This window comes from Emys orbicularis, chromosome 7 (assembly GCF_028017835.1).
Source record: "Emys orbicularis isolate rEmyOrb1 chromosome 7, rEmyOrb1.hap1, whole genome shotgun sequence".
NCBI lineage: Eukaryota > Metazoa > Chordata > Testudines > Emydidae > Emys > Emys orbicularis.
The window spans coordinates 14,569,005-14,713,183 of NC_088689.1; the positions used below are offsets into that span (position 1 = coordinate 14,569,005).

Consider the following 144,179-nt stretch of genomic DNA (forward strand, 5'->3'; position numbering starts at 1 on the left):
GTGGAAGTACTGATCTTCCCTGCTAACTTATCACAGGTACTTTTAATAAAGCATTGACAGTTACCAGCTATTGCTGTATCACAGTCTTCTCTTTCAACCTCCCTCTTTTGAAATTTTAAAATTGTAACTTGGTTTCAGATTTGTGTGGTGCTGTCATTTTAAATTTTTGGAACTGGTCTGAGGCTATAAAGGCCTGATCTAATCACAGGAAGATTTGCCTTGGAAAAAGATTATCAGTCAAGATGTTCATACCTTGTAAATGGCAAAATAAAGTAAGCCTACATTTTATAATGAATTAAATCTTATCTATAATTCATAATTTCACAGTGTGCTATGTGATGCATTTTCCTGCTATGTTGAAAAAGACAATTACTCTTTGAACAGCTGTGCTCTGACTAAGTATGTTTTTGAGGGCATATTCCTCTACTGTGCAATTTGCATTCTCTTTGTCACCCCATAAAAAGCTGACTTTAGAGGCAGCTTTTGTCATTGGATTCAACAACTTCAGTTATTACTATTGATTTTTCTTTATTTTATAATATTGTATTGGCTTTTTGGAAATACAATAGAAAAAGATTTTATTAAAATTAAAAACAAAAAAACCTTCGTCCAAAGTTCTTCCTTGGTGCAAAGAATAAGCTGAGGATAATGTCATAAATTACTAACAACATTATTACAGAATATTCAGCTTTCAGTGTTGGGGGAAGGGTTATTATTATATGCATGACATTTATTCTGTTACTGTGGGAGGTGAAAAAACATTAGATCCTTGAACTTTATATGTTCCTCTTAGTTCCATGGAAGATGTGAACAGCAATAGTAAATAAATAATCCAGAATATTAAATTACTGTACCAAAAATCTAATAATATTTTAGAGCCACTTATCCAACTACCTTCAATTTGAGTGTCTCCCCAGAGGGACAATGTTAAAAGAGAGAATCCACTTTGCAGATAATGATACATAAAAATGCGCCACTTTGATAGCAAGAACCATGAACATCAGGATTCTCCATTAACAGGAAATAAAATGTTTAATTGCATGCCACAACACATTTTCTTCTTTCCAAGAAAAGGGGAAATAATAGATGGTCCATAAATAAGAGACTCTCCCATCTAAATACTGGTGCCTGAGTAAACAATAGTATAAAAACACCCTCAAATAAATAAACTAACCAACTAACTAACTGACATCCTAGGTGAAATCAATGTACAGTATACTATCTTTCTTCCTTAGTTTTCCTCTTCTGATCCTCTTCATCTGTTTTCCCACTGTGCAGTATTCAGATGCTTTTATGCAAGTTCGACATCCCAGAATATAGCACTACGACTCTTAAAAGTTAGCTGGAGTTTTGCAGAAAATACAACTTCAGTATCAGATCGTTCAAGAACTGATGTTTTACCAGAGTAATTTTCTTTCTTCAACATTTAGTTAGAGAACTAAAACCTTGAGAAATAAACAAATATATATATATATATATAAATATATATATATATATATATATATATATATATATATTTCCCCACTCACCCAGGCACCCATACTGCCTGTAAAAATCTGTCCTTTCCTGTTATCAGTTAATAACCCAATCATGGGCCCGCATTCTCCCCTATTCCAGAACAGAGATTCCCTTGTTGGGATTCTATAACAATGTACAACATATATGTGATTTTAATACACACCCACACACCCCTTCAGTACTTGAGATAAGAAATTCCTCATGAAATGCATTAGGCTTGTTCCTCCACCAGATAACTCCCCAGGATCTCTACATTAGTTGCTCCCAAATGATTTCTGCACAAAGGAAAATGTGTATTCCATTTTGACATTGTTTCATTTTGATCTTCTGCTTCATTCTCCACCTAGTGTTGGGGTGAGAGTTTCCACCTTTGAGCCTACAGATGGAAACTGTATTTCTTATAATTTATCTGATAGTGGAGCAGGGAGGTAATAAATACTTCTGGTGGAATTCTACACCACTGTGCATGCGCAGAATTTATGTCCCCCCGCAGATTTCTTTGCTTCCCCGTCAGAAAGTCATTTTTCTGCGGGGAAGCAAAGAGAAGCCACAAAAGTGGTCATGCGACCCTCCCCAGCAGTACGTTTTGGGTGCCCAGGGCAGCCGGCAGTGGTAAATTACTGTGGGGCAGGGGGTGGGACTAGGGAAGACCTGGCTGGTGGCTCCTACCCTGCGCCGGGCTCAGTTCCTAGTCCCAGCTGGGCTGGGGAGGATGGGATTTCCTCTTCCCCTGCACGGCATCCAGGGTTGGGTCAGACCCACCCCCAGATTTCTCGCCTGGCTGTAGGAAACTCTGCAAACACCCCCACCTCCTCGCTCTTCCTGCATACATTGCTCCTCTGCTGCAGGGGGCGGGATCACTGTAGAGGGAGCTGATCCCCCATCCACCTAACTCCCGTGCATCCAGACCCCCTCATACCCAGACCCTCCTGCTGAGCCTCAACCCACACACACCCAGAACCCCCCCGACGAGCCCCACTTCTCCTGCACCTGACCACCCAATGAACCACCTAGATCCCCACCCTACTGAGCCCCAACCAGCTACACCTGGATCCCCATCCCCCCAGCATCTGGATCTCCCCACTGAGCCCCCCACACCCAGACCCCCCTGCCAAGCTCTATGCCCTCCACACCCAGACTCACCCTGGCTGAGCTCCATCCACTTTCACTTGGACCCCCCTGCAGAGTCCCATTACCGTTACACCCAGAACTCCCCAACAAGCCCCTGTGCATCCAGATCCCCCCCGGAATCAGATACCCCATTGAGCCGCCCACAGCCAGTTTGCCCCACACAGAACCCGCTAATGTTGGGGGAAGTTGGAGGTTGCTTCGTCCCTGGAATAAGGTTATGGGATAGGAGTTCGGAGGGCTGGGCAGCCTAGTGGTCAGCACACCCAGTTTCCAGCCCTTTAACTCTCTGTCAGGGCAGTAGAAGTGCCTGTTCCGGACCTGAGGCCAGGAATCTTCAGCTTTCCACCCACATTTGGGCCTCAGGCCATAAGGGGGAGTGCTAGGGGGACACAGGCCCACCCTCTCCACAGAGTCCCAGTCCAGGGCCCAGTGGGAAGCAACACTAGCAGGTCCTCCCTGAAGCAAGTCTAAGTTTGCTTCCCTGAGCTACTTCCGACCTATAGGTCCCTTCCATTTAGGGCATGGCCCCTATAGTTCAATAAAAAAGGAATCCAAAGGAGCAGGGCCTATTGGTTCTCAAAGGGGGTGATGGCTAGAGAAGACACTGCCTGTGGGCGATACTCTCTCTGTGGTCCCCTCAGCCTCCTGTATGGCGTCCTGGAGAAGGATTGCCCTCTCCTGCAACCCATCCATCATCCCTGGCCTGGGCTTCTGAGCTTCCTTTTAACCTGTTTTTCCAGTCGGAGCATGCTTGGCAGGCCTGGAGGAGCGGGGCTACCTGGGCCCAGTTTTGCCTTTTAACACCTTGGGGCCCAGAGTGGGGTTTGTATACCCCATCACAGGCTGCTCTAAACAATGCTGACTGCAAGCCATTGTTTCCATGATCAGTGAGGTTTGTGAGGGAGGGAGTAGTTGGGAAGTCCCAGATGAATGTTTAAACCAGATTTCTGTGATGGAACAGAACCATGGACCTGGTCTTATCTTTAGAATATCAGATTTCTCAAAACTCCTGCTAAAGGATGATGATGATGATGATGATGATCTTCTCTCCAAACAACACACACCTACGTTTCCTGCAGTGCAGGAAACACACCTCCCTCATTCCAGCTAGTGCAAGAATGGTTGGGGTGAGAGAATCAGTCATCTTACAACACAGGAAGCAGAGGCATTGTGTAACAATCTAGTGTTTACGTTCATGCAAGTCACCCTCTCACTCTGTTAGCTGTTTTACACTAGGACAGTCCAGTGTATACTGCTCATGGTCCTAGTTAAAATGTTTAGTTCCAACTGACCACTGGTTCTTATTAGGAGCAGCTCATGACCATCACTTTAATATATCTACAACATTCTCGGTGAAGATGTTAATCTGCCTCGATCTCCAAGACAATGCCTCTCTCTATATGATCCTTTCAGTTGTGTTGCTCCCATCACATAAAAGCCTTTAAGCCTAAACCAGGTTTACAATCTCAGCATTACCAGGAATTAAGACATCCAGGATAAAAGGACTTCACCTTTCCCCACCATCACTCTTCACCAGAAGGATTGACTCCATGTTCTTTTTCCCTGTTCACTTGCATCCCCAGCTATGAAATTCTTTCCCTTGCTCTCACCTTTATTTGCTCACCATAACACCATTCTCATGGATCTCCAGATCCCAAATATCCCCCTGAAACGTTAATTCATGCTATCACCTACCCCTGCTGGTCTTTGAACTGTTTACTCAGCAGATGGTGTGTATTAACTGGGAGTTAATAAATATTTACCTAATTGCTGCTGGGTAACCCTTTAAGGATACATGAGGGCAAACCCATTGCTTTTGCCTCCAGTTAATTCAAGCCATCAGGGCTCCTTCTGCAAAATCCAGCCCCTTCCTCTAAAGTAATCTTCCTGATCCATAAAAACAGGTCAAGACTAATTGAAATCTAGATCCTGTTGTCCAAGCTCCTTCCTAACACAGACTTCACAAAAATTCTGCAGTTTGGCCTAGAGAACAAAGCCATTAGTTTATTGACCCATCCCAGTTATCCTAGGCTGTATTTATTAAATATACCCACTTTGGGTTCTCCTCTGACACACCAACAGCAACATTCCATTTCAAAGCTGAAAATGCATGTGATCACGTCAAATAGGCTTTTCCATACATGGCCCTTCCAGAAATTTAGATCTGGTGAAAACAAACCCTCAGTTGGATTCATTTGACCAAATCTCTGTGAAGAGAGAGAATACACACACTCTGCAGGTAGCAAACAAAATTTTGAAGAATATCCAGTGATTTGGGATTCTTAATTTAAGACATCGTAAAGGGGCCTGATTTCAGAGGGCATGTGCCCAGCACTTTCTGAAAATCAGGATTCTTTTCGGCGTCTCAAATTGAACACTGTAAATAAAAGCACCCAAAATGACCGGTCACATTCAAAAATGTTGGCAGGTGACCTCATTTTAAAAAATCTGGCACAAAACCCTTCCTCCTTAAATGTCTTACCTAACGTTACCAGGATCTAATCCCTTCCTTACCAGACACCAATACCAACCTGGCAAGATGTGAGGCCTGTAAATAGTGCTTCATTTCTACTTTCAAATCAATGCCCAGTTACTGGAGTATTGACCATTCCTTACTAACAGGCCCTATTCTACCCCCACTGAAGTTTTGCCATTGACTTTCGTTAGGGCCCTACCAAATTCCCAGCCAAGAAAAATGTGTCACGGACCATGAAATCTTGTCTCCTCCTGTGAAATCTGGTCTTTTGTGTGCTTTTACCCAATACTATACGGATTTCACGTGGGAGACCAGCATTTCTCAAATTGAGGGTCCTGACCCAAAAGGGAGTTGTGGGGGGGGGAGGGGTCACAAGGTTATTTTAGGGGGGTCGCAGTATTGCCATCCTTACTTCTGCGCTGCCTTCGGAGCTAGGCGGCCGCAGAGCGGTGACTGTTCGCCGGGCAGTGCAGGCAGTGCCCCACCAGCAGCAGTGCAGAAGTACCATACCAAGCCACTCTTACTTGTGCGCTGCTGCCTACAGAATTGGGCGGCCAGAGCACAGCGGCTGCTGACTGAGGGCTTAGCTCTGCAGGCAGCAGCGCAGAAGTGAGGGTGGCAATACCCCAAGCCATCCTTACTTCTGCGCTGCTGCTGGCAGCAGCTCTGCCTTCAGAGATGGGCTCCCGGCCAGCAGCTGCTGCTCTCCGGTTGCCCAGCTCTCAAGGCAGCACCGCCGCCTGCAGCAGCGCAGAAGTAAGGGTAGCTGTACTGCAACCCCCCCTACAATAATCTTGCAACCCCCCCACAATTCCTTTTTGTGTCAGGCCCCCTACACACCATGACATTTCAGATTTAAATAGCTGAAATCATGAAATTTATGATTTTTAAAATACTTTGACCGTGAATTTGACCAAAATGGACTGTGAATTTGGTAGGACCCTAACTTTAGTGGAAGCAGTATCAGGTCCTAAATATGGAAATGGTCACTGAAGGGGCAGCGGCTTGCTCCCAACTCCCACAAGGCAGTTTATGACTATGTAATTAACATCATAGTTTGCACAGCACTTTACAGAAATAAAGTCACAGTCCCTACCCAGAGGAGTAAAAGGCCTGACCCTGCTTTTAATTAGGTCAATGGTAAAATGTTAATAGGTGTAAGTTAGATAACCAGGAGATGGTAAGAAAAGACAAGACAGGAAAGGGTGGAACAAGGATACTCTCATTATATGATCATCACAATGGTTCACACTCCCCCACACTAAATACATAATTAGGCACTTTATGGGTGGGTCCACACCCAAGGAGATGAGACGTTTGAGGAAAGAGAGCAGGAACCAGTGTTCCAGAAGGAGTGATCTGAACAGAGATTACAAAGCAACCGCACGTGCTGGATTTAGAGTGGTAAGTGACTAAAAATACGAAGGGTAGTGTGCTGGGTTTGATTGTTTCCATGTAGGGGCGAGTGAAATCCATTACTGCTAACTAAGGGGTGTATCTGAGACAGGGACAGTAGAGTGACTCAGCCAACATGTGAGAAGCAAACAAACGAGTTCTGAGGGCTCTGAAAGGAAGAGGTTGCCGAGTCTAAACACTGACATATCCCAACAAGTGATGAGACTCCTTTGGAGAGAGAATGTAACGTAACTGGGATTCAGGGGGAGGGGAGGGTGTTTTCTCAATTTGAAAGAAGACCAGAAAAGCTATATCTTCAGGAAGTGTAATCTGGATCCTTTCCAGAGTCAAATATATAGGGGCACAAGTAGAACTGGTTGGGAATTTTTTGATAAAACAGGTTTTCATCAGAAAATAACCGATTTGTCAAAACCAAAGCTTTACATGGGAAAGGGTCACAGTCAACAATACTTTCATCAGAAAGGTTTCTCAGGTCTAGGATTAAAGTGTGTGCCTCTGACCATCTGACTCCTGGTTAACACATCACCTGGCACATGGGAGACATAGGTTCAAATCCCTGCTCTAGGGCAAGGACTTGAACCCTGGTTTCCCACATCAGTGACTAAACCACTGTGCTATATTCAGTCTTGCTTGTACTCTATCCAATAACTAATTATTTATACAAAGTGGAATAGCTCCAACAGGAGATACTGAGAAAGATCCACTGCCACCAGCCTACTCATTGGAGCACTTACCTGGGATCTGGGAGAGCCCTGTTTAAGTCCTGGCGTTGTCTGATTTGGAGCATCATGCTACTAGCTATTCTGGGGTGGATCTGTGTCTGTCTCTCTCTTTGTGAAAAATGTCAGAAGGTCTTAGTTTCATCCCAGTGCAAAACAGGAACATATTTGAAATCTCAAAAAATGTTGCTGGATGGGAGAACCATTTCACGCTCAGCTCTAGCGATGAGTAATATTTGAAGTCACTGAGGAAGCAAAATTAGATAAAGCACGAAGTAAAGTACTGTCAGAGGCATCACACGGCTAAAGAATGGATGGGATTGTTATGGAGATACTTAATGGAAGAATGTGGCAACTAGAAAAAATTCTATTACGCAATCATCGATGGAGACATTCAGGCTGGTTGCCAGCAAAAGGTATCCTGCATTTGAGGATGGCTAGTTGACAAGCAGACTGAGAATAGGACAGAGATTAACAGTAACCTAACTACTGACCAAGAAGAAAGGAGAAAAAGAGCCCCTAGAAAGAAAGAAGAGGCAAGAAATCTTAGTCAATGACTATAAACTAGTGGAAGAATCCATAGGTAGCACAAACATCTCCCACACTCTTCTATGGCCTGAGCTATGCAGATGTCAACAACAGATTATCATAATGGACCTTTTCGGCCTTAAAAATCCATGAATCCCAGTGCAAGGAAGTGGTGGAATCCTCCTTACTTAGGACATTAAACTAGACTAGACAAAATGCTGAATGGAACAATCTTACATTGGCAAGATGAAAAATTGGATAATTGAATGGGTTTTTTTCATCACTACATTATCTGAGTCCATTCGACTGTGATCCATGCCCAAGCAAGTGTCTGTGGATTAATATCGCCTTTTCCTCTGTCCTACGTTACCATCATATTAATTGTATTTGGTTCTTCATCGGGCTAGAACATTATCATCTTGAAATCCCAACCCCTGGTACATGGTCTCCAACAGTGAGCAAATGCCTGTACACTTTGTACCCTCATCACCCACATCAAACACCTCAGAAAAACATCCCCTAGCAACTATTCTGGGTCACTGTTTCAATCCAGAGACTCCGACATAATTTAGGAGATCGGCAGATATTTGAAAGCCTCCCTTCTTACCTACGCCAGACAAAGTGATGTGTATGAATGCTCTTCCCTGACCTAATTATTGCTTTTGCTCTGTCAGCTGATTTGGAGGCGGAGAGTCTGAAAGAAGTTCCAAAGCTCTCTGCTCCACTGGAGGGCTGGTTTGCCTAATTTTAAATCTGTGTCATTCTGAGCCTTTATTTAAAGTCAGTTGCCTCCTGGAGAATTTCCCCATACAACTCCTAGTGGGTAGACAGGAAAAGGAGATTGGCCAAGGTCAAGATGCTCCCTTCTCTGTTATATTTTACATTGCAGTTATCCTAATAGCAATTAGGGATCACCGTGCTAAGCATTGTACAAACACATGGGAGGAGTAAGCAGCATTTGGAGATGGGATGAAGTCCTCCACTTCCTGTACAGATTACTTCACTCTTCACGTCACCAGCAAACCATGCAATTCTCCATGCACCAGTTTTCAGTGTCTGGAAGAGCCTGGACAGCTAACTGGGATCCTTCTGTGCCATCTCCAACCTGAGCTACAGAGGGTGGATGTGCCTAGAAAAGAGGCTACTCTCGGATTCCTTTTAAGGAGTGGGCCGGTGTGTTTCCAAGTAGTCATTTTCTAGAGGCAAACTGGATGTTCACACAGGTAAGAGGGGACATGTGCTATGCAGAGAACTTTGTACTGTTGGGTATTTCCATTATCAAGGGTTTTGTTTTGAGTTTGCAAAGACATTAACTGTAATCATCTGGCATGTTTTTATTTACCTCTTTCCTTCTAATGAATCTGATCCTTGGCCCTAAACTGAAGTATAAAAGACAACAGGTGAACACTTAGACATATTGTATTGATCTGGTGAATGCAGCACTTTAAAGAGACGTCTTTTCTGCTTTAGAGAATTTATAATATGATCTGTGCAGAAAGAGCAGAAAACAGCACAACAACTGCTGGCACAAACCATTCCAGGACAGCAGCCAAAGGGTGGAACAACAATATAGCAAGGGAAAGAGGTAGTTCTATGTCTCTTAGGTACTTATATGGCCCCCATTACTGCAGTATCCGAGCACCTCAATCTTTTATGCATTTATCCTGACAACACTATTAAACCCATTATACAAATGAGAAAGAGAGGTGCACTACCCCTAAGACCTTCCTTCCTCTCCATTTTGCATGGCATTTAAGTAATAACTGCAGGGCAAGAGTGGATACCCCTGTTGCACTTCACTTATTAAGTAAATGGTAGGCAAAACCATGGGGGTGAAGTGCAGAGAGGATATAAAAAGAGGTTTAAAGACAAAAGGGAGAATGCTTAGAAGACTGCAACTGGGAGGGTGTTTTAAGTTTGAGGCACAGTGTAAGAGGAGATAAAGGGATTTGGCTTGTGCAGTGCCTCAGGAGTGTGAATAAAGGAAGAGATGATAGCAGAATTATAAATGGGCAGAATTGAGCAAGGTTCTGATGAAGTACGGAGATTAAAATACATATGGGACTGGGTCAGCCTGCATATGCATTTGAGAGGGGTGTGATGTGACAGAACTGGCAGGAGAGGATTTGTGATTTTTACTGCCACTTTTAGGGCAGCCTACACAGGGAAATTCACCGGCATTGCTGTTCTCCAGTAGCTATTCCATTTGGACTGGACGGGGGAAGGGGGTGGGACTGAAGTAGAAGGCCAAAGAAAGAAGCTTGCAATTGTTTATATCATATCCTTAGGCATACCCTCAGCTGGTATAAATTGTTGTAGCTTCAAAGGCCATGTTGCTTAGCAGATATACACCAACTGAGGATTTGGTCCTGTGTATTAATCCTAAAGCATATTGAGCTAAATCTGGCATGAAGAAAGGGGTGGGGGCTGCAGAGAGTTCCTGAAACAGAGGAGGTTGGGAGGCCACATGGGGAGCTTGTAGGGGAATGGAAGACTGCAAAGAACATAAAAATGGCCACACTGGGTCAAACCAATGGGCCATCTAGTCCAGGATCTTCTCTTCTGACAGTGGCCAATGACAAGAACAAGGCAATTATTGAGTGATCCATTCCTGTCATCCAGTCCCAGCACCTGGCAGTCAGAGGTTTTGGAACACCCAGAGCATGAAGTTGCATCCCTGACCATCTTGGCTAATAGCCATTGATGGACCTGTCCTCCATGAACTTACCTAATTCTTTTTTGAACCCAGTTATACTTTTGGACTTCACAACATCCCCTGGCAACAACTTCCACAGTTTGACTGTGTGTTGTGTGAAGAAGTACTCCCCTAGGTTTGTTTTAAACCTGCTGCCTATTGGGTGACCCCTGCTTCTTGGGTGATGTGATGGGGTAAATAACACTAGGAGTTCCTGGTGTGAGCACTGCGTTCAGCCTACAGAAGAAACAAAGTGTGTGACCCTCTAATAAGTTTTGCATGTCACTGTCTCTTGTTCCCCTCCGGACTTTACCCAGCTCCTCGGAGATGATGGAATAATCAGAATCCTTTAAATTAGAGTTGGCCAAAACAAGTTGTTTTAAAAATGAAAAATGCTCCCTGGACTCAGCAGCTGCTGAGTCAGTTTCAATGCTGCTATTCAGTGATTGGCAGCAGATGAATCTTCTCAGTTTGTGTCATTTTCACTCAGCAGCTGACAGAGTTTCCAGGGTCTGCAGCTCTGGGGCAGCCTGAGTATCTCGACTGCCCAGGCCAGGGACCCCTGCTGCTCCCTAGGCTTCCTGACTCTTGGGGCAACTGGCTTATCAGGCTGCAGAAGTTGGGCAGCCCGGGAGCCAACTGACTTGGGACCCTGGAAGCCCCTAGAGGCCTGGCTTAAACCTGGGTTCTCAGGGCTTCCAGGCTCCCTGGCATGGAGTCAGGAGCTGAGCCTGGGGCTTCCAAACACCTCGTATGCAAAACCATGGCGGGGGAGAGGGGAAGAGGATTTGAAGAGAGATTTGAAAGGCAAACTGGAGGATTGTTAGAAGAATGCAACTGGGAGGGTGCTAAGATTGTGGCACAGTGTCAGAGGAGATAAAGGGAGTAGGCTTGTATAGTGCCTTGGGAGTGGGAATAGAGATGAAAGCAGAATCACAAGGAGGGGCAGAGCTCAAACGCTGTATTGTCAGAAAATTTCCAAGATCTACTTGAGACAGAATTTATTCCCTCAACAAGCTAGAGCCTGCATTCCTCGCACACACAAAATTCTCCAGGGAAGGTAATGGGAGGTTTGGGGCATGCATAGAATGCACGATCAGGCTAAGTGTAAGACATAAATTGGAATTTTTAAGCTAGAAAAAAATGACATTGCAGAAAGCAGAAAAAATAACCAGTGAACTAAAAAGGGGCATCTGCTGATGGGGAGACATCAAGAAAACAGCACTTTACACTAATGCTTGGCTACATGAGCACTTAGGTTGCAGCAAGCTGGGGGTTAAATCTACCCTGCACTAGCCTGCCATGCTCTAAGTGTCCATGTGGCTCTTGCTGCCATGCCTAAGGTGACCACATGTCCCGATTTTATAGGCACAGTGCCGATTTTGGGGTCTTTTTCTTATATAAGCACCTATTACCTCCCACCCCCAGTCCCGATTTTTCACATTTGCTACCTGGTCACCCTAGCCATGCCCTAAATGTTCTGTAGTGCATTTTGATCTACCCTGCTTTGAAACAGGAGTAGATTAAAGCGCACATTTAAGAACATGCTACCTTTACTTTGCAGGACATAAGTAATGAATGCATAGAAAGTTGATGCTAGATTGAGTGCTATATTGGTCGTTGGGAAAATACTGATGTACACTTTTTACAAGATGAATAAATCTAAATCAATTAGTATCCAAATAAAATGCGTTACCTGGCCTTCACGTGTATATTTAATTTATTTTAGATGATTGGAATTTGGCTTGCTGCACTTTATCTGCTGGACCCAACAGCAGGTGAGATACAATATTTATAAATAACTGCACCAAACATGTTGAATTTAGTCATGTTCAAATGAAATAAAAAATGAATGTAAGTACAATGGAAATTCGTTTTCCTCTGCACTCAGTTTATTCTATGTGATTTATGATGCAGTTCACTTGGTGCCGAGAACTAGCAAAAGGCCTGTGCACCACTTAAGTTCTATTATAAGAGCTCAAGCAATGCATAGACCCTGTGTTCACCTTTAGACCCTGATTCTGCAAAGTCCTATGGACATACTTATTTTACACGTGAGCACGGTTTCCCAGGAGCAGCGCAGTAGAAGGAGTGTTCAATGGGATGAACAGTGTTTGAGATGAACAGAAAAGTCAAAGGAAATAAGTGCTCAGGATTTTGTGATAAATTCCTTCAGAACTCTTACGGGGGGGAGAGGGGGAATCTCCACTCCTAGCAGGGCCGGTGCAACCATTTAGGCAACCTAGGCGGTCGCCTAGGGCGCTAGGATTTGGGGGGCGCCATTTTCTTCGGCAGCGACTGCGGCGGCCGGATCTTCGGCCGCCCCGGTCGCTGCCGGCATTTAGGCGGAGGGAGCTGGGGCAGTGGAGCGCGGGTAGGGCCGCCTGCAGCGGGGGGGGGGGGGGGGCGGCACGCAGGGGAACTCCCCGCCCCAGCTCACCCCTGCCCCGCCTCCTCCCCGAGCACGCCGTGGCTGCTTCACTTCTCCCGCCTCCCAGGCTTGCGGCGCCTAAGCTGATTGGCGCCGCAAGCCTGGGAGGCGGGAGAAGTGAAGCAGCCACAGTGTGCTCGGGGAGGAGGCAGGACAGGGGTGAGCTGTGGTGGGGGGGGTGCCTCAGGGTGGGGGTTGGGGAGCTGCCGCGGGGGGGCGCCTCAGGGCGGAGGGGGGGAGCTGCCGCGGGAGGGGGCACCTCAGGGCGGGGGCTCGGGGACGGCACAAGGTGGAAGTTTAGCCTAGGGCGCGAAACATCCTTCCACCGGCCCTGACTCCTAGACATATACTGAGAGAGATGCCATACTTTAGAAACAGGGAATATTCAAAGATTATAATTGCTTGATATTGTATTAACTTTATAAATGTTGCATGTATCTTCATGGGATGGCTAGCTGGAGTGACTCAACAGGTGAGCTAAAAGGTGCATCCTGCAGGAGCTAAACTCAGTAGGGAGCAATTCCCAATGCTGAAAAAATTCAAGTAACCAGACTTTTGAAGTTTTGGCCCTGGAGAAATAACATATGCTAGTTCGACCTGGTTCAAGAAGCCTAATACAAAGGACTTGAAACTGTATCAAGTGACAGCCCTGATCAGAGGGGAGGGTCACTCACAGTCAGTCCAAGAACTGACATGAGACTGCGACCCCGAGAGACAGGTGCTGTGAAAGGGCCCGAAGTACTTTAGTCCTATCAGGGTCTCTATGTGGAAGATGGGTGACAGCTGGTAAGCGAGGCATGCGTAGAAGCTGTTTATTGTTTTTATGTTTTCTCTGAAATGCTTTTGCTCTGAATAAATAGTAATGTGTTCCATGAGAGCTGGCTGCTCACCCTGGCATTGCACCGGAGAGAACAGGTGCTGATGGGAAGGCAGTTCTGCTGAGGTGATCACAGAGAACTGCAGGAGTCTGCAGGCTACTTTCCTGGTCCAGAGGGAGTAGATCACAGGATCCCAATCCAATAAAGGTGACGGCTAGAGCCTGAGACTTAAGTGGGGTGCCCTCACGAAGACCAGGGAGGGTGAGAGATGCGGTTAACCTGGGAACGGTGACATATACACTTGCTGCTTTTGAGTCAGGAGCTGGCAGTAGTGACACCAGCACACATTTTTTTTAAATCTGTTTTTTACTTTTGTATGAGGATTCTACAACCCTAACGAAAAAAGTTGGCACAAGAGTATCCTGGTCTTTCATTATGTTTGATGAGCCACTAACATCTATTCTCTATTATCTGCATTAGCTAATATGGACAGAAAGAATCTGGACTTCAAAATTAATCATAAAACCAAAGCCCAGCGTCTGCTTCTTTTAAAGTTGTTGCCGCTTCCAATGCACCATCTAACTGTAATGGATTCCAAAATACTAATGATTTGCTTTGTATGCTGCAGGCGAAAAAGTTTGCTACCGACGACTTGGCTGCTTTTCAGATAACCCGCCATGGGCTGGAATACCAGGGAGATTTCTGGCAGGTTTACCCGACTCTCCAGAGAGTATGAACATCAGCTTCACCCTTTACACTAAAGAAACTAGAAATAACTCTCAAGTGAGAACCTATCTCTATTTTAATATTAAAAATTAATTACACCTGCCAATGTTCACTAGCTCCGTAGGAAGAGCGTGTCACTCACCATGAGAAACTGAGTCAGGAAATAAAGAGTCAGGTTGTTGTTAGATGCAGTAACTAACAGAGGTTAAAGTCACTGGGGTAAAAACTGAAATATTTTCATGCACAAACTGAAAAAATGAACCAAACAAATGAAACCTTTTTCTGGCACTTTTCCTGTGCAAAGAACTGGGAATGCTGCACACTACTGTTATTTGTAACACATTTAATTCTCTGAGGAAAACTGGGAGACATGTTTTAATAGTCAGTAGCATTTATGCAGTGCTCTAGGTGCTCAATCACCCCTGACAGATAGGAGAGCTAGCATCATCATTTTACTGATGGGGAAACTGAGGCAGGGGTGATATGATTTGCCAAAAACCATGTAGAAAGTCCAGAGCAGAGCCAGAATTAGGCTCCTCACTCCCAATGCTGTGTTCATTCCTCCAGCCCATGCTGCCTTTTAAAGCCAACATAATTTTAAACTCAAATATGCAGCCAGTAAGGGAAGATTAGTGAAGAAGTGGAATTGAGGGGAACTGAATGGCTTGGGGAACTTGCAAGGGGAAAAGGAGCCTTTCATGTTTTAATACCTGTAGCCACTGCAGCCAAGTTCAGCTTCAAATGAAGATTATTTCTCTGTGGTGGCCTATGTGAAGTCTGTGGTCTCAGTCCATTTCCCCAGAACACAGCTGCCTTCATCATACAAACCACCACCCTAACCGGTGCCCTTGTTGGCAATTTCAGCAAAAGCCAAAAACTGAACGGGCATGGAGAATGAACGGCCATCTCATCCCTGCAGAACGGGGGGAGGCAGTGGAGCAGCGTGAGTAAGCCAGCACTATTGCTGCTGCCCCATGGACACGGCCGTACTGGTGCCATCCCACTGAGCCAGAACTAAATCACTTTGGGGGTGGAAGTGAGACATGCCCAGGAGGTCACATTTTCCCAAAAAAATTAAGTGACGTAGAAAAATGACTTAGACACTTAGGAGCCTAAGTCCCATTGACTTTCAGTGAGACTTAGGAGCCTAAGACTCTTCTAAAAATGGAATTTAGGAGCTTTTGAACATTTTGCCTTTTGTGTTATGCATGAACATAAAAAATGCAACAAGCTGTGGCGGTGTAAATGTGACAGCCACCATCTTGGCCAACACGGCACCTCAAAAGGTAAAGACAGGAGCTATTAAAGCCAGAGCTATGAGAGGACATGTAGCATACATTCACCAGTGGGTTACACAAAACATTACTGCTATCCAATACATTAAATCAGGTAGCACGTACCTTGTATTATTGCCCAGCAGCTCAACCTGCATTGAATAGAAATGACTCAAACTAAGCTCGTAGGGACATCGCCGTGGAATGCTTCAGAGTCCCACTCTCTCCACTCACCCAGAGCAGAGACCCAGCATTAGTTTAAAAAGTTAGACTGAGGGTTAGAGATCATTCTGGCAGCAGAAGAAAGGGCCATAACTAAATGAATGTACAGCGGGCCTCCACTACTGCCCCTAGCACGGAGCTGTACCGCATATTTGGAGAGGGAAGTGACCTCAATGATTCCATCCCCTGTGATTTCCCAAAGCCACTCTTCAGTTGCACTGCAGTATTGGGGAGTCAGGAGTTAGGTCAGTAAGGGGGCAGGCAGCAGCTGGGAGGCTGGCATTGGAGGATACTCAGTGAGGTATTGCTCATTGTGATTAACTTATACTGGTTGGCTCTGTATAAAGAGCTCTTTGTACACAGAGAGGAATAGTTTGGAGCAGCAGGGACAGTGCAGGAGCTATGCTGCAACTGGGGTTAGAGAGATAGGGAGCTGTGGGGAGCCAATGAGACCCATGGGTTTCCAGGAGTGAAGATAGCATCCTATATAAGGGACGATCTGGACCATATTTTGTTTTTATTTCCTAGCTAAGAAGAGTTGGAGGATGACAAAATAGAGGATGATGATTATTACTGTTGTTTTTGCTCAAAACAGGTGATCTCTGCAATACATTCCTCAACTATCAAAGACTCATATTTCTGCTCACATAGGAAAACACGCTTCATTGTTCATGGATTCATGAGCACCGGAAAACGTGGCTGGGTGGTAGAGATGTGCTTGGTATGAGAGAATATCCTACAATTTCCAACTTTAACTGCAGCCACATTCAATCGCTGTTTCTTAAACACTAGTATTAAGCTTGCATTTTGACAACCACTTGATGTTACTAATGGGCAAGGGGTGCTAACCAAAATGTAACAACTTTAATAATCACCTCGCCCTTTTAATGAATGTGGGTGTGGGAGTGAATTGGACTGTACATTCCATATGGCTTTCACAGGAAATGAGAATGCAGGGTTGGGTTTAAGGTTGTGCATATGTTTTGTAATAGTCCAGCTTTGGAAGAAAAACCTATACTTCTTGTGGCATCCACTCCTCCCTGGGTGGTTGAGGGAGGTAACAATACTAATACCTAGCTCTTATATAGTTCCTTTTATCCATAGATGTCAAAGCGCTTTACAAAGGCAGCCAGTGTCATTATTCCCATTTAACAGATGGGTAAAATGAGGCACATAGATGCAAAGTGACTTACCCATGGTTATCCAGCAGACTGGTGGCAGAGCCTGGAATAGAACCCTAGTCCTCTGAGTTCTACGCCACCTCTCAGCTGGAGGAGACTATCCCTCTGCCATCACCACTGACACAAGCCAGCCCTGAAAATGTAGCCCCAGTCACACAGAATTATTTTGGCTCCTTATGTCCATCAGTCTAACGGAGTAAATTCTACTTTGGACAAATGAATGGAAAGCAATGATATGTGCACATATATACAGAGAAAAAGAAACTCTTCTTCCCAAAGGAGGACTCCTACTCAGCAAAATAAAACGAGAAAAGTCTGGGCCTCAACAAACACCGATCTGCAAAAGCAGAGAGAGCCTCTGGCACGAGGCTCCAGGGGAAATCCGTTTATACTCAGGATCAACCTAACCGTTGCGTAACCAGGAAGTAGATAATACCTTAGGCCCTGATGTTATGAAGGCTTACACGCCTGCTTAACTTTACACACTGTGAGTAATGGGCCCACTCAGAGAGAGTAAAATGAAGCACATGTGGAAGTCTTTGTAGTATTGGGATCTTAGCAAATTCGCCTGAGAAGTTGGATTTTTATTCTAATGGAGACGGTGTTTTATTTTATTTTGGTCTCATGCCAAGCCTACACTGTTCCAAGCATTCAGATATTGAAACTTAGGCAATGTCTCCACTACAGACCTTACAGCCACACAGCTGTACCGCTACAGCTGCACCATTGTAAGGTCTCCTGTGTTGCCACTCTATGCTAACAGGAGAGAGCTCTTTCCAGCCGACACGGCACAGTCCACACCAGCGCTTTTGTGGTTGAAACGTATGTCGGTCAGGGGTGTGTTTTTTTCACACCCCTGACCGACAAAAGTTTTACCGACAAGTGCTAATGTAGACATTGCCTTAATAACTATTTTGCTCCTTGTGGTTTGGTTAACTGTGCTGAAGCTAACAGATGGTCTTGTTACTTACTACTCCCTATTCAGAAGAGAGGACGAATTTTAAAACTAAAGAGAGAGAGAGAGAGAGTGTGTGTGTATAGACACACACATTTCTTGTACTCAACAATGCTTGTTTGCAAAACTGAAAACTTAAATTTAAAAGTTAAAAAAATCTTTATCCAAAGGTTAGTTAGCTGTTCAGTAGATCCTTCTGAAGGAATAAAGCATGTGAAGGCTAAAATCTACAGTAATTCCAATATGCTGGCCTGATTTAGCACACAATTCATACCCAGAACTCTCAGTTAAGGCAGGTAGAAAATTCACCATCAAAACTGTTTTTCAATGGAAAATTGGACTTTTGACAAAATGACTTTTTGTGAAAAGTATCAGTTCTCTAAGGGATATTTTGAGTTTTCAGAAAATAAAACTTTTCTGAATTAAAATGGTCAGTTTTTCAGTGAAAATTTGAAATTTTCTGGAGGAAAATATTTTCCAACCAGCTCTACTCGCAATTACTGGAATCATCTTAGACGTTTAGGAAAAATAAACAACCCACAACCAAAAATATCTTGAAAAGTCAATACACAGCAGAGAACTGAACCTAAATATTTCAGTGCCCTCTCAGTGGAGGCTGTTTTATACTGTCTCTTGATGCAAAATACTAACCTTAAAATGGAAAAAATAAGAGATCGCCATACAGTGTCTCTCGCTGTCTCATGTTATACAGGATATGACTCAAATTTACGTTCACCCATTGAATACAAAAAAGGCCAGGCTACAATGTGGTCCATGTACCTGCTGAGAGGAATGAGAGGGGTAAGAACCCCACAAACCCCTGAATCTCCTCCCCAAACCTTGGGTCTAGGCATAGAATCATAGAATATCAGGCTTGGAAGGGATCTCAGGAGGTCATCTAGTCCAACGCCCTGCTCAAAGCAGGACCAATCCCCAACTAAATCATCCCAGCCAGGGCTTTGTCAAGCCTGACCTTAAAAACCTCTAAGGAAGGCGATTCCACCACCTCCCTAGGTAACCCATTCCAGTGCTTCACCACCCTCCTAGTGAAAAGCTTTTCCTAATATGCTACCTAAATCTCTCCCACTTCAACTTGAGACCATTACTCCTTGTTCTGTCATCTGCTACCACTGAGAACAGTCTAGAACCATCCTTTTTGGAACCCCCTTTCAGGTAGTTGAAAGCAGCTATCAAATCCCCCCTCACTCTTCTCTTCTGCAGACTAAACAATCCCAGTTCCCTCAGCCTCTCCTCATAAGTCATGTGTTCCAGCCCCCATCATTTTTGTTGCCCTCTGCTGGAATCTTTCCAATTTTTCCACATCCTTCTTGTAGTGTGGGGCCCAAAACTGGACACAGTACTCCAGATGAGGCCTCACCAATGTCGAATAGAGGGGAATGCTCACGTCCCTCGATCTGCCGGCAATGCCCCTACTTATACAGCCCAAAATGCCGTTAGCCTTCTTGGCTACAAGGGCACACTGTTGAGTCATATCCAGCTTCTCATCCACTGTAACCCCTAGGTTCTTTTCTGCAGAACTGCTGCCTAGCCATTTGGTCCCTAGTCTGTAGACGTGCATGGGATTCTTCCATCCTAAGTGCAGGACTCTGCACTTGTCCTTGCTGAACCTCATCAGATTTCTTTTGGCCCAATCCTCTAATTTGTCTAGGTCCCTCTGTATCCTATCCCTACCCGCCAGCATATCTACCACTCCTCCCAGTTTAGTGTCATCTGCAAACTTGCTGAGGGTGCAGTCCACACCATCCTCCAGATCATTAATGAAAATATTGAATAAAACCGGCCCCAGGACCGACTCTTGGGGCACTCCACTTGATACCGGCTGTCAACTAGACATGGAGCCATGGATCACTACCCGTTGAGCCCGACGATCTAGCCAGCTTTCTATGCACCTTATAATCCATTCATCCAGCCCATACTTCTTTAACTTGCTGGCAAGAATACTGTGGGAGACCGTATCAAAAGCTTTGCTAAAGTCAAGGAATAACACGTCCACTGCTTTCCCCTCATCCACAGAGCCAGTTATCTCGTCATAGAAGGCAATTAGGTTACTCAGGCATGACTTGCCCTTGGTGAATCCACGCTGACTGTTCTGAAGCACTTAGAGGAGAAGAAAGTGATCAGGAATTGATTCCTTGAGGACCTGCTCCATGATTTTTCCAGGGACTGAGGTGAGGCTGACTGGCCTGTAGTTCCCCGGATCCTCCTTCTTCCCTTTTTTAAAGATGGGCACTACATTAGCCTTTTTCCAGTCATCTGGGACCTCCCCCGATCGCCATGAGTTTTCAAAGATAATGGCCAATGCCTCTGCAATCACATCTGCCAACTCCTTTAGCACCCTTGGATGCAGCGCATCCGGCCCCATGGACTTGTGCTCGTCCAGCTTTTCTAAATAGTCCTGAACCACCTCTTTCTCCACAGAGGGCTGGTCACCTCCTCCCCATGCAGTGCTGCCCAGTGCAGTAGTCTGGGAGCTGACCTTGTTCGTGAAGACAGAGGCAAAAAAAGCATTGAGTACATTAGCTTTTTCCACATCCTCTGTCACTAGGTTGCCTCCCTCATTCAGTAAGGGGCCCACACTTTCCTTGACTTTCTTCTTGTTGCTAACATACCTGAAGAAACCCTTCTTGTTACTCTTAACATCTCTTGCTAGCTGCAACTCCAAGTGTGATTTGGCCTTCCTGATTTCACTCCTGCATGCCTGAGCAATATTTTTATACTCCTCCCTGGTCATTTGTCCAGTCTTCCACTTCTTGTAAGCTTCTTTTTTGTTTTTAAGATCAGCAAGGATTTCACTGTTAAGCCAAGCTGGTCGCCTGCCATATTTACTATTCTTTCTACACATCGGGATGGTTTGTTCCTGCTCCCTCAATAAGGATTCTTTAAAATACAGCCAGCTTTCCTGGACTCCTTTCCCCCTCATGTTATTCTCCCAGGGGATCCTGCCCATCTGTTCCCTGAGGGAGTCAAAGTCTGCTTTTTTGAAGTCCAGGGTCCGAATTCTGCTGCTCTCCTTTCTTCCTTGTGTCAGGATCCTGAACTCAACCATCTCATGGTCACTGCCTCCCAGGTTCCCATCCACTTTTGCTTCGCCTACTAATTCTTCCCGGTTTGTGAGCAGCAGGTCAAGAAGAGCTCTGCCCCTAGTTGGTTCCTCCAGCACTTGCACCAGGAAATTGTCCCCTACACTTTCCAAAAACTTCCTGGATTCTCTGTGCACCGCTGTATTGCTCTCCCAGCAGATATCAGGTGATTGAAGTCTCCCATGAGAGCCAGGGCCTGTGATCTAGTAACTTCTGTTAGTTGCCGGAAGAAAGCCTCGTCCACCTGATCCCCCGGTCTGGTGGTCTATAGCGACTCCCACCACGACATCACCCTTGTTGCTCACAGTTCTAAACTTAATCCAGAGACTTTCAGGCTTTTCTGCAGTTTCTGGAGAAAACCGGAGCTCTGAGCAGTCATACTGCTCTCTTACATACAGTGCAACTCCCCCACCTTTTCTGCCCTGCCTGTCCTTCCTGAACAGTTTATATCCATCCATGACAGTACTGCAGTCATGTGAGTTATCCCACCAAGTCTCTGCTATTCCAATCACATCATAGTTCCTTGACTGTGCCAGGACTTCCAATTCTCCCTGCTTGTTTCCCAGGCTTCTTGCATTTGTGTATAGGCACTTAAGATAACTCGCTGGTCGTCCTGCTTTCTCATTATGAGAAATTGCGCTCTCCTGCTCGTGCTTCCTCCCGGTATCCCATTTCCCCACTTACCTCAGGGCTTTGGTCTCCTTCCCCCGGTGAACCTAGTTTAAATCCCTCCTCACTAGGTTAGCCAGCCTGTTTGTGAAGATGCTCCTCCCTTTCTTCGTTAGGTGGAGCCCATTTCTGTCTAGCACTCTTCCTCCTTGGAACACCATCCCATGGTCAAAGAATCCAAAGCCTTCTCTCCGACACCACCTGCGTAGCCATTCATTAACTTCCACGATTCGACGGTCTCTACCCAGGCCTTTTCCTTCCACAGGGAGGATGGAAGAGAACACCACTTGCACCTCAGACTCCTTTATCCTTCTTCCCAGAGCCATGTAGTCTGCAGTGATCCTCTCAAGGTCATTCTTGGCAGTATCATTGGTGCCCACGTGGAGAAGCAGGAAGGGGTAGCGATCCGAGGGCTTGATGAGTCTCGACAGTCTCTCTGTCACATCGTGAATCCTAGCTCCTGGCAAGCAGCAGACTTCTCGGTTTTCCCGATCAGGGTGGCAGATAGATGACTCAGTCCCCCTGAGGAGGGAGTCCCCGACCACCACCACTCACCTCCTTCTCTTGGGAGCGGTGGTCATGGAACCCCCCATCCCTAGGACAGTGCATCTCATGCCTTCCAATCGGTGGAGTCTCCTTCTGCTGCCTTCCCTCAGATGTATCATCTAGTCCACTTTCCGCATTAGTACCTGTGGAGAGAACATGAAAATGGTTGCTCACCTGTATCTGCATTGCTGGTACATGGACGCTCCTCTTTCGTAAAGTGGTAAACTGGCACTCTATGCGCTGCTATCCCCCGTCCACCCCTGAGCAGGAAGTGGAGCCTTGGCTCCTCTAAGCAGAGCAGCTGAACTGTTGGTAGTAATCCACCAGCATCTAATTACTGGTCCCATGGAGCAAAATAGGAAGCGGGGAAGGAATCCTCTAAGGCATGAGTCATGGGTCAGCACAGACATACTGCCTTGTGAAGAGGACAGACTATATAAGCACAGTGCACACCTTCATGTTTGCACACTTATTATAGTAAATAGTGAGTTATGATGGGAAATTAGAGAGCAATATCCCTGACTTTTGTAAGCTTCCAGTGTGGAAGTCACCAGGCTTTTAGCTTTACGTGCTGTTGTAAAAACCTCCCACTCAGTTCTGAGCCCCTCACTCTTGGTTGCCTTTTTCAGAATTGAAGAGAGAGCTTTAAAAATTAATGGTTTCATTAAACTGTTTACAGAAGAGACTAAATGAAACAGTCAGAAATTGTATACTGCAATAAATCAGTTTATAGTTCTGATCTGAAATAAGTGTTTATGGTGACAAAAATTGAAAAAAATATTTTGATTGTGCTTTTTTAAAGTTCAGACATCTGTTTGTATGAATGTCAAAGTTTTCATCAGATTGTGATTCATGAGAAGACCCATATTAATGTGTGTAATTGCTGTAGTAAAATGCTGTCCTTTGTAAACAACAAGCAACCCAAGTGCTCAATTTACTTAACGGTTCATTTAGGTTTAAGTTGAATCAGTATTTTACTGTATGCTTTCATAAATTCTTTGTTTTCTGTTTACACACTAGCTGCTAGTGGAAGTGGAAGATGTGAACTGCATTGCCGTGGACTGGGCAGATGGTGCAAAAGGCATATACATCAGTGCAGTGAACAACATCCGTGTTGTTGGGGCTGAGATTGCTTATTTCATAAATACTCTTATGGTAAAAAAATGTATTATGAATTTTAAGTTACTTTTTAAAGCTAAGATTCACATGAGCATAATGGGTTTATGTAACCGGTGTCTTTGTGCTCTGATCTTATTTTCTTGTGGTCACAAAAGTATGATTCAAAAAGTTAATGTTTTGGGAAGTGCAGAACACAGCAGCTAGTTGAGAACCAGCAAAATGGGGATACCTCACACAGCCACAAATGGTACTAAGATATGTCCTAAGGATAGTACAGTAATATGATAGAAGTGACTAATTAACTTAAAAGACCAGTAGGTGGCAATATTTCTTTGTTTTCTCAACTGTATTTGTATATTCACTGCAAGGGAGGCACCAACATGACTCTTAAAGTGATTAGTAAATACTTGTTAGGAATACATACTTATGCTTGAGATAGAGTTACATTCTCAATTTAGCAATTCATTCCCAAAGCAAACAGTGGCTGGGAATGGTCCAGAGGTTCACTTAATACTGCTGGACTTCAGTTTCTGATGTCTGGCTACAGGATATAAACACTCTTAAGTCTTCTAGTTCTGACTTTGTTACTTCCTGGCACAACAGATCCTCAGAATTATCCCGGGGTTTCCCTCTTAACAACCGTCTTGTCCTGCCTCTGCTGCCAGTCCCCAGTCTCTGTCTGACACAAGAGGAAAGAGTTTCAAACTTAGGCACTTAAATCAAAGTGGCTGATTTACAAAAAAGTGTTGACACTTGCAGCTCACATGGACTTTGAATAGAGTTGTGGATGCTCAGTACCTCTGAGAATCAGGGCATTTGTTTAGCTAAATACATGTGGATTTAGATGCCACACATTAGACATCTATGTCTGAAAGTTTTGGCCAAGGCTCCATCTAGGATGACCAGGTGTCCGGTTTTCGACCGGAACACCCGGTCGAAATGGGATCCTGGCGGCTCCTGTCAGCACCGCCAACAAGGCTGTTAAGGGTCCGGTCGGCAGTGCTGAGCGCTAAGGCAGGCAAGTCCCTACCTGTTCTGGCACCGCGCTGCGCCCCGGAAGCAGCCAGAAGGTCCGGCTCCTAGGTGGGTGGGCCATGGGGCTCCGCACGCTGCCCCTGCCCCTAGCACTGGCTCTGCACGCCCATTGGCCAGGAACTGGCCAATAGGAGCTGGGGGGCAGTGCCTGTGAGCGAGAGTGGTGTGCAGAGCCTCCTACCCCACCGCATACTAGCACCAGACCTGCTCGCCACTTCCGGGGCACGCGCAACGCGGTGTCGGGACAGGCAAGGAGCCTGCCTTAGCCCCGCTCTGCCGCTGACGGGGAGTCACCTGAGGTAAGCCCGTGCCCCAACCCTGAGCCCCAACCCCCTGCCCCAGCCCTGAGCCCCCCAAAACCCAGAGCCTCCTCTTGTACCCCCAAACCCCTCATCCCCAGCCCCACCCCAGAATCTGCACCCCGAGCTAGAGCCCACACCCCAACTCCCTGCCTCAACTCACAGCCCCCATCCCACACTCTGAATCCCTCGGCCCCTCCCCCCAGCCTGGAGACCCCTCCTGCACCCCAAGCCCCTCAGCCCCGGCCCCACTCCAGATCCTGCACCCCCAGCCAGACCCCTCACTCCCTCCTACACCCCAACCACCTGCCCCAGCCCAATGAAACTGAGCGAGGGGTGGGGGAGAGCAAGCCACCGAGGGAGAGGGAATGTAGTGAGCAGAGGCGGGGCCTCTGGAAGGGGCAGGGCCTCAGGGAAGGGGCAGGGCTAGGATGTTCGGTTTTGTGCAATTAGAAAGTTGGCAACCCTAAGGCTCCATCTGACATAGAATAGGTTTTGCAAACACTAGCATCTCAAGAGAGTACCCTCTAAACTTGTTGCCTGACAGACCTTATCATTTCCAGCCTGGTGGCTTTGTTCCTATGCCTCAAGTCTTCTTCCTATACAAGATCCCCGTTACTTAATGACCTGCCTTCCACAGAGAGTCATCTCATTTCCTTGGACAAGGAGGCCCCAGCTGCTCATGAAATTTGTGTGTCCCTCTCTCCATTCAATATGGCTGTACTGTGGAGTGTTTGTTGTCCCACCCATGCTTCTCCACAATGAAAATACTGCCATAGTGAAATCTCTGCATACATGGTTCTTGGGCTTTTACCATTTTCTCTCTTCACCGATTGGTTTCTTCCTCTGAGACCTTTATAAAGCTGTAAATTGATTTTTTTTTTTTAAATTTGGTTTACGCATTTCTCTCCCATCAATTGTATAGCCTACTTCCATTGCTCAAAACCCTGAGTTTGGCACAAAATTCAACCCAACCTAGGCCAAACTATTGACTACCAACTGAAGGATCCACAGCAGAGACAGTTCACACCCAGATATTTTCCCTTTGTGCCTGACTGAATATGAGACAACTGTATTATACTGGATCTCCAGTGTAGATGTCCTACGCCTATACAATACAAATTGTATGTTTTCCATGAAGACTGTATTTGTGAGAACTCTGGAACAGGACTTTGCCACTGAACAATTCACGTGCAAATCAAACCTTTATGTGGCTTTATGAACGGCTAACAGGAATTATTAGGAGATATTTGGTTTGAACTTAGCATGGATACCTACTAAAATCATTGGCAAAAGTTATAAGGAACGTGGGTAACATTGTAAATTGAAAGCCTGGGATTCTTTCATTTAAAGGTAAAAACATTTGAAAATTCTGTAGCCAAAGTTTTTTCTGTTCCTCTATCAAGGAAGACAAGCAAATATGACTGGAGGCACTTATTCTGGTACATGCATAAGCAAGTTAGGTGTGGACTCCAGGCAACTAGTCACTGTTGCTTTCAGTGTCATAAAAGTTGCAACTCCTTGGGTCAAATACACCCCTAGACAGAGTGTATTCACCAATTAATCTCCACTTAAACCTCTAGGGCCATGTGAAACCTAAGGGGTGAATAGGCCTTGTACAGTACCTCAGCACAGAGGCGGGTAAATTTCATCACATCCAAGCTTACCAAAGAGACGCTTAAAGGGTGGCTGGATCACAGTACATAATTACCTATATGGGGGAAACAGAATTTTGATAGAGGGCTCTTCAGTCTAGCAGGCAAAGATATATCAAGATCCAGTGGCTAGAACCTGAAGCTAGACAAATTCATACTAGAAGTAAGGTGCCCACTTTTAACAGTGAGGGTAATTAACCATTGGACCAACTAACCAAAGGTTGTGATGAATTCTCCATCACTGGAAATCTTTAAATCGAGATGGGATTTTTTCTAAAATGTTCTAGTTCAAACAAGAATTAATATAGGGAAGTCCTATGGCCAGTGTTATGCAAGAGATCAGACTATTATCACAATGGTCCCTTCTGGCTGTAAAATCTATGAAAATAAGGCATCTTCTGTGTTTGACATTTAAATACATATGTTCTATTTTCTTGTTTTCAAAAACTCATCAGAAAATGTTTCAATACTGCCCTTCTCATATCCATATCATTGGCCATAGTCTGGGTGCACATGCTGCAGGAGATGCGGGAAGAAGAATACGAGGCATCAAAAGAATAACCGGTAGGCTACTCACTAAGATGGAACTTTATAGGGTATGTTCTTTAAGAGGAAAGAAGTTTGCAAAGCTGGACCCACTGAGCCAAACAGGCATAAGTGGTTGTATCTTCACCAACTTCAATGAGTTGTGGTGCTTGCTTATGCCACAGCGGAATTTAGCCCGTTCTGTGTGTTGTTCCTATAGACGTCACTATGCATTCTTTATGGTGTTAACATGAGTAAGCAAAATATTTAAATAAAAAAAACTAGTGCATCTGCATACTGGTAGATATTCAACATTTATTGTTGTGTTTGTTAGCTGAAAATGCAATAATGTTATCCGTATTGCTTTAGTAACAGTATTAAAATATCAACAGTGAGGATTCTTATGCAGATCTGTATTTTTAGTCGTCTCAAGCAAATGATGACCTGAGATACGACTGGCAAGTTTCTCTCCACACACAGTTTCCCATGTCTTACAATCCATTTGCAAAGTAAAGCTGAAGTTTCTCCTTAACATACTTTCAGTGGAAGTGGGAATTGGGGTGGGACTTATTAACAAGGCAGATACACTCTGCCTCCAAGGAGTCTCCCAATGGCCACTGTTAAGACATATGTCTTGCTCTGAATGGGTTTAAGAGGTGAGGCGGGAACACAGGCTACAATCCCACTAAATGACCTTTTCCCAGGCCTTTGAGAGGCAATAACCACACAAGTCCCCTGAAGACTTTTCTGTGCTGTCTCTCGGTTTTCCCCACCCCTACATGCACCTGCACAGCAGCAGAGCGCGACAGCAATCCCTGCACTTCCATGAGCACAAGCACTGCTCCAGCTGAGTATCGGAAGGAGGCGGTCACAGCCTCACCTCTCTCCGACACCAAACTAGCTCTGCCTAGGGTGGGAGGAGCCTGTGGCACAGTTCCCATGTTCTCTTACAGCCAGGGGTTCCTGCTAGAGTGGAGCACCATTGCACCACATGCTGTTGTTTTAAACCACGATGGAGGTCCAAGTATTGGGAGAAGGTGGTTCTCCCTGTACAGCTGTTGGACCCTGCTAAGGGTTTGTGGGCACAACCAGCAGAGCCAGACAGGCTATAACTGCATTCCTGTGTTGTATTTTGTTTTTTCCCCCTCACTTCCCCAGATTCATTTGTAGTAGTTACTGCTGCTAGTGACAGGAGGTCGGTGATTAAGGCACTGGACTAGGATAGATCAGTTCCTGGCTCTGTGAAAGGCTTCTTGTGTGACCTTGAGCAAGTCACTTAATCTCTGTGCTTCAGTCCTTCATCTGTAAAAGGGGGATAATCATGATAATGCTTCCTTTCTCTAGTTAGATTGCAAGCTCCTTTGTGCAAGGACTGTCTCTCGCTTCGCATTTGTAATGCACCTATTACAGTTGTGCCCAATGGGTGCTACTAAAATACAAATAAATAACTGATCAAAAACTCTTTAGTCTTTCCATTCCACACCAGCAGAAAATGTAGGAAACTGGATCATTGTGTTAAAATCCCTCCTCATCCTTGGTAATATGACACCATTATACACTAACCGATAGCACTTTGCTTGCGCTGGGATGAGTTTGCAGGAAGGCTGCCTTCCAGAAGTTGAGACTCACTTCTAGATCACTTGGAAAAAACAATAGACCATCACGAGAAACGAAGCTTCATTCTCCTTGGAGTGACTACATTTTATGAAGTATTCTGACTTCTGTAAGTGTTTTGACACTGTACAAATGTTTATGACATTAAAATGTTCAGTGCACTGGCCTGGGGTTCTAACCCGTGTTTACATTAATGCATGGTGAGTAGTATATACTTCATTTGAAACTGATGCTCTACATGCGTACAATTTTTTTCCAATCCAACAGTGAATAATTTGTTTCTCTTTAGGCTTGGACCCCGCTGGGCCCTTTTTTGAAGGCACTCCGCCTAAAGTCAGATTGGACCCTACGGATGCAAGATTTGTTGACGTTATCCATAGTAATGCTGCCCAATTTCCTACTGTAGGTAAGGTCCCACATACAAGCAAACATTTGCAGCAACAGTCCTGACACTGAATTAACTGAGGCACTCACCATGTCATGTATGTATTTCAGGACTTGGAATGGTTAATACCACTGGCCACCTTGACTTTTACCCAAATGGAGGAAGTATTATGCCTGGATGCGATGATGTAATTATTCCAGTGACTAAAAAAGATTGTCGAGTCTTCGCTGAAGGTAAATCTACTTCAAACATCTGCAGCATTAACTCACAGTGTCTGTTCATATTATAGTTCTGAACATGGCAAATGGAGCTTTTTTGAGGGTTTTATTTTTAAAATAATGTTTTTGCATATTTGATGATGGGTGGAAAAAAAGCATGAAACAATGAGGGCCAGATGACAGCCATGATGGCCTGAAGGTAGCGTAAGGGGAGAAATGGTTATACAGAAGATGTGGGATCAGCCTTAATTTCCATAATTTGACTGAAGATTTGGGGCAGAGATCATTTAGTGCTTCAGTCGTAATGGGAAGTGTCTGGCCAGGGTGAGGACAAGGTCATGACTATACCTATACTGGGGCAGCGCTAGCTCCCACTTTGGAATAGAGCAGGGATCGGCAATCTTTGGCATGCAGCCCGTCAGGGAAAGCCCCTGGCGGGCCCGGCCAGTTTGTTTACCCGCCGCGTCCACAGGTTTGGCCGATCGCGGCTCCCACTGGCCGCGGTTCACCGTCCCAGGCCAATGTGGGCTGCAGGAAGCGGCGCGGGTCAAGGGAGATGCTTTCCCTGATGGGCCACGTGCCAAAGGTTGCCGATCCCTGGAATAGAGGCTGCAAGTGACACCTCTCACCACGCTGCATCCAGCACCCACAAGGCACTGAGCAAAGGCACAGAGCCTGAGTGCATCTCCCCTCCCTATAGCAACTTGAGCCAAAGAGCTGGGCTGAACATCTCCAAGGAGAAGGGGGAAAGAATCCCCTCTCCACATGGCTTGGAATGGTGGACACAAAGCTTGTGGATCCCTTATACTCTATTCAGTTCATCTGAATTGCATTCTTTACGGCAGGGGTTCTCAAATTTCATTGCATCGCGACCCCCTTTCAACAATAAAAATTACTACATGACCCCAGGAGCCTAAGCCAGTCCGAGCCCCAGGTTGCTGGGGGGGGGGGGAGGGGAACAAAGCCGAAGCCCAGGTCTTCGGTCCCAGGCAGGGGTCTGTAATCTGAGTCCAGACGCCCAGGGCTAAAGCCCTCAGACTTCAGCCCCGGGCGGTGATGCTCGGGCTTCTGCTTCATCCCCAGGAAGTCTAAGCCAGCCCTGGCTACCCCATTAACATGGGGTTGTGACCCACTTTCGGGTCCCGACCCACAGTTTGAGAACTGCTGCTTTATGGCATGCTGCAACACAAAAAATGATACTGTGTTGCGTAGCTGTCTTGTAACATGGATCAATATCCACAAGAGATCTTAGGCAGGTGTGAACCCAGTTTTCCAGCTATGAGAAGTCAATGCATTGGTCAATTGAAGCAGCGAGTTTCTCGTATGCTATTGAAAACCAGAAACCCATAACATTCCCCTTAAGAAGTCCTACAGGACCATGCTATCCTTCCAGCCAGCATTTTTATTAATGTTATAAAGGAGAAAAAACCACCCCTGCTCTACGTGGCCAAATGTAATAGAAGATGGTTTCACAGACACTCATAATTTTGTTTCAACAGATGCCAATTCTCCTATATGCCATCATTCACGCAGCCATCAGTTTTATTTTCAAAGTATCCTCTATCCCAATGGATTTCTTGGATATCCCTGCAGGACATACGAGTTCTTCCAGTTGGTAAGCATAACAGCCCAAGAATGGGTGAGCTGCAAACATTAACAACTCTACTTTCATGTGCACACATCACACACAGAGTCAGGTGCTAGGGTGTCTCTGCTCTCCCAGTGCCTGACTGGGATCAGGACTTGGGGAGAACAAAGCTCCAACAATAATAAAGCAATGCAGCTGGTAGAGAGCAGGCAAGAGACAGGATAGATACAGATAGACCCTGGCTCCCACGCCGTACCAGTGGCGGAATCCGGGGTATCTGATGATTCCACTGGGATAGGTGAAACCTCAGGTGTCTCCTATGCTACACGTTCCATTGGAGGTTTACGGCTAGCATACGTTTTGTACAAATCTCAGGCTGAAAAACAGGTAGTGTTTGAAATGGAAGGGTTCAGACCATCACCACCTGGAAGTTAAGTGCACCCCTCATTGTTACGGGTAAAGAGATAGTTTGTTTCATCCTCAGATGGTTAAGCACAAATAATCAGAAAAGAAACTGATATCAGAAACAGGACATTGAAACGCAGTGGGGTTCAATAGCGTGGGAAGGGAATGGTCAAGGCTTTGGTAACATCAGGGCCACCTTTTCAGCCTTAGTCTTGCAAGAGTTAGGATGAAAAGAAAAATATTCCACATTACCCAGACGCTCTTATTTTCCCCTAGGGACTCTGCTTCCCATGTCCCAGAGAAGGCTGCCCAATGATGGGTCACTATGCTGATCAATATCCAGCTAAACTGGAGAAAATAAACCAAAAATATTTTTTAAACACAGGAGCACACCCACCCTTCACTAGTAAGTGTAGAAGGGTAATTATTTAGCCAAATAGATGGGGGGGAGAGAGGGGGGTTTGAAATGAGATGATCTAAAGCTGTAAACTCGCTGTGCTGTTATAAACCTTTGAGAAGCTGAATGGTGGTGGTTTTCCATGTCTCTCTAGTATAAGGCTGCTGACAACCAAGGAAAAACACTAAACGGTTTACCAAAGTCCATTCTTGCTGAGACTCTTGAGCTGCCTGTTCTTCAAACGAGAGCAGTAAAAGTACACTTACAAGAGAATTGGCACTGGTTGTGGTAGGTAAGGAACCTAAACAATGCCAGCAATCTACTTTGATTTGGTTTTGTTGTGTAGGTTGGAGCCACCGAATATCTATCAAGCTGTCTGGCACGAAGAAAGTGAGGGGGGAACTAAACATAGTTTTCCATGGCACAGACGGGTTCACAAAGCAGTACGAAATTATCTGGTAAGTTCAATGGCACAAGACTAGGCTTTGTAGTATGTCTCTATTTCATTCACACCTCTGTTTGCAAGTCATGTTTAAAGGCTGCAAGCAACAAACGTTTGTTCATTGTTGCAGTCATGTTAGTTAACACACATAAAAACAGACAAGGCTTCTGAGAATTGGCTAATGGTTAGAGAAGGGGCATGGAAGTCAATTCCTTTTCCTGGGCTCTGTAACATTTAACAAGCACTCGGGAGTCTGATTTGCCTGGAGAGAAGGCTCCAGCCAGCTCAGACAGAGATTGTTCATACTTCCATCCAGGTCACACCGGGCATTGTGTGCAGCTTTGCCACAGGCATTGGCCTAGCCACTTCCATGCTAGCATTGTGATAGCTTGTTAGCATATTCACTCCCACATGCTTACATGATTCCCTGCTCTGCCACTGACTTGCTAGATGAACTCATGCAAGCTGCTTAACCTCTGGGCCTTGGTTTACCCAATCTGTAAACTGGGTATACTACCTATCTTGACTACATGAAAAAGCTTTATTAATGTGAGAATAGCACAGAGACCTTTAGATGAAGGGTGCAAGGGGTGCATGGCCCTTCACAACCTAACTCCCCCCTCTGTTCAGCCCATGATGCCAGCCTCCATCTCCCACTTGCTAAATTTTCACCTTCAAGTTTTCTCCCATGCTGCCCCTCATGCTTGGGAGGAGCTCCCTGTAAACCTCCACAAAGCTACCTCAGTATCCTCCTTCAAACTCTCTTCTCCCACGATGTCTACAAAAAACTTGACAATGTTTAAGCTACCAGTGTGCTGAGATCACAACCCATCCAGCTGACCAATAATGTCTCATTGTTTCCTTGTACTCCCCCCATCTGTCTGTCGTCATATGTTGTCTCTTGTTTTACTCTTAGATTGCAAGCTCTTTGGGGCAGGCACCATCTTTTTGTTCTGTGTATATACAGCATCTAGCACAGGGGATACTACAGAAATACAAATAATTATTATTAAAAAGTTACTAAGGGTTATAAAAAATAAGGACAACATGCTGAAAGTTCTTTAGAACCTGTCTTAGCTCAGCAGCCCCCTAGACCAGTGGTTCTCAGCCAGAGGTCTGGGGCTCTCTGTGGGGCCACGAGGTTTCCGCCAAGCATGGCCGGTGTTAGACTCGCTAGGGCCTAGGGCAGAAAGCTGAAGCCTTGCCGCATGGGACTGCAACCCGGGGCATTGAGCCCCACCGCCAGGGGCTGAAGCCAAAGCCTGAGCAACTTAGCTTCCCGGTGCCCCCGGCAATAGCCCTGCTTACTACCATCTAACAGCAGCCCTGGCTTTTATATGCAGAAAAACAGTAGTGGCACAGTTGGGCTGTGGAGTTTTTATAACATGGGAGGGGACTCAGAAAGAAAAAGGTTGAGAAACCCTTCCCCTGGACCATATCAGATAGTGTCACTCTCCTCATTCTCCTATTTGCAGTGGACTCCTTCATCAAGGTAGCATTTATACAAAGTACGTCGATGTTGAAATTAACCCAAGATATATTACAAAAGTTGAATTTCTCTGGAATAAGAATATATTGAGTCTGCTTTGGGCCCGATTGGGAGCAGAAATGGTCCACATAATCAATGAAGAAGATGGACACGTGTAAGTATACTTGTTTTAAACTACATGTTATTCATTTATAAAAAGAGCCAAATTTGACATTGCAGTTTGCTCCTAAAGGGTGAGATTCTCCCCTATGCATAGAGCTAGCATACAAGGGCAAAGCCCACTTCAGTCCCACTTAAACCCTCCAAACAGAGCTGAAATGGGAGCTCAAGGGTGCCCAGGCATTAGGCTGGCTTTCTGCATGGAGATGGATTTCATCCAAAAAGCAATTTTAACTGCGTGCACAACAGTGAAGTACAGCAGCTCTGGAGACACTGTGTGGGGTCGATTGATTTCAGTCGTTCGTGTCATCGCTGTGTATTCAAGTTGATCGGGGGGACTGATGCTTCTGTTTGATCCAGTGTATTTCTAGAGTGGGGGGTGCAGACTTTGTAGCTTCTGTAAACTGAGCTCATTGCACACACCAGGTGCTCCTTGCATCCCTCCATTCTCCCCCACAAGCTCCCATCCCCCTCCATTTCATTTACTTCGTGCAGCTCCCCCCTACCACTTACCCCATGCCAGGGGCTCTGTGTAGCTCACATTCCCCTCTCTGCCACATGCCAGTGTCTCTTCGCATCCCTCCTCATTTCCCCCCATTCTAGGGTCTCTGTGCACCCACCATCCCTGGGCCCTGCATCTCCCTCCATGCCAGTGTCTCTGTGAATCTCCACTCCAGTTCCTGCCAGGATCTCTGTGCACCCGCTTTCTCCTCCCACCCACAAGCCCTCCCTGTAAGGCTCTCTTATTTCTGTTAAAATAACAGGAGTACTTGTGGCACCTTAGAGACTAACAAATTTATTAGAGCATAAGCTTTCGTGGGCTACAACCCACTTCTTGGGTTGTAGCCCACGAAAGCTTATGCTCTAATAAATTTGTTAGTCTCTAAGGTGCCACAAGTACTCCTGTTATTTTTGCGGATACAGACTAACACGGCTGCTACTCTGAAACTTATTTCTGTTGGAGCCCAGGCTACAGACAATCAACCTACACAGTAAGTTAAGCTGTTGCCTCTGATATGTCTAGGCAGCAGCAGCAGAGGGTGGCAGTGAGATTCCTCTGCCTGCAGCGTGATTCCTCTGCCTGCAGCACCAGGCCTGATTTTCCATTGAATCAGGCTTTTCTGGCGCTCTGATTTGCAGCAAAATCAACAGCGTTGTGCCTATTGATGCCTGGAACACTCCCTGAATTTTTGGAATTTGTCCAATATGGGGTTTCAGGGAGATCATGTTACAGGCAGACAGGAAAATGCCAGAGAGCTGAGTGTTAGATTTCACCTGGCTTGGCCAAAAGAATAGACAAGGGCGCCCAGAGCATTAAAGGGTACTCCTTTATTACACGCTGTATAAATACTTGTTAAATAATTTTTTTTTAAAAGAACCCCAAGGTTACCATTTCTGTGACATGACTTTTCTACAAGTACCACCCTACAGCCAGTTAGTACAAGTCACGCCCAGGTGTGTTATTTTCAAGGAGGGTATTTCCAGGAGTGGTATCAGGGAAACAAAACTTGTACCATATTTTTGTTCCAAGAGATAGGTCAGGACATCAACATAAACAGACTTATCAGTGGGTATACACAGGCTCCTTCCTGTTTGGAACTACCCAGATAAACCCATTTATATCAAGATTATCATACAATGTGGCTCTGAATATGAAGCACTGCACACTGATGGAAATATATAGTGTTCCATCAATTCTTGTCACCCCTTTATACTATTTGGCTGAACTACTGGTATGTAAGTGGAGTACTCCTCCTCCCAGAAGAGCAGGGTCTTGGCTGGCAGCATCAGATGAGCCAATAAATGTAACCAATGTTCCTACACACCTTTGAAAAAACCATTAGTAGTGAAATATTGACTCAGGTTGTTTTTCCCCCCCAGGTCTACATATTGTGGCAATGGAAACGTGAAATATGGAATTCCACAATTACTTACACCTTGTTAAATTAAATCCCATCAACTATAGTTGCTGTGTTATCTGTCCTCTCTCTGGGGTTGTTTTCACACACAGCTATTGATAGAAAATAATTCTTAAATAGGTAGTTTTCTTTGTTTTCTCAGCTCTGTGCAAACACGCTGATGGGTTTTTCAAGCAAGAAGTCATTGTTTACATTTATCCTAGTCCACTTCCCTTGTAAGAGATGGGGCAGGAGCCACGGGAGTACATATATAGGTGCACTGATAAACATTGTAATATTGACACAATCTTTCCAAACAGAGTCTCACAGACAAATACAAATGTTTTCCACTGTGTTGCATTTGCAAGATTCTCTCTCTTTAATGTGTTTAGATGGCACAAAATCTCAAAACAGCCCTAAACATACACCAGGAGTACATGCAGAAAACCTCTATGCAGTTTACCTTGCTGTTTTAATGCATTAAAATACATCATTACACTTAACATACACAATATTTATGAGGTAAGAACAGACACGCACAAAAACAAGTCACCATTTCAGTGAAAGTCAGAACTACCCATCATACACTGCAATCTCACACAAATACTTCGCAAAGTAAAATATTCCCCACTTATGGAGAAAACGATGGGGCTAAGCTGTAGCATTAAGCCGCAGCTCTACATTAAGGGTAGTACAGAGATGCACCAGCCTAGTAGAAGCTCCAGGAGACACTCTGGACTCTGCCAAGCTCCTGATGGCACAGCCAGTGTGCTGCTCTTAAATGGCCTGACTATCCCAGCTAGCGATTGTGGAGAAGAAGCAGGGCCATGACCTTGACTCCTCCCCACTCCGTTTGCACGGGCTTATACCACAGTGGCACTAACCCTGTGAAGTCCTGATGGCAAAACCTGCCACCACACCAAGCTTCTACACAATGGGTTGGTGGTGCAAGAAGAGGAGAACTCTGTGTGTGTACTCTTCATCCCTTGCACACCAGAGCAAGGGCCCAGAATTCTGCCCCTGATCTGCATTTAAATAAGAATAATTCTTTTAGCCACGTGCCTCCAAAAAAGCTGATGAGATACTGCCAAACTTGTCTAACTTAATACTGTGACAGACGTGGCAATTTCTTGCAAATCCTGAACAAACCTCACAGAATTAAATTAAACCCTACTGAAGTAAATTTAAGTGTCTTAGGAGTTCATTATATTAAAAATGCAAAGATTTCTCTGTTATGGTTGGATTGTATGTAACAAGTTTTCCTGTAGTTGTTCATGAGCATTTAGGGCCACACCATTACCCTGAGAATACAACCCTTAGAAGACAGACAGACAGCAATGTGAATGAAGGAGGCACACATGACTAATTTAAACCCTATGCGAGCTTCAAATGGCTATTTTAAAATAATGGGCCAGATGAGAAGGAACTTTTGGGATAAACAAAGTTAAGCTGGTTCCCTAGGAAATACCTGGGCGGAGGGAATGCCAGTTCCCCACCTCCAGACCCAATCTTTGAAACTCCCCCCTCAGGAGGGGACCTGCTCATCACCTCTTACATCAAGACAAGATTAGAGGCCCAACTGTATAAACGAAGGACTCACAGGTCTGAACCAATGCGGTTACGAACCTTGTAACCACATAAAAACCCCTTAGTGGGGTTTGCTCACTGGCCAGAGCCCTAGTTGGAGTTGGGGTGATCTCTTATTGACACATAGGTTCCGTTATTGCTTTGAATAAGGATAAAGGTACTTGCTGAGAAAGAGTTGGGCGGTTCCTTAACTGTGGGCAATGACGCTGTTTGCAGCCTCTGAGGAAAGGCAACGCAGGCCTGCTGAGGCAATCTGATTTGCCATTCCCAGTGTAGGCAGGGAACCGTGCAGCCTGCGAACAGCCCAATCAGGAGGGGGAGAGATGTGTGTGTCTCCACCCAAGAAAAGTGATGACGGGGAAGCCAGAAGCCTAAGAGTGGGTTCAGCCCTTGCTGGCCCATAGAGGAGGAATACGAATGTAGTTGCCCTGAACTGTGACAATTACTACATTACCCTTAATCCCCTATTCCTGGGTAACCAAGCACTAGAGAAGGGCTCCTGGCTTTTCCTGTGGTTGTTCCTGAGCATTTGGGGCCACACCAGTACCTTGAGAATACAACACTTTGAAGAAAAACAGGCAGAAAGACAGAAATGTGAATGAAGCTCTAGTACACCAAGAATTTGTGCTGGAACAATCTACCTGGGAGGCAACGAAAGCCTAAGGTGAAGGACCCTCAAAGGGGCAACCCCAAAGGGCACCCTAAATACATCACAACCTTTCCATCAAAGCTACTACAGAACCCCAAGATGCAATCAGCGCAGGGCAGGTGCATGCAGCACACCTGCTCCCCCTCCACCCTCCTACCTGCCACAGTACAGAACCAGAGACCGAGGCACTCTCTTACCTTGGGGCATGTGTCCCTGCTACTCAGCGTCTCCTCAGGATCCAGGGGACACAGAACAAGCCAGCAGCATCTACCTCCTGCTGGGGGACACCATTTTGGAATGATGGGAGCATGGGCCTGGCCAGTGGTGCAGATTTATAGCCTCACACAGCACCACATGGTGGCAGGAATGCAGTACTACACCCTTCCACTGCCATGGGCAGAAAGTTTCAAATACAGGCTGATGTGTGTTGAGTTTCTCTATTTCTGCCTTGTTTTCTTGCCATGTATCTCCATGGGTGGATGGTGTTAGTATCCCCTGGCTTCCTGCTAGGCAGTGGGGGCTAAAGCACACACACAAAGCTATTAAAACATGTGAAAGTGGAGGAAACGGACGGGCTGTATCCATAAGGAGGTGGAACCAGGAGCCAACAAAGTGGGTCTCCAGGACCTAAGGAAGGCAGTAGAAGTAGCTAAGCAAAAACTGAGCGTCTCGCAAGGGGTTATTACCTGAGCTGGCAAGAGGGGTGCAGGGCGGGGGGGCATGGTTTACTCAATCCACTTTAACATGGCACTTTAATAAAAACATACCTTTAAAATGTCAAAAGTAGCAATCTGAGCTTTTTTCAAGCAGCAGCCATCTGGTCTGTAGCAGGAGTGTTTTTTAGGTCTTTGGTGCAGGGAGTCTGCATTGTGTCAGAATTGCCATGGCCTGTGCTCCTTAGGATAGCCACAGCATGGTAATAATATAATTAATTCCTAATACCTGCCATGTTCACCTTATGTCCCATGCAGACTTCCATGTGTGCCTCCTGGCTGCAGACCCCCTCAGGCCTGTATTGGAGTGTTGATGCCATGCATGCCTTAGAACAGGCCTGCACAACAAGGAACGTGGGAGGTTGGATGGGGCAGGAGTCCTGGGGGGGCGGGCCACGACCCCCTTGTGGGGTGAGGAGGGAACTGGTTGTTTAGATTTTGGCAGCTCATCACTGGCCGGGGGGTGGGGGGCTGAGGAGGCAAGCGGGCGGGCAGTGGCGGGGGGTGAGTAGGCGAGCCGGGGAGGGGGGGCTGAGAAGGCGAGCGGGGGGGCAGGTGAGCCGGGGGGGTGGGGGCCTGAGGAGGCGAGCGGGCGGGCAGTGGCGGGGGGTGAGTAGGCGAGCCGGGGGGGGGGCTGAGAAGGCGAGCGGGGGGGGCAGGTGAGCCGGGGGGGTGGGGGCCTGAGGAGGTGAGCGGGCAGCGGGGGGTGGGGGGCTGAGGTGGCGAGCTATGAGTCGGTGGCTGACCTGTTCTACTGATCTGGTCTGGCTCCCATCCCCGCTCCAAGGTTGCAGCTGTCTGGAGGTGCCTGCCTTCAACGCCTTCCTCATTCATTCAACAGGGCAACTGATTACAAAGTGGGGGGAAGATCTTTTTCTACTTCTAGCAAAAATACATTTTTCTTTTACCTTAATTATACTACCTTAGGGGCCCGCTATAACATATTACCAAGGTTCAATACCGCTGTTTCAGCGGGGCGGTGCTGGGGAAGGAGGGTTTGTTTCCGCGGGGCGGGTGGCGCTTGGGAGGGGGTTATTTCGGGAGGGCTGGGCGGCGCTGGGGGGGGGGGTTATTTTTGCAGGGCGGGCGGTGCTGGGGGGGGGGTTATGTTTCGGGGAGCTGGGCGGCACTGGGGGGGGGGTTCGGCGTGGCCAGGGGGGTTTCGGCCCTCAGCTGTTTTCTTTGGAATAATATGGCCCTCGCCACTTTACAAGTTGTGCAGGCCTGCCTTAGAATATACACAGCCATAGGCAACAAGATTGCAAATTTCTCTGTTTGAATCCACTGCTGTGTTGTGCTTGATTACTAGACTGTTATTTATTTTGTTCAGACCATATCAGTAAGGCACAGATATCCAGCTGAACACAAACACCATTTTAGAAACCCAGAATCAGCAATAAGTGTCACAGGTGTTCCTGCAAAATTTATTTTAAAATGTAAAGAAATTGCCAGGAAAAACATCTGGTTAAGCTGAGGTCAAAGTTGTGACCACTCCTATTTTCCAGGAAGCCTAGAAACACTGACCTATATAGATGGCCCTCTCTCAGTATTGCCAACGCTTGTGATTTTATGATATTTGGTGACCTTCTTAGAGCTCAGCTGCTGAAATCCGGTTATTACTTGAGAATCTCACCTCACATTTTTTCTTTAAAAGTAAATTTCTAGACATCATGATTGCAGAGAAAAGTTTGAAAATATGAAGTCTAAACATTCCGATACCAGAAAGCAAATAAAAAACCCAAGATTAATTTTAAATTTTTATTATTTAATTTTCAGATTTTCTGCATCTTATTTAAGCCAGTCTGAGGGCCTGATTTGTTAACGCTTCGGGTTGGCAATACTGCTCTGTAGCCCAATGTGACATAAAAAACTCCACAACATTCTAACGTTCTAATCACACAAAACTGAACACCCTTGACCTGCCCCTTCTCTGAGGCCCCACCCCGCTCACTCCATGCCCCCTCCCTCCGTCGCTCGCTCTCCCCCACCTGCACTCACTTGCTCATTTTCACCGGGCTGGGGAGGGTCCCTTTTCGACCAGGTGTTCCGGTTGAAAACCGGACACCTGGCAACCCTACAGCTCTGGGCCTTGCAGTGCACCCCACTTATTTAAGACTGTTTCTTAGGCCCCAGTCCTTCAAACACTTGCTCATGTGCTTAACTTTACACACATCAGTTCTCCCATTAAAATCAATGTGACTAGTCCTGTCTCTCTAATGACTGAACTATCAAGCCATCCAGGTATTTCTATGGACCACATCACTATATAACATCTGAGCTCCCATACGTAAAGTTGGGTACATAAGGGTTTGCAGGACCATGGTCTCAGTACTGCAACATCAGGGGTACAGACACTTCATGGGAATGTTTATTTCCTAGGTGCCTGGGGTACATTAGATCTAGTTTGAACTCCTGTATAACACAGACCTTATATTTTCACCCAGTTACTTCTGTACTGAGCCCAAAAACTTATATCTTCCAGAAAGGAATCCAGCCTTGGAAAAATATTTATAATGGCTTTAATTAGTATTTTAAAAACAAACAAACGTGGACAAATTACTATTGGGCATAGGCTTTTAAAAACGTGTTTTTACACATTTTAAATTAACACGGTTTCTTTAAGATCTGCATAGTTTGTTATGAGTGATCAGGTTGTAGCTGTTAGAGTTCAAGGCAGTGGAGCTTTTTTAAGCAAAGTAAATAAACTGCTAATGTACACAGCAGAAATCCCAAACATATTAATCTTTACCTGTTCCCATCATTTTCTTACACCTGGTAAATGACCTGCAGGCATTTAGTTATTTATAGCTAACTTCTATTAGATAGCAATCAAATTATGCATTTCAAACCTTTTGGGATTGATGGGAATAAAAATGTAAGTAAAATGGTTTAAAAAATAAAATAAAGCCAGTACCCTAAACTAAAGTCCATTAACAAAGGCCATACAAAATTACCACACCGTTAGACCAACCCTTAGTCTCAGCTTAAGGAGGCCCGTGTTCAAGAGTGCTACAAATCAGAGTTTAACAGGAGTGCAAAGGAAAGCATAACAATGCCGACGTAGTTCCTGTGGTGGGTGCTAAAGCGTGGAACCCTCTCACATCCATTTCAGTCCATCGTGGCCCTCCCCCCTCACAATCTCTCCCACTTTTGAACAACAGCTTTAGAACTTTTCTTCCTTTTAAAATTCTGATTATGGCTGGTCCTGCATTTGTTCCCTTCCTCCTCAGCAATTTCCCACAGTTCCCCACTACTATTTTTTAGGTCTCCCCGACATTGATTTGATTTCTCTGACTTTTTTTAGAGGATGGTCTTTTTTTTTTTTTTTTAATGTTTCTTGAAGTGTCATTCTACTCTGGAATTCCACTCTGTCACCATAGCTCCTTCTACTCCCTGAGTGTATGAAAAATCAGATCCGCTAACAATAATGACAAAAATATACTTTTACAACTTTTTTATTCCTGTTAGCTCTGCAGAACTGCAAGGTGATGGGAGTGTGAGCTGGAGTCTGTTCTGGCTCATGCATCAGTAGCAGACTGGTTAGCTAAGACTTTCTACACTAAGAGTGCTTTGCCAGTATAGCTATAGTGGTGTACTGTACTAGAAAAGCATCCCTAGTATGGACACGATTTGTACCAATAAAACTGCCCTACCAAGAAAAATAAGCTATAATGACAAAAGTGCTGTATTGAGGGTATAACTGTGTCTACACTAGGCTCACAATACTAGGATCTTCACAACCCTCACAGACATAGAAAACACTGGAGTGTAGAACTAGCCTTAGACAATCACACCTCTTAACTTTACACACAGGAATAGTCCTAGTGAGGTCAAGGGAACTGCCCACACACTTAAATGTAAGCATATATAAGTCATTGCAGCTCAGAATAAGTTTCAAGATGGGGGGTTGAAAAGGAGTCACTGAGGGCAGAATCTGAAGGCAATGCGATTGCTCAGGCATTAAGAGCGAAATTTAAAAACAAAAAGTGGTTACACAGGTAAAAACCAAAGGCAGAATTTGCCCTGAAGAATCTGTATTACTGATGATGAGGTAAGAACAATGTTAGCGTGGCTCAGAGCCCAGAGTGGGCTTCTCAAGCTCCTGGTTAGGAGTAACACCAGAGTTTAACTTGTTCTTTGAGGTTGCAGACCACCCAAGTGCCTGGGCAGATATTTACGAGCTATGTAAATAAAATTATTATTTTCTCATTGTTATTTTTGGGAGCACTAAATTCTCCCCAAGATTATTCTACAAACAGAACATTAACATAAACTTGTAGTGACCCATAGTGTCTTGATGAGAATGTACTGAGACTTTAAAGGGCTGCTGCAGCTAAACACAATAGCCCAAATCCTCAGCCAAGCCACACTTATATTCAAAACAGTTTGGGGGAAGGGAGGCAAGGTAAGAAGATTCTAAAGCTACCTTTACCCTGTCTCAAGAACCAAAACAGTTCCCAGTGTAACGTAGAGCCACCTCAGAGCTGCTTTAATTTGAGCCAGCTAGAGTGGTCTCAGAGGGACAACTCCTCCAACCAAGGCTCATCCAGATTCCATTGCACCCCCAAAACACCTCCTGCATGGAGGGTGGATGAGCAGCTTGAACCTGCCTGAACTTGGGCCAAGTAGATTAGGCCAGTAACTACATTTGCTAATGAGTATTGTTTATGATTATTCAGAATGGGAGAATCAGATCAGTTAAAATAAGAATCAAGCCGCATGTTCTCTCACTGATTCATAAAATGAATGGGAGGGGCTATCCCTCCCTCTTATCATTCATGTGACCATTTAATAGGGACTTGCACAAGTCCCAACAGCTCTCCTCATCAGAAACCTCTCCCTTACCACCCATATGGGCCTACTTCCAAGGTGTGGTATTATTCAGAGTAAGACTGGCAGAATCAAGCCCTGAATGAAGTCCAAATGTCATTAAAAAAAACACCTCTCGCTTCTGTGGTTGTTGTCAGCTTGATACGTATGTGCACAGCTGATGTCCTTTCATTCCTTCTCACAGGTAGAGATTGGGGGATATCAGCTCCGGAAGGCCAGATAGTTCTAAGAATACACCTCATGGGCATAAACCCTTCTTGCCCAATTCAGCCTGCTCCAGAGGACCAGCACAAGAGCTATGCACTTCTTGAGCCCACTTCAGCCCCTCCTATTGTAACCCAGAGAGCTAGTTTAACGATATTTTATTTATCAGGAATGCAAGAAACCTACTGGCCTACACCCTGTAAGACATTAGCTTATGTAATTAGCATGAGGCTGTGGGGTCTCTGAGCCTTGGCATGCCCAGCTAGCTCAGTCAGTAGAACATGGAGTGTGAGTATTGTGGATCAGGGTTCCCAACCAGACATTGAACTTAGTGACCGGAAACGATAACAGGTAACCGCAGGCAGTCAAACTGCTACCAGCCTAGGCTATTTAAAGATAGGAACATCTGAGCAATACTATAGGATGTGAGTGAGACTCAAGTGGTGCAGAAGCCTGGTGCTGGGCCTTTGCACAAGTGTGAATGTCACTTCCTGAAAGTTATGTCCTTTACAGACAGAACTACAGAATTCCGCAGCAATGATACAAACCCCTCCAGATTGCAACAGCCACAAGGCAATGCGAGGGGAGGGGTTTATTTTTAATAACAATAACAGCAAAATGTACAGTTAAATGTGTGATGTGCTATTTATCAATGCTATATACCAACCTAATGGAGCAGAGTATTATTTGCAATAAATGATTTAACCAGAGCTAAATCTCAGTTCTGGTGTATGCAACCAGACCACTAGAGATGAGCAAGCAAATGACAGATGTAGTTAAAAGTTTTAATTTACATTCAAGAATGAAGCAGGCATAGGCTTCTGTGGTATTATTGTTAATATTATTACCATAACGCTGCTAGTATGTAAAATACCAGCATTCTAAGGGCATATCTACACTAGAACGTTTGGCAAACAGAACTTTTTTCAGTTTACAGTTCCTGCACACCATCTGGGGCTCAGTGCCTTGTGGATCTTTTCCCCATTGCATTGTGGGATGCCAGGAATGAGCTTGGGGTCATATTCCCACAATTTCCTTTCCAATATCCCGTATGTTTTTGCCATCTCTTAAATTTTGTGACATTTTTTAAAATTCACAGGTTCCTCACAACACTTTTTCTCTCTACCACCTCACTGTCAGAAACATGGATCCTGCACAGATCAGAGTCCTCGTGTCTGTTTTAGAGATAGGTCACACAATTCTTCTGTATTTCCATAACTTCAGTGACTACTTCTACAACAGCAGCTGGAGGTGCGATAAGGGTGAGATGGGGCATGTTGAGGAGGATGAATGGGTGACGCAGACATTGTCTAAAAACCTCAGGGTGTTACAGCATTCATTGACCAGGTGCGTAAGTTTTCTCCATTAATGAACCAAATCACATTATAGGCCTCATCTGGTAATCCATTCTAAAGTCCCTTCAATAGGTGTTTTGGGTATATACCGTAAATAGGATCAGGAAATTTATAGGTAAGTAAATATATCTAAAATTATTTACATCCTTTGAATTACAAAATATGTCAAACATGAAAACTATTTCTGACACATTCAGATCTGTATTTTTTTATTTTAAAGTTCACAAGCAAAAGAAATGACATATACTAACAGTTTAGAGCAGCGGTTCTTAACCAGGTTTGTACGTACCTCTGGGGGCACGCAGAGGTCTTCCAGGGGTACGTCAACTCATCTAGATATTTGCCTAATTTTACAACAGGCTACATAAAACTCATAAAACATAATACAAACTCAGTACAAACTAAAATTTCATACAGACAATGACTTGTTTTACTGCTCTATATATTAGATGATAATGTAATACACTGTACTACACACAAGTTCGATGTCATTTACTGATGTGTGCAAGCACATTAATGACGTTGAAGTTGTCATGGTGTGTATGTAGTTGTGATGTAAAAATGGATAGATTTTTAAAATGAGGAGCAGGAAGCAGCGGTAATGACAACAGTGAACATTGTAAGAAATTGAAAATGACTGGGAAAAAAAACATTGTCAGTTCTGAGAGAAATATATTGCTTTGGATTCACATCTACAAATAGTGATCCAACTCAAACGTTGTGTTTCCTTTGCAGAGAAACTCTATCAAATAACACTATGAAGCTGGCACATTTGCAACAACATTTGAAGACAAAAACACCCTGTGCATGTGGGTAAGCCAGTCGAAGTTTTTTCAAAGAAAGCTTTCTGAGTTCCAGACTTCCCAGCTTAAAATGAAAACAGCTTCAACTACTTCTGCAAAAGCACCTGATGCTTGATATGTAGATCATTTGGCCCACTTGACATCTGAGTTCAAGTCATAGTTCCCCAACACTCAACACAACTCAGCTCATCTCGACTGGGTATGAAACCCATTAGCAGCAATAAGCTCTCTGCCACTTAGCATGAAAATCTTGAGCTGTCCGCAGACCGTGGTCTGCAAATGAAGTTTAATGACTCCACACTAACGCAGCTCTGGTGTTTAGTACAGAAAGCATACACTGACCTTGGGAACCATGCTTTGGATGTTTGTTACCTTTTGAGTCAACATTTCTTTGTGAAATCTCATTTTTTTCTATGCCTGGCATCAAGACAAAGAGCAGAAAGAGACTCAATGTGGGGAAAAACCTAATTGTTGCTGTCGCTTCACTGCCTCCCAGAATGCAAGGCTCACAAGTGAAAAACAAGCTCAAGTATTGCACTGAAATATAAGTACAATATCTATATTCCAATTGATTTATTTTATATGGTAAAAATAAGAATGTAAGCAATGTTTCAGTAATAGTGTGCTATGACTCTTTTGTATTTTTATGTCTGATTTTGTAAGCAAGTGGTTTAAGTGAGCTGAAACTTGGGGTACGCAAGACAAATCAGACTCCTAAAAGGGGTACAGTAGTCTGGAAAGAACCGCTAGTTTAGTATATGGATATTTTATGTTAAGGGTCTATGACTTTTATTCATACTATGTACAGTACTCTGCACTGTCACTGGGTGAAATTTCTGGCCTGTGTTATGCAAGAGGTCAGATTAGATGATGACAATGGTCCTAAATGGATTTCAAATCTATACAGCTATGCATAATCCCCTTTTCTTCAATAGGACTACTGCAGAGCTATGTGAGTAAAGGCAGCAGAATCCAGTTCAGAAGATTTATTTTTATTTAGTAAAGCTATTTGTCTTTAAGTACTCTGAAAGCATCATTCATTGGCACATGCACTTCTAAAATGCACATTTAACAACCGCTTTTTCTGTCAAAACACCTTCTTCTGCTCCAGAAATTTAACACGATAAAAACTAGTTACCTGATACATATGCTAGCGCTGCTTTGTGTGTTTATGATAATCTACATCTGAAGTACACACATGCCATTTTCTATCTTTCTGGGAGTTTCCTTTTGAAGAAAAGCCTCAAGGATAAGTCAGGTTATAAAAGCACACACAAAGTTTGTTTAGCAATTCCTGGGGACTCCAGGTAGAGCATTGAACAGTAAGTCACTTTTTATCTTATTTAGTGAAAGCTACTGCTGAGACACGGTCATTGTGTGGCACAGTTACAGATTTATAATGAGAAAAAGCAATTGATACAAAGCTTTGCCTATCACATGGATTAGCCAGTCTAAGCTTTTCCCTTTTGACTTGTTCTAGATGCTTGGAATTTGGATTCTTGCACTTTTTCTGCTTGGTACAGCCAGAGGTGAGGCATAGGATTTATGTCAATTTCAATACAGCATTTCTATTCTGATCACAATCATTTTCCTTTCCCAGGACTTTGCTCTATGTGATGAAGGTTCTATGTGTAATGACTATCTGAGTTTGCAGCTCATTTGTAATGAGGGTGAGCGGTATGGTTTGCCATTCCCTCAGGAAGTCCCAGCCTCAGTTCCTGAACCTGGCAGGTTAACAAGCAAGTTTACAAAACAGGAAGTATGGGGAGATTTCTTTCCCCCAAAAATACTGTTATCCTGGTCTTCTCCACAGGGCCACTAGATAAAATGAAAGGATCTTTGTCCCTACTTCCTCCCTTGTGCATCCAGATTAGTATGGGCACAATCTGGCTGGCAATCAATTAGGTTCACATTGCGCAAATTGCCCATGACAAGGGACAGTGCAGAGCCAGGGGGAGCCTATGGAGGAATGTTCCCCAGAGAGTAGATCAAACCTTGTCAGGGGGAAATACATACACCCCACTGCATGCTGTCCCTATTCTGTGGGCTTGTGCAGAAGGCCTTTGCACCATTGGGGTGGATTGTGGCCCAGGGGGAGCAGTTGCTATGCTCTGCCCAGGGCAATGCCTGCAGTTGTAGCTGGCCTGAATGCAGGTTGCTGTGTTCAGAAAGCACCGAGACACTATTGGGGGAAAAGTGCTGTCGGGACAGAGTGTGACAATTAGAACCTACCACATCTTTTCTCATTCACATCCTAATAATTTGATCTGTGTATTACAGGAAAGGAAGTTTGTTTTGCAAGGCTCGGGTGCTTCACAGACGATATACCGTGGGCTGGAACTATAGAAAGGCCAGTGGCAAAGTTACCGTGGACTCCAGAAAAGATAAACACTCGCTTCCTTCTTTACACAAAAAAGAATCCTAATAACTTTCAAGTAAGACCTCTTGCTGTTTAAATATTTCAAGTGACACGTACGCACAGAGCACAGAAACATCACCTTTTAGTGCTCTTGGCATTCCCAAGGCCAGTGAGAGAAATGGCCAAGTCTCCAATGTGGTCAGGAGGCAGCATTTTCTAGCCCCTCCGAAATTTCCTGTCCACCCTACCACAAGTTTCACTAAGTCTCAAGGGACAGAATTGTCAGTGGTGGAGGCAACAGGTGATTCTTTGAATAGAGCCAATAAAGACTTTCCCAACCCTATGCAAATGACAGACTGAAGGCTCCCTCCCCAGAAAGGAGCGCAAAAGTCATCCCTAGCCACACTTCGCATTTTTCCTGTGTCTATTGAGAAATGTTAGGAAAATCTGTAGCACTGGAAGTTGTTTGGTGAGAAATGGAAAGGACACACTAACGGTGAAATCCTGGCTCCACTGAAATCAATGGCGAAACTCCTCAGCCCCTGTCCCGCAAACATACACGGACTTAATGTAACATATGTAAAGTTAAGTGCATGTGTAAATGCTTGCAGGATGTGGGCTGTGACAAAGTTCCTCCTCTATCTTGGTGGGTCCTGTGCTTATTGGCGGATTTTCTTGCCTCAGAGATTCACCATGTGGGTTGGGGAACAGCCCAGAGACCTTCCCCTCTGGGAGAACCCATAGTCCAGGTCAATTGGGAGGTTTGGGGGGAACCCGGGCCCGCCCTCTACGCCGGGTTCCAGCCCAGGGCCCTGTGAACTGCAGCTGTCTATAGTGCCTCCTGTACCAGCTGCATGACAGCTACAACTCCCTGGGCTACTTCCCCATGGCCTCCTCCAAACACCTTCCTTATTCTCACCACAGGACCTTCCTCCTGGTGTCTGATAACGCTTGTGCTCCTCAGTCCTCCAACAGCACAGCCTCTCACTCTCAGCTCCTTGCGCCTCTTGCTCCCAGCTCCTCACACTCACACCACAAACTGAAGTGAGCTCCTTTTTAAAACCCAGGTGCCCTGATTAGCCTGCCTTAATTGATTCTAGCAGCTTCTTCTTAATTGGCTCCACGTGTCCTAATTAGCCTGCCTGCCTTAACTGGTTCTAGCAGGTTCCTGATTACTCTAGTGCAGCCCCTGCTCTGGTCACTCAGGGAACAGAAAACTACTCATCCAGTGACCAGTATATTTGCCCTCTACCAGACTCCTGTACCCCACTGGTCTGGGTCTGTCACAGGGCTTACATAACAACAGTGTTGTTTTCTATTCACATTGCTGTTTTGATAAGGTTTTTTATAGGCAATAGCTAAAACATTTACTATTTTAATATCTACAACAGGAGATCACCGCAATAAATCCAGCAACGATTGGCTACTCAAATTTCGATCCAAGCAAAATAACACGTTTTATTACCCATGGATTTGTAGACCAAGGAGAAGAAAACTGGCTGTCGGACATGTGCAGGGTATGGTACTATCTCGATATTTTGTCATTCTCAAATCACTTAGTTCACATTTATGAAGGTATTCCTGTAAATTATTCATTTTATGTCTAACCAATGCATATCGTGCCATCTGGGCTGACAAGAAGAGGAAAGGTGTCCACATCTATCTTTACTAAATTAGGACATAAAATGTTGTTCACCTGAAATCTATTCAGTTCTAGCTCCACTTCCAGGAAAAATCTTAAACAAAATGGGCGAAATTCTACTCTGTGTTGAAGTCAAAGGGTTTGTACAGACATAAATGATGACAGAGTTTGGTTCAATCAATGTTTTTTCTCTGGCATACAAAAAAAATGCAGTAAAATGCTGCTTAGAAATTAAGGAGATTCCAGGGTTTGTTAAATGGGGAGAAATCAAGCTTGTTGCTTCCCAGTTCTGCTGCTAACGAGCTGGATTAAGCTGCCAGGGTACAGGAAGGCTCTGAGGGTGGAAGGTCCACAGAGGAGAGGTGGGACGGCCCAGTCCAGTGTCCTGGGCCGTGATAGCTGGGGAGATGGCATGGCTCCTAACATTCCTGTTCCAACCATCTGCCCCTCTGATGCATTTTTACTCATCTTCAGAACCATCTCCTCTTTTCACATTCATACAAAATGTTTTTCTGCAAGTGAGCATTTGCAATCAGAATGGGTGAGCTGGCAAGGCAAAGCTATGCAGTTTAGTCCTTTGTCTCGAGTCAGTAGCAAACACAGGGCTTCGCTAACCTTCTCCCTGTGCCGAATCCTCCTCCTCTCTCCAGCTTTCATCCCCTCCTTCAAATTTCCCATTGCTTGGTTCTAAATGACCTCAATCTCCAGATCACCAAAGAGGCTGGCGGTCCATTGATCACAGTTTAAGAACCACTGACGTACAGCCAGGTTCTGCCATCCTTATTCACAACAAGAAGTACTTTACTTGCTTTCATTGGCATTACTGCCACGTAATCCAGAACATAGCATAATATACGAACTATATCACAGCTGCTAAAACAGGGTGTCTTTAGCAAACCATTCCACAGGTCAGAGCAAGAAAAGCAAAACCTAATATTATGTGACAGATAGATGAGCAGATACTTTACTGTGTGGATACTAAAACAAAACCATAAACTTGAAACCAAAGTAAACTGACAGCAGAAACTTATGTATCCTCTTGAAAATATAAATCCATGTGTTTGATAAATACAGATCATATATACGTTTTTAATTATCCCACCTTTTAAAATTATTATGGAAAAATATATGCATCTAACTGAACTTATAATTTACAGGCTGTGTCTCTGCATCATTTACGTAAAGAATCAAGATATGAACAGAGCCCTGGTGTAATATAGGGGCTATACTTGAAAAAATGTACAGGGAATTCATATGACATTTATAAGTCCTCTGACTGTGTTAAGTAATCAGCGATCCGAACCGGTGTTGATAATATTTGCTTCTGTTCTTTTAAAATCTATATTTGCACCAGAGGATGTTTCAAGTGGAAGACGTGAACTGTATCTGCATAGATTGGAGTAGTGGGTCAAGGTGCCAATATACCCAGGCATCAAACAATATCCGTGTCGTGGGCGCTGAAGTGGCTTATTTTATAAATGTGCTTACGGTAAGGGATCTTCTTCTCGTTCCACAATAGGATTATAGTCATAGAGTTGCTGAAATGTATTCTAATCTAAATAGACAATCACAATGAATTGTCATATAGCCAGCAAAAGACTCCTCCCGGCAAAAGACGGTTCTCCTCCTGATAGATTTTAAAGTCCTATCAACTCCCCCATAATACACAGAGTTTGAATATTTTCATTCTGCGATTACTTTTATGTACTCTTGTGGATGGGAAGGGTTGGGTAGTTTTAAAGATAGAGAAGTAATAAACACAGCAAATTATCCTTTCTCAACCATGAAAGCTATAGGACCATCTTAAGGGATACCCATACAAAAGCCTACAATAATTGGCCATTGGATAGCAACAGCCACCTCCCAGGAGGAAAGAGCAGGATCCTCTCCCCAACCCATGAAGAAGTATCACCTAGGTATGGGTGTTTGGGGACAGGTGGGATCTTCCCAGCTGCCCCAGGGCAGGGAGATGGGGTGTGGATCTGTAATCAAACTAAGGGCCAGATGTTTAGCTTGTGCAAATCACATAGATCTACTGATGTCAATGTAACTCACCATTTTACACCAAATGAGGCTCTGGGAGGCATTTTCAAAGGCACAAAGGGCCATTAGGGGCCTAATTCCAGTTGAAAGTCAGTAGGAATTAGGCACCTAACTGCCATTTTTGCCTTTGAAAATCTCTCCCTCTGTCCCTAAATCTGATGACTTAGAAGTGCTTGCAACTAGGCCTGAGTGAAGCTATGAGGAGAGGGATGTTTCCTAATATTTTTTGAACTAGTTTGCCTCTGGCTAGTGTAAATACTAGGGGGCTGGCTCTCCATTGCACAGATGTAATTGACAACACAGGCTGCAAGGCAAATTACAAATCGGAATGGTAGTGTTTAGCACTCACATTGCACTGGTGCTCACTCCAACACAAGGTGCAAAGCAGTGGAGAATTAGGCCTTAGCAGAGTGTGGGTGTCCTACATAAGAGCGGCCATGAATTTTTTCCCCTTGACATTCATGAGTCGGCTAAAACAATGTCCACAGGACGCCAAATACACTTCCTTTCACTGTGGGGCTGGTGGATCCATGATTATCCACTGCCAAAAATCTCACATGTAGGCAGAAGTTGCAGAGGTTAATAATGCCTTCAGGCTGTAGTAGCAGCCACTGAATGGCTCTGTTACTGCTCTACACCCTGGACTCTGTCCTCCCTCCAATTCCATGGACCTCTGCTCTGTGCAGCTCATTTCTGGCTTTAGTTGTGTAAGCCAGAGCTTCTCTCTAGGCCTCATATTAGTGAAAATATAGATTTCCTTTTGTTACAATTGATGTTTTCCTCAGGAACAATATGGATACTCTCCTGCCAAAGTCCATTTCATTGCCCATAGCCTTGGAGCACATGCTGCAGGGGAGACAGGGAGAAGGAAGCCAGGCCTTGGAAGAATAACTGGTAGGTTAATGAATTATAGCTCAGTCTATACCAATGAAGAATTTGAAGAGAGCATTGTTAGACCTTAACATCACCTCGCGTTTTTTTACTCAAACAACTACAGTATCTGACTGAAGGAAAACCCTGCAGAGTAATGAACTGGTGTGTGTGTGTATGCATGCATGCACATGTGGGTGTGTTTGCCACTGCCCCGCACAGGATGGAATCAGAACTGCACAACTGTATCATAACCTCATATTGCTAACAGCCAAAATTGTGCCCTTCCTCAATAACACCACCCTCAGGAAGGTATTACCCAGGTGGGAATCTCCATAAGGATCTCTTCATGGTGTTCTTGCCTTAACTTTAATCTTTGGGGGAGGAGGTATAGGCCCCCTGAAGAATGTCCCTGAGATATTGTTACATCAGGGCTGAATCCCTACATGAAGTGCAGTGGGCAGGAGATGGTTAGCTGCATGGGGTAGTGATCTGCACCAGCATCCCATCCCTAGGATATGGCTGGCCTCTGCTCTGTATAGCAGGTCCTCTTTTGTCAGCTGTGCTCTAAGGATGGTCCCAGGGAGCATGGGCTATTCTGGCTCGGTACATAATGACTTAACATTGTGACATTCTGCGTGCCACTAAGGCTGCTCAGTGCAAACGCACAACAATCTAGGTTCATTTGACAGATTTTAATTTACCTGAACCAGTGTTAATGAGTCTGATTTTTCCCAAAGCATTCGCCCAACCCTGTTATGACAATGCAGGCTTGACATGGTGATACCCACTTTCCTTCTCCTGGCAGATTTTCTCCTATCATTTCCTGCTCTCATTAAGCCAGCTTGTTGTGCAGGTGCAGCAGTATGTCCCGTATTTAAGATCACCCACTGTTTGGAGGCCCGGCAAAGCGTGCTGTAGGCAGCACAGTAGTGAGTGGAGTTAATTGTTTGGTGCCATGGTTTTGCTGTCCAATATCCATTCCCAGAAAAGGATTGATTGAAATTGACGTAGCGAAGACAGAAGGTTGAACCTTCAAATGTAACCCCTTAATCTCCCTGCTTTGCTAGGTTTACATCAAAGCCTTCACATCTGGGCAATGCATTTACACACATTAATTTTAATTTATGTTATTTTTCCAGCAGATTTTTTTAGTTTAATTTCTTAGGTTTTTAAAAACAACAGGAAAACAAAAATGTGCAGTGAAACTGATCATAGCAACTGTTTTAGGGCTTGATCCTGCAAGATGCTGAGCACTCTGGCCCCAATCCAGCCAACCATTTAAGCATGTGTTTAACTTAAAGGATGTGAGTGGTCCTATTGGTCTCAGTGGAACTACTCCAATGCTTAAGGTTACACACATGCTAAAGAGCTTTGCTGGAGCATGGACAGAGCGCTCAGCATCTTGCAGGATCAGGCCCTATGACCTATTAAGGTATTAGGGCAAATCCTAACCCCCTCTCCCTTAAGCTCCTTGGATGCAGCAGGCTTGAACTGCAGTAGAAATGCCACTGTTCCATTATGCAGAGGAGAACAAGCAGCATCACAGAATGTGCAAAAGGATTCCACAGTCACCTGCATAACCCCAGTGCAATGCTCCACAGTGGCTATCTCCGGGGGATTGTGCAAGGGGTTCATAAGTGGGTGGGGAGAGTGACACCAGGATGGCCATTGAGTCTGCCAACTGCACAGAGTCACTGGCTGCAAAACCTTTGAATTAAAAGAGAGAGAGAGCACAACAGTCTGTGGCCACTACTACAGCTCATGGGCCAGAGTAACAGCTGCAGACAGTGTTCAGTACCCTGGCTCTGGGTTGGATGGATGGGCAGAGGATTCCCTCCTTTCAGCAGCCACATAGGTGACTCACACAAAGCTCCTCTACTCCAGGGCTGTGGCATTCATGTTTTATGAATACAGTCCAGACAAGCTGCAACTTGACTATTTTTAGTAGTTATTCATTATGCCAAGAGAGCTCCTGCATAGCAAACCGATCTATCACGTAATACACATTTACTTACCTATTTCTGAAAATACAGCTAATGAATCCCCCGGACTTCAGTATCAGGCTGTTTTACAGACATATTCAGCACTCACCCGGACCAGTTCTTTGTTTGGACTCCTCGTTCAGCACACAGGCCAGACCAAGGGGGATGTGCATTAGGCAGAAAAGCTGCCCCTCATGCACAGAAGCCAATTTCAGAAGTTATTAACTCAACTTTTTTCCATTATAGCATCTTCCAAAGAGTCTGGGCCTGCCAACCCTTGGACTAGTAGTCTGCAAAATTCAACTTAAAAACAAAACTAAAGCTGCTGCCCAGGGAAAGCATCAAATACCAGCACAAGATAATAAGCGCTTTGTAATTTACAGGATTTTACAAGCACCTGAGAGGGATGCAGTGAATGAGAAAGAAAATGAGTCTCAGTTTTATGCTAATATCAAAAGTAGGTGTCTCAAGTTAGGCTATGTCAACACTTGCAATTGAAGGACAAAACTTTTGTCGTTCACAGCTACTTAAGCCCCCCACCCCATGAAAGACAAAAGTTTTGCCGCGGCAAGTGCCTGTGTGATCACCTGCGTTGTCGGCAGGAGCACATTCCTGTCGACAACGGCAAAAGTGCCGACAAACAGCGTTCACCCTGCCAGACTTTTAGCAACACGGCCATGTCGCTAAAAGCTGTGTAATGTAGACATGGGCTTAGGCTCCACAATCTGTATCTAGGCACCTAAATAAGCATCGTGATTTTCAAGCATGCTGAGCACCCAACTGCTCCCACTGACTTCAAGCACTTCTGAGAAACAGGCCATTCAAGATATGGATTTAGGAGCCTCACTTTTAGGCACTCTTTAAAAAAAAAATCTTAACCTAAAACAACAATCTATGTTGCAGTTGTTGGAATTCAAGAATAAACATTTACGAGGCCAGATCCTCAGCTGGCATGAATCGGTATAATTCCATTGACTTCAATGGAACTACCAATCTCACCAGCTGGAGATCTGTCCCACGGTGTTTACCAGTGCCGTAACTAGGCATTTTAGCACCCGGGCGAGCATGCATATTTGCACCCCTACCATTTTTTCACCCCATTTTTCCACCCCCGACAGCTTTGCTTCCTGGGCTGTTACCCTGCTCACCCTGCTATGGTTACGGCCTTGGCATTTACCACTGAGAGATCGATCATACTATATATTTGTTAGCGACTAATTCTGAAGTGAATAAAATTATGTAGCCTCCATAGACCCATCTTCAATTATATACAGTAGTATAGCTAGCTAGCTATATTTATGTGCACGCACATTTAATTGTGGATATATTTCTTTAAGGACTGGATCCTGCTCAGCCTTATTTTCAAGGTACTCCAATTGAAGTCAGACTGGATAAGACTGATGCAGCCTTTGTTGATATTATTCATACTGATTCAGCTCCCACGATTCCATATCTGGGTAAGTTTCCAGCTGCATTGTATTATTATTATTGATTTGTCCCGTGGTAGCACCTAGGAGACCCAATCACAGAATATGACCCCATTGCAGTAGGTGCTGTACAAATACAGGAAAAAACAAAAAATAAACACACACAAACAAAAAACCCACCAGTTCTTGCCTCAAAGAGCTTACAAACTATAGCCCTACAGCATTATGTAGAGCTGCTACCAGGAAATACATGACAGTATTTAAATTAAAATTTGCTTACCCCCGTCACAAACATTGCAGGTTTTGGAATGAACCAGGCTATAGGACATCTTGATTTTTATCCAAATGGAGGAATACATATGCCAGGATGCAAGAAGAATCCTGTTTCACAGATTGTTGACATTGATGGAATCTGGGAAGGTAAATATATTAAGCAGATGATGACTTCTATTGAGGGTCAGCATCAAAATGTATTGAGCTAACATAGCAGCAATCTTCTTATTTCAACTATTTTTGATTATTTTCTTTACGAATGCCAACAATTACAGCCACAAACAACAGTGAAACTGATAGTATGGTCCAAATGTACTCTGGGGGACGCGTTCTGGTAGAGGGATCAAAGAATGAGTAGCACAAAGGTTTTGCTTTGGGAAAAACATGATGGGGTTGAGGTTTCGCGTCTTTACCTCCAACCATCCAGAGTGTCTGCATTGTCAAGTCGTGGGTATCCGTACAAGGTTGGGGGCGAGGAACAATAACAACAGTTCCTGCTCCCCTTCCATGTGTGTTTGGGCTCCATGGGTCTGCAAAGACCCAGATCCCACCAGCCATGTTCCTTCAAGGACCTTGGCTGACCCACTCTTCAAACTATCCAGCTTTGGATCTAATGGAGCAAGATTAACTGGAGTTTATTGTAAATAGTCCATCATGCTGCCAAATAACAGGAACAAACTTCAGTGTGATTGTTCCAGTGCCCCTTGCACTGTTTCCAGGTAACTCCACAATAGAAACAAATATTCATTAATTGGTCTATCTCATCCGACACTGCTGCCAGTTATCTACTCAGAGAAGCAAACCCTACTCAAACTGCGCCAGAAGTTTAGCTCTGGAACAACAACATTCAACTTTGTTTCTATTATGTAGTCACCTGGCAGGGGCACTGGGTGGGAGTGGGAACAATAACATTCATATCTATTTCTGCTATGGGATCTCTGGCTTCAATTGTTTTGTGAGCTTTGGCAGCTAAATTCAAATGTGTTTCTATTCTGTAGTTACCTGTTAGCAATTTGGGTTGCACTGGAACAATGTAATTGTTATTTCTATTATTAGGCAGTTGGAAAGAGTTTGGCGTATGATAGATCATGCACATTCAGATTTGTTCCTTGTTTTGTATATTTCAAATCCTGTTGTTATTATTATTGTTAAGAATCCTGTAGATAGTGCCACAAATTTACATTGTACCCGACAGAACATAAATAAAACACATCCCCTGCCCCCCAAAAAACTTGCAGTCTAGGATCCCAAAACTGCCAAAGGATCTGCAAGCGTGAACCTTTACACCTTTGGGAAATCACATTGCTAAATCAAAACATACAGTAAGGACACCCCAGCAATAGCAGACATTTATTTTTTCTCTCTCATAAAACCTGACAATTTTCCTGGGATTTCTTTTCTAGCCCTTTCCTACATTATTATGAGCACCTTAAAAATTATGATTCTATGAATCTCTTGCAATTATTGGCCTATTTCTGCAGTCTTTACTCACAAATTCTTGCCTGTGTAAGCACCAAAGATCAAGCTCTCTATTAATAATGATGCACAAAACCCCCTTGCACTTAATTACTTCCTTTTTTTAACCTAAACCCAGAACATTTAAGGAATTTCAGTACAAAATAACATATTTAAAATAATAACACGCCTTTCCACCCCTCCTCAAATAATCAGGTGGTCAGATAGCATTGGCCTGCTAAACCCAGGGTTGTGAGTTCAATCCTTGAGGGGGCCACTTAGGGATCTGGGGCAAACTCAGTATTTGGTCCTGCTAGTGAAGGCAGGGGGCTGGACTTGATGACCTTTCAAGGTCCCTTCCAGTTCTAGGAGATAGGATATCCTCAGTCTGCATAAATCAACATTGCTCCAGGGAATTCAGTGTTAAGGAGGACATAATACTTAAAACAAAATGCAGTGTGTTCTTTTATATAATGATAAGGTGAGCTGTTTCCTACAGAAGCCCTTTATTCATATTGGCGAGCATTAATGCAATTAATCACACAATGGGGGGCTACTCATGTGAGTAAGTATTCACCAACATGAACAAGGATTGCACAATTGGACCCTATGTTTGTTACACATCTGCATTTTACACGTTCTGTACTGTGTGCATTTCAAAAAGGGTAAATACAGTCACTGAAGAAATAGGTCTCAAACTGCAACTCAGGTGCTGCCCAGAATTGTGACACTGTAATGTGGGGATTTACAAATAATTCAAATGACATGATCAGTACAATACCACGATTCCAATCTGAATAACAACCAATAGCCTTGCAGTCCGATATGTAATAAGAGCTTCTTTCCACAGGAACTCGTGACTTTGTTGCTTGTAATCATTTGCGAAGCTACAAGTATTATTCTGACAGCATCATCTCTCCCGATGGCTTTCTAGGATACACCTGTGCTTCATATGACATTTTTCAGACAGTAAGTCATTCTCACATCCCAGGGAACGAGTGTCTCTTGTCTGTGCATCTGCATGCGGTAGAACCAGAGTCTATTTGGCTCAGGCCACTTTGCACTGCGTGAGTGCAGGCATAAGGGGAAGGAAGGGGTGCACTGGGGCATTGGGGGATGGGGATGAGGCACAGAAGGGGCATGGTGGAGCAGAGTTATGCCTGGCTCTACAGTGACCTGAGGTTCCTGAGAGACCTCATGCCAGAGCTGCTCCTGCAACCTCTCACCCCGCTGTGTCAAAGAGGGGCTCAGGCAGGTTGAAGAATCTGCCCCAGTAATTATTTATTGTGCACATCCAAGGAGAAGTGAGCTCAGCCCCCATATTTTAGCATTTTGCCTTGCAAATAATTTTGAAATAAAATCATTTACCTTAAGGTTCAGTGCATGCTCAGTGACTCCCCTGATGACCTGATGCCTCAAGGAACAAATACAGACGGGATGTGGCCTAAAGCCACTGCCTTCTCCTTTGTCCATAGCTCCATCTATGACCCAGCTCTGTTAGCTAACACTGTAGCAGGCGCATCAACCTAGCTATGTGGTCCACCCACCACTAGAGGGGAACAGAGCTCCACGCGCAAGGGGTAAATAACAATAATACCTAGCACTTACATAAACCTTTGCATCGTCGAAGCACTTTACAGCCACTCATTAGATGAGCCAGGGAGAGCGTGATCCCCATCTGCTACCCCCATTCTAAAGCACTGAGTTTAAGAGAGGGAACTTAGAGAAATGGAGATGTCTCCTCCTAGCGAACAGCAAACTGTGATGAAGTACAAAGGAGACATCCGTTCCTCCAAATTCATGAGGTGCCAGACACGGCCCTTCCTCCTCCGGCCTTTTCTAGGGCGGCTTATTTCAAGCTGAGTTAGAGTTAGCCCATAGACATGGCTTAGCAGCATTTTTCTGTGGCCAAATGATTTTTTTCCTGTCTCCTTGGGATAGATCCTCATTAATTGGCACACGTATTTCGATTAGGGAAACTGCTTCCCATGCCCCAAAGGCGGATGCCCCCAAATGGGTCACTATGCGGATAAGTTTAAGGACAGAGTTACTTCTGGGATCCAGAAACTTTATCTGAACACTGGAGAGGCCAAGGATTTTGCTCGTAAGTTCCTACTTTTTTACTTGCTTTTACTTACACGTGAGCACCAACGTAATTTAAAATATTTCCCTCTCACTTTAAATTAGTTTTACTGGACGAAGGTCCTTACCATGGTGGAGGAGCAGAGCTCCATACCATCATGCCCCCTCCCCTCCCTGTCTTGACAACACCAGTCCCAGAAAGCCCCCAACATAACTCCATAGGTGTGGTTTAACTTCTATATTTTGGGGGACAGCTCCAGTCTGGCCAATGGAGCTATGCATGTGTGTGGGGGGGAGGAAATTCCATGCCAGCCCAAGGCTTACAGTTTGGGGGTGAAATGCCCCCTCGCCCCCCAAACTATGCCCATGCATAACTCTTTCCCCTTATGCTGGGGGTAGGGACGCAGCTGGAGTAGGAGGTAGCATAGCCAGCTTTCCCAGCTCTAAGTCAACAGAAAGTTCCTGTAGATGGAATACTCCTCTGGCCGTCGGATGCTTTAACTCCTCTTTGCCCTGCTTATGGACCAGAAAAGCCAGTCCTCACTCTTCAGTGTTGTTCCTTACAACGCCCCCAAGTTGTGAATAGATACTTTCCTGGTCAATATGACATGTGATATGTTCCTTCTATCACATTATGGATTATTTTTCACAAATAAACACAAAGTCCATGAATTTCCTCTGCCGTGGATCTTTGTGTAGTCATTCACACTGTGCAAACTGGGAATAAAATGCTACTACCAGTGTGAGTGGAGAATTGTGATTTGCTAGGATTTTACACTCATTTTGCATGGCTGTAAATGACTGCAGAGTGTGCAAAGCAGTGGAAAAGCAGGCTCCTAGTATTCTCCTATAAAAACATTCTATTGTATTCTCGTCATTCCAATCAGGCCAGGATTTAATCTTGAGCTCAAAGTGAAGCGACGGTCATGTTTTTCCTCTGTTTTGTCTTGAAACATAAAGTACCGATAGAAAATGAAAAGTAGGCATGTTGTGTTTGTTTCTATGTGGGTATAATCTAATTCATTTTATTTCTGCTGTGTAGGTTGGAGGTATAAAGTATCTGTGGCAATTGCTGGAAAGAGTAAAGTGAGTGGGTATGTAAATGTTGCCCTGTACGGAGCTGGAGGAAACACAAAGCAATATGAAATTGTTCAGTAAGTTCAGTATTATAATGAAAAATGAGCTTCTCTGCTATTAGAATATTTAATTCACCTATTTTTAATTAATGTTTCTTCTTAATCTATGGGCCAAATGCTGCTCTCACATACAGTGGTGTAAATCCATATTAACTGTATTTACTCTGGATTTATATCAGAAGAAGAGTATCAGAGGGGTAGCCGTGTTAGTCTGAATCTGTAAAAACCAACAGAGGGTCCTGTGGCACCTTTAAGTCTAACAGAAGTATTGGGAGCACCCTCTGTTGGTTTTATCAGAAGAAGAGTTAGAATTTAGCCCTACTTCTCTGATAACTATAAGGATACAAGAACCTGGGGCTAGATCCTGATCTCAGTTACACCATGTAACTTAACTGAATTCTAAAATGATACTATGGATTTACACTAGTATAATTCTGATCCCTTATCTTTTCATGTTTGTAAAATGTTATATCAGTTTATGGTGCTATCATAGGCAGTGCTACCAGCTCGGCCTATAATCAGGATTGCCTGACACTTTCTTTTACAAAACCCTATTTTTGTGTGCTCATTACTTTGCCAAACTTTAACCATTTCTGTTGAAATTTCCTATGTCAGGTGTCTGCCTTGGACAGAAACACAGGCAGATATTAAATTTCAACTAGAATGGTTCAGGTGTTTCTGAGAAAGAGATTAGGGGAAAATACAGTGTATTGCCCATGTTAAAAATCCTTAGAACCATTTCGCTGAGACGTTCTAAGGCCTTCATGCTTTAGAGCAGAAACTTTAACTTTACCAGTGGGGTCATCCTGGTGTCAGGAACGTGTCTTTTGCCATCTCCATGAAAATTCATCCACATTTCTGAAAAATCTCAGTTTGCACATGCTTAGTAAAGACCTGTTAGAGTTTGACGTTAAATTCTCCAAAGAATCCATCTGCACTGAGTATGCTCCAGCCCCTCACAGCTGCTATCTGCAACCATACTGTGCATGCATCATCCCAACAAAGCTAGTGAGTATGCTCTATCCCATGGCTGCAGGGGTTGAACAAGGCTTTCCCTGCAGATGTTGCTCTAGGCAGCCAGGGGCCACTGTGGTACCAGGCACAGGAACTGAGAGTAGGGACACTGTGTCTGTTGTACCCTCAATGCTTCCCCACGGCTGGCAGCAAGGAGGAGAAGGAAACAGCCTAATTGGAATGCGGAGATGTGAGGAGGTGCAAGAAACTGGGAAAGAACAGGGGAGAGGGGGGTGCTGGAGCCAAAGTGCAGGGGATGGATGGGGGTGAGGGGCAGGGAAGCAAAGAGGGAGGGAGCAGGAGCTAGGGGGTGGAGGTAAGTTCAGCAGTTTCTCGTTGGAGTCTGTTTTTGAAGCTTTTCTGTTGCAAAATTGTCACCTTTAAATCCGTTACTGAGTGACCAGAGAGGTTGAAGTATTCTCCTACTGGTTTTTGAATGTTATGATTCCTGATGTCAGATTTCTGTCCATTTATTCTTTTGCGTAGAGACTGTCCGGTTTGGCCAATGTACATGGCAGAGGGGCATCAATTTAGGATTGAATCTATTTCCCCATGTTAAGTATCCTCACACCTTCTTGTCAAACTGTCTGAAATGGGCCATCTTGATTATCACTACAAAAGTTTTTTTTCTCCTGCTGATAATCGCTCATCTTAATTAATTAGCCTCTTAGAGTTGGTAGGGCAACCTCCACCTTTTCATGTTCTCTGTATGTGTATATATATCTCCTTACTATATGTTCCATTCTATGCATCTGATGAAGTGGGCTGTAGCCCATGAAAGCTTATGCTCAAATAAATTTGTTAGTCTCTAAAGGTGCCACAAGTACTCCTGTTCTTTTTGCAGATACAGACTAACACGGCTGCTACTCTGAAACCTGTCAATATGCAACTGTGTAATCTGAGACTGTATCATAATACATACACACAAAAAGGCCAAATTAAAGTTGCGTGAACAGCCTTAAATCTGGTATTTCCTAGTGCTTGACTTTGGAACATTAACAATGCTCTTAAACTTTTTGGGGGTGTAATTATATATAAACTTAAATGTGTGCTGCCAAAGAGTTTAGCGTGAGCAAGCTGGACTTTTTAAAAGAGCCTAAACTCCCTTTGAAGTTGAAGTTGTAGATGCCCAAATGCCCTTGAAATTCAGTGGGACTGAGGTGCTTTGCTCCCATAGGCTCTTTTGAAAATCCCAGCCGTGATGCACGTTGAATAAAGCTATGCATTGCAAAGCATTGGAATTTTCTGCTGCAATGTGAGTTTATTTTGATTTCCTGAGTTAACAATCCTGTTCATTTTTTGTGCTAGCAGTACAAAGATGTTAGTGCTGGATTACTATTTAGCTGGCATAGTTAGTAATATATTATGCTGCCATGGAAATTTGGAAGGGTAGTAGATCTAATGGGAAGATATTTTAAGTGATTTTCATTATAAATTATGTTCAGCTAGATTCGATTTAGATTCTCAAGGGATGCTAACAGAAGGCACAGCTCTGACACAAAGTACTTACCAAGTAAATTCTGCTTGATGGGCAACCCACACAAATACTTTGCCAATTTGTGTCTCTCTTTGTATCCTTTCCCCACGCCCACTCCCATGCGTTCTCTGTGCCTGGAACTGCCTTCCTAACCCCATTCGCCTTGTCACCTCCCTCTTCTCCTTTAAATCACTTCTCAAAGCCCACTTCATTAATGAGTTCTTTGTGCAAGTAAATGGAGCTACTCTGGATTTATGCCACTGTAGATGAGAGCAGAATTTGGCCCCTTGTCTCTAATGGAAGAAAAGGCCTGGTGTGCTAAGAGCAGTCAGAGAAGAGCTGCACTGAAAAGACTACCCCAGGATTGACTTCTCCGCCTGACATTTTCCAGCCCGGCATGGAGTTTCTTAGCCTTCAAGAAGTCGATTTTTTTGTTTGATTCTTGCTAGAGCCTCCCCTTTCCCTCAGGCTCTCCCTGCATGACCAGTCCAACCATGTCAGAGACTCGGTGAAAACATGGGTGTCTCCTGGCTGAGTCTACACACCTACATTTTGTAGCACATATGGCACCATGCCTGTGTTTTGCAACTGAACTGAAGATAAAACAAGTCTAACATATGTGCAAAACACGGCCAAGACCCAGCCAAGCCTCAGGGCACTGCGTTGTAATTGGATCCCCTGGAACACCATATTTTAATATAGGTGAGGTACTGTAGAGCATGAGCATGCCAGGCAAACATCCCTTTGGTCAGCAGGTAATGCATTCTGATGAACATTGATTTCATATGAGGACAGGAAAATTTCATTTACAAATTTTTATATAACATGAACGTTTACATGATATTGAGGTAACCGAGACAATAGAAGGAGTTACCGAGGGAGGTGGTGGAATGTCCATCCTTAGAGGTTTTTAAGGCCCGGCTTGACAAAGCTCTGGCTGGGATGATTTAGTTGGGGTTGGTCCTGCTTTCAGCAGGGGGTTGGACTAGATGACCTCCCGAGGTCTCTTCCAACCCTAATCTTCTATGATCCTTACTCTTTGACAAGCTGAAGGCCATGTTTATTATCAATATGCTACTATAGCTACTCAAACAGCTACACTGTATTGGTAATTAATATTAAACCTCACTGGACATTATGTACTTTTGTTCTTGAAGGGGGACCCTTAAACCAGGCGAAACATATGCCAACTTCATCGATGTTGAACTTAATGTTGGGACAATTACGAAAGTTAAATTTCTTTGGAACAACCATGTCCTAAACCCAACCCTACCCACACTGGGAGCAGCAGCAGTCACAGTACAAGCTGGAGAAGATGGAAATGTGTATGTATATTTATTATGAAAATCTCAAATTCTTTAGGAACTACAAGGACAGCATGACATATGAGGGTAATAGTGCTTGCACAAGAACAGCTATTTAGAGTATTAAAATAAAAAAAAGAGGAAAAGTTTAAATTTCCTTCCCCACAAGATACCGATGTAGCTTACTGGTACATTAAATATTTCTGTCAGATATCGTCAAGGAAAAATTATAAAAACATCTGGATTTGGCTTCAACAAGAGCAAAGTTTTTGTATAAGCCTCTGTGCTTTGGGTAGGAAAGATTAACTTAACTGTGGCTTAGGTACTCAGCACAGCTCTTTCCAGACATCAGGCTATTGGGTACTGCAAGTTTTATACTAGAAATGGCCATCAGTGTTTAAACCTTACATTACTGGGTCTGATCCACTGTCCAGTGAAGTCAATAGGAGTCTTTCCACTGATTTTAATGGGTGTTGGATCAGGCTCTGGAAGAGTAGGAGGTAATGGTCATATGTCTTCAGTTCCCACAGACAGAGCTAGTAGTTATAAATTGTGCTTAAAAGGCCTGATCCAAAGCCCACTGAACTCCGCTGAAAGACTCCCATTGACTTAATTGGATTTTGGATCAGGCCTTAAGACTGTAGACTTTAGAAGCAGTGTACTGCATGGCAGTTACTGATTGGAAGGTGCTCATTAAGTTAATTCTTTTAAAACAGCATGTTTCAATCAGTTACCCACCAATGGTGTTGTGTTACCTTTTCTGCCCTTCTGAATGGAGACACAATGAAGTGGGAGGTACATTCAATTGGTCATGGATATAATTAAAAAAATCACACAGCTAAATTCTATTCACTTGAAATAGAGATGTGCTGGGGGAATCTCACGCAAACCAAAATGTTCATAGCCCAGTGAACTACGGTACAGCAGAGCGTACAAGTCTACTTCTGGTTTTTGCATTCAACCGATCAACATGCTGAGGGATACTGTTCCCATAAACGTCCCCATCAGCTATTCTATTTATTCATGACTTGGCATACACTGAGCAATCATCATCTCTCTAATGCTGGTGGCATGCAAATTCAACAGGAAAGGTAGAAAACCAAAGGAATGAAGCCAAAAAAGAGAGGCCAACCAATCAGGATGATTAGAGTCCCTTGGTGGGTTAGCAGGAAATAATATTTCACATTTAGCAACCCAAAGCATTTGCTTGTTCTTTTGTGCCAATGTAACAATATTCTATCATAACTTTGTCAAAAAACAAATTAGGGTGGCTTACTCTATTAAAAAAACACTGGTACAATTACAAAAAATAAATAAATCTAGACACACTAAAAGCACTTTACATATTTTTTTCTCCTCAGGTTTAATTTCTGTGGCAGCGAAACTGTGCGAGAGAACGTTCTGCAAACTCTTACATCTTGCTAACAACATAAAAAAATGTCAGTGCTGGCTGTTAATATTAATAAAAGTTGATAATGCATAACTGTCCCACTTGTTTTATCATTATTTGTATTGTGGTAGAACCCAAAAGGTGCTGGCCGCTATGCAAATATACAAGAAGACACGCTCCCTGTGTGGAGGGACTTACAATGTTCAAAGATGCAAACATAGGGAACAAGGATATGATACATAAGCATAGTGATCAGGGAGGTTGTCATCTGTTAAGGAGGTGAATTGTTTGTCTCAAATCAGAGGACATACTGAAGTAAATCCTGATCTAAGTTACTCCCATGTGACCCCACTGAAGTCTCTAGAGCTGCACAGGTACAACTGAGTGCAGAGTTTAGCCCAGCTAATATTTCCACAAACTGATTTAAGTCTCACATTGCCCAATGCCTAAAAACAGACAGACTGAGTCTGAGTGTCCAGAGAGGTCACATAGAGGCAAGTGAGCACGGAGTAGCTGTGGATGAAGACGCGAAGGAGAAAGGGTGTTTGTGAAAGCATAATTTTTAATAACTCTTACAATCTTGCTCCATACGGGCACTCATAGTCACACAGGATCCAGTACTAAGCTGGCTTGTGCAGGCAGGCACAATAGCCCCTTAAGTAGTGAGCGTGTTCCATTGTGGCCATACCGGTGAGTCAAAAAACAGAGGGGGAATCTGCATCCACTTGCCCACTGAGCATGTGACCTCCACAGCCCGTCTCCACAAGAAAACAGAACAAGAGATGTACATGTGTAAGGGACGTGGCTACTGGGTAAATTCCTAGCACATACAGCAGCAGAGTGGCTGCTACCCCATCTATAATCAGCAGTAGCCAGACACAGCCTGGTTGCATGGACACTGTACCCTGCAACATGATGTCAGGGCTCATTGCATCTTGCAACCTCTTGACATTGCCGCACCTGTTCCTTTTTATCACAGTGGGGCTGTCGTACAGAATCTAGCTCACAAATTTCAGTGACTCCTCCTGGGGCACCTTCTACAGGGATATTAACTTCCTAATGACAGGTTTCAGAGTAGCAGCCGTGTTAGTCTGTATCCTCAAAAATAACAGGAGTACTTGTGGCACCTTAGAGACTAACAAATTTATGCATCCGAAGAAGTGGGTTGTAGCCCACGAAAGCTTATGCTCAATAAATTTGTTAGTCTCTAAGGTGCCACAAGTACTCCTGTTATTTTTAACTTCCTAATGTTGAGGGAGATTTTCGCCTTTGTTTTTCATTCCTCATAGCTTGGTATAAGGAGATACTTGCCCACACTCTTGTTTTGACAGTCGTGATATTCTCAGCATTATCCTCTGCCATAGCCACTCCAGCAGACCATATAATTTTAACAAATACCTAACAGAATCAGGACATTAAAATTGACAATGGTATAATAAAAAAATCCTTCTTTAATAATGAACTGGAACAGCTTCCACCTTGTTTTAGCAGAATAAAAATGAACACTTTACAAAGCTGTTACATAAAATGCATTGTTAAATGAACAACAAATTACTTTCCCTTTTGCTAGCTTTTAATGCTAATGGTGCTATTTATTCCTGACCTTTTGAAATATTAGATTTTTTAAATGACAACATAAAAAGAATTCTTGTTTGAAAACGCAAGTGACTTTAAACCACATGTTATTACTTCTAAGTATAGCATGTGCATGCATCATTCATTTCAATGTCCCATTTATAGCTAATTGGTATATATTTCAGTTGACATATATTGTTCTCTTGCAAACGTGTCAAATTCCTTAACGATGTCAGTGACAAAAGCATAGTGCTTGGGATATATAAATTACGCTCTTTACCATATAATCACTCTTATCTATTAGAAATGCTGTTTGTGACAAATCATGTTCAAAATACATACCGGATTGATTTTTTTTTTTTACGTTAGTATCTCATCATTCACAGCAAATCTTTGATTGAGTCTTTAAATGCAGAAATGTTTTGGTTTTACCTGCATCATTTTAGAGATGTATTTTACTGCATTTTAAAAACTGACTTTGTTCATCAAAGGAAGAGAAATACAACTCAGATCTCAAAATGTCTTTTATTATCAACATTAGAAAACAAATGTGGGAGAACTTTGTTGTGGAATGAGTTATTTGATGACCAATACCTTACACTGTAGTTTAGTTTTTATAATCCCTGCTAGAAATTATTATTTTGTTGGTGTGCAGTGTTACTATTAGAATTTCAAATGTTAGAGACAAAATGGCTTAGGTACTTTCATTACATTTTAGATTGTCCTTGTCCTGGGCCGTGCATTCTCTCTCTCATATGCAATAGTACTGTATTTTCAGCTGTCAGTTTTTTTTTTTTATATTGGACTTGAGTAAGCCTGGTGGTATATACACCGTATGCTGTAAACTAAGCAACGTATCTTCTTGTCTGTAATACTAATGAGGGGCTAGTCCTTTGGGAAGCAGTAGGAGTGTTATGGCAAGATTTTAGTGCAATGGTTTCCTGGCATTCATTAAACCTGTCCTTTCCTTTGTGCTGTAATTGGCTCCCTTTCAGAAGGTTGCAGAGGAAAGAATAACCTCTAAATCAATCCATGCAGGTTTTCAAACCATCTCCATCACCATGGGAATATGAACGCAGAGGCCGCGATTCAGCAAAGCACCTATGCATGTGCTTAATTTCCATTGACGTTAATTAAACGTAAGCACCTGCTTAAAGTTAAACACGTGTGTAAGTGATTCGCGAAGTAGGGGCTTTGTAATTAGAAAACGGTGGGTCACATCCTGCGCGATTCCATTCCTACACATGGGGCAGGAACAGAGAGGGGAGGAGAAAAGGCAATTTTAAGCGCTGACATTTTTGCTAACGCCCTGTGAGGTTAATAGAGGAACAGGGATGATGATGCAGAAATATGTGTCTCCTGTCCTGTCACCCCACAAAGCCTGAATCCCATGGTACACCTGTGCAAAGGCCTCTGCAGGCATCAGGGATCAGGGAATGATCCCAGTAGGGAGAATGAGGGGGGAATCATTCCCTGAGCCATGTGGAGCCCAGTCCCCTCCACTGACAGAAGCACAAGGTAGCCCTATTGACACAGAATTAAAAAGCAAGGCTCTTCTAATACATGTAAAACAATTGGCATTTGGGGCCAGCTTCCCTGCTGGCATAAGTTGTCTCAAATCTCTGTTGGCCCCCTGGTTATGCAAATAGTGAATTCACCCGTGGTTTTCTTGCAAACAATCTTTTTGGTTTTCAGTAACCAGTAAAGGGCCATTTTAAAACCAGAAATATGATATATATGTTATTTGGGGAAACCTCTGATATCGTACAAAAATGAACTCAGCTACTTCCTCCTCTTCACATGCTACAGGCAGCCACTCATATAAGTTACTTAACTTGCCAAACCACTTTTTCAAGAATCAAAGAGGCTTCTTCCACAGAGTGCAAATGTACTTTCATCATGTATTCTAATTCATCAGAAAACAGCTAAGCGACATTGAAGATCTTATTTGACTCTAATTATTCTTGATGTATAGTGATACTCAGTGTTGTCTATAGAACATGTCTCTTCTGATTTGCTTCATAAATCAATGCGCTAATCAAGTCTCACCTTTCTAGAACTATTTCTTGAGTGCATCTTAATTTGGCAGTGATTAATTTACTTCTTGAACCTTTTAAAGGTTTTTTTTAATCACTTTGTTATACTAGATCTTTCTTTAGCCAGCCAAAATATTGATAAACATTTGTCCCTGCTATTGCTAGTATTTTATATATTATACTTCTTTCCAAGTCTTACTGGATACCCCCTAAAATGTAATTAATAGCGCTTGCATAAAATTTACTCAACATGTATTTTATTATGAAATTGAATTTAAAACTAATCTAGTTTTAGAATCCAAAAATGCATAAGTCATTTGCTATCTGGCTATTGCTTAGCACTTAAATTAGAAAGCCACACCTTAGAAATTTGCATTTAAACTTTAGGTAAAGCAGGTCTTGAAAATAAAGCTGGTCAAAAATTTTCCATCAACATTTTCTTTAACTGAAAATAGCTTTTTTGGGGGGGAGGGGGTCGGGGGGGGGAGAATGGGTATTTTCTAAAAAAAGTCCATTTTTATCAAGAATGTTAGGTTTTCATTGAAAACCCCCAAATTGAATTTTTTCAGTTTGTGGAGTTTTGTTTTTTGATAAAAACTCTCCAAAATCTGAAGGAAATGTTATTTTCTGACCAGCTTTATGTGAAAAATCCTAACTACGGCCTAAGTACAAGTTAGTCCCGTCTCATCCCTATACATAAAAACCAACCAGAAAAAACTAAAATATATTGGAAATTATTATATATGTGTAACCCTTCTGCCCGTCTGAGTTGGCAGCAACAAGGGCCAGGTTCAGTATCTAGGGATTCCATTTCAATAACACAATGCAAAACCGGCTTGAGCCCCCACCCAGTGACCTGGGACAATTACATACCACCCCCCAGGCGTCTCTAAGAGGCAATACTTCTCGCAAGCATGGAGTCTGAATGTAGCAAAATCCTTTTAATAAAGGAGGGAAACAATGCGGCATTATGTTGGGGAAACACCACAAACAGGATTCATAACACAAACCATGAGCAAAAGACCCACCCCCAAGTAAGTTTGGCAGTGTCCTTTTCCCCTTAGGGTCTTAAGTCCAGCAAACCAAAAAATCATCCAAAAGTCCAACAACGCAAAAGTCTCTGTCCCTGGTCAGTGCAGCCCCAGAGTTCAAAAGTTTATCTGCAGAGTTTTACCTCCCAGCCTGGGCGGAAATGGGGGGGAGGGGTCCAGGGGTGTTAAGGGGCACCTTACGTGGTCCAAGGCCGACTGTCCCGCCTCTCCGTGGGGTTCTGCTGCAGTCTTCACCGCGAGCCACTCTGCCAACTGCTCCGCTCCACTCCACTCCACCAGCTGTCCCGTGAGCCGCTCCAGCCGTCCCGCGAACATGCTCTGCTCTGCCAGACACTCAGCAATATATCTTCAGGCCCCCCCCAAGCACTCAGTGTTTTCAGCTCTTAGTAATTTTAGCTCTTTAGTGATTTCAGCTTGTAGTAGGGGAGACCCAGTGCTGCTGCACCATTGGCCCAAATTGAATTCAGCTCAGCAGCCTGTAACTAGAATCCTAATGGAATCAAAATTAGCTCTGATATTCCACAGTGGAGAGAGAAGGCAGTGCAATTAGTGTTTCAGGCCCTCAAAAGGGGCCCATACCATTAAGTATACATACCTGTCTCTAGCCTCTCTCTCAATTCACTGGGTTTTGGAACCCATGTCCCTTGTCTAGCGAGTGCTACTTAGTTGATGGCGAGTCCCTCTGTCATAAAACAGTTCCACTGCCCTTGATTCACATAATCAGGGTAACAACACTTTATTCTTCCTGCCCCAATAACAGAGAAACTGGGGATCCCACAGCAGCCAAAGTGACCATTTGGGCTGCTGTGGGCTCATGCTAGGTGGGGTGGGTGTGCCTATGCAAACAAGATCAGCCCCTGAAGTTCTTTTCCACAACTCGCCACAATTCACCACCAGATGTCAGGGTAGAGCTCATCCTGACTCTGCTTACATCTGTATCTATGCAATTATACAGTAAAAATGAGTGGATATTGCAGAGACAAGCTTATTTAAAATCTGTATCCCAAACAGTCATACAAGTCTCTACTCTGTTAGGAGCTGTGCAGTTATTGCTATGTATATATAGTATTGCAAGATCCTTTTACCTTTAATTCTGTAGATGAAGGGAATAACTATTGACATCAAACCAGTTAAGGAAGTGAAGAAAAAGGAAGGAGCCAATCCTGCAAATAAACCACATTGTTTCATGATCTAATGATCTCACACAGACAGTCTTGAATTAAAATTATACATGACTTTATTAAGAACAAAGCCCAGAATGTTCAGCAGTTACTACAGATTTGGGGTGGCTCATTTTGAGGTCAATATCTGAGAGGCTTTAAAAGTTGGGGAGGGGTTGACTTTCAGAAAGTACTGATTACCCCTACTTTAAAGGTCACACAGGTTGGACACCCAAAAATCACCAGTAACTTCTGACAATCTTGGCTCAAATAGATAACATTCTTACAACCTAATTATAGCTGAAATTTACCAATATTTGCCACTTCCATAGTCTCTTTCAATCACAGGTCTAAAAGTGTTCCAGACATGTATGTATTAATATAATCATTTTACATCTGAGGCAGATAAAACACACAAAAATCCAATACACTTGCCCAAAATGACCCAACAAGGGAGTAGCAGAGTTGAGAATAGGACCTGTGTCTCTTTATTCACAGTCTCTTTATTTACAACCTGTATTTACTAAAACACAGCATGTAATGGTATGAAGAGAATCCCAAGATGGCTGACACGATGATGGATCACTTGATGATTACCTGTTCTGTTCATTCCCTCTGGGGCACATGGCACTGGCCACTGTCAGAAGACAGGATACTGGGCTAGATGGACCTTTGGTCTGACCCAATATGACCGTTCTTATGTCAGAAGTTCTTGGACTTATGAGCTTTCTCGTGACACCTTTACACCACTGGTCCCATGCTGGCCATCACTCGATGCCTTGGGAAGGGGGCAGTGGAGAAGGCACAGAGAGGTTCTCTGCTGTCTCCACTCCAACCTTGACCCAAGTTATTCTTAACGTCTAGAGGTTCTTGGCTGGTCTGTAGTCCTGCACCATCCTTCCCTTACCCGTCTCCCCCACACCTCCTGGTTAATTTGGACAGTGATCTCATGTGAAAACTTTGTATCCCGGTGAGGACACACTCCATTTTAAAGGACAAGAGATGAAGAAGTATCCATTCCCATTGCCAACTCATCCTGCCCCAGTTGGTCAACCCAACACTGCCTCTCTCACCTTTGTTTTTCAATTAAAAAATAAAAGGAGTTGAAAGGTCAAGCAAGAATCATCCTCACAGTGCCTCCCACTGAACTGGAATAATGAGCCTGATCCAACATATACTGATAACAATGGGGGTCCTTTTATTGACAATACTGGGGTTTGGATCGAGGTGCCACGAAAGCACATCTCACTATACTTGCCACATATGATGGAACAATGGAAAAGAGCAGGTCTTATTCTACTTCCCTGTAGGGTTAGCATCTTTACTCAGGGAAGCATTAGGAGCTGAAAGACCACTTACTATACTGAAGAATAGTTCTCCTTTTGACCCACTGAGGAAGAGGTGCCTAATAAAAATATATGATCACGGACAATCTGAACTGTGTGTGAAGATAACTGTCTGATCAGATAATGGAATTGTTTTCAGTGGTAAGAATGAATCCATTACTAATGCAAATAACGCTAATAATTATAATTTGCAATACAGTAAAAGTCACCTAGTCTACCTCCCCCTCTGACAGGAGACTATAATAAATTATAGGCTGAGAAAAAAATCAAAGGGATAAAGGTTAAAAGATTAAAAAAAAAGAATTGAAACTTAAATGCTTAACAAGGAAATCAAAAACCTGAAAGCAGAAATTGGAGCTATTAAATTATGCTGTTGTAAAGAATTAGATATTATAGAATTGATTAGCAAATCTAAATCCAAACCTTTCCCGTATAACCCCATTGGGTCACAGATTTTGACACGTTTGACAGAACAAATTGTCAAGGTTCAATACATAATGTGCAAGCTAATTATCTATAATACAGATATGCCTCCCTTACCAAATGGGGATACCAAAGCCTCGCAAAGGGCAATGGAGTCGAATAAAGCTGGGGAATTTTACCCGTTGCTTTTGCCCCTTCTTTGATCATGTTTCTACAACAGCTCATTTGGCCAACATGGTTCTGAACAGGAAATGTACCAACAGATATTTGCAGCACATGCATTGTTATGGTCTAGATCTTCTTGGTCTTTCCCAGGCCCTTTATGCATGTCAGGATTTTGAAGGTCTTTTGAAATTCTGATATTACTACTATCATCTTCTCTGGCCATGTAAGAGCTCTTGCATACAGGACCAGCGATAGGACCAGTGGGGCAAAAATGATTTCTGGGGATCAGTGCAAAGCACGTGGGCAGGGCCGGCTCCAGGCACCAGCTTACCAAGCAGGTGCTTGGGGCGGCCACTTCGGAGAGGGGCGGCACGTCCAGCTGTTCGGCGGCAATTCGGCGGACGGTCCCTCACTCCTGCTCGGAGCGAAGGACCTCCCGCCGAATTGCTGCCGCAGATAGCGATCGCGGCTTTTTTTTTTAGCTGCTTGGGGCGGCCAAAACCCTGGAGCCGGCCCTGCATGTGGGACAGGTATGAGGATCCAGCCCACTGATTACACTAGGGAAACTCACCAAAAATGTGTCACTGTTGCTAACAATGCTTCCACTCCACCCGTGTGTTGGCAACGCTGGAAACACTAGTGTAGATAGGCCACCAGCTGTTGACACCATTTTAAAGAATATGCTGATTAGAGCTGAAGCAGAAAAATAGTGACCCTTTGAGGCCTGGAGCTGGGGAGAAATGGGGATGCTTAGTTTTTGACAAGAAAGCATATGATTCCCCCCCACACCCATCAACTCTGAATACAATAAGGGTTAAATGATTGGCTCTAACCCAATCTGATGGTATATTTTGCCCCCCCCCCTTCTTTTTCTAAGGTTGTGTTTCCCCAAAGGGTAAAGCAGCAGGAAGAATGTGCCACGGTGGGGAGGAGTGTGGAAGGTATATAAATGAAGATAGGTGGGGTTGGTTAAAGGATGTGATTGCTTTCATTTTCCTGAAGCGGGACTCGGCTTCCAAAAGTTTGGGATATGCTGTTTCAAACTACATTTTAAATCCTGTTTGTGTAGCCAAGTGTACCCTGCCCTTTCCAGCGGGTCACTCTGGAAGTTACTGATTCCTTTCACTCTTTGGCATTTTTCTTTCCAGTGCTTTTCACTTCAGCCCAAAAATTCAATACCCTTATTTCAGTAAAACCGAAGAACTGAATTATGCTGAAGTGCTGCCAGCAATTATGCTAAAGAGTATTAGGGGAAATGCTTTAGCAATGCTGATCTAGCTGAGTTCATAACTACTGAATCACACTGTGGTTTATAACCATACTTTCATATTTACCTCACACGTGAAATTTATCCAAAACATTACACATCTCAGATAACATAGCATTAAGTGTTGAGATCAAGCCTAATGACATGCACATCTCAGCTAGTATTTCAGTAGTTTTTAATCAATTGCCAAAGTCCAAATCACCACACGTTTCAACTTTTCATGTTACATTTCAAGTTCTTCGGGAGCTTCAACGTGGCATTACGTTTCTTAGTGAGATGTGCACCATAGGACTCCTCCGTGTGCGAGCATACCGAGCAGCTTCTGCACAGGTTTCCAAAGGTTTTCCCAATGACAAGATGTTCATCTGCAAGAAACAAATGCCCACTGTTTAATCCCTGAAGTCCCCTGAAATACTGCTGTAGTTGCAGTCAGTGGAGGTTGCCTGTGCCTCATTGGTGCAAGAGAAAGGAGGGGGTGGCTGGCAGGCTGTTCTCCATTACAGCCCTGGACCTTTGGAACTCACTTCTCCACTTTGTCCACAACCGATCAAGTTCGCTAGCCTTCAGAAGTTGCTGCAAGGCTTATCTTTTCTACCTTGCTTGTAAGGAGATGATGAATGGGTGAGGCAGGCTAGGGACAGTGTTGGACTTCATGAGGTGGTTAACTCATTTTTGGTATATTTATGTTGCTGCGGGGTTATTTTATCTTGACATGATAGGTTTATTTAGATGGGCTTTTAAAGGATTGTCATGGGCTCCCAGAGCATTGAACTTCACTCATATTGGCTACAGTAATAACATTCCAAATCAATAAATAATAAATCAGTGCTGGAGAGCAACGTGTATAGCAAACCATATGTTTTTAAAGGACAGAAATTCTAAATTCTTACGTGGAATATGACCGCTGTATTTTGGCAGCATCCCTTCAGGCCTGTAGAATCTTTGGTATGTGTTGGGAACTTTGCTAACTTGCATTTTGCCTCTAAATTAAAACAAAATCGCAGTTCAGAAGGTATCCTCTAACTTCCATCATTTCAGAATTTGCTTACATGTCCCCATGTTTTACATAACTATCAGACTTCATTTTTAACTCTCATGGCCTTAATTGTCTTCCAACTGTATGTGTTCTGCTCACGAGTCTTTCCCCACATGCCCACAACACTCATGTGTTCCTTGCACACCCCAAACACCCATTGCCTTTCCAGGGAGTTTTGCGTGTGCATGGAATATGGGATCCAACTGACATCAACAGAGAGACTGTTATAGCACTGCCACTGAAACCAGACACTCAAATACAAGAACCTTACTTGGCATAATTGGCTGAAATCGTGACCCCACTGAAGTCAACGGTAAAACTCCTTTAGACTTCAGTGGGGTCAGGATTTCATCCATTGGCCCCAGTTCTGCTCTCAGCTAAACTCATGCAAATCCATCCACTTCACTGGGTGCATAGGTATACCTGTGAGGAAAATGGGGTGCATGGGTGAGGCCAGGGCCGGCGCAACCCATTAGGTGACCTAGGGCGCTACAATTTGGGGGGCGGCGACCACGGCATTATTTCGGCAGCGGAACCTTCCGCCGCCTCTGTGGGGGGTGGCATTTCGGGGCGGGACCTTCCGCCGCCTAGGGCGGCAGAAAAGCTGGCGGCGCTCCTGGGTGAGGCTGTGTAGGGGGGAGCTGTGAACATAGGTCCCTTATGCTTTCCAACAGACGAGTAAGCACTCAGCACACAGCATATTAGACTTCCTCACTGTATAGTGCAAAACCTCAATTACAGCCTCAGCAAGTGCTAGCACATGCTCCGTGATGACATATCTGTAGGGTGGTGTGTGTGTGTGTGTGTGTGTGTGTGTGTGTGTGTGTGTGTGTGTGTGTGTGTGTGTGTGTGTGTGTGTGTGTGTGTGTGTGTGTGTGTGTGTGTGTGTGTGTTAGGAAACACCAACTCATAATTAGGCTTGTGCACTGTACTAGAAGGAAAATGGATGTGCTGAGGCCAGTGTGTTTCCTTATCAGCAGGAGGCAGAAGGAAGTTGCCTGCAGAGGTGCAGCATCTGTCACTCAGTGGGAGGAGGGAAGAAGGGAAATACTCCCTCTCGCCAAGTTTGGGAAGGGAAAGCCCTGTTTCCAATGCTTTGATCACTCTTCTGTGGCAATTCAAACTCCCAAGTCTTCACAGCCACACTCTTCCCCCGCTCCACTGCCAAATCCTTTCGTTGTTTGTAAGAGGCCTGCCCATTCTGCTTATAGTGGTACAGACCAACTCTCCTGTCCTCCCAAGGACAAAAGCCCAGGCTCACTTGTCTTCCTCCTCCCAACCCATCATTGCCTCTTGCTGATAGCTGCTAAGGCTTTGTCAACACTAAATTCTGAGGCAAACTGAAATTTCGTTGGCAATGCAAATGTCAGATAAGCAGAAAAAGAATCAGAGCTTTTCTATTAAATTAAATACTGAAATAAGCAGTCACTTGATGTGCTTTTCTGGATTAAAAAGTGAGGTTCCCAAGAGCTTTTCCTCCTAGCAACACTGAATTTTCAGTCCTACCCAGGCTGCAGAATGTAGATCTTTTCTACACTGACCTTTCAGCTACTGGTATATGCCTCACTGGGGCAAATAATGATGCTCTGGTGAAAATCCACTAGATGTTTGTACCAGTTAAGCTACACCAGTACCTGAGATTATTGTAGGCGAGGCCTTAGATCCACCATGCAGCAGGATGTACTAGAAATACTTGAAAAAAGGATTATCATCAGGGCTTCATACAATGAGGTTTTTTTTAAATGTTTGTGGTTCAAGTGGTGAACAGAAAAGGTCTGAATATCAGCATAACCAAAATATAACAACATGCTTCTGTGTACAGTAGTTCTTGTGTGCTGTCTATGTTCAGTACCTCCTGTAGATAAGGAAGCTTTTAAAATACAATTATGAAAAATGCAAAGTATAGTGCAGTCTTTCCAAAAAAAGTATGCTTTATATTACAAATGCTGTACTACATAGATTCCTGACATGCCCCAGGAGAGCCCCTAAAGTCTATGGAAACCTGTTATCTGTCCTACTCCCTTTAATTGCTTTAGTGGTTGGTGAGGTTATATTTATTTACTGCTCTACCATACAATTAAACATCATCATCATCACCATCTTATATTGTACTTTTCAATCGATATATTTTAGTATAAAATTACCTGTGTAAATTGCTGGTGGGATCGTAGCAGACCCGATCTCTTAAGTTCTTAAAATCCTGATAGCAATTTTTTGTCATTTCATGGTAACGAACACCGTATCCCAGTTCAGTGACCCTTGCTCTAGGCACAAACCCAGTCCAACCAGGAATAGGGGGCTCTAGTAAACTTCTCTTAGTTATTACAGTACCTGCAAAATGACCAAATAAATGCCACCTCAAAATTACACATAACTGCCCAAGAAAATATCTGCTTATATTTACCATAGAGGATAAAAAGGTTCCTGCCTTATAACAAATGTTCTCGGTTAATTGACATGCTTCATAGAATGTTCATTAGTCACTTTATATCACCAAGAGTGGATCTCACCACTTTTGATATGCTCCTTAGGGGTGCCTAGATAACTTTTTCTCTTTTATGGGGCCAGATCCTGAAGTCCTTCCTCACTTTTGAATCAGTCCTTCCTCAGGCTATGAAAGGACTTTAGAATTTGGCCAATGGTCATTAAAGGCCTGATCCAAAGCCCACTGAAGCCAGTAAGAGTCTTTCCATTGAACATAATGGGTTTTGCATCAGTGCCTAAGTAGGGAATAGGCTCACGCTTATAAATATATGTTAGTACCCATGGCCTGTCAAAATTCCAACACAGGAAATTACATTCTACCTGCTGAAAGATGCCTTGCAGTTTCAACAGGACACAGTTGAACTTTCTATTCTAAACTGCAATGTTGTCTTGTTGTGCATTGCCACATTCAGACAGAGCTGGCTGCTATTCAGTGGTGCGTTAAGTTATGTAGGAAGAAAGGCACTAGTTAAGGACTTAAGAACTGTCACTCAGGAACATTCTATCTGATGACATTGGGGTTTCTAAGGTAACTGCAGGAGGAAGTTCTGAACATCTTTTACAGGGTGGTCCTGGTCCTGGAACACTTCTGATCAGATGAGAAATGCTAGCTTGCCGCAGCTGGTAGTTAGGAATCCATGACGGGCAATTGGGGTTGAGCTCAGTTTGGGTCAAAACACTTGGAGTCATGTTTGGGCCTTGGTGTTTGGCGTTCATGGTTACTCACAGTCTATGAATCATGGAGAACCACAAAAGGGGCTCACTTACCCAGAGTGAGGAGTCCGAGGAAAGATTTGGAAAGAAGCTATTGCTGCAGGGAAAATCAGGATACATGAGACATCCTGAGATCCACATGAGTCACAAGATCAAATGAAAATGTTTTGCCTTTCCTCAAGACTACTTTAAGAGTTCTCTCTCTCTCTCTCTCTTTCTTTTTAATAAAGAAAACACTAAAGGCCAGATTCTGCCAGCCTGACTCACACTCAGTAGCACTTTACTCTGCAAACAGTACCACTGAAAGAATGAGAGTACTTGCAGAGTAAGGTAGCCATCAGCATGAGTAAAGGTGGCAGAGTCAAGCCCCAGAAAGGCAGGACAAAATTTTCAAATGTGAGTGCCTAAAATTAGGTACCCAGATAAGATGACAGATTTTCAGGGATGGTGGCCATTTGTAGTTCCTACTGTGGTCAGTCTAGGCAGCAAGCGCTCAGCCCCTCAGAACAGCAGGTTGGTTTTACTCTAGGTTTAGGCAGCCAGATTTGAAAATATTGGCTTCAGATTTTTAGATAATAGTACAATTTGAGAGCATGCGATTGCATGAGTCTATTCAGAACCCCATTTATGGAAGGATTTCTGGATAACAATTACAATTGATGCAAGATCTATGTAAAATATTTCATATCAAGATGAGACTCTGTCTTTAAATATACACACCTATTTGAGAAAACCTTGAGATTTAGAATAGAAATGAAAGATATAGGGGCCAAATTCTGTCACTGAATGCACGTGTGTGTAACTCCCACAGAAATCAGAGCAATGTGCTAGCGACTGAAGGTAAAAATTGGTTCTTACTATGTCCCTGAAGACTGTAATTATAATTCACATTGTACTAGTAACATTAATTGAATGTTTGGCTGAAATCAAGTTCATTACAACTTAAATACAGTACCTAGCACATAAGGATGGTGTTTATAATTATAGTCATAAAGTGCTTGTAAAACATCTTCATTGGAGCAAATAGATGGAAGTTTGGGTGTAGTGGCTGCTATGTATCTCAGCTCATTCTGTGCATCTCTGCTCCTTTGAGTAGCATTGTGGAATGAGGTCATACATGCCATTGAATCATCTCCATAAGTAGTGCCAATTCTATAGAATCTTTGGGGGACATAGCCTAAAAGAGTAAGCAGAATAAATGTTAAAAGCTCACAAGATCTAATGGAACATATTCCAAGCATTTACAGACAGAGTGAAATTATCAAACAAACACAGAACATTATCTGCCATTCTTAGTTCTTCAAATTACACACACACACTGCAATTATATAGACGGTTACAACTACAGTGATCTCCTATGACCTTAGAAACAAGCCACATTTTGACAAGGGCTATGAAAGTACGATCCCCTTATGACAGATCAATTCTGCTAACAGCAATTCTCTTTACTGTACCAAAACGTCAGTCTGAAGGGTGGTTTGAAATGCTTTTTTTTTTTTTGGATGCTTTGAAAATGCAATTTCAGATCATTCATTTTGGTTGGAAATTGTGATTGTATTAAACTCCTGAATTATAAGAAATAGTGTAGGTCTTTTGTGTGGGACCAACCCCCAAAGCAGATTTTCACCATGTAATAATTTTCATTATAAAGAATAGATGCGTATAGCACAAGTACATATTCCTTTAACATTGAACCTGAAACTATTATGACTATGTTAAATGCTAAAGAAATAGAGATAAGAATCTGATTTAAATCGGATGGGTCTGAACGAAAATCCCACTTCCAACTGTCTCTGAATTTTGTCAGTCTGAACTTTGCACTGAGCCAAAATCCTGGTTCTGAACTATCTCTGAACATTGGGGTGGATCCAAACGTTGTGGATCAGGTCCAGCTCTTATGTGAACTAATCCAAGAAAGTAAATTCAAATGCAAAGCTACTATTCTGGCCCAAATTCTCCAGATCAGCTGAGCTGTGCATGTTGAAAGTCTAGGGAGGGGGTGATTTTAAGGCATGTTTACATTTCCCCAGCCCCAGGGCTGCCAGGCTTTGGCATGGTAAAACAGAGCAGAGGATCATGGTACGGTAGCTGCTATTGCAGCTCTTTGTGAACAGAGGATTTTCCATGATGCAGGGGAATCCTCCACTGGCTAGTTAAGTTGGGTTTAAAGCTGAGAAAGGAGGTCAGGATGTGGCCCAAACACATTATTTACCTGTGTATCCAGGTATCAGACGATTGCACGCATCCATGGGTTTTTGATTTGGTTTCATGCTCTCTCTGTACCTGTTTGAAAGAAAATGTACATTTATACGTGAACTTAGATCCTAATATCAGTTAAGCCAGTTCATGACATATCTGTTATATTACTAAGAATAAATATTAGTCAATCTTAAAACTCAGCTAATGGGCCAAATTCAGGTTATTACATGGGTGTAAACTCAGAGTAATTTCACTGCAGCCATCTGAACTCAATAATATTCCTCAAAGGTAATCAAGAACAGAATATACTATACTTCTTTTTTAATATTCACTTTTTCTACTAAGCAATGTCATGCAATAGAATTTTTAAAAATATATAGCTAAATCACGAGGCTTTTTGTGCAGTTATATTAAGATACCTGGAAAGGAACATTAAGGTACATAGGATGTATTGATGTCATCACCAAGGAAAATACTAGCCAGATATGCATACATTATTTTTACACTACTGAAGTACGTACATAGGCCCTCTTATGCCCTAGCCTGCTGTTTGAGAAAATGCCTTAGCTAAATTATATTTAGGCTTTAGATCATGCCTAAGTTAATATTACTTCTGTATTTGCAGTATTTCAAATATTTCCTACAAGTATAGCTCAAATATTGCACTGAGGGAACTATCTCTATTTACATAAGGCAAAATCAGCAAGGTTTTAAAGGTGATCACTGTGCCTCCACTAGTTTTCTTAATGAAAACCTAGATGACAGTGACATCTCTACCATGATCAAATTCCAGAGTATAAAATAAGCTGAAGAAATTGGACCAACAAACTGCAATGACGTGCCAGAAGAAACGATACACCAGGGAAAAGTCAGACCTCTTGGGACAGGTGGAATTATACCTGCAATATAGGATCTGTACTGGGACCGGTCCTGTTTAACATATTTATAAATGATCTGGAAAAGGGGGTAAACAGTGAGGTGGCAAAGTTTGCAGCTGATACTAAATTACTCAAAATAGTTAACTGTGAAGAGTTACAAAGAGATCCCACAAAATGGCGCTACTGGGCAACATAATGACAGATTAAATTCAATGTTGTAGGTGCAAAGTAATGCCCATTGGAAAACATAATCCCTACTCTACATATAAAATGATGGGTTCTAAATTAGGTGTTACCACTCAAGGGAGAGATCTCGGAGTCACCAGGGATAGTTCTCTCAAAGCACCTGTTCAATGCGTAGCGGCAGTCAAAAATGATAACAGAACCACTAGGAAAAAGATAGATAACAACACAGACAATATCATGCCACTATATAAATCCATGGTACACCCATACCTTGACTACTGCATGCAGTTCTAATCTCCCCATGTCCCAAAGGCTATATTAGAATTGGAAACGGTATAGAGAAGGATAACAAAAATGATCAGGTGTATGGAACAGCTTCCATATGAGGGGGGATTAAAAAGGCTGGGATTGTTTAGTTTAGAAAAAAGACAACTGAGGGGGGAATATGATAAAGGTCTATAAAATCATAAATGGTGTAGAGAAAGTGAATAGGAAAGAGTTATTTACCCCTTCAAATAAAACAAGAAACAGAGATCACACAATTAAATGAATAGGCAGCAGGTTTAAAACAAACACAAAGAAATATTTCTTCACACAATGCATAGTCAACCAGTGGAACTCGTTGCCAGGACAAAAGTAAAACTGGATTAAAAAAAGAATTAGTTAAGTTCATGGAGGATAGATCCATCGATGGCTATTAGCCAAGATGTTCAGAATCACAACCCCATGCTCTGGATGTCCCTAAATCGCTGACTGACTGACTGGACGACAAGGGATGGATTACTCGATAATTGCGCGGTTCTGTTCATTCCTTCCGAAGCATCTGGCACTGGCCACTGTCAGAAGATAGCATGGGCTAGATGGACCAGTGGTCTCAGCCAGTATGGCTGTTCTTACGTTCTAACAGTGTGTCTGTAAAATTAACATTGCGAAACAAAAGAAAATACAAAAAGAGCAATAAAGATGACACAAAGATTGGCGATTAAAATGGGAGGAGATGGAAGAAACTAACACGTTACAGCCTTGAAAAGACAATATCCAGTCAGGGGAAAGGATATGATCAGAATGTTAAAAGTACCATTAAGGCAATAACAAATGAAGGAAAGGAACTTCCCCCTGAGAAGCTAGTAGAAAAAGAGCAACAACCTCAAGGTAAGGAAATTAAAGTGTCAGCTACATATTAGGAATAGCTACTTAGCAGTAAGAGTTCCGGGGTCAGGTATAGACTAGAAAAGACCAGCCCTGCAGTTATTCAATAAAGGCCAGTTGCTGCCATCGTTATATATGCTCAATAGTACCTTATGCCACAAATGAGGATGGACGTTGAAGTGAAAAGTGGGGATATAACCCCACCACCACCAGAGTAATTCCCTTACCTACCAGTGACAAGTACCTGTTCTGGAACAGTGCTGTCCTGAGCATGGAGCTGTATGAGCACATAATGTATTGCATAGACATCAGTGCACACACATTATAAAGACAGACAGGTCTACTTGTGACTGGTGTAACTTTACTAAAATCAAAGGAAATACACTGACACTCACATTGTAAGTAAGATCTTATTTGTTTATAGTTCTTGTAAGCCCAGGGGTACTTTATAGATTATGCATACTGGAGCCACTGCCGTTCTGTCCAACTCTGAGGTGCAGCTCTGGTGTGGCACAGCCACACAACCCAACCCTTGAGGAAGAAAAGGTGAAAGGATCCCACGGCAGTTTCTGTAAGAGTCGAGGGTTAAATTCTAATATATCAAAATATTGCCCTTGTTCTTTCTATTGGACAATATATTCTTCATCTCTTCCGGGCCTTAAGTGTGGTATGCTGCTGCTGTGAAATGTTCAACATTGGCAGTAAACAGCGACTGTGTTCCACCACAGGCGCCGACTTTCCAAAGTGCTGGGGGGTGCTTGAGACTGCCCGAGACCCCGCCCCCACTCCACCCCTTTCCCCAAGGCCCCACCCTGCACCTTCCCACCCCCGCACCACCTCTTCCCACCCCACCTCTTCCCGCCCAGTTCCACGCCCTCCCCTGAGCGCGCTGCATCCTCGCTCCTTCCCCCCCCCCCCCCCCAGCCTCCTGCATGCCGCGAAACAGCTGATTGTGATGGGCGGAAGGCAGGGGGAGCCACTGATCCACGGGGCCCGCCGGTGGGTGGGAGGTGCTGGGGGGGGGGAGGAGCTGATGGGGGGCTAACAGTGGGTGCTCAGTACCCACCATTTTTTCCCTGTGTGGCTGCTCCAGCCCTGGAGCACTCACGGAGTCGGCACCTGTGTTCCATTGTAGTGACCCCTATACCTAACATGAAACTGAATTAGATATTGTATTAAATTTCCAGTGGTGTTATAGCCATGTTGATCCAGGATATTAGAGAGACAAGGTAGGTGAGGTAATATCTTGTATTGGACCAATTTCTGTTGGTGAGAGAGACAAGCTTTTGAGCTACACAGAGCTCTTTCTCAGGTCTGGGAAAGGTAGTCAGCATGTCACTACTAAATGCAAGGTGGAACAGATTGTTTAGCATAAGGATTTAACATGTTGCAAGAAACCATTCAAGGTGAAGTGGGCAGTTAACACCTCTGGGGTGATCGGACAAAGGAGGGTTAGTGGGTTATAGCTTGTTGTAATGTGTCATATTGTATGAAAATCAGTTTGTGCACCTTAGATGAAAAATGTCAAAGTACAAAAACTTGTATGAGATAAACGACAGGAGTAATTTACGAAAATAAAAGTTTATAATAATACTTAAGAGAGCCTGTATATGTCATCTAGAAAGCCTGCAGCTTTAGGGCCTGATCCTGCAGACACACATTATCATTATCAGTAGTAGCCTTGTGGTAATGCCTAGGAGTCTTGGCTAGACATGGGCCCCATCGTGCTAAGCATTGTACACACTGTTTGCAGGACCCAGGGTCTTAGCCCAGCCTACAATTTTTAATTTAGGATTTTTCTCTGTAATTAAAATACCTTGTCTGGGACTTTCATTCACACGCCATTAGGGTGCAGGTAAAAATGGCATTATACTTAGGGGGGCAAATCTAGTTTGAGGAGGTGTTGAAGTATAACACCACCCGGCTTTTAGTTATTTATTTTTAACGACATCTAGTACGCTGTGGCTAGTGGTCTCTGGAAGTCAATATTAGCTAGTGTAGTGCTGATTATGCTGTGGGCATAAAAAAGCTCAGAGAAATTCAGGTGGGCCACAGATAACAAGTCACCACTAAGGGGCCCGATAAAAAGCACCAGCTGGAACCAAACATTCACTGCTTGGCACAACGTCCCATGGGGGAAGCCACCCCACACTGAAGGCAGAGAGGGGCTTTGTTGTTGATTCCTCTGGCAGCACACATTCACCCAGCCTGCACTGGAGGTATCAAGGCTTCCTGCTGCCGCTAAAGTCCCTGCAAAGCTCCCAGCAACCTAGTGGGAGCAGGCGTGGGCCCCGCACTACAGGGGGTGGTGGGCAGGGTTGGACTCGGGACAGGCACTGGGCTGGGCATCAGCACTAGAGCCCACGGCCCCTTACCCAGAGCTCTCCCCAGGTTCGAATGCACCAGGTGCCTCCTGCCGCTGGCTGGGCTCCACAGTTGGACGAGCTCAGCCGAGACAGCTGCTACCTGCAGCCCCTGCACTCAGCCAGGGCATTGTGACCTCAGCCAGCCAGGGTGGGACAGCGGGGGCTGGGAGTGCAGCTGTGCTGGGGAGATAACCAGCAGGGCCTGGCACTTGAGCCCCAGAGAGCGGGGCAGCAGCAGTACTAGGTAGCATTTGTGCCTGGGACTGACTGTAACCCCAAAGAGCATCTGCTCTCTGCCTGTGACACACTGTCACCCCCTCCTCCACTGCTCAACCAATCGCATAACCTGTGCTACACCCTAGCCAACAACCAATCCGGGCTGCACTGCACACTCCACTTACACATAACCTGTGCTACACCCTCTAACAAGCACACAACGTATGCTACACACACCTGCAGCCATTACTACACTCATTAACACACCCAGAGTCTGTGCTTACACACACAAATAATTACACTTTCCTTGGTGGTAACCAGGAAAAAGACGGTTACTCACCGTTGTAACTGTTGTTCTTCGAGATGTGTTGCTCATATCCATTCCAGTCAGGTGTGCGCGCGCCGCGTGCACGATCGTCGGAAAACTTTTACCCTAGCAACACCCGGTGGGTCGGCTGTGGAGCCCCCTGGAGTGGCGCCCTCATGGCGCCGGATATATACCGCAGCCGACCCAGCGCCCCCTCAGTTCCTTCTTGCCGGCTACTCCGACAGTGGGGAAGGGGGGCGGGTTTGGAATGGATATGAGCAACACATCTCGAAGAACAACAGTTACAACGGTGAGTAACCGTCTTTTCTTCTTCGAGTGCTTGCTCATATCCATTCCAGTCAGGTGACTCCCAAGCCCCACCTAGGTGGCGGGGTCGGAGTGAGACATTGCTGTGTGCAGAACCGCTGACCCGAAAGCAGCATCGTCTCTGGATTGTTGCACCAGCGCATAGTGCGCTGCGAACGTATGCACCGAAGACCACACTGCAGCTCTACAAATGTCCTGGATCGGGACTTGAGCCAGGAAGGCAGTCGAGGAGGCCTGGGCCCTCGTGGAGTGAGCGGTGAGGCGTGGCGTCGGGACACCGGCCAGGTCGTAACAAGCACGAATGCAGGACGTGATCCAAGAGGACAGGCACTGTGAGGAGACCGGTGAGCCCTTCATCCGGTCGGCCACCGCAACGAAGAGTTGCGTCGTCTTTCTAAACGGCTTTGTACGGTCAATGTAGAAAGCCAGGGCCCTGCGTACGTCCAAAGAATGCAGACGCTGGTCTTGACGAGTAGCGTGTGGCTTTGGATGGAAGACCGGGAGAAAGATGTCCTGGTTTACGTGGAAAGGTGAAACCACCTTCGGAAGAAAGGCAGGGTGGGGGCGAAGCTGCACCTTGTCCTTGTGGAACACCGTGTATGGGGGCTCGGACGTCAGCGCTCTGAGTTCAGAAACACGCCGTGCTGAGGTAATGGCTACGAGGAAGGCCGTCTTCCAGGATAAGTACAGGAGCGAACAGGTCGCTAATGGTTCAAACGGGGGCCCTGTGAGCCTGGAGAGAACAAGGTTGAGGTCCCACGTTGGAACCGGCTGGCGTATTTGTGGGTACAGCCGGTCCAAGCCCTTGAGGAATCTAACGACCATCGGGTTAGAGAAGACCGATGACGAGAGTTCTCCTGGGTGGAATGCCGAAATGGCGGCGAGGTGAACCCTGATTGAAGATACCGCCAAGCCTTGCTGTCTTAGTGACAGGAGATAGTCCAGTATGAGAGGGATAGGTGCCTGCAAGGGGGACGTAGCCCGTTGCTGACACCAACAGGAGAACCGCTTCCACTTGGCTAAGTAAGTGGACCGTGTAGAGGGCTTCCTACTTCCCAGCAGGATCTGCTGGACGGACTGCGAACATTGTTGCTCCGTCTGACTCAGCCATGGAGCATCCACGCTGTGAGGTGGAGCGATTGTAGGTCGGGGTGACACAGACGGCCGTGGTCCTGAGAGATGAGATCCGGACTCAAGGGGAGCGTGATCGGCGCTTGAACCGACAGCTCTAGCAGTGTGGTGTACCAGTGCTGCCTCGGCCAAGCGGGAGCCACTAGAATTACTCGTGCCTGGTCGGTGCGGATCTTGAGCAGCACCCTGTGGACAAGCGGAAATGGGGGAAAGGCGTAGAACAGGTGACCCTTCCACGTTAGAAGGAATGCGTCCGACAGAGAGCCTGGAGCTCGTCCGTAAAGGGAGCAGAATGCGTGGCACTTCCTGTTGGCCCGGGATGCGAATAGGTCGATCTGGGGAAATCCCCACCTCCGGAAGACGGAATAGATGACATCCGGGCGAATCGACCACTCGTGCGTCTGGAAGGACCTGCTGAGACGGTCCGCCAGCGTATTCTGGACTCCAGGCAGGAATGATGCGGTGAGATAGATCGAGTGGGCGATGCAGAAGTCCCACAAGCGAATGGCCTCTTGGCATAGGAGCGATGAGTGGGCTCCGCCTTGCTTGTTGATGTAAAACATGGCCGTGGTGTTGTCGGTGAGGACCAGCACGCAACGGCCCTGTAGGAAGTTGAGGAATGCCTGGCAGGCTAGGCGCACCGCCATCAGTTCCCGGACGTTGATGTGTAGGGCTAATTCGGAAGCGGACCACAGACCCTGGGTATGACGCTCCCCGAGGTGAGCGCCCCATCCTAGAGATGAAGCGTCCGTGACTAGGTGGAGGGAAGGTTGTGGGGCGTGAAAAGGCACTCCTGCACAGACCACTGCGCGATCCAACCACCAGGTGAGGGAGGTCAAGACCGAGGGCGGGACCGTGACCAGCATGTTCAGGTCGTCCCGGTGAGGACGGTACACCGATGACACCCAAGCCTGCAGTGGGCGAAGCCGCAGTCTGGCGTGGCTGGTTACGTAGGTGCACGAGGCCATGTGACCCAACAGGGTAAGGCATGTTCTTATGATGGTGAACGGAGATGCCCGCAGTCCATGAATGACGCGTGCGATGGACTGAAAGCGACCTTCTGGCAGAATGGCTCGTGCGCTTCTGGAGTCCAGGATCGCTCCAATGAACTCTATTCTCTGTGTTGGCACCAGAGTGGACTTCTCCCTGTTGAGTAGAATGCCCAGTTCGTGGAAAGTCTGTGTCACCATGTGGACGTGAGCTTGAACTTGGTCCCTGGTGCGGCCGCGCACCAGCCAGTCGTCCAAATACGGGAACAGCTGTACCCCTCGTCGGCGAAGGTATGCCGCGACGACTGCCAGACATTTCGTGAACACTCTGGGAGCCGAGGACAAGCCGAAGGGAAGGACTGCGAATTGGTAGTGCACCTTGTTCACTACAAATCGCAGGAAGCGCCTGTGAGGCGGATAAATAGCTATATGGAAGTAAGCGTCCTTCATGTCGAGGGCGGCGAACCAGTCTCCAGGATCCAGCGAGGGAATAATGGTCCCCAATGATACCATGCGGAACTTCAACTTTACTATGAATTTGTTGAGTCCGCGCAGGTCTAAGATGGGACGTAGACCCCCTTTCGATTTGGGGATCAGGAAGTAGCGGGAATAAAACCCCCTGCCCCTTAACTCCTGCGGAACCTCCTCTATGGCTCCCATAGAGAGGAGCCCAAAAACCTCCTGTGAAAGGAGTTGCTCGTGAGAAGGGTCCCTGAAGAGGGACGGGGAGGGGGAGTGGGAGGGGGGGGGCGAGGAAAATTGGAGGGCGTATCCCTTCTCCACCGTGCGAAGGACCCAACGGTCTGATGTTATAAGGGACCAAGCACGGTGGAAACGGGAAAGGCGATCCCGGAAGGGGGGAGATGAATCCTGGGTGCTGGTTCTGGTGCCGTCCTCGACCGCACCTTCAAAAGGCTTGTCTAGGCCCTGAAGGTGGTCTCGGCTGGCCCTGGTTCTGACCGGGTTGAGGGCCGGTCGACCGTCGCCTACCGCCTCGACCCCGCCTCCTGGCAAAGTCCTGTCTCGGGCGAGGCGGGGGAGGGTAGAACCTCTGAGGCTGGGGCCTGAAGGGTCTGCGTTGTGGACCCGGGACGTGCATCCCCAGAGAGCGCATCATTGTTCGAGAGTCCTTAAGGTTTTGGAGCCTCGAGTCTGTCTTTTCCGAAAACAGGCCCTGACCCTCAAAGGGCAAGTCCTGGAGGGTCTGCTGCAGTTCAGGTGGCAGGCCCGACACCTGGAGCCAGGAGGTTCGCCTCATAGCTATACCCGACGCTAGGGTCCTAGCGGCCGAGTCGGCTATATCCAGTGAGGTCTGTAGGGAGGTGCGTGCCACCCGCTTACCCTCCTCTACCAAAGTTCCGAACTCTTCCCTAGATTCCTGGGGAACCAGTTCCTTGAACTTCTCCATGGAGGACCAGGTGTTAAAACTATATCGGCTTAGGAGCGCCTGCTGGTTGGCCGCCCTAAGCTGAAGCCCCCCCGCGGAATAGACCTTGCGCCCGAACAAATCGAAGCGCTTAGCGTCCTTCGATTTCGGCGCTGCCGCCTGCTGACCATGGCGCTCCCGTGCATTTACTGATGAGACCACCAGCGAGCACGGTTGAGGGTGAGTGTACAAGTACTCATGGTCCTTGGAGGGTACAAAGTACTTCCTCTCCACGCCCTTGGCCGTGGGGGGAATAGAGGCCGGGGTTTGCCAGATGGAGGTGGCATTGGTCTGAATGGAGCGAATCAGCGGTAACGCGACCCTGGATGGGGTGTCCGCTGAAAGGATGTTCACGATCGGGTCGTGAACCTCCACGATCTCCTCCATCTGAAGGTCCATATTGCGCGCCACCCGGCGCAACAGGTCCTGGTGGGCCCGGAGGTCTATGGGGGGCGGACCCATGGCGGATGTCCCCGCTACCGCCTCATCAGGCGAGGAGGAGGAGGATACGCCCGGTGGCAAGGGGTCCAAAGGCAAGTCTTGCTCCAGGTGCTCCTGGAGCTGGGCCTCGCTCGTCCCAGTGTCTATGGCCTGCGCCGGCGTGGGCACTGGAGCCTCCATGCCCCCTGGCGGGGGGCGGGAGATGGTGGCCTCCGGGGCTCTGGGCTCAGAGCGTGCCGAGCGGGAGGCAGACGGTGGGGCCCCTTGGGCTTGGTGATAGGCCCATGGGGTCCAAAAGGACCAGTGAGCAGGTCCCTGCGTAGGGTCCTCTGCCATGTCCTGCGAGTGCCCGAAGTCCGCCGAAGCCGCCTGTCCCTGTGGAGGGTAGGCCGATCTAGAGGCCCCTTCAGAGGAGTGGGACGCGGATCTTGACGGCCATGGCGGTGCCGAACGCGAAGCATCCGTCCCCGGCTGGTGCGGTGCCGGTCGGTGCCGGTCGTAGGACGATCTGTCCCAGCGTGCCGGAGAATGGTGCCTGGATCGGGATCGGTGCCGGTAGCCCCGCCGGTGCCGCGATCCGGATCTGGAGCGGGACGACGATCGCGACGACACCCGGTGCCGGGAGCGGTCCCTCGATCGGCGCTCATACCGGTACCGGGAGGTGCGCCTCGAGTCCGATCGGCGCCGGCGGTCGCGACGGTGCCGAGATGTAGAGCGGCGTCGCGAAGAGGATCTCGACCGCGAGTACGACCGGCGCCGAGGTGATAGTCGGCGCCGGGACTCCGAGCGGCGTCGGGACCTGCTCCGAGACCTGGAGCGGTGCCGAGAGTCCACGGTTGGAGACGGTGGGCGCACCAGTGCAGGCTTGCCTCTCGACTGCACAATGCGCGGAGCCACCGGTGCCGGGAGCTGCGACGGTGCCGGCTCCGTGAGTGCGATCAGGTCCCTCGCGGTATTAAACGTCTCCGGAGTCGAGGGGAGACAAGGTTCCACCACCAGCCTAGGTGGGGAAGCAGTCCGTACCGGACTCAACGGCCTCGGTGCCGGAGTCGACGGTGTGGCCGCCTGCTTTTGGCGGTCCAAAGGCGGACGCGGCTCTACCCCCGGCACAGGGGGAGCCGGCGTCTTCAGGGCAGCAGTGTCCTGAGCCTTGCGGGCCTTCTTATGGCCTGGAGAGAGGGATCGGCGCCGAGTCCCCTGAGGTGGGCGCGGTGCCGAAGTCTGCCGGTGCCGGGAGGACTTGTCCGCGGCGCCGGTCGGAGCCGCTGGGGCGCTGCGCACCGACGCGCTCGGTGCCGGGGTCGGGCGCGCCGAGGGAGGATCCGGGCTGAGCGCCGCCTCCATGAGGGGCTGCCGAAGCCGAAAGTCCCGCTCCTTCCTCGTTCGAGGCTTGAAGGCCTTGCAGATTGGGCACTTATCTGCGTGATGGGCTTCCCCGAGGCACTTCAAGCAGGAGGCGTGCGGGTCACTTGTTGGCATCGGCTTCGCGCAGGACGCGCACGGCTTAAAGCCAGGAGCCTTGGGCATGAGCCCGGTATGCACCGGGGGGAAAAAAAGGGGGGAGAACAACCCCCTTAACCCCCGCTCACAATTTATAACAGCTACCAGCTAAATAACAACTATCTAAAGACTCTAACTACTATACAACTATCTAAACTATCTACAGAAATAAGCTAGACGCTAGGGAGTGTGGAGACCAGCTAAGCTGTGCTCCGTAGTTCCAACGACCGTCAGGGGCGGTAAGAAGGAACTGAGGGGGCGCTGGGTCGGCTGCGGTATATATCCGGCGCCATGAGGGCGCCACTCCAGGGGGCTCCACAGCCGACCCACCGGGTGTTGCTAGGGTAAAAGTTTTCCGACGATCGTGCACGCGGCGCGCGCACACCTGACTGGAATGGATATGAGCAAGCACTCGAAGAAGAACAAAATATATCCTTCAACTGTGGGGAGGTCATTACATTGTCATTTTGATACATCTCCGATCTGCAATATGCCTCTTGATTGTTGACCAGATTGCTAGCTTGTGAAATATTATTTTCCAAATGCTGTTTCAAAGTAGGACAGAAATGGTCATTATGGGTGAATTTTGTTAACTAATGGATTCTTTTTCAAATATCTTTACTGTATTTTAATACAGCTGGTGATTATCATTCTACTTGAAGACAAAATTGAGTGAAATGAGTTATGGTCTCTTTCTGTGTTATCCACAGTCCCCCAGTATCAACACAGAAATGAATTATAGCATAAATATTGCACAGACATAGTTCATGTACGTGAAGAGCAGCCTAAAGTGTTGAGAGTCCAATACATTTATTCAATATATCCTATAAAATGATCTGAGTTTAAAGAGCTCCACAAGCAAGGTGTAGAACAAATGCTTTGAAGTTCTCCATTCACAAAAGCTTGAATGTCAACATTTCCGTTTTAACCCAGTTAATTTTATAACTAGACCAAGTGCAAACATCTAAAATGTCCATGTTCTATCTAATCCCCGTAAATTCTTACATGGACCCCATCACCAAAGCAGGTGACAGTGATTCTATAGAATCATTTAACATTAGTAGATACAATGCTTTGGGATTTACCCCTTTTACAACATTTGTGTGTTTTCTAGCTATGTCAGTGTGGGGCTCTAGAGCTAATACTAAAATAATGGTGGGAAAGGACAACCCTGTCATATTCCTTTGAGACAGTGGGAAGCTGAAGCTGAATTATGTATACTGCTTACTAGTGCTGGTTGGGAATTTTCTATCAGAATGTTTTTTCAATGGAAAATGCAGTTTTCGCAACAGTTAAATTTCCTGTGAGAAAACTCTGTGCCTCAAAATATATTTTTACCCTCGTTTTGATCTGAAACGTTTCAGTTTGTGGAACCAAACAAACATTTAATTTTGGGTCAGTTTGACGTTAATCTGTGTTTGCCTCACCTGTTGTTGTGCCTCATGTCCATGCCCACTGACTTCTATGGACTGAGCTGCCGGGCTGGACTACATCTCCCAAGAGCTCCTAGGTCAGCTGCATCCCCATCACCATACCTCAGCATAAGGAGGAGTAAGTAGGCCTGGGGCAAGCTGATGGGCTCAGAGGCAGAAGGAGATATGGTGGAGCCCCAACCGCTGTGCCTGTTCCTCTGTGGTGTGAGCTTCATAATGGAATTTATCCCAGTGGCAGAAGTTAGAATAGCTCCCTGCTGCTCTAACTTCCAGCGGTGTTGGATGGCCAAGGGGAAGGGAGCTACAAACAGGTACCTGCAGCTGCCATTCTCCACTATGTCCGAGCACAACTCAGCCCTAATGGAGAATCAAAGGCTGAATCTTCTGTTATGGGAGCGCTAACTCATTTTTGTCGCCTGGTAAAAATAGCAAGATTTCAAACTTGTTTTGAAAATACAGCAAAAAAAATCAGATTGGTACAAAGAAACTTAATATTCAAAATATGTTCTGAGTTCATAAGCCTGAACCAAACCAGCAGACCTGAACTTTAGAATACTCAGACTCCAAATCAAGAACTGAATCACAATTTTGCAACTGGACCCTATCTTTAGAATAGTCCAAATCAAAACTGTAGCCACTGAATTTGGGTACAAATACAAATAGCCACTGAACTTGGGGGATATTTATAATCCTGATCTGAATTCTGAGTCTTGAGGCCAACTCAAATTAATATCTTGAGGTTGTGTAATTAATGTACCTTAAGATACATAAGCAGTGGCAACATTGCTTCTCTAACTATGCTGCCAACCATTTCCCAGCTCTCTCTCATTGTTCATAATATCTTTGCAGTATACAAGAGTGCATAATATGCTTTTTGGCATTACAAAGCCATTTATGCCTTAGCTATATCTAACAATATAGAGAGAGTTGGATCAACCGGCAGGAGCCTCCTAATAATCTACAACGTATGTAAACTATGCCATCTTTGCTCTGTTACGCACATTAAAAAATAAGCAAATGCAGGAGAAATATATTTAAATCTATGCTAAAACCTGCTACTTTCTAAAAACATTTGCAATACTTTTTATAACAATTTTTACATTAAAATCAAAGATGAACAGTAATAAAACACTCTACCACACAAAATCCAGAGCTTTATTGTATTTTATTTGACACTTTTGAAGACACAAGAGTACTCAGGTACAATCCTAACAAGTTGTGAACTGCTCCAAAGGTCGGTGAAATCTGAATTAATCTTGCACATAGAGGTGAACGAGACCACAATGACTGATATTTTATAATATAGTTTAAGAATACTCCAAGCAGGTGAGTATTGTAATGTTATGCCCAACAACTTTTATGCCATTCATCCATTTAAGCCACTTTGTAGTATAAATATGCAGCTTATCTCAGCTATTAAATCTCTGCAATATGTAATTAGGCCTTCTCATAATAATGCATTCAATCTCCTGTATATAAAAATCAGTGTAAGAATACTGATACATGCTGCCTATACCATCACTGTACATTCATCAGACTCAACCACAGCAAGCTGCTAACTTCCAAACTAGAGCTAAGCAACTTTAGGTCAAACTCTCAAGTCGTCACCCAAGCAGAACTTCCATTGAAGTCACTGGGAGTTTTACCTAAGGACAGGAGGGTTTGTTTGCTTAAAATAGCACAATGTAGTCTGAAATGCCTTGTTCTGCAGGGAATTTGCTGCAGAATACACTTGAATGTCTATTCCATAAACAACTCAATTAGAAACTTTTGTCCTATTGAAGTTCCTACCAGTTTTACAACCCTAACAGATGGTTCAATTGATGTTAAAATGGGCTTCCATATGCCACTTATATTTTGAAGTTGTTTAAAAGGGCTACAAACTACCGCATGTAGTTGCAGTGTAATATTCTACTTCTAATTCTAAAAGGCTACACTTTCTATTTTGGGGTGGGAGGGTCAGGGGAATGAATTGGGGACTGAGCAGTCGTTTGCTCAGCAATCCTCAGTTCTGGGAAAATAAGTTTTACAGTGCTTCCACTAGATTGAAAGAGGAAGGTGGGGTGCAAACGTGTGCAAACTCTTCTCATTTCACAACAATAAAAACTTTTAAAAAACAAAAAGCTTGGATCAAGTTTGAATCTTTTAAAAGGTGAATATAAAATGTGCAGAGAATCACTGCTGTTCAGGGGTTACATTTCTGAGGAGCTGCAGAGCTCCCTTCACTCACTGCCGACATGCTGAAAGCATCACTCATAAATAAAAGGACAAATTAATCCCAGATGGATCTCCATTCAACATGTAACAGGGCATTATATTAGCCTTAATTCTGCACTGACTTAAGACCAGGTAAATACTTTAATATCAATGGAGTTCTACGGGGTACAAGTCTATGCAGAATTGGACCCACATAATTTAACATTGGATGTAAGGATCTTAAACCTGCTTTTCTTTATGCAAGTCATATTTTGGCACTATTAGACAAAGTATTGGGCCAGATTCACAACTCATGTAGGCTGGCATAGCCTGGACCTGTAATGATACATAGCCTTCCCTAGGTAGTTGGGTAAGTACCTATCATAGGATCTGAAGTCTCAGGGCGTAAGTTCTATATTTTCACATATTTTACAGGAGAATTCATTCATTATTATGATGCATCCTTGAAAATGAAATGGTGACCATTTGAAACAAGAAACAAAAACCCCAGCAACTGACTAGCATGTCTGTATAGTACGCTCAACTGGTCTGACTCGCACTGCAGGAAGACTGTTGTGTTCTCTGACACACCAACACTGCTCTCCCATTATTATAAGATCATCCTTGCACATTCCATATCTTACCATCTTTAAAAGCCTATAATTACAAAAGCTGAGTGAGAAACTGTGTTATTTCAAATTAACAGCTGAATGCAATCAACAGAGGCAAAGAGCATTTTTATACAAGAAAATAGCACTGTAGAAAGAAAGAGTCTGTACAGTATTTAAATATTGTATATACATAAAATTATATTGTTCATAACTCATCTTAAAGGTTCTCTTATTTGTAAACCAGGAAAGGCAACCAACAGAAATCTTATATTTAACATTTTAAGCAGAGCAAGCAGCAGGAAACAATGCTAGCAAGCAGTTTGTAACTCTATAAGAAATACCTAGCCAGATAATGTGACTAGCATTTTCCAGTCCCTTTTTTATTTAATTCAGTACATTTTTTTCACATTCTACTAGGGAATTCTGCAAGAGAGAGACAAAGAATTCAAGGGCAGAACATAAGGGCCCAATCCTGCACTCTTTTCTTAGGCAAAATCCCAATTAAGCAGTATCTTCAAGTAAGTAGTGCAGAATCGGGGCATAAATTACTAAAGTGATTGATAAAGCTTCCTTTTTCAAAAACCGTCAGTAATGGCTTCTATGGTTGTAACCTATGCTTAACTAAAGGAAAAGGGTTCCGCTAAACAATTAACCTTTCAATGTCTTGGAAGTGTAATACATTGCAGCAGGTGAAAGGGCAGCCTTGTTTAAAATAAAAATGCTTAAACGTATTAAAAATATCAGTGTTTTTCAGCCGATGCTACAGTTTTGTCCAAGCCCTCAAGATTGGACGGGGGGTTGGATTTGAATCTGAGATTCCCAGTTCATGGGTGATGCAGGGTTCCAGGAGTGGCTCATTTATAGAGTTTTATAAAATGAAAGCTGCCCTGTCTGGAGCTGCGGTGCTCCAGATGTGTGAGTGTTAGAAGACATCTTAGTAAAGCAGTACCATTTGGAAAGCATGGTGACACCATAGGCAGTACTGTATTTTGCCTGCATTACAAACAGACCCCGATCATGCACTGTACTCTGGTATCTGGCTGGCGCTCATTGCTGAACTGGGGCTTTTGTTCTCTGTCTCCCATGTTACTTACTGCCTGTGCAGCACACCTCCAAAATATATTTTGTTCAACTAAAATGTTTACTTTAATATTATTGATCCAGAAAACTTTCCCCTTTTCACTTGTATACACTTCTGGGGAAGTCCTCAGTCTTCCAAAATGATAAAACAGTGGATTAACTTGTCAAAAAATGCAATCATAGATTTCAGCTTAATACTGATTAAAAAAAAACCTAAAATGGAAAGTTTCTTTATCAGAGAATTTTCAAATCTAAACCAGGGTAACAGCTATTAACTTTTATATAAATAAGAGCTTTAGAAATAAAGGCAGACATTTTCAAACCCGAGGACTTAATGTTCGGCTCCTAAATCCATAGGCAGGCACCTAACACAGAAGAGTCCTGATTTTTCCCAACTGGTGAGTATTGTCCATTCCTAGTGAAGTCAGTGGGAGATGTGGGTGGTCAGCATCTTTGAAAATCAGGTCTCTAATCTTTGTGTGCCTAAATACAGATTTAGGAGCCTAACTTTAGGCATCCAGATTTGGAAAATTTGGCCAAAATATCTAAAACAAATGAACACTGCCAAAAAGTGATGTGTTCTCATAGTCAGAAGACAGTGCTGATCAAATAACTAATCCCCACAACAATCCTGTAGGTAAATGTTTGCAATCATTTGGGAATCTTCAGCTTAATCTTTAGCACCTGACAACAGTTTGTACTATTTAATAGAGGTGGGATTTTCAAATGCATCTAAGTGATTTAGGAACATTGACTTTCAATGGGACTTGTGCTCCTAAATCTCTTAGGACTTTTGAAAATCTCACTAGATCATTTAAGAGGAAAATAAACCTTGATATATCTCTACTTATTGGCTGTTCTCATCTAGCCTGCTGAAATTCAAGTGGATTGTGTCATATATGAAAGTCAGAAAATGGAACATTGAAATAATAGTTTTGCAGATGGACCATGGTAGGAGGGGACTTTTAGTAATTTAAGAAATCAATACCAGCTTTGACACTCTTAGAAGTGGCAACATCAATGGCCATGGCTTTAATCTCAGTGTCCCCAAACTGCATTAGCGTTTTGATCTCCCTCCGAGTTGGCACCAAAGTATCAGTTCCTGTGAGATCCAGACGAAGAGTGCCACACTTTTTCACTCCAGGCTCAGTGATGAAACTGACGTTATCTTGCTCCGAGCTGTAGATATTGATCACTATTACTAACTGGGAAGGCTTGGCAGGTGTGTAACTGCGCGACACTGTTTCTCCAAGAGCTACAGATTGGTCGGCTGAGATAAATTTGTCAAAGACATCAGTGCACCATCGTGTGCCGTCTTTAACCAGCAGCTTCTCCGGCGGGTGCTTTCCTTCCACGAACCGATTCAGGACCCCCACCCCATAGGTCAGAGGGGAACGTCGCACTTTGATGACAGCAGGGTCTAAGCCAAAAAGGACGGCGCCTTTGAGGATAGTGAGGCCCACATCCTGAGGAATGATGATTCGACATTTTGAACCGAAAGCATTCTGGACAGCTTGTTGGAGTAAAGGAGCTTCAGCAAATCCACCCACCAGGAACAGAAACTTGACATTGGTTACTTCTGGCTTTTCAAACAGATCACCTAAACAGAGAGACAAAGCCTGCTCAGCTAGGAAAACTTCCTAATGGCAAAACCCATTAGACTGTGGAATAATCTCGCAAGAGACATGCTGGGCACCCCATCACAAATATTCACGCATAGGACCAGAAAGAAGGCACATGTCTGGAATGGCTCCCTGAACTCTGTGACACTTCCAAAGTGTCTTTTGTTCTGAGAGTCTATTGTTTGGAGAGAGAAATGTCCTGTATTTAACATGGAGGATGTGCCTGAGGGGGCATAGCCCTCAAAACAGAAGAAAATTTTGAAGTAATAGAGTCTAGATACACATTTTAAAACTTATTTTTATCTTAAGCCAGATTTTTATTTATTTATTTTTGCTAGATGAAAGCGGGCACATTTCTGTGCAAACCAATCCAACTGGGGGCAGAGAGGGAAGCCGGCTAGATGAATATCCCCCATAAGCTTCTGACATCCAAGACAGCAGCCAGGTATTTCCAGGCAAAACTGATTAATGCTGACTTTATTACATTACATATAATCACCCAATTTTAAAATATATTAATACTTCTGACTCCACCATCTCAACCAAAATGTATTCCACCTGCAAAATAATATCTCCTTAAATTCTTCTTACATATTTTCTCTCTTTACTTAAACCCATGTTCTCTAGTTCTGGTCTATCCAAAAAACTCATATTGATTAAGTTTAATGTTATAGTTACCTGTACCTAGTTTAAATGCTTCAATCATGCTGCCTCAATTATCTGTCATAACAAAATAATCCTAGTTCTCTCATTTTCTATTCATATATAAGCTATTTTGTTGCCATTATATTAGTTGCCTTATTATGCTGTGCTCTAATATAATTATACAATTTTTCATATAGGATGCCCAAAATTGGACACTATATTCCAGATATAATCAATCCAGTATTGTGTACAGTGTTAAAATAATATTCTCATGCTTATTATACATAATATATTCCACTTGATACAAGCCTAATAGTCTTATGTTGGACTGAGAATTTAGACACGGGGTTTCTCAATCTGGCCCCATCTTCCACTATTATATTAACACATCCAATTATGTTTAAACCAAGCTTGGAATTATTTTTACCCAGATGCATCACTTATTATTTGTGTATTGTCAGTGGTAAAATTGAACTGGACAAAACAATGAAGAATATGTTGAGGGAGACAGTCCTGCATTGGCACAGAAATGAACTAAATGTCCTAATATGTCTTTCTTTCTTTTTTCAGACAAACTCCAAATTAATGTGAAAGAAAGAAAGAAAGAGGACATTGACTATTAATTAGGTTTCAATCTTCTAATGACTTGTATTCCTGAAAGCGCAAGAGGAAATAAAGTTTATGCAGCTTTAGTACTGATTGCCTGGTCAACAGCTACAGAATAGCCAGAAATATCTATTAAGATACTAGGTGACTTGGAGCAACCCTGATAGTCATTTTTTGGGTGATTTGGGGGAATTAAATTTTTCACCCACCATTCATGGGGTCAAATTACCCCATTAAACATAATTCCCAGTTTTGGGGCTGTGATAGATGGGTATTTGGATAAATCATACTTCAGTTTACGTCCAGTCAGAAACTCATTACACCTTGATACATACTAAGATGTTGAATGATCTGGTCAATTGTAGGTTTGAAAAGGGCATTCATTGCATCTGGACTCATCCTTAGCATTCCTTGGGAGGACCACTTGACAAAATCCACACTGCAACAAAAGAGCAAAGGAGGCTGTTAAAATGAGTTCTAATTTTAAAAAGAGTAAGCCGGTACTTGAGCTGTAGGACATGGCTGATAAGAAATTCACAGATTTACAGCCTCTACGTTAAGCATGTCATTTGCAGCAGGTAAAATGGCCAGTCCCTGTCCACCAGCATACTTGAATGTGCCTCCCACCAGCAATAATGCCTTTTGTTTAATTGCGGTTTTCCTGGCCTGACTGCCTCCCAGCAGCATCACTAATGTTCAGAGCTCTACTGAAACATTTTATGTTCCCTCCAATGTCAGCCCATCTGAAACAAAGCTAATGCATCCCCCAGAAGGAAATGATCCTTTCAGTTAAAGTAGCAGTAGATCTCAAGGCCACTGCAATCACGCAAAGAAGATTAACAGGCTTGGGAGCTCTAGGGACATAAATAAGAGTAACACACAATGCATGGGAGGCAATTCCGTTCTGAGCAGTGCATTGTGAAGTGCAGGCAAGATGGCAAGGAAATGTTTGAATACAGGAGTAGGTTATTCCACTGCTGACTCACTTACATAAACTGGTTACAGCTGGGTCATTTTCTCCTTTTCATTCACATATATTTAAGGTGTCACCTTTATAAGCAATTTTCATCCCCTCTTGTTGCCCTCTCCATTTCTTTGGCATTTACATTACTTCCAAAAGGCACCACTATGAATGATTCATGGGAGGGAAGAAGGGTTTGTAGTAAGCAGAAGGGTACATTTCTTTAAGTGTCTAAGCCCCATTTTCTAAAGTGATTTTGGTTTAGGATGGAATTATAATAGGATTTAGGCTCCTAAATAATTTAGGTGGTTTTGAAAATTTTACTCAAAAGACTAGGAAAAAGGAGGCATGGGGGTTCCAGTCAGCCACATACTCCCTCTGTGACCTTTGGCAAGTCACTTAACCTCTCTGAACCTCATTTTCTCCATCTCTATATGCAAAATGGGGACCCAAGTTTAAATAAATAATTGACAAATAGAACTGTTTGGGGTTTTTTTTTTTAATTGATTTGGAAAGAATTAATGCACAATGCTTCTTGGAAGGCAGAGAGTTGCATGGGAATGTTATGAATATGGATGGGGTTGTGCAAAAGGAAGTAAGAGTGTGGGTGTGTCCATGTACAGAATGCGACAGATTCTTGGACTCAACTCCATCTGCTTTGCACTGCTGTCCAGAATTCCTCCAACAGCCGGCTGTGTGCCACTGGCTCCTGCAACCCACTGTATGAAGGGCATGTCAAGGGTGGAACTCTCTGTGGACCTGCTACAGTTGGTGTAGGCTGCTTTCAATTACACCAGAAGCTCTTGTGGCTTCTGGTCAGCCCAGAATCAGATAAGTGGGAAGGTGACTCTTAGCGGCACTGAATATAAACTCAGCGCAGCTAAGAATCTAGCCCTACACATATAGCCAGAAATACAGGAGACTGTCTCAGTGTGGAACCTTAGGAAATGGCGCCATATAAATAAAAATGGTCTAGTGGAACTCGCAGAAAGAAGTCTACAGTAGGATGCAAGTGTTATGGAGAAAACTCTTAAGAAAAGCTAGAATATAACTTTCTTTTCTGGTAACTGTATCTGAGGCAGTATGATTTTCCCATCATTAGATTACATTTTCTCACTACAATCTATTACGCTACTTGCAATTAGGATATTTTATTATTCTTTCCAGCAGTGAGTAGTTAATTATGAATCTATCCAGGTTCAATCGCCTACTTACTTGCTTTTCCTTAAGGCGTGTTCCACGCTGTGACCTCGAAACTTCTTATAATAGTCAATGAAGGAGAAAGGCAGAGTGATATTCAGTGGATTGGTTCTGTCTGGGGCCGCTGCCCTTTTACGGGACTCAAACGCTATCATCAGATCCACCCAAGCAGCAGGACGCTTGATTTTAAATTGTTCAATAAAATCCTCTCCAAATATTTTACACAGGAGTTTTTCAAACTCATAGTCCACGCCTACAGAACCATATGGCCCACCTGTGTTAGAAACAAAACATATCGTTAACATAGTGTATTGCTCACTAGAACTTGAGCCCATCATATACAAATCCAGATCATACTGACATAGCTAAGTGGATGATAAAATGCAATAACCCAGAGCACGATAAGTGTATTTTCACTGTCAGGGAAAAGACTAAAATTATTGATGGTTCCATCTTGTATATGAGGAGATCAAGACGGAGCTTGTGCTCACGAATAGGTTGCCCTGCTGCATAGAGAAAGACATATGTTGGGTTCCTCTGTGGTGGCACTGGAGTCACCAAGGCTGATAGTTCAGGAATCATACAGAAGAGGACCAACCCAGGATTTCATGGGTGCTGTGACAACTAAGGGATTGTCTCAGGTGGCTAATGGCAAAGCTCACAAGGCAAAGCTCAACTGGATCTGGAGTTGGAGGTGGGACTGTACTTTGGGGAGTTGAATTTTACTTCCTGGCCATGGAGCAATCACTATGTCATTTGATTTGAGACAGGGGCACACCTTTCCCATCAGGGTGATGGACCCATCTCGCTGCTCTACCTTTGGAAGTCAATGGCACATGTGGCTTCTCCATGAATCTGTGGGAGAACACTGTTCTGCTAACAAATCACTCAGTTAATAGCCTGGTGGGACTTTCCAACAATCTTTTGTTCTATCAGCCGGCCATATAGTGATTCTCTAAATGCCCATGCAGGTCACCATAGTTTAGAGATGACCTATGAGAGATGAAATGAGAGGGGAGATATAGAGTATGCGAGTGATGGAAGTCAGACCAACGCTGGTGCTGAGCCAAAATGAGGAAGAGTTTGACACTGTCTCTTATCTTCTCAAAGGAAGTTTTACTTTTCTCAAAGTAAACATATACAGAATGTTATTTAACACTCTCTATTGACTAGCAGTTCAGAAATCACATGAAATTAGCAAGACCTTTTGAATGTTGACTTTAATATAGGATGAACTATTAACTAAATTAAGCAAATAGTAAAACATCACAGCATCCTTATTGGCAGTAAGGGTGTAAGATCAAACTCAAAGTACGACACACGTGAAATGAGTAGTGATTAATGTAACTTTACCAGTTGCCTTGTACAGTTCCTTCAGGTGTCCTTCAGGTAGCCTGATCTGATGGACAGTGAGATCCACTGTACCTCCTCCACTGTCAACAACTATGTACCGGTCACCTATGAAGCAACAGGAACAAGCAACATCATTTTCATCGGCGTCAACACAACAGTCTACTAATACTTAAGCAATATGAATACTAATACTGCGGGCAATGTTGTCATCATCCCAAGCAGAAAGCCATGAACATCTGTACTGGGGACAACTGGCTTGAAAATTAGCAGTTCCTAGTGGAATAATTTGCAGTGATTTATAATGGAAGTGAAACTTGTATGCTGTATGCTACAGACTTAAGCACCCATGCGGGGAGAATGTATCTTTATGATAAGTGGAACTGTGCATGCCATCTGTGTACGTTCCATTGTGTTAACAGTTCTGTAGACATGTTACAGTGCCAGCTTACTTATAAAGTGTATTCTGAGGACACTATGCTCTGGCTTGTATTTTAAAATCTGGGTTTGTCCCTTTTATAACCTATCAACTTAATAATATGTGCTTTTCTAGAGCATGCAAAATTCTAGTTCAGTCTTGTAGACTAAGAGCAGTGCATGCACTTGTATTTTCCTTTAAATTAGTCATTTTGAGAATACCAAAAGCACATAATAAATTTGCGGGAAAGGTTTGTGGGGTTTTTGCCAGCAATATAAAACCAGCAAGAGCAAAGATAATTCACAAAAGGACGCTACCTTCCTCCAACTCAGACCAGATCTCTCCTATGACATTTTCCACCAAAAAGGTGCGGCTCTGCCGATTACGACGTATGTATTCCTTAGCTAATCATTGACAGAGAGAAAATTACTAAGTATAAGAAAGCAGGAACAAGCTGATAACAAACAGTGCAGGAAGCAAACACAAGCAGAATGAGAGCTTTCTATGTATTATTTGGTAAGGTTCTAACAAAACAGATGAACAAAAATTGCTGTATTAGAATTAGGAATTTACAAATTGAGTTCTGGAAAGAAAAAAAATCAGTTATTCTATTCTTTACTTACAATAACTGGATTTCAAATAATGCTCTAAGATTTCTTTAAAAGCTTTCTTAATAGTACATATTTATTATATTTTTAATAAACAAAATGAAGTATTTATATGCAGACACATTTTTTGGTTCTAGAAATGCCAAGATGCATTTTTGCCAGTAGGTGGCATACTTGATGCATAATAAAATAATCAAGAATTGACTTAAAAATTGCCTAGGAATTGAAGACACTTTGGCCAACATTTTCAAAAGTGATTACTGATTTTGGGTGCCCCTATTTTTGGTTGCTCCAGATGAGATGCCGCAAGTGAGCCCAGTTTTCAGAGGGTAGGTGCTCAGTACCTTCTAAAAATTAGGACCCCTCAAAATATCTCCATTTGAGCACCCCTAGTCATTAGTTACTTCTGAAAATCTTGGCCTTTGTCAGTTTTGTGCTATGGACCTTGGTTGTAGGAGCAAATCCTGCTCATTTTACTCAGGCATACCTCCCACTGGATTCCAATTAGAGTTTTGCTTGATGGAGAACCTGTAGGATTTGGCCCATTACATATATGCACATACCAGCATAGGTCAATTTAAATACACCTCAACCCTGATATAATGTGACCCGATATAACATGAATTCGGATATAACGCGGTAAAGCAGCGCTCCAGGGGGGCGGGGCTGCGCGCTTCGGCGGATCAAAGCAAGTTCGATATAACTTGGGGGGAGGGATAGCTCAGTGGTTTGAGCATTGGCCTGCTAAACCCAGGGTTGTGAGTTCAATCCTTGAGGGGGCCACTTAGGGATCTGGGGCAAAATCAGTACTTGGTCCTGCTAGTGAAGGCAGGGGGCTGGACTCAATGACCTTTCAAGGTCCCTTCCAGTTCTAGGAGATGGGATATCTCCATTAATTTATAACGCTGTTTCACCTATAACGCAGTAAGATTTTTTTGGCTCCCGAGGACAGCGTTATATCGGGGTAGAGGTGTACATATGATTTAAAAATTAAGTATAATCTAGTAACACATAGTTATAGAAATAATGCATTTTATGAAAATTAATCTCCACATAGACATTTAAAATATGTAATGTGATTTGCTAAGTGTCTCTACTAATGTATTTCTAAACCCAGCTTGTGCAACTAAATGACTACTAAATCATTTCCAATGTAACTTTCACTCATCTTTAAAGGTCATCTATATGATACTACAGAAAAACGCAGACACATTCCATGGTATAGCAAAATATTGTTTCATCTGAAAAAATTCTATCTAAAATAGAAAAAAGGTACATTTATTGTATAGAAGAGGACAATTATATTTTGCTAGCTAATGATAATACTACTTCACATTTCTATAGTGTCTTCCATTTGAGGATATCAAAAGCCAATAAATAAAACCTCAATTCTCCTGTGATGGAAGCAAATAATATTATCCTCATTTTACAAATTGAGAAGCAGACACAGAAAGGTTAAGTGACACCGGAGTCAATGACAGAGCAACGGACAGAATCCAAGGAAGGGCCTGATCCAATACCCACTGAAGTCAATGGGAGTCTTTCCATTGACTTTAACAGGCATTGGATCAGACCTGAGATACATTCCTTTAACCATTAGATTATGCTTCCTTTCCTAATGCAAATTTATGCTCAGTATTCCGAAGAGTACAACTTTTGTTTTGACTGCACAGCACTAAAATAGTCCTTGAAAAGCTCTTCTCTGTTTATGTTTAAAGGGTTTTCCTTCTTGATCTCTTCTCAGCTTTGCTTGGGTCCCTGCCCTGCTTTTATTGAATTTTAGATTAAACCCAAATTAATTCACTCAAAGCCTTGTTTCTATTAATTCTAATTGAATTAAATCCTTTTCGTCTATACCAACTTTTACCTTATTAAGTCAAGAAAGATAACTGTAAAAAGACTTCTGACAGAATCCCATGACTTTGTGAACAGATTTTGCTCAACAGCCCAGCCCTGTGGCTCCCTTTAACCAAACAAGAAAATGCTTTCATTTGCATAGGGATAAATGCCCTGGAGCCAGAGGGCAGGTGCAGAGGCATGACCAATGCATCGACAAATACATGGTTGCACCAGCCAAAAATCGCTTGCTTAGGGGTGCACAGTTGCTCAAGCTCCAGCTCCAGCTGTGAAGAAATTCTGTGGTCTAGGCAGAGGAGGGATGCTTCTGTCCTCCTGCCCATTAAGAGACACCCCTGAGCAAAGCCTCTTGACACAGGCTTTGTGCAGCGGCGAGGATTTTACCTGTGGTATTATTGAATAAACCCGCATCAGGGTCTTTGTGGCATGGACAGGGCTAAAATTGTGGTGGCTAAATATTATTTCATCTAGCTAAATAAGACGTGTTATTTTATTAAAAGGACTCAATCAGTTTTACTAATTATGAAATTTCTGGGGGCAAACTGGGTCATCACATCCTGATAACTAAAAAAATGGCTTCTATTAAGGACCGGGAGAAATAAAATGTCTTGAACGGGTTTATTAGCTGAATCTTCCATTTGCTTTTGCTGTTTTGAGCTGGAAAACATGACCAAGTATAAGATCTTTTGCCAAATTCTCTGAGGGGGTAAACTGGCACAACTCCACAGCTCTCAATGGAGTGCACCAATTTACACTAGCAGATAATTTGGATCTTTATGTTACAATCAAAACTTGTCCCATCCCATCTTTACTGCCTAACTTCAGACTCAGTCAGAATGACAGTTTTCAAAAACTTCTGCAGTGAAAGATGATCCATCTGCAAACCAGTTAAATTACACTCCATAGTCTGCCTCTCAGCGTAAATGAGTCTGCATCGAACCTACCACCGGAGCTAGTAAAAACTCAACATTCACAAAAACAACGAGGAGTCCGGTGGCATCTTAAAGACTAACAGATTTATTTGGGCATAAGCTTTCGTGGGAAAAAACCTCACTTCTTCAGATACATGGAGCGAAAATTACCAACATTCACAGTAACAACAGATAACACACCAGGATATCTGAAGCACAATGCTTAGTTTCTGTTCACAGTTCAGAGAAAATGCTGTGCCATATCACGTAGCAGTTTTGCTAACTACTGGTGACCAATGTAATTATGAACCAAAAATCACCAAGTGCCCAACTTTTGACAAAAATTCCAGAAACATTAAAGGTCTGATGGCAAATTCAAGTGTAATCCCTTGTTAAATTAATATAGCTAGTTTAACACATCATGGCTGGCTCACAAAAGTAAACTTAAATCTGCAGTAGGAAACAATTAGCAATTACATTAAAATGGATCAGTAACGTCCCTGCAAACACTATGCCTTTGCTTAACTTCAAACCTGTGAGTAGTCCCTTGTGTCCCAATAAAGTCAATCATGCTACTTGCATGCTTAGAGTTAAGCATTGAGCACAAGCGTTTGCAGGATCAGTGCCCAAAACAGTCAAATTAAAGTAAATAGAGAAGTTTTTCTATACTAGCCTGTAATGTTCCACTAACACAAAGAGGCAATGATAACCTACAGGAAATGGTAAGAAAACTACCCTAATGACCAAATCTAATGTAGGCAAAAGGCACTAGATCTCAAGTCGGTTAGTAGAAGAGGTACCCTGTGTAAATCCAGCTCCTACGGTGTCACTAGCGTTATAACCATTGACAGGTGCTTTGCTGCTCAGGTCTATCATCTGGTGAAGGCGGAGCTTTCTGCAGTAGATGGAAGCAGCCTCGGGTTCCAGGGCAATTATCAGCTGCTCGGGGTTTTCAGGAGTTGCCATTCCTGCCTGTGAGACAGAATCATTCAGAGAAGTGGGGTGGGAAAAAATGTAACCAGATAGTCTTCATCTCAGACTGGTTCGGTAGGTGAACAATGAACATTTAAACCAGCTCTGCATTTTTTCCTAAGTTAAATGCCACTAAAAAGCTGCTGAGCCATTGGCTAAGGATCTTGGCCTGGAAAAAATTATGTCTTCAGTTTTCACAACTTTGCAGGTTGTAACTGGGGAAGATGCATGCACTTACCATGCTTAGTATCTAGTTAATGAGGTGAGTGCATATGATAGGCAGAGAAAGAGAGCTAGAGAAGACATGTTGAAATCCAGGGTAAACTGTCTACAATCTGCGCTCCTTGTTAACCCAGCAGAATCTAAACTTCTCAAGAGTCCCAACCTTCTGTCAAGAAACGGAGAAATACTTTTGCCCTCCTTTCCCTGTAACAATAACATTAACGCATCACTCTGGTTTTATATTCTATCACTACACAGAACAAGTGGATAATACAGTGGCTATTCTATCAGCCCAGCAAATTTTGTTCACATGTGTGGTGGGGCTGAAGAAATTTCCACAAGTAGCTCTTGCAGAAAGCCAGCCAGGAGTCCCCTGAAGTCACTGATCTGTATGATGCCCTTTGCCAGATATCCATCTTTTCACTTTGAGTTGAGTTTTCCTTTTCCGATCACTTTTACACACACCCATATTCTGCAATAGTTTTAAGATGTAGACTCAGCATTGCCAACCCATGCATTCAAAATCATGTCAGGCCTGCAAAACATCATGAGACTGGCTTAAGAATCAAGACATTTTAAAAACAACATTTACAGTTCTTTTTATTTGCTTTCTGAGCCTTTTTATTTGTTTGTGAGCCTTTAGGGGTCATGTTTTTAAGGTTCTCTCTACAACTGTAAGGGCTACAAACTTACTTCTTCCCCTCCCCATGAAACCTACGATTCTCATATAATCACATGACTCCAAGAGTTGGGGCTTTAAGAAAAATTCCAAATATCACAAAAGTTGGCAAGTGTGCTCTTGTCCTACTTTTCTTTTCTCCTACAAGCTCCGGTGTTTCCCCCTAGATCAGGGGTGGGCAAACTTTTTGGCCCGAGGGCCACATTGGGGTTGTGCAACTGTATGAAGGGCCAGGTAGGGAAGGCTGTGCCTCCCCAAACAGCCTGGCCCCCTGCCCCCTCCCACTTCCCATCCCCTGACTGCCCCCCTCAGAACCTCCGCCCCATCCATCTGCCCACTGCTCCCTGTCCCCTGACTGCCCCCCGGGATCCCCTGCCCCTTATTCAACCCCCCAGCTCCCTGCCCCCTTACCATGCTGCTCAGAGTGGCAGGACTGGAAGCCACACTGCCCGGCCGGAGCCAGCTATGCTGCCCACATGGCAGTGTAACTGCAGGTGAGGGGGGACAGCAGGGGAAGGGCCGGGGACTAGCCTCCCTGGCCGGGAGCTCAAGGGCTGGGCAGGACGGTCCCGTGGGCAGGATGTGGCCCGCGGCCATAGTTTGCCCACCTCTGCCCTAGATTCTGATTTTCTCTTATGACAGGCAACACTGACATTTCCAAGCTCCTACAGTTCCAACTCAAATTGAGGTTTTTCTGCTAATGTTGTTCATTGGTAAACTGTGTTCCTTAGTGCTAAAGCATGTTGGTAAAGGGGAGAACGGTTTTTTGGTTTATTTGTTTTCATTGTCAGTCTCCCAGGAAACTTTTGGGTGCTTTGATTCATGCACATACACTGTCACTGCATGAGAGCTTTCCAAAAAAAGGCACCACAATTACCTAAGATGTGAACAAGCCTTTAAAATACAAAACAAACAAACAAACAAACAAAAGTGGCTCAGACGGAAGAACAGCTGACTTGCATTGGAACCCAAAACAGTTCACATAGTTACACTTCGCACTACAGTAATAAGACAACTGCTGGTTGTACGTGCTCGGAAATAACTTGCTTGTATGAGAAAGTATAAGTGAAAGTAAAGCTTGTTCATAAGCCAATGCTCAGGCCAGGCTGCTCAGTGGGAGGGGGTCAGGGCGTGGAAGGGGGTCAGGGGTGCAGGCTCCGAGGGCACTTACCTCAAGTAACTCCCGGAAACAGCGGCATGTCCCCCCTCTGGCTTCTACGCGGAGGCTGGCCAGGTGGCTCCACGCACTGCCCCGTCTGCAGGCACCACCCCCGCAGCTCCCATTGGCCACAGTTCTCAGCCAATGGGAGCTGCAAAGCTGGCGCTTGGGGCCAGGGCAGAGCGCAGAGCCCCCTGGCTGCCCCTCCCTTCCAGGAGCCGCGTGGAGCCTCGGCAGGCAGGGATCCTGCCTGAGACCCGCTGCGCTGCCGACCGGATTTTAGACGGCCAGTCAGTGGTGCCGCCAGGTTCCCTTTTTGATCAGGTGTTCCGGTTGAAAACCAGACACCTGGCAACCCTAGTCTAGATTGGTACTTATATGGCTCATCACTGTAATATCTGGATGCCTCAGAATTGTTAATAGATTTTATTCTTTCAATACTCCTACAAGGTAGGAAAGTATTATCCCAGGTTTATAGAGGGAGAACTGAGGCACAGGATAGGTAAGTGCCCAATGAAGTCTGTGGCTGAGCCAGGAATCGTACACTATTTTTTGAGGTCCAATCCAGTGCCTTCCCCATTAGACTGCCATTTCTACATGCCGAAGGCACAAAACAACCATCTCTCTGTGTGAGAATTTGGATGTATACAAATATTTCCCTTGTAAATGGGGAAGAGTTCTTGGGAGATCTGCACAAGGTGATGAGGTGATGTTTTATACCACCTCAGTGGTGGGTGTCTTATTCTAGGTTCTACCGTGTGTGTGTGGGGGGTGGGGGGGTGGAGAGGGGGTTTCAGGAAGGTTTGATCACCTATATGTCTGTGGAGGCAGACAGGGGAGGGTGCATATAAAGGGGACTGACTCCAATTAACATCTAATTCATAATAGATCAGGATGGTAAATTCAACTGATGAAGCATAAATTTTATTTTATTTTTTGCACTAATTGAGCTCTCGGTGTCAGTTCTTCTCATCAGTTTTGCAATCCAAAGATACTTGTGTACTTCATGGATAAGCCATATTATTTAGTACTGTGGATTTTATTGCTGTTGCCTTTAGTGATCCTGCCTGCAAAATGATGCCTAATGTGTCCTTTGAAAAAGGAAGCATAACTGCGGCCTTTAGTAGTTCAAACAGATAGTATTAGGAACTGTATTTAAACCTTGTGAATGACTGTGTATTTCCTAATACAGCATTCATTTTGAGTAGGCCACTGTGAAATAAATAAGGCCTAATAGAGTGGAGTGAATGATAGCATGGTGCAATGCTTTGTGAAATACAAAAGTGTTGATGGTGCTAATTACGGAGGCTTTCGGAGATGGGAGCCATTCACACAGGTTGGATCTCAGCTTTGTACATATTCCTTTCTTAAAAGCTCAAATTATGCTGAATATTTCTCTATAGTGCTGTCTGTATTTTATTGCATTTAAAAAAAAACTCAAATCAAAACGGTATTTCATTGTGTCTTGTAACATGGCAGACTAGTCTAGGGAGAAGAAGGGTCATTCTTGAGAACACTGTGACGATGATAATTCTGCATTTCAAATGACTGAGGACTATTTAGTTCTCTGGAGCTACTCAGAGCATCGCTATATTGAGGTAGAATCCAGACCTAAATGTTTGTTAATTTGGAGCCAGTCTAACGCTTTCCAAGCCTGCCATGACGTATTATGTTTGTTAGTCACTAGAAATTATTTCTAACTGTCACTAGCAATGTTGTAGGAGTGATGCACTCCAGTGGTCCCAGCTTCTACAGGCAACAGAGTGAGCTCGCCAAGCTAAGGCCTCATCTGTATCAGCGAACCAACTCCTTGCCCCCATTCAGTTGTCCATGCTACAATACACAATGGATCTTGGGCTGCTTCTGCAGTCCAGAGACTAGGTGTTGGAGCATCCAGAGACCCTTGGAGATAGAGCATGCACAGCTGAATGGGAGAGGGGCAATGGCACACAGAAATACCAGTAAGAAATACCAGTACTAGTACAAGCACCAGCAGTGCAGCACTGCTGATGGCTCAGTACTAAATGAATTATCCATTTTTATTCCTTTCTTTTAATGTCTTTTTTTTTAATATGTACTATAAGATAGGTGGCCAGATTTGACCCCCATACTTATGTTGGACAGTACCTTATTCTATAACTAGCCCCACTGAATTTAGTGAGACTACTTGTGGTGTAAAATGCTACCCAGCATGAGTAAAGGTATCCAAACCGGGCCCATAGTGAACTGAGCACAGACCACAAAGCTTTCATGGTTTGTGTGCTTTCAAACCAATGAACAACCTTTGTAAACTTACTCTCACTCCATGGAGTGGGAATTTACTTACCATACAATTTCTCCATTTCACCCTTCCCAGTAGTGGTGGGGAGAGTGATGCTTTTGTTGGAAGTACAGGTCTCTTATGGTTGTTACAAATGAGAGGAAAAGAACAAGGTGATGAGAAGACAAATGGTGAAAAAATCACTTTTGTTGTGCTGAGCAGTCTGGCCTGAGCAAGCATTTTTAAAACAATGATGATTTTTTTTTCACCATTTGTCTTCTCATCCCCTAGTTCTTTTCCTCTCACTTGTAACAACCATAAGAGACCTGTACTTCCAACAGAAGCATCACTCTCCCCACCACTACTGGGAAAGGTGAAACGGAGAAATTGTATGGTAAGTAAACCTCACTATTTACCTCCTTTCTATTTACCTCAGAGCCTGCACCCCCAGCCGGAGCCCTGTCCCGCTCCCACACCCCAACCCCCTGAGCTAGCCTGGTGAAAATGACCGAATGAATGAGAGTGGGGAGAGTGAGCGACGGGGGGTGGTGGTGGGGGAATGAAGTGGGTGGGGGGCTGGAAAAGGGGCAGGGGCGGAGCAAGGGTGTTTGGTTTTGTGCTTGTATAAAGTTGGCAACCCTAACCTAGATGGATGTGAAAATAGCAAATTCGGGTGCAGGAATTATTCCTAGCTACTCAAAACCTGGCCGAGGCCTCTTGGTGCTACCACAATAATAACAACTAGTGAAAAGTCACCACACTTTCTTCAAATTAATACAGTTGTTTTATTACCCTCTAGACCAGTGGTTCTCAACCAGGGGTCTGGGGCCCCCTGGGGGGCTGTGAGCAGGTTTCAGGGGGTCTGCCATGCATGGCTGGTATTAGACTTGCTAGGACCCAGGGCAGAACACCAGATCCCCGCTGCGCAGGACTGCAACCCGGAGCCCCAAGCCCACCACTTGAAGCCTGAGCAACTTAGCTTCGCCATGCCCCCTGTGGCGTGGGGCCCTGAGCAACTGCCCTGCTTACTACCCCCGAATGCCAATCCTGGCTTTTATATGCAGAAAAACAGTTGTTATGGCATAGCTGGGCCATGGCGTTTTTATAATATGTTGGCGGGGGAGGGGCTCAGAAAGAAAAAGGTTGAGAACCCCTGCTCTAGACCTTTGTCTAGAGCATCATCAAACATGCACAGTGTACAGAGGACTGTCATGCCAGCCAGTGACCACCGTTGATGGCATCACACCAAGCACCATGTAGTGGAGTTCCCAGATCCGTCTCAATCCTGCAAATCCACGGATCTCTGCGGGGGTCTATGAGGGCAGCACCAGGCAGGGTTAGGGTGTCCATGCACTCCTCTCCATGTCGATGGACAGTTTGAGAGCAGGGTGTGCTGGGGTGTTTTGGTCCATCCCTGGTGACATGGCCAAAGAGCAAGTAACACTGCTTTTGAATATAATGAGCCACTGAAGGAAGGCCAGATCTCTGCAAGATTGTGATGTTTCACACAAAGTCAAACCACATTATGCTGAGGATTTGGTGCTGATAGCACACATGGAATGCCTGTAGCCACTTCAAGTCTGCCTCTAAGAGAGGTCCAGGTTTGTGATTAGTACAGCAATTTAGGTAGTACACAGGTTTGTTAGATCTTCAACTCTGTCTCAGCGCAAAGATATTTTTTTGACCCTGAAGCCCAAGAGTGAGATTTATGTATTGATCATCTACCTAGAAAAGGCACTTCCATGGCCCCCATTACCTTAGTCTCTGAGCCCCTATCGTAATTATTCTCACAATACCCCTGTGAAGTAGGGAAGTGCTATTATCCACATTTTTACAGATGCGAACTGAGTTACAGAGAGGCTATGTCTACACTACCACTTACATCAGCAAAACTTATGTCACTGAGGGGTGTAAAAAAACACACCCCTCAGCAACGTAAGTTACACTGATGTAAGCAGGGGTATGCACAGCTCTATGTCAGCGAGAGAGCTTCTCCTGCCAACACAGCTACTGCTGCTCATGGGGGGTTGTTTAATTCTGTCAATGGGAGAGCTCTTTCCCATCAGCATACAGCAGCTATGTGAGAGATCTTACAGCAGCTATACGCTTTCTAGTGTAGACATGGCCTAATTAATGTGTCCAAGGTCACACAGGAAGTCTGGGGTGGAGCAGGGAATTGAACCCACATCTTCTGAATCCCAGGCTAACACCCTAACCTCTGCACCATCCCTCCTCTCTTATGAGTATTGCTTTTGAGATGGTGTGAGCAGCCTATCCTGAGCCATTCCAGGAGACTGGCCCCCATCTCCATGTGACAAAGGCTGGGGAAGATAAACGGAATTCCTGCATTAGAACCAATCCAGGATCATGTCTCTAAGCAGCCTCCCTCTGGGAGATACCAGAGTACTAGGGAGTAGGATTGGGGGGATTTTTCCTGGATTGGTATTTCGTTTTAAAGTTTATACATTTGTTAGGTAAAACAAAGATACCCATTGGGTAACTTAAACGGAGGCACAGTGATTTACACCAGCTGAGAATCTAAATTCACTGGCTCCAAAGCATGTTCCTCCTCAATGATAGTTCCACAAGGGAAAAAAATGGGAAAGAGAAGAAAAGAGCAGTTTCTTCCCCTTTCCTCAGAGAATAGGTTGTAGAAGTCTCCTGATACTTGAGTGCTATTTAATTGTAGGCAAAAATGCCTTGGTATTTTAAAACATAAATTTAAATATCATACTGTAGAAACAGTATCACCCTTCTGGCAAAAATACAGGGGAAAATATATTTTCACAAGCTGTGATGAAGCTAATGGCTCATTAGATAAAAGAAAATTAGCTAAGGACTTGGATGACTTGGAACTACAGGTGGCGGCAGCAGAGTTAATAGACCAGCAGATCCTTCTAGGGCTCAACTCCTACAATCAGATCCATGCAGACAGACCTTTATGCCTGTACAGAGTCCCAGTGAGGTGTAATGGTCAATGTGCAGAACAGTTTGCAGAACTGAGCCCTAAATCAGTGTTAAGGGTCATGGTAACTCCATGAGCTGTGTACCTGAGCTGCCCCAGAAGCAGAAGAGAGGCCAGTCTTTGTCCCTCGTTCCCCCTTGATCCAGAAGGGAAGTAAGCTCCACCAGTCTTTTACCTGGCCCAGCATACTTCCCACTCCCTATAGAGTCCAATGTGCGGGCCAGCACAGGGAGCGGTGAGGGGAATGGAGTCAAGGCATCACCCAATCCATACTCATATGTGCTGCAGGGAGCACAGCAGTTCCACCGGGCTGATCTCCCCCTTGTATTGTGACCTGAGATGCCAGTAGCCCACTCAGAGAACTAAGCGAGAGACGTGAGGTTGAGAGATACCCCTCAGAATTTCGTTCGGTTGCAGAAAGCATAAGCCTGGTTTTGTTTAAATGAAAGTCATTCTCTTAACCATACAGCTCCTGATTCAGCAACACACGTAAGGCAGATGCACAGCTTGAAGCATGTACATAGTTGCATTGGTTTTAAGGGGACTACTTGTGTGCTTAATAGAAATGCAGGTGCTTCAGTGTTTTGCTGTACTGGGGCCATAAAGATAAATAACATATATGTGGAGATTTAATTAATGCATGGACAAGCAGCCACTTTGCAAGCTGGAAAGTACGGAGAGTATGGAACATATATTAGTTATATGTGTAGTAGTTATATTTTCCCCCAATGAGGTCTTGGACAGGCCTCTGCAGGCACAGCTCCAAATGGGCATCTGCAGGCACAGCTAGGGTAATACCCTAGTAGAGGCACCACTACGGGCACTGTACACACATGTAGTAGAGAGTTCCTGCCCCAAAGAACTTAGCGTAGTTAGACAAGACGAAGGATGGGAGAAAAGTACTGTAGTACTATTATCCCCATTTGATAGATGGGGAATAAGACAGAAAGATTAAATGACTTGCCCAAGGTCACAAAGAAAGTCTGTGGCAGACCTAGGAATTCTAATTCCACAACTCCTGAGTTCCAGTTCAGTGCCTTAGCTTTAGCTACAAGCCCAAGCTTCCTCTCACAGCTAATTAGGCAGCTATTTAATTTGAGCATATAAGTGCTAGTTGGTGTGTGCAAAATCTGCAGGGGCAGCTGTAAAGTTGGCCCTATATAATATCTGCATAAAGTTGATGTGGGTTATTACGGAACTGAGTTCTACAGGTTGGTACCATTCACCCAACTGTTATTACAAATAAACAGCAGCTGTGAATAAATGGCAAATTTTGGGTTTACCGGAATATTTACTATAATTGCTAACAACAGGAAAGCTGTGATCGCAAGTTGTGCACAGCACAGCATTTGTAGGAAATGTATTCTGTAACTGAACTAAGACAGCGCCACTGCAGCTGGAAATTAAGTGCCTTATGAAATTTACACTGTTTAAACTAATCAGTTCACTGTGTTAACAGATTTGTGATAACATCGCCCGCTTAGTGTGTCAGTAAGTGAACTCTTCTCTAATCCTCCGTTTTTCTCACTGGCTAGCACTTTCTCCAGTCCCATGACATCAGACTGGGATGTCACAAATAAACAACTGAGACCTAATTACACAGCTGAGCATGCCAGCAAAGAAGATGAGCAACAAGGGAATAGACTCACTGCATTAGCACCAAGAGGCTCACAAAGGGGTAACACATTTCAGAAAGCTACCTGAACAACACGCTTAATGCCATGGTGTTAAATCTTTAGGTTTGATACGTAAAAAGCCTTTTCCCAAAATATTTGAAAATCATGACACCCTCACACGCATACATGCTATGATTTTAGTTTTCAGAATAATCAGAGACTTACATTACAGAAAGTAATACATGAATATAACAGAATGAGGTCAGATCACCTAGTTTACTCAGTCCACTTATCTTCTTAGGGCCAGATTCCCAAAAGTGCTAGGCACCCACAACTGGAGCTGGATTTTCAAAAGAGTTCAGATTGCATTTAGGCACCAGAATGAAGTGAGAGAAAAACGGGAGCTCCTGGGTGCTGAATTCTTTTGAAAATCCAGACACTTCATGTAGGTGCCTCAGTGGGAACATTTTTGAAAATCTGACCTGGAGGGCAAGTCTACACTGCAGCACTACAGCGGCGCATTGTCTGGTGAAGACGCACTATGTCGACAGGAGAGAGCTCTCCCGTTGACACAATTACGCCACCTCCGTGAGAGGCAGAAGCTATGCTGGCGGGAGAGTGTCTCCTACCCACATAGCGCCGGGGTGGACAGCGCTTAAGTCAATGTAACTTGCACCGCTCGGTGGGAGACTTTTTCACACCCCTGAGCAACGTAAGTTACATCGACTTAAGCGATAGTGTACACAAGCTCTGAGTGTTTTCAGACTTCAATCTTACCAGGGGCTGAGCTCCTCAACTCCCACTGAAGTCAAGAGAAATTGAAGACACTTAGCACCCTGACTTATCCTATAATGTGTTATTTTTTTAAAATACATTCATGGCTGTAGCTTCTATTGCTGCCTTTACTTGAGGCCAAAACAATAAATTATTTGCCCTCCCCAAAATATTTGTATCTGTCTTCTTACAGCGGCGCCCATCACCTCAGTATCTGAGTGCTTCCCAAGAGACAATAATTAAGCCAACACTCTGGATATTTGTGAAGAGTCAGAAAACAATTTTCATAAGAAAATTCACATTTATGAATTTATGAAGAAATAGACAAGGTTACCTCTAAAAAATGTTTACTCTAGTGGATTAAGAATGGGAATGGGAGACAGGATGTCCCAAACTCTATTACCATCTGTGCTACTGATTGCACGTAACATTTTGCATTTACAAATGTAAATGTAGTGGGTAATTATCGCTATTCTCATTTATCTCAGCATCAGCTTCGCCATCTGTGAAATTAAGTGACAAGACAAGGATACTCTCACCTATCGCATATTTGGTTATAATCAAGTATAATTTTTGGATTTCACTTATGGCAAAAGGCAGTAGCCCCATTTTGCAGATGAGGGAAACTGAGGCTAAGAAAGCTTAGCTGACTTGCCTATGAAGCAATGTAGTCTAGCGAACTGAGCACTAGACTGGGAATCAAGAGACCTCTGTTGTATTCCCAGTCTTGATTTGGTAGTGTTTTACACACACACTGCACAGGAGTAATTGGCTATGCAATGTGAAAAGCATGGGAGAATTAGCCCCTGTGTAATACAGGCAAGATTAATAGCCCTCAGTCTTATAACTGTCCTGTTAGCTTCCCTTGAGACCCCTCTTATCTCCCCTTTTTCTAGCAATGGAGTATAAACTGCTACTATATATTTATACAATATTTATCATTGTTTTAAAAATGCTTGTGTGCTGGCTGTCCAGTCCTCTAGCCTTCTCCACCCTTTGTTGATATATTCCTCCTCCCTGTCATCCATTTTGGTGCCCTTCCTAGTTTACTTGGTTTCTTCCCTTTTATTTTCTGACACCCACCTCCTCCAGGAAACATTTCTGTGTCTGGCATGTTCCCCTCACTCTTCCTGGTAAGCACAGACAACTGTTGCTATGCTCCTCAATTATCTCATTAAGTGCCCACTTACAGGTTCTCCCAGACCCCAGTGGCCTCTGCCTTCTTATATTTTTGACTTCACATATTTTACCCTCATTTCAGTTTTCAGCTCTAAACACCTCTACAGTTTGAATTGGCATCCACTGAACCAATAGCTTCTTAAACCATTCCTAGCAGCTGCACAGTCACTTATAATCTTACACGTGGTTGCCCTACAACACTTAGACCCTAGGGATGCCTGGAACATCTCTGAACTCTGGGAAAGTTCAAACCCAGATACAAACTTAGTGGCTCATTAGTCATCTGTACGGAACATACAAGTGTCCCAAAGACAGGAGCTGAAAATTCTAGTAAACCAGTGATACAAAAAGCACAAACAAATAATGCAGCAATGGGTCAATATCCAAGTTTAATCATTCAACATCAACCATTAATTACATCCTCCTGCATCATTTAAATACTGAAAGCACAAGAAAAATGCCCTCTGGGTTCAACAACCCCGCTAGTGGAAGCCCTGTAATGGGATAGAAACAGGATAGATAATATGCAAGAGTCCTACAATAGTTTTCCTTGGTCTTCCAGGGCATCTTATTCTAATGATTTCACACCCACTTTGCATAATCTCTCAGAAATGTTTTCCACTTGAATTAAATTAGGCATTTTAAATATTCACATAAACAATGATTATGGAGTTCTGAGGCCAGGATCAGCATATTACTCATTAATCTCATCTAAAATACTTACTACCAGAGGAATTTTGCAGTAGCCAAAGATATGGTAACCTACTTACTTAGACACACTGTTGAGGAAGCAAATCAGAAGAGAAAACTGTAAGTGGGGCAGTAGACAGAGCAATGGTAAAGCAGAATTCCCATCTTCCAGGAAGTCATCTTTTCCCTCCACAAAGTATCTGCATGACCCCAGGTCCATATGGGGAAAAAGTGGTCATGGCTAGGGTCAGGTGGGGAAGCAACTGCATTACACATGCTCCTCACCAAAACTGTCGCTAATCTGAAGGGGAAATCAATGGAGAATTAATGCTGTGTTTGGCAGCATAATCTCCAGCAGCACATGCTTTGGAATCATGGACTGCAGCTCAGACAGGGAGTCATTGGAAGCATGGGTATTGGCCCTGCCACGCTCCCATGCTACAGAAAGGGGAAAATACCCAGCAATAAGAAGGAAGGAGAGTTTGTCTAAAGAGTGCCATGAAATCTGTGGGGTGGGGACCCAGGATCCTATTGGATTTGTGCCTCTGAATTTGAGACCGCTTCCCTTGCCCATTCCACAACCCTGGTCCTCCCACAGACTGGGGTGAGACTATGCAGACTAATAGCTATGTGCAGTTAAATGCACCCAGGCTATGTCTACACTAGAAACCTTACAGCGGCACATAATTTTGTTGACACGAGTGGTAATGTAGACATAGAATCATAGAAGATTAGGGTTGGAAGAGACCTCAGGAGGTCATCTAGTCCAATCCCCTGCTCAAAGCAGGACCAACACCAACTAAATCATCCCAGCCAAGGCTTTGTCAAGCCGGGCCTTAAAACCTCTAAAGATGGAGATTCCACCACCTCCCTAGGTAACCCATTCCAGTGCTTCTCCACCCTCCTAGTGAAATAGTGTTTCCTAATGTCCAACCTAGACCTCCCCCACTGCAACTTGAGACCATTGCTTCTTGTTCCATCATCTGCCACCACTGAGAACAGCCTAGTTCCATCCTCTTTGGAACCCACCTTTAGGTAATTGAAGGCTGCTATCAAATCCCCCCTCACTCTTCTCTTCTGCAGACTAAATAAGCCCAGTTCCCTCAGCCTCTCCTTGTAAGTCATGTGCCCCAGCCCCCTTATCATTTTCGTTGCCCTCCGCTGGACTCTCTCCAATTTGTCCACATCCCTTCTGTAGTGGGGGGACAAAAACTGGATGCAATACTCCAGGTGTGGCCTCACCAGTGCCGAATAGAGGGGAATAATCACTTCCCTTGATCTGCTGGCAATGCTCCTACTAATACAGCCCAATGTGCCGTTGGCCTTCTTGGCAACAAACGCACACTGCTGACTCATATCCAGCTTCTCGTCCACTGTAATCCCCAGGTTCTTTTCTGCACAACTGTTGCTTAGCCAGTCGGTCTCCAGCCTGTAGCGGTGCATGGGATTTTTCCTTCCTAAGTGCAGAACTCTGCACTTGTCCTTGTTGAACCTCATCAGATTTCCTCCAATTTGTCTAGGTCACTCTGGACCCTATCTACCTCTCCCCCCAGCTTAGTGTCATCTGCGAACTTGCTGAGGGTGCAATTAATCCCATCATCCAGATCATTAATAAAGATGTTGAACAAAACTGGCCCCAGGACTGACCTCTGGGGCACTCCGCTTGATACTTGCTGCCAACTAGATATCAAGGTGCTATTAGTAAAAGAAAGACGGGGAAAGGACAATATTGCGTTTCCTAGGACCTGAGCTTTAGCAGAAGCAGATGAAGTACCAATACAATTTCAGAAGTTGGAACTTGCTTGAAACTGTCAGGAACTGAATGCACAAACTCCCACTCTTTGGCATCTGCTCAAATTATTGGGGACTGATTTTTCATGACTTTATGCCATGCTGACCAGATGCTCAGTATAATCATATGAATTTATACTGATGATAAATCCCATTTGGTCCAGACGGTATGGTTTGGAACATGAACAATCCACGTCAAGCATCTATCTAAGGGTTCTCTCATTCACTAATGGCATTTCGGCAGTTATTATTCTACATCTAGTGCCTTTATCTAGCCAATAGGCCAATACTGTAGCCCACATTTTCATAGTGCATGACAGCACCATTTGAAAGCATACGGCATGTGCCCCTTCTTGAACAAACTTTCCCTTAGTATCACTTGCCTCTACCTCCCTCCTCCCCTTCCACTCCAAACCCCTGGAACGAATCCATCACAATCCTACATGTCTGCTTTCACTTCTTCCTACTTTCACTCTCTTGCTTCCTAGGCTTCTCCCAATCCTTTCGGTCTATTGCTGTCAGATCCTCTGACCCTCTATCATCTCCTTGTGCTGCTCTGGTGGAGCAAAGGGGACAGAAACTGGCTGGAACTTGCCAGCTGAGGATTCCCCCAGTGTGAGGGGTCCTTAGTTGGCGTAGAAGTGCCACCTCCACTCGTGATCCTGGTGTAGGGGACATGCCAGAGGAGTGTGAGGGGAGGGAGTGCTACCATCTGCTGCAGATTAAACTAGCCATTCCTGGCTGTGTGCCTTTTCTAACGTGCTGTCCCCTAAATGCCAAATACTTCCAACTTCTCCAAATATCCTCTCTCTTCTCCTTCAAGCCCATTTCTAACAGGACCATTTCCTAACTTCTCCTCCTCTCCAATAAGGTCTCTTTGCCCTCCTTTTCCTGAACTATTGTTCTGAATCTTGTCTTGACACTTAGTGTTGCAAGACTTTACAAAGATAGCAAGACATGTTCCTTGCCCCAGAAAGCTCTCTCTATGACATAATAATACAAGGATGACAGATGTACAAGACAGCTTCTGGAACGCAGTGCTGACTGCTGTTTAGTGTGGAACTGGGAATTAGGACATCTTTTCATTCCCTACTGTGCCACACCGAGGAGGAAGGTAGCCTCTCTATGCCTCAAGCATCTCCATTTGTAACATGTACAGAGCAACACAGCTGCCCTCACAAGGTTGTCTTGACACTTAACTAATTTTAACACCTTTGAGATCCTGAGATGAAAGGAGCTATCAAAGTATAAACTATTCCCACTATGGTTTATTTACAAAGGAGTCTTCGGAATTACTTAGGGTACACTCTGATGATCCTTACTCATATTGGGTAGTACTTATGCTTGCGAGTATTGACTAGTATAATTTACTGAAAGTAAGGGTTGTGGAATGAACCCTAAGTCTGTGCAGACTATATTATTGGCGAAGGAAAAGGACCAAAACACTTTATAAAAAGCTGATAAGGAATCTGTCACTATCCAGTGCTTTTCCCATTGGCCAAATCCACAAGAAGTCCTTAATCTCTCCCCTTTGTGACTGCGGTGTCACGAGCCTGCCTTGGTGTATCAGTGAGAAGGAGCAAATCACATCTGACACCATGACAGCAACATCAGACTCACTGTGAAAAGACTGAAGTTATTCAAGTGCTCAAGACTATTTAAAGAGTTCAATAATTTTTTTCAGTTAGCATTTCTACTTGATCCTTCTGATTTTGAAGGGAAATATTCCTCACACTAGCTGATTATTTAATCTGAGTGGGTAAAAAGTGTAGCAGTTTTGAGAAGTCTAGAATGTTCTTGCACTATTAGCAGTAATCAGACATTTTAACAAGTGAATTAACATAGAAAATATCAATTTAATTCAACATGGATGCAAATACCAAGTATTTTCACTGAGTACACCATCAATCCGAACATTGCACTGGCATCTCATCACAAGCGGAGTTTAAAACAAGAATTCAACCTGCATGAAAAACTTTCATCTAACTGCAATGAGGCATTGGGAAAAATTTCCCCTTCCTAGTAAAATAATTTTCTGTTTAAAGAATAAAGATGGTTTTGTGGGTAAAGCCTGAGATTGCAAGTCAGGAGATCTGGATTTGATTCCTCTATTCTTGGCTGTGCTACAAACTTCCTCTGTGATCTCTTTGCACATCACTCAGGCCTGAATTTGCAAGAGGGTCCAGTAATTTGGGAAGCCTCTGTTTCTGAGTACCCAACTTGAGACATATAGGGACTGGTTTATAGAAGTGATGTGCATTGGAGCATCTACTGAAGTCAGTTGGAATTGTGGGTGATTGACACCTTTGAAGATCAGGTAGAAGGCATCTCAAGCTGGGCTCTTATACATGTGCCTGCTTATATTCTTTAGCCATTTCCAATAAAGTGAAATCTATTTGATATTTCACTTCAACCTACTAATCTGTTAATAAGCAAGTCCCATTATGGATGCAGAAAGTACAGCCTGTAATGGGGCTTATTACCAGCGGCTGTTCAGAAATTGGGGCATTCAGTTAAACAAGACGAAAAATGTACCTTCATCCCTGGTGTATAATTGGTGGCACCTAGAATCTCAACAAGGAATGCAGTTTGCCTTCAGCATGATGTTTGAACAATCAACTAGGTGAGGTTGTAAAGGTGCCTGCGGGTGGCACAACCACTTCAAGGTCAGGAAATCCAAGTATCTTTGGTAGCTGATTAGATGAACCAGTTTGTTCTAGATGGCTAAGTTGTCTCATTGAGACAAATTTCTCTGTTATGATTGTTAGATTGTCTAAGTTTGTTTTTCCTCCAGTTATTGTGACAGAGCTAAGAGTCCAGGTTGTTTGGGTGCCTTAACTGTGCATTACTGTACTTCCAAATGTTTGTGTTTCTTTAATTTTAACCTGAACTTCCTCAGTTTCTAAACACTGCTTCTTGGAAACACGTCCATTATCAACACACACTCCCTTCTCAACCCCATCTTCTCAATTTTGCTAACTTCATTTACAAAAAAGTGAAATGCTTATGACATGCACTGAGAGCCCAAGAAGGCAGAGAGCCAGATACCCTGCCTTGGAGCTCACAAGGTACTAGGACCACGGGAAGTGGGAGTTCCACAGGAGAGCTGAGAAGACAGGGCGCAGGAAAAGCTGTGGAGCTTAGTTGCTCTGCTTGATTCCTGGCTTGCTACCTAACCTCTGTGCATCAGTTTCACCCCTTCTCCCCAGCTTTCATTCATACCTTTGACTCCTGCTCCCCATCAAGCCTCTTAGTTCCAAAGCTCACAAGACCACCTGCAGATCCTAGCATATCAGCAGGAACAATGGGCCAATGCAGACTTCACAGGAAGCCAAAACAGGAGCTGCAATCGATGTATGGATTATGGGTGTGTAGGAGATGATTTAGGAAAGCAAGAGGCCCAAAGGTCCACTAGCTCCAGGGGAGCCTGTGGACTGTCGGGTTGCAGGACCTGATGGAGCCAGGAATATCCAGCTGCCTGTGTTGGGATTTGCTTCTGATGGCTGCCACCTCCCTCTTATTCACTTGTATACATGACAGCACATTCTAAATCCCATGTATGAACAGGATGAAGTAATTTTGTAGCGGTGCTCACTGAAGTCAGGAACCCCTGGATTCTACAGCCCTCTCTTGAGCCCCACAAACTTCCCTTTTTGCTCCCTCAAGCCGACATTGTAGTGCAATCATCACGCGAGGGGCTGCCTACTGACTGTGGTGTGTGCGCGAAAGGGTGACCGTCTTGCTGCCTGCTCCCTGCTGGTGGTGTGTTTGTGAAGAGTCTGCTGCCAACACACAGGGCACAGCGGAGTGTGAAGATCCCGCTGCTACCAGCCTCCCCCATGCAGGGGAGATGGGGATTCTGTTGCCTCCTTTATGCAGGTGCTGAGATTATGATTTACCATCCCTGCTGGCAGGGAGCCAATGAAGATGGTCACTGGAGAAGGACAAAAGCATCTGTTTCATGCTGCCTTTAAGGTATCCTCATAGGAATTAGATTGCTGGTGGGAACTGCCTCAGATCTCCTTCCTTGCTCCAAAACTATGACTGTAAATTTAACATCAGTCTGGATAAGGTTAATGTGTACATTGCAGAAGAAATGCTTGCCAAGGTGAAGGGCTGTGCTGGCAGGTCTTCAGGCAGAAACAGGACTGCACTAGCACAAATTCTGTTCTTCCACTATGGTAATTTTGCTGCAGCTAGTTCCAAAATGACGGTTGCTGAAGGATGCATTTATGCAGTAGATGAAGTCATAGCAAACAGGGGCATTACAGTAATCGTGGACTGCATTATATTACATTTTACAGGGTGCAGGAAGCCATCAGCCATACGGCAGCTGGAATTTTTATGCCTAGCACTCTGTTTTATAGCCTATTAGACTCTCATGAGCTCTCCGATGTCATAGGTTATATTTTTGCAGGAATATTCTCTGCACACTGTATATGCCCACCAACTGCCAAGACTGAAGTGCTTCTCTTTACTCACGTACCTTCTGGACATTACAGTGTTCAGCAGGCTTCCCCTTACTTCTCTACCATAGGTTCTTGTGGATCAAACTCGTTCTATAAAGAGACCTATGCAAACTTGGTTAAAAAGAGTTTTGTGTAGGAAATTTTGATTTTGCCAAAAAAAAAATTTGATTTTCTGTTCGGAAAGTTTAAATGAAATATTTCGTTTTGGGGGTGGGGTCAGTTCAAACTGAAACATTTTGCCTTGTAGAACCAAAGTGAAATGTTTCCGGGCCAGGTTGACATTAATCTGTGTCCACCTGAGCTGCTGCAGTGCCTCATGGAAGTTATAGTTTGGTTGCCTGATTGCCCCTTTAGCCTCTGTGGATTGGTATCCCATTAGGTACTGTGGTCTTTCCTCAGGAAGGACGGACATTCTGATTTTTCAATCAGCTCTACTATTTTCATTTATCTCATAAGCCTTTCTGTGCCACATTGGAGCTCTCTGTTAACATTTCCACTTCTAAGTACAGATGCTCGCCTTTCTACATAAAAGTACAGTGTGGACTTCAATGAAGTGAGACAATTACTACGGAAGAGATTCCAAATGCATTTCAGGGAGGCTACACACAGGTTCACACTGTGAAGTTGTGCAAATTTACTTCCTAAGCACAGAATAATATCCACCTGCTCTCTTACCAGGAACATAATGAAAAGCCTTACATTTTACTTGCCTCTAACAAGTCAAACCAAACAAACCTTGTCCCAGGCAAGTGGATGAGTAGAATTTTGCAAAGCTGGATAAAATTTCTCACCTAGTCCATTGCCTGGTGATTTCATGTAAACCTATTTGCAGTTATTAAGAGGTGTAAAATGAGGTTTGTTAGCACATTTCCCACTATGTAGATCTTCACCCCATGACCAATATACTTCCCTAATTATTCATGGTTGCAAAATTCAGCAGTATCGCTTTATAAACACATTAATGCTTATGTTAAAAAGAATTCATGAACATAAAAGTGAAAGTATTGTCAGAGCAAGATAACCCCATGAGCCTCTGATAATCAGGACAATCAATTCATTAACACAATTCTGTCTCCGTTAACAAGTGCCATTAAAGAAAAGTCTTCTGTCTCTCTAGAGCCACTAATATGTCTAAATCCATTTCCTTTCCTATGCAGTTTACATCAAAGCCTTGCTACAATGCAGTTGGCTGCAGTATGAGGACTTCACAAGTTCAAAACATCATCTTTGTCTTTAGGCATTAAACACCGGATCTACACTTAAAGGAAAAAAAGGCTATTATGGCAGCACTCAATAGAAAATGAACCACACTGTGCATTGCATCTCAGTCTAAGTCTCTCTAGCTTCTTAGAAAATGAAGGGAGAATTAAGTAATGAAATAATAATACAATACAAACTAATACAAACAGCAGCAGCAGCCTTTCAATGAGACCTAGGCTCCTAAGGGCCAGATTTTCAAAGGTATTTAGGCACCTAAAGATGCAGATAGGTGCCTAGTAGTATTTTCCAAAGCATCTTGACAGGGAGGGCACCTAACTCCAACCACAGGATCTGTTTAGGTGCTTATACAATTGAAAATCTAGCCTAAAGGCCCTTTTGAAAGTGGGACTTAGGCTCCTAAATCACTTTGGGGCTTTTGCAAATGTTATCCTGTCTGTAGTTTTTTAACAGTACTGAAGAAAATAAATTACACTCCTCCCACATGTATGGAGCTTGAGCCTGCAATCTTTAGATAGGCATAGCTTCCACTGAAATGAATGGTAGTTAGACCTGAGGTAGAGCAGGTCAACAGGACTGTGTCATGAGGTCACATGGTGTATGTCGTACACAAGAAGGTAAGTTTGGTGAATTGGAAAGCTTCATTCCATTGTGGGCTATAATGTGCTGAGGGTGATTGCATTTTTACTGACCCTTAATGCAATACTGTTTCTCCAGTTATGATTTTGCTTTCTGCTGATGTAGTCTTCACTGATTATAACCAAATTCTGTAGGAAGTCCTTACATTTCTATTGTTTTTGGTTTCCTGTCTCTCATAATATTCACTCTCTATCCTAGAGGAAAGCCCAGACTACAATACATTCTGGGAAAAGATTAAGTATTTAATTGCTTTGACTTTTTTTTTTTTTTTTTTTAAACAGTGCCTTCCAAAAAGCAGACATCTTTTCTGATGGAAAATGTTTGACAATAGAACGGATGTACACAACTGAGGCAACAGCACACAAAAAAAGTAATGGCATGTTGCACTATTTTATTACAAAGAACATATTTTGAAATATCTCTCCGGAGAGTTGCAAAATATTCAGCTTGGTAAAATAGCTACAAATGGTTCTATGTCAGTGTCTCATTGAATCAGAAAGCCATTTCTTCTTTGCTCTTTTAAATCCACTTACTGATGCTGGAAACCTGATCATCAATTTTTTCCAATACATTTTATATGTATATCAATATTGATGATAAACTATCCAGCATTTTACATCTTTAAAGGGATGTACATATGAGCATAGGAATTGTCAGTTGGATCAGACCCAAGGTCCAGTCCTGTAATCTCTCTCTGAGAGTGGCCTGACCAAATGCTTCAGAGGGAAGTATAAGAACCCTGCAATAGGCATATATGGAGTAATCTGTCCCACACATTAGGTCTTATCCTGATCCCTAATAGTTAGATATTGACTTAAGCCCAGAAGCATAAGGATTAATATCCCTTCCACAAAATTTGTTATAATTAATTACAACAAGTATGGATATTCTTGATATCCATATAAATGTCCAATCCCTTTTGAAATCTTGTTAAGTTCTTAGCCTCAATGACTTCCCGTTGCACAAGAGTTACACACTCTCATCACATGTTATGTGAAACAAGATTGCCTTTTATCAGTTTTGCATTTCTCACCTTTTAATTTGGTTGACTGTCCCCTCTGGTCCTGACCAACCTAGCCTGTAAAAAATATTAGTTAAGCCTCAAAACCAGTCTGTTAGGTACATATTATTACTCCCTTTCTACACAAGGGCGAAACTGAGGCAGAGATGATATTCCAAAAAGAGCCAGAGTTAACCCACTGGAATTCCTGGCTCTGTGCTTAGTCCTTTAGATCAGACTTCCTCTCTCTATATTTATATGAACTAAGCATGTAATTTATTGTATTCCCTGTTATCTGTCATCAAACTACAAATCTATTTTGAGAGACTCGAATACACAGTATTGAGATTCATAGAACCTACAATGAAACAATGTTTACAACATCACTAAATAACTGCTCAGTTAACTGACGTTTATAAATCTGCAGGCTAGTTTGCTCTGCACTGATCATATTTCACAAACTGTGCTTTACTTCCTTACTTTACAGCTTCAGCATTCACATATTCCTGTCACACCCCAACCCGTTCCCTAACCCTTATTTCTACTGGCATATTAAAGAAATTCCAGTCTGCAGTTCCCACTCCTTCTTTAGTGCGCCTGAAGAAGTTGTAGTGAATCATGAGCTGGAAGAATGCCACTACTAAAAAGAGACACCCGACTAGAAATATTAAAGTCTCCTGATAAACAGGCTACTGCACCCGAATTTCATTTGTATGAAGGGGCACAATCAGAGGTTACAAGTGCCACTCAAAGCAACATATTACAGCAACAAACTGCTAGAAGATTTGGCCACTATTTCTCATTTAATTACACACAACGCACTTCTAGAAATTTACCATAAATGCTATTAAATAGTTTGGACAGCTTTCATCTTTTCATCAGAGAGGCCTTTACTGTACTGCAACAGGAATACCTCTTTCTGGCATACATAGCATAAGATTTACAAAGTCCTGAGAAAGCCTATTTTATGTTACTCCCATGCTCCAGGCCTAGCCCTGCTCCCCTTGAGCTAATTGCAAACTCTTGCTGATTTCAGTTGCAGCAGTGTTGGGCCCATAAGTCCCCTTAATGCATAACCACATCACTATACTGCACAATCTTTGGGTAAGAGAGAATAAAGAGAGGCAGGGAAATAGGGGGATCTCTATGACACATATTGGACATATCATAGCAGAGTTATATCCTCTACTCCTTTTTCACTGTTCCAGGGGATATTTAGCTTCTACTTGGAAACCCATCTGAGATGGGCAGAAAAGCCCTTTACCACAGACTGCAAAATCCTTTTCAATACTTTGTCTTACAAAACTGCATACTATGAGGTAATGACTGAATATGGTTATTCTTTGCCCAAGATATTCATACTTCTTCTGTTATACCACCTGCCCCAGCTCCCTCAGACAGATTCCCCCCTAGTGCTCACTGATGTGAGCCACCATCACACCATATTAGACTAACTAAAGTGCAGAGTATTTCCAATTACAAAGTGATCATTTGTTACCTCTTCATACTTTCCTCTACTTATTTCTATACCATGTTACTCTTGTGGCAGCAAATCCTCATTTTTAAGATACTTGCATGTTTCAATATTAAGTAGCAAAGGCTTATTTAAAAAAACAACAACATTGCAAGTATTGGTTTGAGCAACAGGGTGGATCTGATAGTCGGAATATATAAGACTGCAAGACAGTTACAAAGCAGAAGAATCAGTTTTCTTCTTTTGTTGTTCTATTTCCATGTTTAAAGAGTCAATTTATGTTTCAAGGATACATTCAATTATTTCTCCATTTCCTTTCATTTTTCTTCAGCTGTTCACACATCCTCATTTAAAGCCCTATCAGTCCTCACTATGTATCAAGCTTGCTGATAAAAAACAACAACACAATCACAGACACAGACACTATTCAACACCATTCCACTGTGCCACAAATGAGAAATGTCAATAGAGCTACTCTATCCTTCTTACATAGCTCCCATTTCATGAGGACACATGCACACAGACAGCAGGCAGACAACAACATACATAGATAACAGATGGGTCTCTAGTGTTTCGGATTTACCTATAACTGTGTCCTTCCATCAGAACTTTAAGTGTGTTTTGCTTCTGGCACTATGATTAGCAATCCCACAATAAAGACTGTTAAGAAAAATGTTGCTCAACATTAGAGATAGGAAGAACAGAGTCCAAAACACTTGGGTGCCTCCCTGTAATGCTTTGGGGGGTTACGTGCGTACCCCTAGCACTCTTACAAACTGGCAATGCTGTCATTGGGACATGTAGTTCTTAATGGCCAGAAAAATTAAATACAAAATGAAGATCCAAACATAGGTGCTGGAACTAGGGGTGCAGCAGCTCCCCCTGGCTTGAAGTGGTTTCCATCATATACAGGGTTTACAGTTTGGTTCAATGACTCTCAGCACCCCCACTATATAAATTGTTCCAGCACCCCTGTATCCTAACGAAAAGAAGGATATGTACATCTAACATAGCAAAGACACAAACTGAGTCTGAAATAAAAGGACAGGTAGACACTGTATGAATTTTCTAAAAGGATTTCAGGGTATTTTAAATGCACATAATCTGTTTCTGAAGTGAAATTCGTATTTGCATTTAATTTTCTCTCCAGGCTGTCCAGATCATTCCTATCGTGGGAATATGGGCAAAGGGGAAATAATTCCACAGAGGAGGATTTCTGCTCTCCCTCTTCTTACTTTATTTTTTTAGTTACGATGCCAGTGTTGACAGTTAAGAAAAAGCTGTGACTAGTATTTAAATTGTCTGGTTCTTGGGCCTCAGTTCTGCATCTGTTCCATATGCAGAGCTCTCACTGAGTTCAGTGGGAGTCCTGGGCACAGAATGACTGAAGGATCAGAGGCTGCAATGATGGGTGCCAACATAGGAATCTAGATAGATAGCTCAGGCAACTACTAGGGTGAAAACATACCACTTGATACATACTGCTTTTGGGTGGCTCAGCCCTCCAGTGTTTCTAACCCAGTCCATTTCATAACTCTCTGGCCATATTTTATGCAGAATATATCTTGCTAGTGATACTGAACAAATGTTTTAGAGTGAGTCTAATTACTAGGGATTTAAGGGGGTTATTCCTTCTCTCTCATTTCACAGTCTTACCTTGTATGCGGCTTGTCTCATAAACTGCTTTGCAGGCTGTTTCCAAATAGCAGGGACTGTTATGACCCATCTTACCTCAGAGTTTTCAAACTCTGAGCCAGCTTGATCACTGAGCTCCTAAACCAAATGAAAACACAGAGATAAGATGTAAAATTGACACCAGCTGTTTTACAAGTATATATCGTTTTTGGCTGGCTCCGGAGAAGGTAACTTCCCCTTTTCATAATTTCTTTAATGTTATGTCTATATTACAAGTCAGAATGTTTAAATCACTAGCCGACATTTCAAGAATGCTCACAATACCAACACTGGGGGTTACAGCATGCCTTCTCCAGGAGGCCCATTGAAAGGTTTGGTGCCGTTTCTTAACATGGAACAGGAAGAGTTAGTTTTTCCAACGAGGAGTTCAGGTTTTGCTGAACATAACAGCGTATTTATGTATGTTTATGGTAAAAGTCTGGTCTTTGCAGACACTTTAAAGAATTCACACTTTCACCCTGATTAATGTACAGCAAATTATTTGTTGTAGTACTGACAAACCTCGTATTTTACAATCTGAATTTGTCAATGGCTGCTTTATACATTGCCCATCTTTAAATCAATCCATTTTTTAAAAACAGAGTCAAATGTAATTTCCTCTTACTAAAAATCTGAAAACATTTGACTGTTGATGGCTTGAAAAAATTTTACTTTTGAGCAAACATTTAATAGTCGCGTTTTTTTTTTCTTTTTTTTAAAAGAGCTTGTAGTCCATTTGCAGATTAGGGAATATTTGTGACATGTTTTGGGAAAGGTTCCAAGTAAAATGTCATTATTATATGTCCTATTTAAATCTCCATCCAAACAGGGTAAACAACAACATCCTTTAGAATGTAAAACATTTTTCTATATGCAATTCCCCAAGGTGTTGTGTTTGCTTAGCTACAATACAATTCAAAACTTGCGGCAAAAAAGCAGAGATCTGATATCACCAGGACACTTTGTTTGATCCGATTATTATACATGCAAAGTAATGGTCCATTTATACTGCTTATTTTACACATATATGCAGAACGTCATATCATAGAACTCTGCTTATTTACAACAGTTCAAGTCCAGAGGATGCAACGGAGCAAAACTGTACATGTCACTGTGTGCGGTGCCTCAGAATATGCACATTTGCCTCGGAATTTCCCCAAGCTGTGTATGGTTTCAGCTCTGTGACTCATTAACATTTGCATGTGGAGTCAAAGCAAAGCAAAGTAGTTGGAGTCCTAAATATGGCTTTGAAAATGTAGGGATAGGCTGGTGTCTTCTCTCACAGCAGCCATAAAGAAGAGAGATAACAATCAAAGAGAATAAATGAATCCCATTCAAAGAAAAAAGTAGGTTAACTATCTAACAATGAGGCTGTTTAAGTGACACTTGCCTGAATGGAGCTTTAGGGACAAATTCTTCCCTAGCAATACCTATACAGATTGCACTGGTTTATGTGAGTCCAGAATTCAGCTCTTAATTCACGATCCTGAGCTGTACCAGTCAAGCTGTGGGTATACTGTTCCCCTAGGGACAGCAAACCTGGTCATTTCTGTGATGGGCTGGATACTACAGAAGATGCTTTCAGAGGGGCTAGGGTGCACCGATTATTATCTATAAGGCAAAGGGCTGACAGAGCCTGGGAGAGATTGTCTGGGTGTTTAACACACTGGTGGTGTTAGGGAGCTGACACCTAGTGAAGCACAAACAACTCTCTCTCTCTCTCTCTCTCTCTCTCTCTCTCTCTCGCAGAGTCAGGAGGGTGACAAAGTAACTCACAGTCTTGGGCACCCCAAGAAAAGGTTACAGTAGCATGAATTGTTTACCTAAGAAATGTCTTTTGTAGGACAATACATGCTGTATAGCTCCTCACCATCAGCTAGGAAGCAAGTTACAGGAAGTGTGAAGTGTTGCAGTTTTGCAGTATGTGTTAGGGGAGAATACAATTCCATTCTCTCTAATTGGTGAGGCTCATGTTAGGAATTTTGTTTTCTTTATTGCAAAGAAACCAGACCACTTTCATCTTTCTTATCTATAAACATCAGCCATGTTATTAGAAAAAGCAAAAACATAAAGGGTGGGCCCTTACGTTTGAAGTAGAAGTGATGCAGGGGAGGCAAGACACTAGAATAAGCTATAACAGATGTTGCCTATACTGTATCTCCCTAATGCTGGTGAGATTTTTTATACACAAACATTCTCTATAAGGGACAAAAAACAACATCTGCTTTCTGTTCACAACTGGGTGAAGTCTTCCACATGTAGAGAACCGGACCAAAGTCAAGGCACCACATATGCCCCCAAAATAGGGGACTTGAGCATCTGTATAGGGGTGAATTTCACCCAAAGGGTGCACAGAGGTTTAGCAGTTTGACTCTGACTAAGAATCATACAGCTAAAAGCTAGTAAAGCTTTGGAAATTCATCTCCATTAAGGGACAAATCCTGCTCATTTGACTTGCTTCTGACTACTCACTGCAGGCAATTGGAGTTTTGTGTGAACAAAGATCAGCAGGAGTTATAGCCCTAAGAGGTTAGAGTACAATCTCCTAGACAGGAGAGAGCCTTTAAATGAGTACAGAATATGGAATGCCCCAGCAGCAGGAGAATCACAATGAACAGAGCCAAAAGAGGCTCTCAGATGTATTACTTCTGGAGAGTTACATATACAGATAGTGCCAAGCGCTGAGTTTCCCGTATTCGGATTTTTAATCATATTTTATTCAGGCAAATACCAAATACAAGATGATTTTCCTTGATGATAAAATAATAGGTGTAAAAGCATCATTCCATTGAGAGAACATTCAGTCTCTGCATTGCGGTGATACCGATACATCCTCTTGTTCTCTCTGTAAGGAAGGAAATCACTTACGGCTATCCAGGACCTTTCACAGTCCCCAACTTTCCTGGACTTCCTACAGCTGCCCCACTTTGTTTACATCAAACACTGCTGAAGGCTGAAGCATGGTTAAAATTGTTGGGCCAGCATTTGTGCTAGTTATAAATATAGAGAGCTGGATAAAGGAAGTATTTTCCCTACCTTTAATGCCTGTTCCTTAAAGAACTGCAGGGCGTAAGCAAATATTTCAAGAGCTTTGACTTTTTTCCCGTTTGCAGCTGTCAGATCTGTTTCCATGGTGAGATTCTAAAGGAAGAAAATAAGAGGTAAATGTTAAATTCATTTCCCATTGCTTGAGGGAAGGGAATTCTTCCTTGCTGGGACCCACCTGCTTAGGAAAACTGACGTACATTGTTTTGGTTTTTTCCCTAGTTTTCTTTTGGAGAGGGTCTAACCAACCACGGGGATTTCCTGGATTGTGATATTTTGCTGTTTTTTACAGGCCAGGTTTTTTGTACCCATCAGTTGTGGCTACAAATAGTTGTAGGCAGAACTTGGTATGTGGATATTTAAATATCTCATTTGCATAAATTGCACCTGCAATTAATTGCAGCCATGAAACTGCACGCAAAAAATGAAGCCCAAGGTAAGGGTGAAAACAATCATGTATTTTGAATTCCTACCAAGACGTGAAACTGGAAAAGAAAGTATTGACCAACCCCAGAACTCTAGAATGGTTATTTTAAGATTTAAAGTCAGAGTATAATAATTGGGAGTACAGTCAAATAGTAACATGTCTTCCTTTTGGAATATACCACCAAGTATTAAAGGTGAATTCACTCCTGTGCAGAGGGTCGCCCTTACAGCTATGTAGCTCTTAAGTTCCTCTTACACCCTCAGAATAGGGCTTCAGTGGTGCATAGGTCTTAGACAGGCTCTCCGCTAAGGGGTGAATTTCACTCAAAAAAACCCAGACAGGACAGGATGGTGTAGGAGAGGCAACTGCCAAGGTTTAGAATGGCATTAATTAACATGTTGAAGAATGTTTGTTGCTGGCAGAGGGAAGCAAAATAAAGCAGTAGGCATTACGTTACAAGTTTCACTTAATAAACAAATCAATTTTTTTGTACAAGTACGAATGCTGGTGCTCCATGCCTGGCTCATAATTTCTAAAGAAATCCGGCATGGCCAATATAAAAATATGTTTAGTTACATATAAAAAACCATAGAAGCAGAGCTCAGTTATTACTTACACCAGTGGTGTGTAGCTTCATCTTAAACTTTTCAAAATATAACCAATGTTTGGATTCATTGGGATCCAGGTCATGGTAGAAATCTCTTGCTGCATAACCAAAGCTATGAAACTTTCTTTCTGGCGTTAAGAGGATAGTAGTTGGAGTCTTCTGATTGGATACACCAGGATCTCCACCTTCCCATCGCCTATGAAAAAGGTGAACCAGCTTCAAACTAGTGATAATTAACATTCATAATGATATGCTTATTAGTGCATTGTGTAAGCAAGCTGGATCTGGCAGTGGGTTACACACAAGAATTTCACATGAGCAGACTTGAATCTGAATCCTCTTTAGGCCAAAAGTGAATGTTTATTCACATCCAAGAAAACTCTGTTCCAGACTTTTAACAGTCTTCACACATGGTCATGAAATTTTCAACAGTATAGTTATATCCTTCCCTTGATGGGTATATAACTCCCATAATGTGAGCTACACAGGAGTAACAAGGGGACAACAGTATCAAGATCATCAAAAGTCAATAAAATAATGAACAAATGAAATATATATTATATACAAAAAAACCCACTACAAAAGAACATTAAGGTTGCAAAGCCAAGCACTCAAAAGTTAGGAAATGCCAAAGTTGTTGTTGCCCAGGCAACCTTAAATCAGCCCCCTTGTCAATATGCATTATAATATAGCCTTTAAATACATGATCATTTACTACCATTTCCACAAGACCCCATCAAGGAAATCCCATCCAGTCAAATGCCACCATGGAGAATTGGATTCTATCCCTGCCTCTGCCATAGAGTTCTTTTTTGATGCTGGACAAGTCAATTAAAACAAACTTTTCACAGCTGGCCACTGATTGTGTGTTCCTCATTTTCTGGGTACCTTGTTTGAAACCTTAGGGGGCATATTTACAGCTGCGATTGAAGTTAATGGGAGCCATGTTTTAAGCAAAATGTGCTATAAAAATGCTAAATATTCTCAAAAATAACACCCTCAGCATCTCAATTTGGGCATCCAAAATGAGAGTACACAATGTTAGTCTTCCTCTCTGTGCCTCAGTTGCCCATCTGCAAAATGAGCATAATAAAAAATCCCTACCTCCCAAGGGGTTGTGAATATAAATTCATTAATGTTTCTAAAGCACCCACATATCATGGTGAAAACACCACAGAAAAGCCTATGAGTAAGGTTAAGATTCTGTCACGAGTATTTTTAGTAAAAGTCAGTGACAGGTTGTGGACAATAAACAAAAATTGATTGAAGCCTACGACCTGTCCCTGACTTTTACTAAAAATACTCTTGGGCGGGGAAGACACCTAACAGTCGGAGTACTGCCAGGGGCTGACCTCCAGCAGCTGCCCCAGCCCCACTGCTGCTCCTGCCGCAGTGGCTGACCCAACCCCAGCCAGTGCTTCAGCCCTGGGGCCACTGCTCCAGTGCCTCTGGATCTGACTGCCAGCCAACTGCTTCGGTGACCCTGGGGCTGACTGCCAGCCAGCTGCTGCAGCAGCTTCAGGGGGGCTGATCCAATCCTAGCTGCTACTCTGGTGGCCCCAGGGCTGAGAGCTGCTCCAGCCCTGCCCCAGTGAAGTCACGTAGGTCCCGGAAAGTCACGGAATCTGTGACCTCCATGACAGAATCGTACCCTTACCCACAAGGAAATTAATAGTTTTATATTCGGTGCAGATTTGGATGGTGTGTGGAAAATAAGGTATGGCCGAAAAGGATAAAAAGAAATATTGAATAACTACCTATATATATGAGTAGTGTATACCCAGTGCACTGAATGAGGCAGGGAACCTGTGGGTAAACAGTATGTGATCATGTAATAAAAGACTGCATCATAATTAGAGCTGGTTGAAAAATAAGGTATTTTCCCCTGTGGACAATTTTGACTTTTTTGGGGGGTAGGTGGGAGGGAAGCAAGCAGCTGGGGGGCCTTGAGTTATATTTTCAGGTGCCTTGGCTCCCTGGCCAAGCTATGTTCCCTCAGGATGCACCGCAGTGTCCCCTCCTGCAGAGTTGCCATGGTGCATCCTGGGAGTCTCTGGACATGGTGCATTGTGGGAGATGTAGTCTATCTGGGGAACACAGCCCATAGAGGAGATTGGAGGCATAAGACACGCAAACAACTCCCATGAAGCACTGAGATGACAATTCGAAACTGAGCAGTTCTGGTTTTGAGAAGAAATATTTTGGATTTAGTTTAGCTAAACACTCAATTTTCAGTCAAAAACCAGATTAAGTGGCAAATTTTCAAGCAGTCCTAATGATAATGCATACACACAAGGAGTCCAATTTGAGGTTGCTCAAGCAATCTGATTTCTGGCATTTCCTAAATTTTGAGCGCATGACTTTGTGACCATAATGTTACTTTTTTCTGGGTAATTTTATGGTTATGTAAAGAAGGCCTCTCCCTCTCAGAAGAATCAGCAGCACTGCATGTCAATGTTATGCATACAGGGAGTGCAAACGCTTTTGACTAAGCCTCTCTTCTACAATTGTCTCTCTGCCTTTCTTCTTCTCCTCATCCATCAAGCACCAGACTAGACTGTCTGACCAGGCTGGTCAGCTTTAGGGAGCAGTGAGAGCACAAGAGAGTTCTCAGTTCCTGTGCCTGGCACTACATCAGCCCCCAGCCACTTAGAGGAACAATTTAAAGGGAAGTCCTGTTTAGCCCCTGCAGGCCTGGGATGAAGCATGTGCATCTGTTCTATGGGGATAGCAGCACAGGTGCAATCCAGTCACACACAGGGGCTATGAGGGGACTGTAGATGGAATCTTTGGAGAATTTAGCTACTGAATTCTAAGCCATCTCTACTGAGCAAGAGCAAACCAAGACTTTTCAGTCTTATAATTTGCCAAATTTGGGCAAATTTTCATGAGGACAGAAAAAGTCACATCCCTGACATCAAGGCCACCCCTGCTGTGAATTTTCAAGTCCCTGCTCCAAAGCCTGGGGACACTAGAGATTTCAACCAAAAAGTTGTAAATTTTTTTTAACATGGCAAAACAACATATTTTCCCTCACTCTCATCCTCCGAGACAGCTGAACTATTTTTGCTGAATTGGGCTAAAAATCCAGTTTGAGGCAGACATGATATGGAAAATTTCAGCCTGAACGGTTAGCATTTGGCAAAGTTATAAGCAACCGAGAACAGGGTCTTGTAATAGAAGTTTTGGGCTATGTTAACTACAGGCTGAGCTAATTCCTCTGCATATAAGAGTATATTAAATTTAGCATGCTTTGTTTTACCTATTGTATATTTTATACGAGTTGCAGTACTGATCCTAGGAAAACAAATTAAAATATAAAACGAATTATAGCATTTTTCCAGTTAAAGACCTTTTAAAAAGTGGATCACTGACAACTCAGTTCTTATTGAAGTATCACTCCGTGAGCAGTTTAGAGAAAGAGAGCACAAGGTAGAGTCAACTTTTCTTCATCACACCAGTGCCCTGACAAGCAGAGAAAGATCGCGGTACACAAATTTACCGCAAAGTTCAGGGGACGCTCCCACTGGTCTGAAAGAAGAATAGTTATGATGGGCAATGGAATGATGTCCATCTCCATCCTTTAGGAGAGATTTTGCTCAACACATTTGACCTGCCACTCAGCTGATCAATCCTGGCAGTAGAAAATAATGAGCAATGGCAAGTAACAAAAGATCTGCTCTGATTTTTCATTTTATCTTTTGTGCCTTGCCACTTGGGGCTTATCTGATGAACTTCAAAATCTTGGGTCACATGTTAAAGGAGGCAAAAGACTCCAATGTCTGAGGTAATAGAAGAGATAAGAATCCAACACTGGGATGTAGACAAAATGAACAGAAAAGACTGTTCAACCATGCCTCTTTCTAGATTGATACACTTAAGCTGCAGCTAAATTGGCAGCCCAGCATGCCACTCCATATTATGGCTGAGATTTCCAAAGCCACCTAGGTGATTTAAATGCCCAATTCCCAATTGTTTCTAATGGAAATCTGGCCTCCAAATCCCTCAGGCAGCTTTAAAAATCTCAATTTACATCTCAGCTCAGACATATAAGAGGCAATAAATAAATATAATGGGAAATTTGACTTTAGTTTTAATAATAATACAGGCCTTTAAAAAGACTCTTATGGCATCTGTTCTCTTCTAGGGAAGAGAAGCTGTGGTCCCAGGGACTGAGTTAGGTTACCTGTGTTCTACTCATGATTCTGCCATTAACTCACTAAGGAAAATTCTGGCTCTGTGGAAGCCTATAATGGGAGCTTGCTACGGTAAGGACCTTACAGATATCTCGATAGAAACACTGAGGAATTAATAGGACTTTACAGGCATGAAGTATTGTAACCGGTAAAACCAAAACTAAAACTATGCAATCAAGATAAAATAGACACTGATCTAGCAAAGCACTTAAGCACATGCTGAATTTGAAGCACTGAAGTCAATGGGACTACTTACATACTTAAATTAAGCACATGCTTTAAGTGCTTTGCTGGATCAGTGCCTAAAAGTTTTTCTTTGTTTGCAAGTATTGGGGCTTACAACAAATAACAACTGGAGTCAAAATGATCATTTTGGTTTGCCTGCCAATTATATTTTCCATGCATATAGCATGCCACAATTCTGCTGAGATCCAGTAACCTAGTAATCTCTATCATTGAAACGTTGTGGTCTGCTCTTGTACCATAGGAGGAATTTTTAGTTGAAAGTCAAAATGATACTACTTTGAGACATTTTACAGAAAAGCAGCTTTGTTAGAAGATAGCCAGAAATCCAAGTGTCTGGAAAGGATCAATGTTAGACAGGCAGAGAACCAAGATTTCTTAGCAAGGAAAGGGGACAATGTATCACTGGTGTGTTACATTTTAACGTAAACATTCTCAAGAATGGTTCACTTGGAAGTGACATTTCCTGTGCTCAAATATTTGTAAATTATACTACTTGTAACCCTAATTATGTAAATATTTTGAGCTTCTTAATACCCTCTGAACTACTGGTTATCAAACTTCTTAACCTTTTAAAATTACGTTTTTTCATTGAACTTCATAATTTCATAAACACGTTATAGCTGGAAAGGGATCATGAAACACTTTCCCCCAAATTCTCTATAGTAATTAAGAGACAATGAAAGTAGAAATCTATAGATATGAGTTACTGGCAAGAGCATATTTCATGTACTTTCTGATCAGAACTTCATGGGTGAAAGCACAGAGTCAGTAATTTTTGTAAGTGTTCTTGTTATTAAAATACTAATTATGCCACAACCACATTTATTTTCCTTCAAATTTTGTCCTTCCGATTTGGTAAACTTTTAAATTAGTTCTTTCTAGCTTGAAAGAAACATGGCTTCTTCATTTATTCCTTGTTTTGCACTAGCATGTAACATAATATCTACATAGATCCATGTCACCATAACAGCATGTTGCTCCCTTGGTTGGCATTGGTTTTCTCTAGGTTCTATACAAAATAATTTCTCAGCAAGTGAGTGGTAAAGTGATATTTAGGATTTGGAGAGTATTTTCCATCAATTGTACAGCAACTACTTTTTAATTGTCTAACCCTGCAATAACATCTGCACTGGCAGACCTCTGCAGCTGTATGGAGCCCTATGCTTTTAACTGGGTTCTGCACAAGTACAGGGTGCGGATCCAAATGCAGGTTGAGGACTTAAGATACAACAGGTCAAATTTTGGGCCTAAAAGTTTGGATGGTGTCACTACCTAAAATTTCCACAGTATGTTACAGACTTAGTTAAAGATGCTAAACAGCAGTGGGCTGCAGGCACCACTGTGCTATGGCTTTGTAAGAATGGCCCTGTAGTTAGCACAGTTTGGGATCACTAAAGTACAATCTCAGAAATGCTGTTTCTTCCTCATCCTCAATATTTCATCCAGATCCCTATTTTAACAATTAAAATTAAGAATTTAATTTTTCATTTTAAAACTAATTTACTGTCAAAAATGGATATGCAAACTTACTACTAAATATGGGTCCAATTCTGCCTCCCATACTTCTCTCTGATGCTTGGTATTTACCTGTCCCCAACTGGTAGCACCAAGTACCTTTTCATGAATTGCATTGTGGGGTTTCTTGAAGGACCATTGATGAATGGGGCAGAAAGGCTTTTTACAAACTGACCACAGACGTTGAGTGCACAATCAGGACTGTCTGCAGATAGCTTCTCTGCTTAGAAGAATTACAGCATGTCACATTTGGTTAGCAGCACTGTAGCCCTTTCTACTCCAATTTTCAGACTTCCAGAAGGATGAATAGTAAGTTGCCTCATGCCAAAAGTGATTGCTATAGTTAATATTTTCATACACTCAACTTTCCAAACCATTTACCTTTAGGGCTGAAATTTCCCATAATTTGGTCTCTGCACAAGGATACAATTTACCTTTTCTTTTCTTTAAAGAAAGATAGTTTTAGTAAGACTGAAGTCAATTTTGAATTATGGAAAATGAAAAAAGAAAACACAAAACTTTTCCTAAGGAACTCATTTTCCAGCGCTCTTTTCCTTTTGTGCATCCATCACAGTAGTCTTTATATTTGTGATCACATTATTAGATGCATACGTATCAAATTTGTAGGGGGAAAAGCTGTATTGCATTATATTATTTGAGAAACAATATGTAATCACATAACTAATAGCTATTTTGTATGCATACATGCATATCAGTGGTAGAGTTAAGCTTCACTTTCGCATTTTCTGACTTTTGAATGCTTAACAACCTTAACATTACATTACCAGGGGTTTATGGACAAAAAAAAAAAAAAAGTAATAAATTTAAATGGCCCAAATCTTCAAACACTGGCCTCTGTTTTTGAACCAACAATTTGTGGGTGCAAATAACTGCAGTCAAAAAAATGTTGTGTGCACAACTGTATGCAGGCATAATTTAGGTAAGTGGCCGTATCTTAGACAACTACATTACTTGACTTACGGATGCACCATTTGACTGAGAAGACCAGATCCTCTTTGCCCTGCTCCAGATGGAAAGCTGCCATAACAGGGGAAGAGGGAGTCCAGGGATATTGGGGAATCCCTGGCATAGCTAGCTTTATGCCATTTGCCTCCTTGCACCTCCGGCAGAAGGGGCATCTTAAGATGTGTCTTATTTTTATAGACTTTCCCCACTTTTAAGTCAGTTGTGGTGTTCAATGGTCACTGCAATTGGCTGATTCCTTGCTGCTGACCATGGAAGGTCATACCCACTCTGCT

General features: G+C 43.7%; 3 protein-coding genes across 3 annotated transcripts in view; 2 read left to right on the top strand and 1 right to left on the bottom strand.

The window, feature by feature from the left end:
* The first annotated feature begins 12,212 nt into the window (after positions 1–12,212).
* On the top strand, positions 12,213–35,681 carry LOC135881461 (pancreatic lipase-related protein 2-like). Its single transcript, XM_065408123.1, has 12 exons — positions 12,213–12,261; positions 14,361–14,515; positions 16,550–16,675; positions 23,427–23,561; positions 26,970–27,078; positions 28,943–29,059; positions 29,149–29,271; positions 30,756–30,871; positions 31,526–31,655; positions 31,993–32,104; positions 33,564–33,731; positions 35,618–35,681. Exons 1-12 carry the CDS (start codon positions 12,213–12,215, stop codon positions 35,679–35,681), a joined length of 1,404 nt encoding a protein of 467 aa, XP_065264195.1.
* An 11,574-nt stretch (positions 35,682–47,255) lies between these two features.
* On the top strand, positions 47,256–66,267 carry LOC135881271 (inactive pancreatic lipase-related protein 1-like). The gene is made up of 12 exons (XM_065407865.1): positions 47,256–47,304; positions 48,056–48,210; positions 49,526–49,651; positions 51,131–51,265; positions 52,605–52,713; positions 56,012–56,131; positions 56,402–56,521; positions 58,680–58,798; positions 59,804–59,933; positions 60,954–61,065; positions 64,696–64,863; positions 66,204–66,267. The coding sequence occupies exons 1-12, from the start codon at positions 47,256–47,258 to the stop codon at positions 66,265–66,267; spliced, it is 1,407 nt and encodes a 468-aa protein (XP_065263937.1).
* A 32,623-nt stretch (positions 66,268–98,890) lies between these two features.
* The window catches only part of HSPA12A (heat shock protein family A (Hsp70) member 12A), a 53,119-nt gene continuing 7,830 nt past the window's right edge, over positions 98,891–144,179 (bottom strand). The window contains exons 4-12 of the mRNA XM_065407573.1: positions 136,973–137,159; positions 135,921–136,025; positions 132,867–132,983; positions 108,904–109,075; positions 105,045–105,131; positions 104,313–104,417; positions 102,975–103,233; positions 101,134–101,237; positions 98,891–99,525 (exon numbers count right to left, since the gene is read on the bottom strand). Of these exons, the coding sequence (XP_065263645.1) occupies positions 98,891–99,525; positions 101,134–101,237; positions 102,975–103,233; positions 104,313–104,417; positions 105,045–105,131; positions 108,904–109,075; positions 132,867–132,983; positions 135,921–136,025; positions 136,973–137,159 (1,771 nt within the window). The remainder of the gene's footprint in view (positions 99,526–101,133; positions 101,238–102,974; positions 103,234–104,312; positions 104,418–105,044; positions 105,132–108,903; positions 109,076–132,866; positions 132,984–135,920; positions 136,026–136,972; positions 137,160–144,179) is intronic.

What these genes read in the sequence shown, in the direction of transcription:
- LOC135881461 (XM_065408123.1), top strand. Translation starts at nt 12,213, where the DNA reads ATGATTGGAATTTGGCTTGCTGCACTTTATCTGCTGGACCCAACAGCA. An exon ending in CATACGAGTTCTTCCAGTTG is followed by an intron (nt 30,872 to 31,525) that starts GTAAGCATAACA and finishes ATTTTCCCCTAG; the next exon opens with GGACTCTGCTTCCCATGTCC. An exon ending in AAGCAGTACGAAATTATCTG is followed by an intron (nt 32,105 to 33,563) that starts GTAAGTTCAATG and finishes TCCTATTTGCAG; the next exon opens with TGGACTCCTTCATCAAGGTA.
- LOC135881271 (XM_065407865.1), top strand. Translation starts at nt 47,256, where the DNA reads ATGCTTGGAATTTGGATTCTTGCACTTTTTCTGCTTGGTACAGCCAGA. An exon ending in GGCTGTCGGACATGTGCAGG is followed by an intron (nt 49,652 to 51,130) that starts GTATGGTACTAT and finishes TATTTGCACCAG; the next exon opens with AGGATGTTTCAAGTGGAAGA. An exon ending in CATTGATGGAATCTGGGAAG is followed by an intron (nt 56,522 to 58,679) that starts GTAAATATATTA and finishes TTCTTTCCACAG; the next exon opens with GAACTCGTGACTTTGTTGCT.